Below are 109,321 nucleotides of genomic sequence, written 5' to 3' on the forward strand. Positions count from 1 at the left end.
ATAAGCAGGAAAAAAGCCAGAACTTGCGATTCTCCTACCTCCAGTCTTCAAAGTGCTGGGATTACAGGCATACTCCACCGTATCAGACACATCAATTGTTTATTAAGATCAATTGGGGTTAGTGCCTAACAAGTGGTAGAGCGCTAGCCTTGAGCTGAAGAGCTGAGGGACAGCACCCAGGCCCAGAGTTCAGGCCCCATGACAGACAAAAAAAAAAAAAAAAAGAATATGAGGTCCTGACTTCAAGCCTCAATCCTGGCACACAAACACAAAAAAATAACAGCCATGCACTGGTGGCTCACGCCTGTAATCCTAGCTACTCAGGAGGCTGAGATCTGAGGATCTCAGTTCAAAGCCAGCCCAGGCAAGAAAGTCCGTTGAGACTCCTATCTCCAATAAACCACTGGAAAACCGGAAGTGGTGCTGTGGCTCAAGTGGTAGAGCGCTGGCCTTGAGCTGAAGAGCTGAGGGACAGTGCCCAAGAAGAGAAAAAGAAACAGAAAAAAAAATTACTGATTTGAGCTCTTTTTTTTTGTTTTGATCAGTCCTAGGGCTTGAACTTCGGGCCTGCCCTTGGAACTACTTGAGCCACAGCACCACTTCTGGCTTTCTCTGTATATATGGTACTAAGGCACTGAACCCAGGGCTTCATGCATGCTAGGCAAGCACTGTATCACTAAGTTACATTTCCAGCCCTGTTGGAGCACTCTTCTAGGCAATCTGTCTGTGGGAAGGAGCTTAAACATGGTTACATTACCCCTGTGCAGGTGAAGTTAAAATGAACTACTTGGGCAAACCACAGGTTGTCATAGTTACTACATTCTAAATGACACTGCCTGTATTCAACAACAGATACTCAACTATAAAAAGCTTCAGGACAGCTCCCACCAAATGAGAAGGAAATGACCAAACAATGAAATGGTTATGTGACGTAAAAATAATTTATTATGATTCATAACTGGAAGGACATGGATGTAGAATCTTCATTTTTATTAAATATGAATTGTAGCAGTAAGAGAACAAACTTTTAAAATACCCTCAACAATGCAGAGAGACATGCCACAGGAAATGAAACAGACTAGATGTGCCAAACTGGGCAAAAAGTTATTGACACCTCAACAAACAAGTGGAGCTTGACAGGACATTTCTTCAGTCCTACTTATGTGAGGAATTGGGGATAGGTAGGGTTCATATGCAAGCTACACAGGAGTCTGAGTTCTGAGGATCATGGTCTGAAGCCAGCCAACACAAAAAACCGGAGACCTTATTCAAAGACAAACTAAAGCATAAAAGGACTGAGGGCATGGCTCAGTTGGTACAGAGCAAGCCTAACATCCTTGATTCCTTAGGTTCAATTCCTACTATTGCAAAGAAAAAACATCCTTAAACTGTTAAGTACACAGAACACTCAGTGCAACACATGCTGAGTATAGCATCTGAAGACAAATACAGCTGTCATATGAGACCCTTCTCTCCTCCACTCTGAGATCATTGTCTGCAGCATTTTGTGTTCCTGTGGGAAAAAGCTGGCCTGTGCCTGCATAACTTGGTCATTTGGCAATCCTCACTTTTTCATTTACAACACCATTACCACATCATGAACATCAGAGAAAATGCCTGGAGATATTTCCAGCTCGTGTTATTATGACCCTTCTTTGCTTTGGTGGCCATTTGTGGGGCTTGAACTCAGGGCCTGGGCTCTGTCCCTAAGCTTTTTATGTTCAAGACCAGCACTGTGCCACTTGAGCCACAGCTCCACTTCTGTTTCTTTTGTGGTTAATTGGACATAAGGGTCTCATAGACTTTTCTATATGGTCTAGCTTTGAACTGTGATCCTCAGATACCAGCCTCCTGAATATATGAGTCACTCACACATAGCTCTGAAGTAGACATAGATCGAGAAAGAGATGAAAAGAGAGGAGAAGGTGCTGGGCACCAATGGCTCATGCCTGTAACCCTAGCTACTCAGAATTGCAGTTCAAAACCAGCTCAGGCAGGTAAATCCCAAAGACACCTCTAATTCACCAGCAGAAAGCTGGAATTGGGGCTATGTCTTAAGTGGTAGAGCGCAGCCTTGTGAGAACAAATTGAGAGAGCTCAAGACTCTGAGTTCCAACACCTAAAAACACCCCAAAAATTTTGCTTTGATTTTTTTTATATTACTGGGATTTGAACTCAGTGCCACATTGCATTGCATTAGCTGGTGTTCTATCACTTGAACCACTTCTACAGCCCTATTTTTCCTGGTTAATCAGAAAGTCTCTCAGATGTTTCTGCCTAGGCTGGCCTTGAACCATGCTCCTCCAAATTTCAGCCTCCTGAATAGGTAGGATCACAGGTATGAGTCACAAGTGCCTAGCTGAGATTCTTTGAAGAGAATAAAAATACAAGCTGAAGCCCTGGAGAAGCTATGTTGAGAGTTTCTTATGAATTGAAATGTAACTTTCACATGACTCAGCATGGCATCCCTGAACATTTATTTCAGAAAAAGGAAAATTTGCATTCACACAGAAACTTGTACATGAATCATCTTACTAGAGTTCTTCATAATAGCCCCAAGCTAAGACTAGCCCCACTATCCTTCTGTGAATAGATGGTTAAACAATCCAGACTACCTTGCTGCCCTGGAATACATTCAGTAATAGAAAAGAAGGAGCCATTGATAAATTCCACAGCTTAGTTGGATGCTGAAGGAATTATGCTGGGGGGAAAAAGCAGCCAGTCTCAATGGTTTCATACTCTGTGATTCCATTTGTGAGACATTCTGGAACTAATACAATTACAGAGATGGGGAAAGGATTGGTGGTTGCCAAGGAGATGAGGGTGGGGAAGGGGGACATTAAAGGTGAGCACTCAGATCCTTGTGTTGAGAAGAGAGCTGTTATGAGTCTTCATTGTAGTGGTTGTTACATGAATCCACATGTGATAAATTGCATAGCAACACACAAACATATGCACACAAATGAATGCTTAGAAAACTTGCCAATTTTAAATAAAATTTGTGGATTATAACAATGTTTCTTTCTATGAACATGGTAGAATTATGCAGACAGGACGTCAATGTTATAATGTTATATTGTTTTTTGCAACTATTGTGCCACTTTTTTGTCAGTCCTGGGCCTTGAAGTCAGGACCTGGGCACACTGTCCCTGAACTTCTTTTGCTCAAGGCTATACTCCACCATGTGAGCCACAGCACCACTCTAGCTTTTTCTGTGTATGTGGTACTGAGGAAACAAACCCAGGGCTTCATGCATGCTAGGCAAGCACTCTACCACTAAGTCACATTCCCAGCCCTTGTGCCACTTTTTTGTGCCAGAATTAGTTTGAATTCAGGGCCAAGGTATTGTCCCTTAGCTTTTCCAATCAATGCTGCCGATCTACCAATTGATCCACAGCTCTAATTCTGGGATTTTGTTGGTTAATTAGAGATAAGAGTCTTTTGGATGTGTTTGCTTGGGCTGGTTTTGAAGCTTGATCTTCAGATCTCAGCCTCCTGTGTAACTAGGATTATAGACATGAGCCACAGGCACCCAGCTTATTGTACTCTTTTGTTTTGCTTTGATAAATGTGAATGTTATCATTGTTTCAAAATTAAAAGTAGAGAAAGCCGCTCGGCACCAGCAGCGCGACAAAGGGACCTGTCGGCAGACCACCTGCCCGATCGCGATCGCAACGACCCGGCGGGGCCGCGCGAGCCCCAGAGGCACCTCGAAGAAGCTGCCTGAGCGTGGACACTTTTGACCCGACAGCTTCGACAAAGGCAGAGACAGAAAAGAATCACACAGAGCCACCACCGCCCAACCCAGCCCGCAACCATCCCAACTGAACTCGGATTGCAACAACAACTGACGACCTACACCACACAGAAACAACCAGCTCCAGGAATCAGCAACCAAGCAAAGACAGACACACCAAAACAAAATTGAAGAGCAGTCTCCTGAACCTCCATGCAAAAACCACAGAGAAAAATCACAAGGTTTACCACCACCCAGGACAGCAAGCTCACCTCAAAAGCCAGCAGCCACGCAGGGGAGAACCCCAGTGGGAGCAAAGCAGGAATGGAAGATAAAAGCTACATCCAAGGGCTGCTGGAGGCAATGACTCAAGAAATAAAGCGAGAAATTGATCAGAAATTGAAAGAGCACAAGGATGAACTATCAAAAGAGATACAGGATATCAAACAAGAGTTGGATGCAAAAATAGAAGCTGCACAAACCTCAGTAAGAAGTGAGATAAACGCCAAATTAGAGGTAATGCATACCTCATTGAGAGGTGAGATCAGTACTCTGAGAACCAACATTGAATCCATAAAGGGATCCATTTCCTCCATGCAAACCACAATAGAAGCCTCTGTCAACAGAGTGAATGAAATGGAAGGTAGAGTGTCAGATACAGAAGACAGAATACACCAACTGGACCAAAAAGTGACAGATATGGAAAAATCACTCAAATTAAACCAAAGGGATATTCAAGAGCAAGCAGATAATGCTAAAAAATTTAACCTTCGCATAATCGGAGTGGACGAAGGTGAGGAATTCCAGAGCAAGGGAATGCAACACCTATTTAACAATATAATCAATGAAAATTTTCCCCACATCAAAAACGACCATCTTAACTACATCACAAAAGCTTATCGAACACCCAACAAGCAAGACCCCAGGAGAAACACTTCTAGACACATTATAGTAAAAATGATAGATCTGAATAATAAGGAAACAATCCTGCATGCAGCAAAAATGAAGAAGGAACTATACTACAATGGGAAAAAAATTAGAATCATTGCAGATCTCGCCACACAAACAATGAATGCAAGAAAAGCCTGGGAAAGCACCATATGAGCCCTGAGAGCCAATAACTGCCAACCCAGACAAATATACCCGGCAAAGCTAGCATTCACATTCGATGGAGAACTGAAAACTTTTAATAGCAAAGAAAAACTAAATGAATACATAAACATTAAGCCAGCATTACAAAGAATTCTAAGAGGGGGAACACAACCTGAAGAAAGCAACCAGGAACTGGAGCCTGCCCCAAACAGGCGTTACTCAAAGTCTAACTGAGCAAGCACAGGAGGAAAGGAAAGAAGAAAAACAGGAAAACGGAATGGCAGGGACAACAATGCATCTCTCTATACTTTCTCTTAATATAAATGGGCTGAATTCGCCAATTAAAAGAAAACGAACTGAGGACTGGATCAGAAAACAAGACCCATCCATCTGTTGCCTTCAGGAGACCCATCTCTCAGCCAAACATACAAACAAACTCAGAGTGAAGGGGTGGAAAAGGATCTACCAATCAAACGCCCCCAGTAAGAAAGCAGGTGTAGCTATCCTGATATCTGACAAAATAAACTTTTCATTAAAATCAGTACAGAAAGACAAGGACGGACACTACATATTAATAAAGGGAACAATCCAAGAGGAGGATATAACCATCATCAACTTATATGCCCCAAATATTGGTGCACCCAGATATGTCAAACAAATGCTCTCAAACTTACAGAATAAAATAGATCCCAATACAATAATACTAGGAGACTTTAACACACCACTCTCACCAAAGGACAAGTCTACCAACCAGAGGATTGGCAAAGAAGCTACCGAATTAAGAGAAGCCATACTGCAAGCGGAATTAACTGACATCTACCGAGTATTTCACCCTAAAACAACACAGTACACATTCTTCTCAGCAGCTCACGGAACTTTCTCCAAAATAGACTATATCATAGTTCATGCAAGGAACTTAAGCAAATACAAAGTGATCGACATAATCCCCTGTATCCTATCTGACCACAGTGGAATCAAGCTAGCGCTCAATAACAAAGCATACCGCAGAAATTTCTCTAATACATGGAAATTGAACAGCACATTCCTTAACAATGCCTGGATAACAGAAGAGATCAGAGAAGAAATAAAGCATTTCCTACAACTCAATGAAAATAAAAACACCTCACAAAGAAACTTGTGGGACACAGCAAAAGCAGTCCTGAGGGGCAAATTTATTGCCCTCAGTGCCCACATCAAAAGAATGGAGACAGACCAAGTAAATAATCTCATGCTGCAATTAAAACAGCTAGAAAAACAAGAAAAAATGGGACCTAAAGCTACTAGACGAAGCCAGATAACCAAATTAAAAGCAGAGATTAACCAATTAGAAAATCAGAAAACCATAACCAAAATAAACCAAACAAAAAGCTGGTTCTTTGAAAAAATAAACAAAATTGATGGCCCATTGGCTAGATTAATTTAAAAAAGAAGAGAGGAAACCCATATTAATAGGAATAGGGATGCCACGGGAAACATCACAACACGTACCCAAGATATCCAAACAATTCTAACAGACTACTTTCAAAAGCTATACTCTCTAAAGGAAGAAAATCGAGCAGAAATGGATGCATTTTTAGAGAAATACAAGTTGCCCAAACTGAGCAAAGAAGAAGTTAACCAATTAAATAAGCCAATATCCTATAATGAGATACAGGAAGCTATCAAAAGTCTTCCAATAAAAAAAAAGCCCAGGACCAGATGGATTCACAGCAGAATTCTATAAGACCTTTAAACAAGAACTAATACCCATACTCCTCAAGCTCTTCAGAGAAACAGAGAAGGAGGGAGCTATCCCAAACTCATTCTACGAAGCCAATATCACACTCATCCCCAAACCAGGCAAAGACCCAACCAAAAAGGAGAATTACAGGCCAATCTCCTTGATGAACACAGATGCAAAGATCCTTAACAAGATTCTAGCTAACAGAATCCAGAAACACATAAAAAAATAATTCACTATGACCAGGTAGGCTTCATCCCAGAGACACAGGGATGGTTTAACATATGTAAGTCAATAAATGTAATCCAACATATCAACAGAGCCAAGGTCAAGAATCACATGATTATCGCCACAGATGCAGAAAAGGCCTTTGACAAAATTCAACATTCATTCATGCTAAAAGCTCTGGAGAAAATAGGAATAGAAGGAACATTTCTAAAAACAATAAAAGCCATTTATGACAGACCAATAGCCAATATTATACTTAATGGGGAAAAGCTACAACCAATTCTCCTAAAATCAGGAACAAGGCAAGGATGCCCACTGTCTCCACTCCTCTTCAATATAGTCCTAGAACCCTTAGCCAGGGCAATAAGGCAAGAAAAAGACATTAAAGGGATCCGCATAGGGAAAGAAGAAGTTAAACTATCCCTTTCTGCAGATGACATGATACTATACCTCCACGATCCCAAAACTCCATCCCCAAACTCTTAGAAATCATAAATCACTTCGGCAAAATAGCAGGATACAAAATAAACCCACGAAAATCAGTTGCCTTCCTATACACTGATAATGTACAGGAAGAGAGGGAAATAAAGGGAGCAACCCCATTCACAATAACCTCCCGAAAAATAAAATATTTAGGAATTAACCTAACCAAAGATGTAAAAGAACTATTTAATGAGAACTATAAAAAGTTAAAGAAAGAAATTGCAGAAGACACTAGGAAATGGAAAGACCTCCCATGCTCCTGGATAGGCCGACTTAATATAGTAAAGATGGTAATACTTCCAAAACTAATATACAAATTCAACGCAATTCCTATTAAAATCCCAATGACGTACATCACTGAAATACAGAAAACAATCCAAAAATTCATATGGAACAACAAAAGACCTAGAATAGCCAAAACAATTCTAGGGGATAAAGACAATATGGGAGGGCTATCCATGCCGAACTTCAAACTCTACTACAGAGCTATAATAACAAAGACAGCATGGTACTGGCACAAAAACAGACCCGAAGACCAATGGAACAGAATAGAAGATCCAGAAATAAATCCACAGACCTACAGCCAGCTGATATTCGACAAAGGAGCCAAAGACATACAATGGAAGAAACACAGCCTCTTCAACCGCTGGTGCTGGGAAAACTGGGCAGCCACATGCAGAAAACTAAAAGTGGACCCCAGCTTATCTCCATGCACCAACATCAACTCAAAATGGATTAAAGACCTTAACATTAAACCTGAATCTCTGAAACTACTGCAGGACAGAGTAGGAGAGACACTTGAACTAATAGGCACAGGAAGGAACTTCCTGAACAGAGTCCCAGGGTCACAACAAGTTGGAGAGAGACTCGACAAATGGGACTACCTTAAAATAAAAAGCTTCTGCACAGATAAAGCTATCACAACCAAGCTAGAAAGACAACCAACTAATTGGGAAAAAATATTTACCAGCAATATAATCAGACAAGGAGTTAACATCCTGTATATACAGGGAACTCAAGAAACTAATCCCTCCCAAACCTAACAAACCAATTACTAAATGGGCAAGGGAACTAAAGAGGGACTTCTCAAATGAAGAAATAAAAATGGCAAAGAAACACATGAGGAAATGTTCATCACCCCTGGTGGTGAAGGAAATGCAAATAAAGACAACCCTGAGATACCACCTTACCCCAGTCAGAATGTCCCACATCCACAAATCAGCCAACGACAAATGCTGGAGGGGATGTGGAGAACGAGGAACACTATTACACTGCTGGTGGGAATGTACACTCATACAACCACTTTGGAAAGCAGTCTGGAGGGTCCTTAGAAAGCTAAAGATTGACCTCCCTTACGACCCAGTCATACCACTTCTAGGCATCTACCCTGAACAACAGGAACCAATATACAAGGACACGTGCACCTCCATGTTTATTGCAGCACTGTTCGCAATAGCTAGGATATGGAAACAACCTAGATGCCCCACCACAGATGAATGGATCCAAAAATTGTGGTATCTATACACAATGGAATATTATGCAGCCATTAGAAATGACAAAATAATGGCATTTGCAGGGAAATGGATGGAGCTAGAAGGAATCATGTTGAGCGAGGTAAGCCAAGAACGAAGAGACAAACAGTACATGGTCTCCCTGATAAGTGGATGCTAAATCCAAAATGTTAGGTGATATGACAAAACTAACAGGACTTAAGAAACAAAGAACTCCCACTCATCTGGTTGAACCACTACCAAATATCCCCATGCTGCTGATCACATATATGGTATATAACATGTGAGCACCGTTATATATTACAGACTGTGATAGACAATTTGCTCCAGGAAAGTTAGAATGAACTTGTGACTTTAAATGAGCATCATTATTCCACAATACTGTGAATTTCCTGAAATTGAGTAATCACTTAATCACAATAAAAAAAAAAAAAAAAGAACCTTGGGGAAGGGAGGGAGGGAGGGGATGGTAGGGGGAAAACAATGGAGGGGGTAACAATGTTCAAGAGGAAGTGTACTCATTACCTCACTCATGTAACTGTAACCCTCTGTATAGTATCTTTACAATAAAAAAATTTAAAAAAAAATTAAAAGTAGAAACTCTCTACCTTTGCATGAAAGAGGGAATTCTTTGCTCAGTGGACACAGCTCTAGGCTTGCCTTGGACTCATGAACAGTAAATACCCGGAAGTGTGGCAATTTCGTGATCAAATCTCAGCCTCTGTGAGGACAAATATTACATCAGTGGATTGTACCAGACTTACATCTCTGTATGTCAGTATGTGGATGCTTCTGGCACAGAAATCTTTCAAGATGAACATCAATAATAGTCAGACACTGGTAGCTCATGGTCATCTCAGAAAGCTGAGATTTGAAGACCATAGTTCAAAGCTAGTCTGGGCAGTATAATCTCTGAGACTCTTATCTCCAAATAACCAGCAAAAAGCCAGAAGTGGAGCTGTGGCCAAGTGGTAGAGTGCTAGCCTTGAGCAAAAATAGCCAAGTGAGATCAAGGCCCTGAATTTAAGCCCCAGTACCTGCACACAAAATAAAAACAAACAAAAACTGTTTGCCAAGCCAGGTGCCGGTGGCTCATGCTAGTAATCTTAGCTACTCAGGAGGCTGAGATCTTAGGCAGGAAAGTCCATGAGACTCATCTCCAACCAACTACCAAAAAAAGCCAGAAATGGAGCTATGGCTCAAGCAGAAGTGTGATAGCTGGGGGGGGGGGGGGGGGGACGGGGAGGGAGGAAGCTCAGGGAAAGCACCCAGGCCCTGAGTTCAAAACCTCTGACTGGCACACAAAAATACCCTGTTTGTCTATACTTTATAGTTGGCCCTTCAATAACAGAACAAACCACTGCCTTTGCTGCCTGTCGCCTGGCCTTCCTGGTTCAAGTGTCATCCTTTGGGACAGAGGAAGTGGGAGTTGACACCATGCTGGTCTTAATCTCACTGTCTCTTTAAGCAATAAGGTGTCTGAATGTATCACTGTCTCTTCTTGCTGAATCCAAAGACATGTGACAAGCCATCCTAGCAACCACCTCCACACTGTTGCTTAGGAACAGCTTGACCACTTGACACCAATGTGCGTAAATGCGAGGGAGGATATGCTTTTGCACGTTTTGGCATTTTGATGAAGCATCACTTCAATGTCACCTCATCTTTCAATCTTCCACATGAGCCTCCAATGCTGTGGTGCCTTGAGGGGCGCAGCACTACGCTATGTTAGTGCTTGGGGACCAACTGGGAGCTGGAATGTGGAAGGTAATTTTAAAAGTTCTAAAAGGAAGAGAGGAAGCCATAACTGAATTTCCTAGAAAAAGAATCCAATAAAAAGAAATTAGGAGCTGGCTGTGGTGGCACAGGCCTACCTTCACTTGAGATGGAGAGGCAGGAGGATTGAGAATTAAACTACATAGTGAGATAGTGTCTCAAAAAAAAAATAGCCAGGCACTAGTGGCTCATGCCTGTAATCCTACCTGCTTAAGAGGCTAAGATCTGGGGCTGGGAAGGTGGCTCAGTGGCAGAGCGTTTGCCTTGCATGCATGAGGCTGAGGCCCTGGGTTCAATTCCTCAGCACCACATAAGCAAAAAGAAAAAAGCCAGAAGTGGTGCTGTGGCTCAAGTGGTAGAGCGCTAGGCTTGAGCTGAAGAACTGAGGGACAGCGCCCAGGCCCAGAGTTCAGGCCCCACGACCGGACCCAAAAAAATAAAAATAAAAATAAATAAATAAGAGGCTAAGATTGGAGGATAGCGGTTCACAGCCAACCTGGGCAGGAAAGTCTGTATGACTCTTATCTCCAATTAACCACCAGAAAACCAGAAGTGGCGCTGTGGCTCAAGTGGTAGAGCACTCACCTTAAGCTAGAGAGCTCAGAGACAGCGCCCAGGCCCAGAGTTCAAGCCTCACGACCAAAATGTGTGTGTGTGTGTGTGTGTGTGTGTGTGTGTGTGTGTGTGTGTGTGTGTGTGTTTGTGTGTGTGTGTAAAACTTGCTGTTGGCTCAAGCCTGTAATCTTAGCTACCTAGGAGGCTAAGATCTGGAGGATCAAGGTGCAAGGCCATCCTAGGCATAAAAGTTCACTAGATTTTATTTCCAAATTAACCAGCAAGATGATTCCAGCTCAAGTGTTACAGTACCAGCCTAGCACAAGGGCCTGAGTTCAAACCACATACTAAGAAAGCCAAATCAAATACTCCAAATACAAGATATCAATACATGTACATCATCTAAGAATGTGAATTGTAGACACTCTGTGTGTGTGTATACGTGAGTGTGTGAACACTCAATGCCAGAAATGGAACCCAGATTGTCATATATGATGAGCATGTGCTCTTGACACTGAGCTATCAGTCCCCAGCCCCAGATCACAGGCATTTTATATTAAAAAGAATACCTGGCAAAGCCAGGAACTGGTGGCTCACACCTGTAATCTTAGGTATTCAGGAGATTGAGATCTGAGGATTGCAATTCAAAACCAGTCTTGACAGGAAAGTCCATGAAACTCTTAACCTCCAGAATACAAGAAGTGGAACTGTGGCTCAAAGTCCTAGAGAAGGACTAGGAATGTTCCTCAGTACCACATACACAGAAAAAGCCAGAAGTGGCGCTGTGGCTCAAGTGGTAGAGTGTTAGCCTTGAGCAAAAGAAGCTCAGGGACAGTACCCAGGCCTTGACTTCAAGCCCCAGGCCTTGAATTCAAGCCACAGGACTGCCACACAAAAAAAAAAGTGCTAGAAGCCGGGCGCTGGTGGCTCACGCCTGTAATCCTAGATACCTAGGAGGCTGAGATCTGAGGATCACGGTTCAAAGCCAGCCAGGAAGGAAAGTCTGTGGGACTCTTATCTCCAATAAACCACCAGAAACCAGAAGTGGCACTGTGGCAGAGTGCTAGCCTTGAGTTGAAGAGCTGAGGGACAGCACCCAGGCCCAGAGTTCAAGCCCCTCGACTGACAAAAAAAAAAAGTGCTAGAACACTAGACTTGAGCAAAGGAGCTCAGGGACATCTCATAGGCCCTGAGTTCAAGCCCCACAACCACCACCACCACCACCAAAAGAATACCTGGTGATTAATTAGGTCAACAAGCACCTAACTCATATGGGTACAAAGTCTCCAGCACAAGTCAAGAAAGCTAGACACAACCAAATTATATAGTCCTTCAAAATCTCAGTAGTAAAGTTGGGACTGACAATTTTCCTTTCTTGTATGAACAGTTGAACTCCTTGTACAAGCTGTTCAAGAAGCTGTGGGAAAACACTTTACACCCATGACAAAGAATATGTGCTCTTTCTAGTTTGCAATTCTTTGCCCCCTTTTAAACTGAAAACATATTATTGCATTAAACAGAATTGGACCCAGGCACTGGAGGTTCATGTCTGTAATCTTAGCTACTCAGGAGGCTGACATCTGATGATTGCAATTGGAAGACAGTTCAGGCAGAAAAGTTCCAGAGATTCATATCTCCAATTAACTAGCAAAATGCTGGAAGTAGAGGTGTGGTTCAAGTGGGAGAATGCAGGCCTTAAACAAAAATAGCTCAGGGCTGGGCACCAGTGGCTCATACCTATAATCCTAGCTACTCAGGAGGCTGAGATCTGAGTGTGGTGGTTTGAAGCCAGCCCAGGCAGGAAAGTCCATGGGACTCTTATCTCCAATTAACCACCAGAAAACCAGAAGTGGGGCTGTGGCTTAAGTGGTAGAGTGCTCACCTTGACCTGAAGAGCTCAGGGACAGCACACAGACCCAGAGTTCAAGCCCCCACAACTGAAAAAAAAAAAAAAGCTCAGGGACAGTGGTCAGATCCTGAGTTCATTCCCTAGGACAGGCACAAAAAATAAAAATAAAAGAGTGTGAGCATTCATTACAGGTTATGTGCTGAGCTATATTTAGTGCATATGAATGTAAACCAAAGTGTTACTCCTGTGAATAGAGAACTTTAGTGACAAAGACATGGAAAAAGTGTGTCAGAACAAGGTTAGGTGTTCTGAAAAGCAGTACTTCCTATTGATGCAAGAATTGTCATTGGACAGGCAGGGAAGGTGGCTCAGTGGTAGAGCACTTGCCTTGCATGCTCGAGGCCCTGGGTTCGATTCCTCAGCACCACATAAGAAAAAAGCCGGAAGTGGCTCAAGTGGTAGAGTGCTAACCTTGAGCTGAAGAGCTGAGGGACAGTGCCCAGGCCCAGAGTTCAGGCCCCACGACCGGACTCAAAAAAAAAAAAAAAGAATTGTTATTGGAATTGGGGCTTATCATTAGCCACAGCACATGTGGTTAACATTCAAGGCCCTGAGTTCCATCCCCAGCATCATAAAAAAAAAAGAGGAAAATTCCTCTGAACAATACCTTGAGTTTCATTGAGAGTGTTATGAAACACAGAAATGGGGAGGGGGGATGAAAAGAAGCAAGATCTAATAGTCAGATGTTTGCCGGAACCCTCTGAAAATTAGGGAAAATCTTGAGCAGTTATTATGTGTTTTTTGGGGGGAGGGGGAAGGCTACTGGAGCTTGAATTCAGGGCCTCACATTCTTGCTTAGCTTTTAAGCTCAAGGCTGGTACTCTATCACTTGAGCTATACTTGTGGCATATACTTGTGGCATTTTACTGGCCAATTGGAAATAAGAGTTTCATGGGTTTGTCTACCCAGGGGAGCTTTGAATTTTGATACTCAGATCTCAGCTTTCTGAGTAGTTGATGGCATGAGCCATCAGCACCCAGCTGAGCCCAGGCTTTCTTGGTGATAGGGCAGTTAAACTCAAAGCATTAGCCACATCAGGTGGCATAAGCCTGGAGCCATCCTGGAGTCCCTGTGTTTCCAGGAGGATGAGGCCAGGAGGCTGGAGGAGCCAAAGAGTTTGAGGACAGTCTGGGCCACAGCAGGATTCTGGCTCAAACAAAACATAATAAAAGCATCATTTTTCTTCCCAGAATAATTTTGGAGAGTGGCTAATTAACATTACTGCATGGTTGCTCAGATATGATAAGCAAAAAAACAAAAAATCCTCCCCAAAAGACAGCACTTTGCTGGATGTGGTGATGTATATTTGTTCCACCTACTCAGGAAGCAGAGGTAGGAGGCCTTTACCTGGCCTTCTACTATTGGGTACTGGTGTCTCATGCCTATAATCCTAGCTACTCAGAAGGCTGAGATCTGAGGGTCATGGTTCAAAGCTAGCCCAGGCAGAAAAGCTTGTGAGGCTGTTATCTCCAACAACCTACTCAGAAAATGCTGGAACTGGTGCTATGACCAAGTGGTGGAGTCCTTGCCTTGAGCAAAAGCAGCTCAGGGAAAGTGCTGAGGCCCTGAGTTCAAGCCCCAGGATCAGAAAAAAAAAAATTAAAAGCCACGCAATCTTATTGAAAAAGATAGACGGATGGACCGACGGACGGATGGACAGACGGACGGACAGACAGACAGACAGACAGACAGACAGACAGACAGACAGACAGACAGGTAGATAGATAGATAGATAGATAGATAGATAGATAGATAGATAGATAGATAGATAGATAGATAGATAGATAGATAGATAGATAGAGCAAATGAAAGGTCCTGGGGGCATGGCTCAAGTGGTGGAGTACTTGCTTGGCAAGTTTGAGCTCCTGAGATTAAACCCCAGTGCAGTTAAAGAACCACTAATTCGGGGGGGGGGGGACCAAGATGGCGATGGGGCAGTAGGGAAACGCCACAGCTCTCTCCAACCAAAAAGAGAGTTCGAGTTCCAACGCTTAATCTCCCCAAGAGACCGACAACAACAAAAAGACGAACACTCAGAGAAAAACCAGAGGCGGAGAAACAAAACTAACAGGACTTAAGAAACAAAGAACTCCCACTCATCTGGTTGAACCACTACCAAATATCCCCATGCTGCTGATCACATATATGGTATATAACATGTGAGCACCGTTATATATTACAGACTGTGATAGACAATTTGCTCCAGGAAAGTTAGAATGAACTTGTGACTTTAAATGAGCATCATTATTCCACAATACTGTGAATTTCCGGAAATTAAGTAATCACTTAATCACAATCAAAAAAAAAAAAAAAAAGAACCTTGGGGAAGGGAGGGAGGGAGGGGATGGTAGGGGGAAAACAATGGAGGGGGTAACAATGTTCAAGAGGAAGTGTACTCATTACCTCACTCATGTAACTGTAACCCTCTGTATAGTATCTTTACAATAAAAAAAAAAATTAAAAAAAAAAAAACGAAGCACTAATTCAGCACTGTCTGTGACAATAGCTTCAAGTGATTTATCCAGCCCAGGATCCTTAGTGATGCACAAAATAAAATCATGCTTCCTTTGGCCAAGATAAAATCCTTACCCCAGCCCATGGATCACAAAGGGCCTCTTGCCTTTTGGGGATCTTTCTTTCCCTCTTTCCTTCCTTCCTTCCTTCCTTCCTTCCTTCCTTCCTTCCTTCCTTCCTTCCTTCCTTCCTTCCTTCTTTATTTACTTTCCTTCCTTCCCTCATTCATTCCTTTCTCTCTTTTTTTTGCCGGTCATGGGGCCTGAACTCTGGGCCTGGGCCCTGTCCCTCAGCTCTTCAGCTCAAGGCTAGCGCTCTACCACTTGAGGCACAGCGCCACTTCCGGCTTTTTCTGCTTATGTGGTGCTGAGGAATTGAACCCAGGGCCTCATGCATGCAAGGCAAACACTCTACCACTGAGCCACCTTCCCAGCCCTCGTTCCTTTCTTTCTTTCTTTCTTTCTTTCTTTCTTTCTTCTTCTTCTTCTTCTTCTTCTTCTTCTTCTTCTTCTTCTTCTTCTTCTTCTTCTTCTTCTTCTTCTTCTTCTTCTTCTTCTTCTTCTTCTTCTTCTTCCTCTTCTTCCTCTTCTTCTTCTTTCTTCTTCTTTCTTCTTCTTTCTTCTTCTTCTTTTGGGTGTCAGCATTGGGGCCCAAACTCAGGGCCTCCCCTCTGGCTTAGCTTTGGGCCTAGCTTTTTTTCACCCAAGTTGTCAATCTATCACTTAAACAACAAGTTCATTTCCAGCTTTCTGCTGGTTAATTGGAGATAAGACTCTTAGATTTAGGGCTAGGAATGTGGCTTAGTGGTAAGAGTGCTTGTCTAGATTCATGAAGCCCTGGGTTTGATTCCTTAGTATCACATAAACAGAAAAAGTAGAATCTCTTAGATTTGTCTGCCAAAATTGGTTTTGAACTATGATTCTCAGATCTCAGTTTCCTAAGAAGGGAGGATTACAAGCTTGAATTAACAGTGCCCAACAGACTTTTCTTTTTCTTTTCTTTTCTTTTCTTTTCCGTTTTTTTTTTTTTTTTTTTTTTTTTTTTTTTTTTTTTTTTTTTGTCGGTCGTGGTGCTTGAACTCTGGGCCTGGGTGCTGTCCCTCAGCTCTTTAGCTCAAGGCTAGAGCTCTACCACTTGAGCTCTGGTGGTTTATTGGAGATAAGAGTCTCACTGACTTTCCTGCCTGGGCTGGCTTTGAACCGTGATCCTCATATCTCAGCCTCTTTAGTAGCTAGGATACAGGCATGAGCCACTGGTGCCCCGTTAGACTTTTCTTTTTTTCTTTTTCTTTTAAGTAAGGTCGAACGAGCAATGGATGACCTTTTTCTTTTTTTTAAATTTTTTTATTTATTCTTATTTTGGGTCCAGTCATGGGGCCTGAACTCGGCCTGGGCGCTGTCCCTCAGCTCAAGGCTAACGCTCTACCACTTGAGCCACAGCGCCACTTCTGGCTTTTTTCTTTTTGTTTATGTGGTGCTGAGGAATCAAACCCAGGGCCTCAGGCATGCAAGGCAAGCACTCTACCACTGAGCCACCTTCTCAGCCCAAGACTCTTTTTTTTATGATTTTTTTTATTGTGAAAATACTGTACAGAGGGGTTACAATTACATGGGCAAGATAATAAGTACATTTCTTATCAAGCATTGTTGCCTCCTCCTTTGTTTCCCCTTCCTATCCCTTCCCATCTCCCCACACACACACTCCCCATGAGACTCTTATCTCCAATAAAAACCACTAGAAAACCGAAGTGGCTGTGTGGCTCAAGCAATAGAGCGCTGGCCTTGAGCTGAAGAGCTCAGGGACAGCACCCAAGCCCAGCACCAAGCCTTATGACCAACCAAAAAAAAAAAAAAAAAAAGATGTCTCACAGACTTTCCTACCTAGTCTAACTTTGAACTACAATCCTCAAATCTCAGCTTCCAGAGTGGCTAGAATTTCACCCCAACAAGCAGTAGACAACCAAGCCTCTCTGCCTAAACTCACTTAAATGCAGGGTGATCTCAAGTCTACCTTACACTAGAAAAGCAGTCCCTGCCTGAGAGTGGTGGCTGAAGGACAAGGTCAATGAAAATGGCCCTTCTGGGAGTGGGAGGAAGTAGTTATTAAAGTCATTTTTCCTGTGAAGCAATCAACTTGTTTGTACCAGCAAGGGTTAAAATGAGTCATACATCTCCTCCACCCACCTACTCCATAGCTTTTATAAGATCCCAGAGCAAAACAGCAGAGACTACCAAGATAAATAACTGATGATAACAAATGCATGCTCAGGAACATGATATCATTTATATTTTAAACTATGACTTACCACAATGAGTAAAAGTGCATGCACAGTCAACACAAATTGCCATAGAGATTACCAACCATATTGTGCCCAGTTCTACTGTTTATCATCTCTTTGGAATACATTCACTGTCATATTCCTACTAGAATACTAAAATGCTCATCTACATACACAGTGGGACAGGAGCTAAACAAAGTCAGATAATGCATTCCTATAAAATTTAGATTAGCCTGGCACTGATGGTTCATGCCTATAAGCCTAGCTACTCAGGGGACTGAGATCTGAGGATCGCAGTTCAAAGCCAGCCCAGGCAGGAAAGGCCGTGAAACTCATCTCCAATAAAACCACCAGAAAACCAAAAGTGGAGCTGAGGCTCAAGTGGTAGAGCTCTAACATTGAGCTGAAGAGCTGAGGGACAGTGCTCAGGCCCAGAGTTCAAGCCTCATGACTGACAAAAAAAATAGATTATACTTTCTTCTTTGATTTCTTCCTTCCTTTTTTATTCTTTTTTTTTCTTTTCCTTTTTTTTAATTATTGTGAAAACACTGTACAAAGGAGTTACAATTACATGGGCAACACATCCTCAAGTCAGCCAACGACAAATCCTGGAGGGGATGCAGAGAAAGAGGACTCTTACACTGCTGGTGGGAATGTATACTTATACAACCATTTTGGAAAGCAGTCAGAATGCTAAATATTGGCCTCCCTTATGATCCAGTCATACCACTTCTAGGCATCTATCCTGAACAACAGGAACCAGTACACAAGGACACATGCACCTCCATGTTTATTGCAGCATGTTCACAATAGCCAGGATATGGAAACAACCCAGATGTCCCACCACAGATGAATGGATCTAAAAATTGTTGTATCTATACACAATGGAATATTATGCAGCCATTAGAAATGACAAAATAATGGCATTTGCAGGGAAATGGATGGAGCTAGAAGAAATCATGTTGAGGGCTGGGAAGGTGGCTCAGAAAAAACCGGGAGAGGCACTGTGGCTCAAGTGGTAGAGCACTAGCCTTGAGCTGAAGAGCTGAGGGACAGTGCCCAGGCCCAGAATTCAGGCCCACGACTGACAAAAAAAAAAGAAAGAAAGAAAAAGAAAAAGAAAAAGAAAAGAAAAGAAATCATGTTGAGCGAGGTAAGCCAAGTGCAAAGAGACAAACGGCACATGGTCTCCCTGATAAGTGGATGCTAAATCCAAAATGTTAGGTGATACAACAAAATTAACAGGACTTAAGAAACAAAGGATTTCCACTCATCTGGTCGAATCACTACTGAATAACTCCCATGCTGCTGATCACATATATGGTATATATGTGCACACTGGAGGGAAACCAGGAGGACGACACAGAACTAGAGGGAATCAGGGAAAAACATACAACAGCAGGACCATCAATTGCACTGGACGTTGACCAAAATGAACTAAGCAACTCAATGGCAGCGATGGGAGGGAGGGAACAAGTGGGAAAGAGCGAACAGCTGATGCTATGCAAACCAAAAGAAATGTACATATCACCCAATGTGGAAGAAATAACTGTATTACAAAGCTCATAGAACTCATAAATGTTATAGACCATGATAGACAATTTGTCCTATGAAAGTTAGAATGTGTCTGTGACTTTAACTAAGCTTCACTATCCCACATTACTGTGAAATCTGGGGAATTATGTAACCACTTAATCACAATAAAAAAACTTGAGAAAGGGGCTGGGGGTTTAGCCCAGTGGAAGGGCGCCCGCCCGGCACGCCCAAGGCCCTGGGTTCGGTCCTCAGCCCTGGGGGGAAAAAAGCTACAAAAAACTTGAGAAAAAAACAATTACACGGGCAAGATAATGAGTACATTTCTTATTAAGCATTGTTACCTCCTCCTTTGTTTCCCCTTCCTATTCCTTCCCATCTCCCACCCCCCACCTATCCCCCTTCCCCCTCCCATCCTACCCCCCCAACAAAGCTGTAAAGTTCGTTTTTCGACATAACGACTTGTCCTTTTTAATTCTCTTTCTTTCTTTCTTTCTTTCTTTCTTTCTTTCTTTCTTTCTTTCTTTCTTTCTTTCTTTCTTTCTTTCTTTCTTTCTTTCTTTCTTTCTTCTTTTATTTTTCTGTGCTAAAGAGTTCAGGCCATGACTGACAAGAAAGAAAGAGAGAGAGAGAGAGAGAATAAAAAAGGAAGGATGAAAAGAAAGAAGAAAGTAAGAAAGTATAATCTAATTTTTATTTTTGTTGGCCATAGAGCTTGAACTCTGAGCCTGAGTTTTGTCCCTCAGCTCTTCAGCTCAAGGCTAGCACTCTACCACTTGAGCCACAGCACCACTTCTGGCTTTTTCTGCTTATGTGGTGCTGAGGAATCAAACCCAGGGCCTCATGCATGCAAGGCAAGCACTCTACCACTGAGCCACCTTCCCAGCCCTCTTTCTTTCTTTTTTTTCGTTCCTTTTTCTCCTTTCTTCTTTCTTTCTTTCTTCTTTTGTTTTTCTGTGCTATTACTGGGGCTTGAATTCAGTGCTTGGGCTCTGTTCTTTAGCTTTTTTTTTCTACTTAAGGCTGGCACTCTACCACTTGAGCCACAGCTCCACTTCTGGCTTTTTGCTGCTTAATTGGAGATAAGAGGCTCATGGACATTCCTGTTCAAGGTATCTTTGACCCACAGTCCTCAGGTCTCAACCTCATAAAGAGCTAAGATTACAGGTGAGAGCCACCAGAGCTTGGCCTCTTTCTTTTTATTGTGGCACTGGGGTTTGAATTGAGAACCTCACACTTGCTAAGCAGGCACTCTACCTCCTGAAGCCCATTTTGCTTTTTTTAGTTTTTGAATTGGGCTTTGCTTTTTTTGTCTAGCCATCCTGGACTGGGATTCTCCTGTTTATGCTTCACTTGTAGATGGAATGACACATGCACACCATCACACCCAACTTTTTTGCTGATAGAGGTCTTAGGACTAATTTTTTTCCATCTCTCTGCTTCCCAAATAGATAGGATTTCAGATATCAGAAATTGTACCTAGCCCTGACATTGCTATAAAAACTGACAGCAAGCCAGGTACTGGTGGCTCACGCCTGTAATCCTAGCTACTCAGGAGGATGAGATCTGAGGATCATGGTTCAAAGCCAGCCTGGGCACGAAAGTCCGTGACTGTTATCTCTGATAAACCACCAGAAAAGTGGAAGTGGTGCTGTGGCTCAAGCGGTAGAGCACTCGCCTTGAGGTGAAGAGCACCAGGACAGTGGCCAAGCCCAACATTCAAGCCCCATGACCACCAACAACACCAAAAAAAATGTTGAGACATTCTTATTGCCTTTGTTCAGTTATGGGAGTCTCCAGAAAAAAAGCAGAGGGAGGGATGTAGATATGAATAACTTACACTGTAGCAGTCAAAGCAGTCAAAGAAAAAAGGAAGATGAAGGGCATCTTCTTCAGCTACACCTCCACTTCTTTGATATTCTTAGGACAAAAAGCAACAACACAGGAGGCAGCATAGATCAGGAGAAAATGAGGCATGGAAAACAGCAGCTAGGAATTGAGAAATTAAATACTATATTAATGAGCAGCTCCATTAAAAGCACATAAACTCTATTTTTGCTTTAAGTCTTACACTCCCTCATAAGCTGCAACATTTAGTAAAAAGGAAAACAAAAGCAAAAAAAAAAAAAAAAGCATCTGTCTCCCTGTGATCCTGCTTGCTTGTCCAAATAATTCATGTGCTCTAGGAACTGACCAAGAAGATCCTAAAGAAAGAAATGTGTGCTGTGTGCCAGTGGCTCATACTTGTAATTCTAGCTCCTTAGGAGGCTGAGTTCTGAGGATAGTGGTTCACAGCCTATCTAGGAAGGGAAGTACGCAAGACCCTCATGTCCAATTAACGACCAAAAAGCTGGAAATGGAGCTGTGGCTCAAAATGTTAGAGTGCTACCCTTGAATGGAAAAAAAAGCTTAGTTACAATGTCCAGTACCTGAGTTAAATTCCAAGGAATGGTAGAAGAAGGGAAGGGAAGGGAGAGAGACAAAGAGAGTGGGAGAGAAAGGAAAGAAGAAAGAAAGAAAGAAAAGAAAGAAAGAAAGAAAGAAAGAAAGAAAGAAAGAAAGAAAGAAAGAAAGAAAGAAAAGAAAGAAAGAAAAGAAAAGAAAGAAAGAAAGAAAAAGAAAGGAGGTAGGGAGGGAAGGAGGGAAGGAAGGAAGGAAGAAAGGAAATGATTCCTCTTGGCAGAAACATTTTTTTTTGTTTTTTTGGGTCCGGTTGTGGGGCCTGAACTCGGCCTGGGCACTGTCCCTCAGCTCTTCAGCTCAAGGCTAGCGCTCTATCACTTGAGCCACAGTGCAACTTCCAGCTTTTTTTCTTTTTGCTTATGTGGTGTTGAGGAATCGAACCCAGGGCCTCAGGCATGCAAGGCAAGCGCTCTACCACTGAGCCACCTCCCCAGCCCCAGAAAACATGTTTAAAGGAGAAAACATCCTGAAGATGGGCACTTGTCTTGGTGTGAGCATGTGACAAAAATCCAACCTGTGCTTAAAGGGATGTCAGACATGGATGTCTCAGCTGTAATGCACATGCTAACCTTGAAATCTCTAGGCCCAATTAATAAAACAGTGTGACAGCAAGAATGACAAAATATACAAGGTGGGAGAACATTCATCCATCCTAAGGTGAATTTGAGACAAACCTCAACAGACTGTTTCCCCATAAATGCTGGTGATGTTAGAACATCCACTGTACCTGTTATAAGACATGCCTCTTTCCTTCACTAGGAAACTTTTTAGTCTCATCCTCAATATTTGTCCTCAAATTCCTTTTTGCAACATCAAGACCTTGGGCTGGCATTAAAGAAATGCAAATCAAACAATATTGGGATGCCATCTCACCCCAGTTAGTTGCATCAAAAAACTGAACAACAGCTGTATGCCAGTGGCTCACGCCTGTAATCCTAGCTACTCAGAATGCTGGGATCTGAGGATTGTGGTTCAAAGCCAGCCTCAGCAGGAAAGTCTGTAAGACTGTTATCTCCAGTCAACCATTCAGAAAAAGCCAGAAGTGGTGCTGTGGCTCAAAGTGGTAGAGTACTAGCCTTGAGCACAAAAAGCTCAGGGATATTGCCCAGACCCTGAGTTCAATCCCTACAATCGACAAAAAGAGAGACAGAGAAAACAAGAAAGAAAGAGACCCAAAAATTGTGATATATATATATATATATATATACACATATATACGTATGTATATATATACATATATATGCAATAGAATTTTATTCATCCATTAGAAAGAATGATTATGTTCTTTGCAGGGAATTAGATGGACCTAGGTCAAATCATGTTAAGTGAGGTAAGCCATGTGTGGAAGTTAGATCTAAAATACAACTACATATGATAACTTATACAGGGCTCTATGCATTCATGCACAAACTAAAGGGGAGGAACCCAAAGCCATAACTCCTCTGGATATCTAAAATACTATTTATCAAAACAAATTCCAGGAAATTAAAACATGAGGGGTTTTTTGTTGTTTGCTGTTTTTTTTTCTTTTTTGCTGTCTTCTTAGGGGGCAAAAGGGGGTACAGAAATGGAGGGAAGATGAATAAACGCAGACATGCTATTCAATATACACTATGTAAAACAAAAGAACTACGCAACTTGGGCAGGGACAGGAGGGGAAAACTGGAGGAAAGTAAAGGAAAGGGTGATCTTGTCCCAAAGGAAATTACTCATTACTTTTTTTGTCAGTTGTAGGTCTTGAACTCAGGGCCTGGATGCTATCCCTGAGCTTCTTTGTACTCAAGGCTAGCGCCCTTCCACTTGAGCCACACTGTCACTTCCTGTTTTTGAATGGTTAATTGAAGAGTTTCACAGGGACTTTTCTGCCCAGGCTGGCTTCAAACCGTGATCCTTAAATTTCAGCCTTTTGAGCAGCTAGGATTACAAGCATGAGCCACTGGTGCCTGAATTGTGCTCATTACTTGACTTATGGAATTGTAACCCCTCTGTATAATTCCATCATCATCATCATCATCATCATCATCATCATCATCATCATCATCATCATCATCATCATCATCATCATCATCATCTAAAGAACTTGGGCTGTGCACTGCTAGCTCACACCTGGAATCTTAGCTACTAAGGAGGCTGAGATCTGAGGATAGAGTTGTTTAAAGCCAGCCTGAGCAGGAGAGTACCTGTAAAAACTCTTATTTCTAATTAACCAGCAAAAAGCCAGAAGTGGAGCTGAGACTCAAGCGGTAGAGTGCTGTCCTTGACTGAAAAAGCTAAGGGACAATGCTCAGACGCTGAGTTGAAGCCCCAGTATCAACACAAGAAGGAAGGGAGGAAGGGAGGAAGGGAGGAAGGGAGGAAGGAAGGAAAGAAGGAAGGAAGGAAGGAAGGAAGGAAGGAAGGAAGGAAGGAAGGAAGGAAGGAAGGAAGGAGAGATAAAGAAAGAGAGAGGGAGTGGGAGAGAGGAAGAGGAGAGAGGAAGAGAGAGAGAAAGAAAGGAAGGAAAGAAAGAAGAAAGGAAGAAAGGAAGGATAGGAAGGAAGGAAATAACCAACTCATTTCCAGAGAGTTAACCCTTCCAACATGGCTCAGACATTTTTGTTGTTGTTGTTGTTGGTCATGGGGCTTGAACTCTGGGCCTGGGCACTGTCCCTCAGTCTTCAGCTGAAGGCTAGCGCTCTACCATTTGAGCCACAGTGCCACTTCTGGTTTTCTGGTAGTTTATTGGATACAAGAGTGTTAGGGACTTTCCTGCCCGGTCTAGCTTTGAACTTCGATCCTCAGATCTCAGCCTCTTGTAGCTAGGATTAGAGATGTTAGCCACTGGTGCCTGGTGCTCAGTCTTGTAAATGACAGGAATAGACACCTAGTATTTTGTGTGTGTGCCAGTCCTGGGGTTTGAACTCAGGACCTGGGTGCTGTCTCTGAACTTTTGTGTTCCAGGACAGTGCTCTACCACTTGAGTCACTACTCCACCTCTGGCTTTTTGATGGACATAAGAGTTTCATGAACTTGGTGCTGAGAATATGGCTTAGTGTTAGAGTGCTTGCTTAGCATGCATGAAGCCCTTGGATCAATTTCTCAGTACCACATAAACAGAACATAAACATAAACAGAGGTGATTCTGTGGCTCAAGTGGTAGAGTGCTAACCTTGAGCAAAAGAAGCTCAGGGATAGTGTCCAGACCCTGAGTTCAAGCCCCAGGACTGGCAAAAAAAGAGTTTCATGGACTTGAGCTAGGATGTAGATCAGTGGCAAAGCCCTTTCCTAGCAAGTGCAATGTCCTGGGTTTAATCTCCAGTACTGAAAAAAGAAAAAACCAAAACAATAACAACAACAACAACAACAAACAACAAAGAAAAGAGTTTCACAGACTTTCCTGCTGGCTTCAAATTGCAATCCTCAGTTTCTTAGTTTTTTTTGTTTTTCTGTCAGCATAGGGCTTGAACTCAGGGTCTGGGCACTGTCCCTGAGCTTTTTTGCTCAAGGCTTTTCCACTTTAAGCCACACCACCACTTGCAGTTTTCCAGTGGTTAATTGGAGATAAGAGTCTCCCAAACATTCCTGCTGGGCTGGCTTCAAGCTGGTATCCTCAAATCTCAGCCTCCTGAGTAGCTAGGATTACAGGTGTGAACAACTAGTGTCCAGCTTTCTTAGTGTGTTTTGATATAAGGTCTTATCTATTGTCCAGGGTGGCCTCAGACCTTAATCTTCCTCCCCTATCTCCAAAGAAGCTGGGACCACAGGAATTCATCCACTGACATCTTCATTTTATCTGTTTCAGGAAAGTCTATCAACTCTTCGTACTTCTTGAGGGTTTTTTTTGTTTTTGTTTTTTTACTTGTCCTGGGGTTTGAACTCAGGGCCTGGGTACTGTCCCTGGGCATCTTTTGCTCAAGGATATCCCTCTACCACTTGAGCCACAGCCCCACTTCCAGCTTTTTTGGTAATTTATTGAGGATAAGTTTCATGGACTTTCCTGCCTAGAATGGCTTCAAACTGTGATCCTCAGCAGCTAAGATGATAGAAGTGAGCCACTGGCACCTGGTTGGTTCTTTCTTCTGAGACAGGGTCTTGCTATTTTGCCCAAGGCATTCTTGAGCTGCTTGTCCCCATGCCTCAGTCCAAATGCTGGGAGTACATGTGTGGGCCATCACATTTGGCTCTATATGTTTTTTTTTTGTTTTTTTGTTTTTTTTTGCTGCTGTTGTTGTTTTTGTTGTTTGCCAGTCTTGGGGCTTGAACTCTGGGCCTGGGCACTCTTTCTGAGCTTTTTTTACTCAAGGCTAGCACTCTCCCTCTTGAGCCACAACTCCATTTCTAATTTTCTGATGGCTAATTGGACATTAGAGTCTCCTGGACTTTCCTGTCCAGACTGGCTTTGAACCACAATCCTCAGATCTCAGCTTCCTGAGTAACTAGGATTACAGGCATAAGCCACGGGCACCCAGCTTAATGCCTGCTTCTTCTTCTTCTTCTTCTTCTTCTTCTTTTTTTTTTTTTTTTTTTGGTCAGTCATGGGGCTTGAACTCTGGGCTTAGGCGCTGTCCTTGCGCTCTTCAGCTCAAGGTGAGCACTCTACCTCTTGAGCCACAGCGTCACTTCCGGTTTTCTAGTGGTTTATTGGAGATAAGAGTCTCATGGACTTTCCTGCCCGGGCTGACTTTGTTTTTTTTGTTGTTGTTTTTGTTTTTTTTTGGTCCGGTAGTGGGGCCTGAACTCTGGGCCTGGGTGCTGTCCCTCAGCTCTTCAGCTCAAGGCTAGCGCTCTACCACTTGAGCCACAGCGCCACTTCCAGCTCTTTTCATTTTGCTTATGTGGTGCTGAGGAATCGAACCCAGGGCCTCAGGCATGCGAGGCAAGCACTCTACCACTGAGCCACCTTCCCAGCCCCCGGGCTGACTTTGAACAGTGATCCTCAGATCTCAGCCTCCTGAGTAGCTAGGATTACAGGCATGAGCCACCGGTGTTCAGCTATGCCTGCTTCTTAATCTGCACAGTAGGGTGGCGACTTCTACTTTTTTTCCAAAATACTTTCAAAGTTTTCTTTTTTTTTCTGTTTCTTCCTCCCTCCCTCCATCCCTTCCCTCCCTCCCTCCCTCCTTCCCATCCTCCCTTCCTTCCTTCCTTCCTTCCTTCCTTCCTTCCTTCCTTCCCTTCCTTCCTTCCTTTCCCTTCCTTCCTTCCTTCCTTCCTTCCTTCCTTCCTTCCTTCCTTCCTTGCTTCCTTCCTTCCTTCCTACCTTCTTTCCTTCCTTTTTTTTGTGCTGGAGATCAAACCCAGAGCCTTGCATATGCTAGGCAAGTGCTCTACCACTGAGGTGTATCAATGTCCTATTTTCAAAGTCTGGAATTCTTTGTTCATTTTTTTTTCTGGCCCTGGGGCTTGAACTCAGGGCCTGGGCTCTGTCCCTGAGCTTCTCTAGGCTCAAAGCTAGCGCTCTATCACTTGAGCCACAGCACCACTCCTGGCTCTTTCTGTTTATGTGGTACTGAGGAATCAAACCCAGGGCTTCATGCATGCTAGGCAAGCACTCTACCACTAAGACACATTTCCAGTCTCCTTTGTTCATTTTTGTGTGTGTGTGTGTGCCGGTCCAGTGAACACTGACCCTGAGCTTTTTTGCTCAAGGCTAGTGCTCTAGCAACTTGAGCTCCACTTGCAGCTTTTTGCTGGTTAATTGGAGATAAGAGTCTCATCTACATTCCTGCCCAGGCTAGCTTCAAACTGTGATCCTTCGATCGCAACTTCATGAATAGCTAGGATTACAGACATGAACCATCAGTACCCACTCCTTGTTCATTTCTAATAATATTTTTGTTGGTCATGAGGCTTGAACTCTGGGCCTGGGCACTGTCCCCCAGCTCTTCAGCTCAAGGCTAGCACTCTACCACTTGAGCCACAGTGCTACATCTAGTTTTTTGAGTGGTTTATTGGAGATAAGAGTCTCACAGACTTTCCTGCCCAGGCTGGCTCTGAACCACTATCCTCAGATCTCAGCCTCCTGAGTAGCTAGGATTACAGGCGTGAGCCACTAGCACCTGGCTCATTTGTAATAATTTTATCTCCATAACCATACTAATATCAGATCATTCTATAATGAGGCTTGTCCACATATGCCCATTGTCTTATTTCTTTTAAATCTTCCACATATTGTCACATTTCAAGAAGTCTTTGGGCTAGATGAGATGGTTATAAGAGTAATTTCAACACTTAGGAGACTGAGGAAGGATTACAGATTCAAGGCCAGCCAGAGCTACATAGCAAGTTCCAAACCAGCTTGAACTGTGTAGCAAGACCCAATCTGGATTCACTTTGAGATAAGATTCATCAGGGACTAATTATTTGTAAGGGGTATGTCTCAGGTTCAGCTTTTTGTGTGACAGCTTTTTTGGTTTGCTTTCTGGTGCTGAGGATGGAGCCTGGGTTCTTATATATGTTAGGTAAGCACTCTACCAGAGATACATCCCAGCCTCTGTGCCAGCTCTTTATGTCTGTTCTCTCTCTCTCTCTCTCTCTCTCTCTCTCTCTCTCTCTCTCTCTCTCTCTCTCTCTCTCTCTCTCTCTCTCTCTCTCTCTCTCTCTCTCTCTCTCTCTCTCTCTCTCTCTCTCTCTCTCTCTCTCTCTCTGTGTGTGTGTTAGTCCTGGGACTTAAACTCAGGGCCTATGTGCTGTCTCTGAGGTTTTGTTTGCTCAAAGCTAGCACTTTACCATGTAAGCCACAGCTCCACTTCCAGTGTTTTGATGGTTAATTGGAATTGAGTTTCACAGATTTTCCTACCTGGGCTGGCTTTGAACCACAATCCTCAGATTTCAGCCTCCTAAGTAGCTAAAATTACAGGCATTAGCCATTGGTACCCAGCTTTATGCCTGCTTCTTAATCTGCACAGTAGGGTGATGACAGTGATTTAATCATGGTCTTCAAAGGGATTCAGTGATAGCATTTGAGTTTCTGGATTGACATAACTGAAACTAGTATTCTGCTATTTGCATTTAAGTCAGTTTGAGCTTAGTTCCTTACATCAACTGCCTTGGTTCCTGACTGTCAATGACAAGTGATCAGAAGGTTTGTGGGTGGCAGTGCTGAGACCAAGTAACCTTCTCAGGGGGTCCTGCCAAGCCCAGTGTGGAGGCAGTATGGGGGGAGCAAATTGGAGGAATGCTGTGGGAATGGCATCTCTACTACCCTGGATCAGGGCTCTCTCTCTTTCCTCTCCCTAACCCCTTCCTCTCTCCCTCCTCTGGAAAGGCTGGGTGGCTCATTTATATGTCCAACTGCCACACATTTGTTCTCCCTGCAGCTGTCCTCACTTGAGCCAAGTTTCTCAGTGGTGAGAGGTGACTCCTCTGAGTAGAGCCCAGCAGGGGACAGTGAGTACACAGCAGCCTTGATGACAGCAGGGTACTTGCCTGGGAGGGGGGGGTGTCCTAGTGGGTAAATATCCAAGGGCTAGGACACCAGAGACTCATGTCCTGTCAGCTTGTCAGCCATTCTAACATCTTTAGAGAATTTTTCAAGGGGACAGAGGACACTATTAGTGGTCTGAGATGTGAGCTGGTGTGTATTTTTTTTTTTTTTTGTCGGTCATGGGGCTTGAACTCTGGGCCTAGGAGCTGTCCCTGAGCTCTTCAGCTCAAGGCTAATGCTCTTCCACTTGAGCCACTTCTTGTTTTCTGGTGGTTCATTGGAGATAAGAGTCTCACAGACTTTCCTGCCCAGGCTGGCTTTGATCCTCAGATCTCAGCCTCCTGAGTAGCTAGGATTGCAGGCGTGAGCCACCAGCACCTGGCTTGGTGTGTGTTCTTTTTCTTTTCTTTTCTTTTTTTTTTTTTGCCAGTCATTAGGCTTGAACTCAGGGCCTGGGCATTGTCCCTGAACTTTTTTTGCTCAAGGCTAGCACTCTACCACTTGAGCCACAGCACCACCTCTGTTTTTTCTGTTTATGTGGTACTGAGAAATCGAACCCTCTACCACTGAGCCATAATCCTAGCCCATGGTATGTATTCATGTGTCCCAAAATGACACTTGCCTACAGGGACGACTGCCTTCCAGGTACTCCCTGTGTACTCAGGTCTTCAGAAGGCTTGGCGGAGTGGGATCCAGACAAGCCAATGCCCCACCTCCAGGAACTGACTCCAGTGTGACTGATGAGACATATGGATCTCCTGACCATATGTGAGCCATTCCTTCCCTTCCATGCCCCACTTTCCCTATCTGAAACCACAGGTGACAACCCTGACATGAAATGATACAATGTGAGGATTGAGATGGTACTTGGAAAACGCTCTGGAAAAACTGGGCATACATCTGGTGCTTGGGTTAGTATCTGGCACACAGATGGTGTTCAATAAACACATAAAATGATAACCAGCTCAGCATTGGTGTCTCATGCTTATAATCTTAGCTACTCAGGAGGCTGAGATCTGAGGATTGCAGTTTGAAGCCAGCCTAGGCAGGAAAGTCCATGAGATATTTATCTCCAATTAACCATCGAATAGTTGGAAGTAGAGCTGTGGCTCAGGGACAGCACCCAGGCCCTGAGTTCAAGTCCCAGGACCAACTCTCTCTCTCTCTCTCTCTCTCTCTCTCTCACTCACATACACACACACACACACACACACACACACACACACACACACACACACACACACGCACACACACCTCACGTATCATATCTTTAAGCACACAAAATCCAGGTCTAAAACTGTTACCTAGTAAGTCTGTTGGGGGGAAAAAGTCCACTGCTGTGCAAGAACAAACTGGAACTTTATATATATATATATATATATATATATATATATATATATATATATATATATATATATATATCACATACACAGCATAAGATACAGGGTCTCAATAAGAAAATACACTCTGTGTTCAGGTTTAACCCCCATCACCAATCACTAGAAACACTCCAGGGGGAGGAAAGAGGGATGGGGACACATAAATAAGACTAGGAGGGAAGGTTACTATTCTAGGGGCACATGGGTGGGTGGCACAGGGCCTCTTCCTCCTGGAACAGAGCAATGCAGCAGCACAGGAGAACAGTAGCCATGGACGAAGCCTGCAATGCCTGGTGGAGGCACTGAACACTTATAAGAGAGGGTTGGGCATGAGAAGCAGGGTGTCAGAGAGGTCTTTCTTTCCTATATCAGATACTAGGGCACCTCAACATCCATGAACTCAGGGCCTGGTGAGGACTTGAAGGCAGGGGAGGCTGAGGGAACAGATGAGTCAGGCTGGGGCTGGCGACGTGCCACATCCTGGCGTTGGTAGAACAGGACATAGGCTGCCTTGGACTGCAAGGAGAGGACACAGTCAGTGTGGCTTTGGGGAAGGGGGATATAGATAGGAGAAGAAGAGAAGGGAGGACAGAAGCTGCACCTCAATCTGATTCTCATTCACAGGTGAGACGCTGTTGTCATCAAAGTAGTGCCACTGGCCGCTGTCCTTGTTGCAGGCAAATGTTGTATCTGGAAGGGACCAGAACCCATCCTCACCCATCCTCCTGGCTCTCTGAGATGGCTAGACTCTCTCCCCCAGCCCTGGATAACCTCTCTTCTAGCCCACATGCTTAATCACCCACTGGGGGCATCCTCACCCTCTTAATCCAGACCCCCAGGAACTTCCCTGCCCTGCCCACCACACAGAACATACAGTGGCCATCACGCATGCCCCCGTAGTGGTTGGAAACTGCAATGAGATCATATTTGTACAGGTCTGGAGCCAACTCGTTTTGTGGTTTGATGACGAATTCAGAGAAGTCCAGGTCCCTATGGGTAAGGAGGACATATTTAATACTGTACCCTCTTCCCTGTTGTCCTTCCTTTCCCACTTCCCCCCTACACCTTCTGTTCTCCTTGGGGTCCCTGACCGGATAGGAAACTGCACCAGGGTGTCCAGCTTCTCGTGGGAAAACTTGGAAAAGGAAAACCGCTTCAGGTGGATGATGAGGATCTCCGGTAGTGCCCACAGATCCAGCTTCTTGGTAGCCAGCTGGTGTTGCTTGCAGGAAGAGCAGTACCTACAGACAAAGTCCCTGTTACCTAGGTACTGCCCAGCTTCTATATGCCCTGTCTCATCTGCTGAGATATCCTTATTTAGATTTGGTTTTATGGAGGCAAGATCTTACTATGTAGCCTAGGAGGCCTTAAACTAGCCATGTTCCTGTCTCTTCCTCACAATGACTATGATAAGGGCTAACAAACACTTGCTTTCATTCCCCTCCCTCCCCCCCTCCCCCCCGCGCTGGTACTGGGGTTTGAACTCAGGGTCTTTCGTTTCTTTGGTTTTCTTGCATGTAGCTGATGCTCTACCACTTGCGTTACACCTCCTGCCCTGCTTTTTGTTGGTTATTTTGGAGTTAGAATCTCATGGACTTTTCTGCCTAGGCTGGCTCCAAATCACGATCCTCTGGATCTCGGCCTCCTGAGTAACTAGAACACCAGGTGTGAGTCACTGGTGCCCAGTTCAGATTTTAAAGGGGACTCTGACTTTCAGTTTGCCTGGTACACTCATTTGTTTGAACTCATACTTCTGCTTGGCAATCTGGTGTGTGTGTGTGTGTGTGTGTGTGTGTGTGTGTGTGTGTGTGTGTGTGTGTGTGTGTGTGTGTGTGTGTGTGTGTGTGTGTGTGTGTGTGTGTGTGTGTGTGTGTGTGTGTGTGTGTGTGTGTGTGTGTGTGTGTGTGTGTGTGTGTGTGTATGTATCCTGTGGCCAGTGTGGCAGGAAGGAGTTGATGGAGTAGATGGAGAATATCTTGTCAAGGAACTGGAATCCCGGGCAAGGAATGCCACCCACAAAGTCCCTCCCAGCCACGCTGGATCCTCACCAGGGGTTTTCTTTCTCCAAGGTCTCCATGGTGGTGAAGAGCTCGATGCACTCCTGCAGCTGCACTGGGGCCTTCTTCAGTACGTAGCCCACACAATCATGCTTCACATAGCCCTGGGTGGGGGGCAAGTACACAGCGATGTATGGTGTAAGGAGGGCAGAGAAACAGGGCTAGGGGGGAGGGGGACAGGCCAAATGAAGCTAGGAATGCCAGGCTCCCATCAAATGTCCAAGTGTCAAAATCTGGTGCAAGGTGCTGGTGGATCACATCTGTAATCCTAGCCACTCAGGAAATCTGAGGATCCTGGTTCAAAGCTTGCCCAGAAAGGAAAGTCCATAAGGTTCTTATCTCAATTAGCTACCAAAAAGCCAGGAATAGAGCTGGCACTCAAATTAGTAGAGCACTAGCTTTGAGTAAAAGGAGCTCAGGGACAGTGCCCAGTACCTGAGTTCAAGCTCCAGGATGGGCACACACACGCGCGCACGCGCACACACACACACACACACACACACACACACACACACACACACACACACACACACACACACGGCACAGGCTAGTGTTGGGGAGAAGATGTATGAAGGTTTGAGAAGCATGAGCTGTAAGTACCCCCATCCCTGGGGTCCCATTTACCTCAGCTTCCACCTCATCGTAGTAGCGTCTCTTCATCTCAGGCTCCCAGTCCATAGCGATGTACGGCTGGGCTGAGGGTGCAGAGGTGGCAGTCATGGCTTCTGTTGCTAGGAAATCCCGCCCCTCACGCCATTGCCCCAGTTCAACTCCCAAATGACATACTTTGCACTTCTTCCGGGGAGATGGTGCGGTCGCTGGTCCCATTGGAGTTGACTGTTTGCAGGGTGAACAGTTGCTTGCGGCGGCGCCTTGGGGGCCACTGAGATGTGTGAAGGCGGTTGTCCAAGAGAAATGGGCATCTTCTGTTAACACCAGAACTGGGTCCAGGCTGCTCAGGTTCAGAGTCTTGGAGGTCGCCCCTGGTGGAAGGTCCGGGGATCTCCTCTTTCCCTTCTTCATCACTGCTGGCTTCATTTTCCTCCTCTTCCTCCTCCTCATTGTCATCTCCTGGAATAAGGAAGTCCATGGGACTGAGCTGCATGCAATGCACACCCCAACAAACCCAGTGTGGGGTTCACCTGCCCCCAACTGCCACCCACAGACCCTCATTCCCACATAGGCCATGGAACACACGTTCAAATCACTATTATTATTATTATTATTATTATTATTACTCGTGTGCCAGTCAAGGGGGTTTGAACTCAGGTACTGGGCACTGTCCTTGAGTTTTTGTGTTCAAGGCTAGTGCTCTACCACTGGAGCCACAGCTCCACTTTCAGCTTTTTTCAGTAGTTAATTGGAGACAAGTGTCTTATAGACTTTTCTGCCAGGGATGGCTTTGAACCATGATCCTCAGCCTTCTGAATAGATTTACAAGAATGAGTCACCAGTATCTGGCCAAGATCCTGATTCTTTTTGACCCTGTCTCCCTCCTTTCCCTCACCTTTCTCATCTCCATCATCCTCCTCATCTGAGGTGGGCTTGGTCACGTACCGCCTGCAACAGAAAAAACAGGAGACTCACAAGGCTAGGTAGGGCACAAGGACAATGGCAGCAGAACCCAGGATTTTGCTTTGGTGTTGATGGAGAGCAAGTCCACAGTGAACCTGCACATAAAGAGTTCCTAATTCGGCGGGTAGAAAGGTATGAGGTAGGGATGTAAATACACAGAGAGGCTATAGATGCCATGCCAGCAGTAGCCCAAGAACACAGGCGCTCCTGTGCCAGTCAGGAGTGTGGATTTAATCTAACAAACCACTGCAGACACACACCCAGCTGTGAATACCTCTTAAGGATGCCTCTGAGTGGTGGACTTTGGAGTCAAATGTATAATACACAGAAAGGACTCTGGATATTAGTTACAGTGCAACTAAATAATTTTTATATAATTTTGTAAATTTTAGTTACAATCTGCTAGCAAAAGCACACCCAGACCCTTTGAGAAGGAGACAAACACAAGGTGAGGTTGTCCCTACTTTCTGCCTTATTCACCTCTGTATCCCTAATTCCTAAGAACAGAAGTCTTTTGATAGCTGATGGGGAAGTTCCAAATAGCAGCTGAATCCCCAGGTCTTCATTCAGACCCCCACCTCTCTTGACCCTGGGAAGGAGACACTTACGAAAGCCGGTACATCAGGATGTTATACAGGCCCTCCCAAGAGAACCGGTCCCGGGGCACTGAAACCAGCAGAGGATGCCCAAAAAGTATCAGACCATAGTAGGAATTGTTGTAGTCCCGGGCTTGTGTGCGCTCCCGCAGGTAGACAGGAACTACAATATCATCTCTTGAACCCTCAATGGGCTCAATCCGGCCTGTCACCTCATATCTGTGGGGATGGATATCAGGTTACACATAATTATGCTATCCCAAGAAAGCCTCCCTGACTCTACCCCCAAGCATTCCATTTACTGTTATAGTTTTTGTTTTTCTTTTTGCTGGTCCTAGGGCTTGAACTTGTTCTGGGAGCTGTCCCTGAGCTTCTTTTTGCTCAAGGCTAGCACTCTACTACTTGAGCCACAGCTCTACTTCTGGCTTTTTCTGTGATGAACTGAAGAGGAGAGTCTCAAGGACTTTCCTGCTCAGGCTGGCTTTGAACTGTGATCCTCTGATCTCAGCCTCCTTAGTAGCTAGGATTACAGGTGTGAGACACTGGCATCTGGCTGTAAACCTCTTTTTAAAGGAGTCTGAGAAACTGATAAATGTATTGTACTTTACAAACTATTATGTAACTGACAGTACTTTGTTTATGTGCTGTTTTAGAAGTATTTTAATCATACTAGAGGGCTGAAAGTGTTAATTTTTTTAGTGACAGAGTAGCTTAAAAACCCTTTTGTAAAACTTTGCTTGGTTTACAAAGAAAATTTCTATACAAAGCCCTTAGTTATTTTTTTTTGTTGGTTGGTTATGGGGCTTGAACTCTGGGCCTGGGCATTGTCCCTGAGCTTTTAAGGGAAGGCTAGTGCTTTATCACTTGAGCCACATTGCCACTTCCAGTTTTCTGGTGGTTATTTGGATATAAGAGTCTCATGGACTTTCCTGCTGGGGCTGGCTTTGCATCACGATCCTGAGATCTCAGCCTTCTGAGTAGCTAGGATTACAGGTGTGAGCCACCAGTGTCCAGCAATCTGTTTAAGGTTTTTTTTTTTTTTTTTTTTTTTTTAGGGAGGGGTCCGGTCGTGGGGCCTGAACTCTGGGCCTGGGTGCTGTCCCTCAGCTCTTCAGCTCAAGGCTAGCGCTCAGCCACAGCGCCACTTCCAGCTTTTTTCTTTTTTATGTGGTGCTAAGGAATCAAACCCAGGGCCTCAGGCATGCAAGGCAAGCGCTCTACCAGTGAGCCACCTCACTGGTTTTTGTTTAAGGTTTTTGTTTTTGTTTTTGTTTTTTGTCGGTTGTGGGTCTTGAACTCGGGGCCTGGATGCTGTCCCTGAGCTCTTCAGTTTCAGGTGAGTGCTCTACCACTTGAGCCACTTCCTCTATTTAGTTTTAAGTTGCCTAAAGATTAAAAAAAATTCTGTGACTGGGGCTATAGCTCATTTACCTAGCACACATGATACACTGGCTTCAATCCACAGCTTAGCTAAAAAAAAAAAAAAAAAAAAAAAGTAAAAAATGGAAGTGAAACTGGGAGCCAGTGGCTCATATCTGTAATCCTAGCTACTCAGGAGACTCAGATCTGAGTATTGTTCTTCAAAGCCAGTCCAGGCAGGAAAGTCCTTGAGACTCTTATTTCCAATTAACCACCAAAAAGCCAGGAGTAGAACTGTGGCTCAACTGGTCGAATGCTAGCTTTGAGCAAAAAAGCTCTGGTACAGTGCCCAGACTCTGAGATCAAGCCCCAAGACTAACATCAATAAAAATTAGAAATTGAAAAAAAAAAAAAAAAAAAAGAATGGCTAGGCACTGGTGGCTCAAGACTATAATCCTAATGACTCAGAAGGCTGCTGAAGATGGTAGTATGAAGCCTGGTCAGAATAATCTGTGAGACTCCATCTCCAATAAATCAGCAAAAGACAGGGTTAGAGGGCTGGCTCAAGTGGTAAGGCACCAGCCAGGGACAAAAAAAAGCCTAGGGAGAGCTCAAGGCCCTGAGTTCAACCTCAACACTGGCATAAAAATAAACAAATATACTGCAGTGTGGCTCAGTGGTAAATCGCTTGCCTACCATGTTTCTGAGACTCTGTGGTCCATCCATAAGAATGCCCCCCCAAAAAACAGAGCAGGTTATAATGCAACCATTCTTCCCACTTGATCTCTTCACTCACACAAAGATATCATCACGGTCCAGGATGCTGCTCAGAGGATCTTCCAGCTGGTAGAGCTTATAGAAACGGTGACTGAAGACATCGGTCACTATCATCTGGGAATGGGATTGGGGGGGTCAGTCTTAAAGATCTCCCTAGGGCATTGTGCCCCCTTGATTCTGAATCCCACCCCTCAGCCTGCATCTGCAGTGTCTCACCTTATCTGGAGCAATACCAGTGTGTTTAGACAAAGCCACACAGAGATCGGAGATATTGCCTTTCTTGGGGACCACAACCCGGTGCTAAGGGAGAAATAGTGTCCACAACAGATCAGAAGGACTTGTGGTGTTAATACATGAAACTCTTGACATGTGTAAAATAATCAAAGCTGACTTCATGTCCCCTATTGTGTTCCCAGCCCTCCCACCTGCTCTGGCTTGCGGCGAGGATCCATGGGGATGAAGAAGACCTCCAAGACCCTCTTATGGCACACAGGCAATGGTACGCTGAGGTAGCAGAAGGGGTCGAAGGTCACAGACACATTGCCACAATCAGGACACACCAGCGTGGACTTGAAGAGGCCATGGAAAGTGTCCACAATCACAGAATCGTTCCGCCGTTTGTGGTTCTGCCAGGCCTCCTGAGCTACCTCCTGTTGATAGCATGGACAAGTAAGTGGAGGGCTTACCCATGGCATGGGGAAACCATGATTTGGGGATATTCATATGGGATAAGCACAGTGTTCAAAGCCAGCTACGGAATGGCAGCTCAAGCTATCTGTAACCCATACTCACTGTCAGAACTGGGGTTTACGTGGGACAGGTGTGTAGTTAGAGTTAACTTTTGAGTTGGATATGAGGACAGACTGGTGCTAGAGCTATGGCTAGAACTGAGGTTGGAAGCTGGATGCCGGTGCCTCACGCCTGTAATCCTAGCTACTCAGGAAGCTGAGACCTGAGGATCATTGTTTGAAGCCAAACCAGGCAGGAAAGTCCTTGAGACTATTATCTCCAATTTACCAGCAAAAAGCCAGAAGTGGAACTGTGGTTCAAGTGGTAGAATGCTAGCCTTGAGCAAAAATAGCTCAGGGACAGTGCACAGACCCTGAGTTCAAGCCCCAGGACTGGCACACACACAAAAAAGAAAACACAAACAAAATTTAAAAATTTATTATAACTTATCCTTTTAAAATCAGTATCCAAAAAAAGTACAAAAGGGAGCCGGGTACTGGGGGCTCACGCCTGTAATCCTAGCTACTCAAGGGGCTGAGATCTAAGGATCGTGGCATAAAGCCAGCCTGGGCAGGAAAGGCATGAAACTCTTATCTCCAAGAAAACACCAGAAAACTGGAAGTGGCACTGTGGCTCAAGTGGTAGAGTGCTAGCCTTGAGCTGAACTGCTGAGGGACAGTGCTCAGGCCCAGAGTTCAGGCCCCACAACTGACAAAAAAAGTACAAAAGTACTGGCTGGTGTGTGTGTGTTTGCGCGTGTGTGCGCGCACGTGTGTGTGTGTGTGTGTGTGTGTGTGTGTGTGTGTATGTATGTATATACTTGTACTGAAACTTGAACTCAGCTCCTGCTTGACTTTTTTGCTCAACACTGGCACTCTACCACTTGAACCGCAGCTCTACTTCTGGCTTTGTTTTGGCTATCTTGGGGCTTGAACTCTGGGCCTGAACTCAGGTAATGTTCCTGAGCTCCCAAAGCTAGCACTCTACCACTTGAGCCACAGCACCATTTAGGCTTTTTCTGTGCCTAATTTGAGATAAGAGTTTCATAGACTTTCCTGCCTAGGCTGGCTTTGAACCACAATCCTCAGATCTCAGCCTCCTGAGCAGTTAAGATTACAGGCATGAGCCACCAGTTAGTTGTAAGAGTTTCTTAAATTTGTCTGCTCAGGCTCACTTTGAGCCTTGATTCTGAATAGCTAGGAATTATACATGTAAGCCATCAGTGCTTGGCCTGGTTGGTGTTTTTTGTTTGTTTATGTTTTTTGTTGGGGTCCGGTCGTGGGGCCTGAACTATGGGCCTAAGCGCTGTCCCTCAGCTCTTCATCTCAAGGCTAGCGCTCTACCACTTGAGCTACAGCGCCACTTCCGGCTTTTTGCTTATGTGGTGCTGAGGAATCGAACCTAGGGCCTTATGCATGCAAGGCAAATGCTCTACCACTGAGCTACCTTCCCAGCCCCTGGTTGGTGTTTAAAACAACTATATTTAAGCAAAACAGATATAGCCATGGGGAGGAAGGATGCCAAATATGAGAAGAGAGCATTTCCTTTGGCCTTGCTGGTTGTAGCTACTACTTTTCATAGGACTATTCCTCTCTCTGTATTGTAAAATAAATAATGGCATGCAGCTGCATATAGTGGTATAAGCAGGTAATCCCAGGGTTTAGGAAACTAAGACCAGTCTGGACTACATAGTGAGATCGTATCTCCAAAAACAAACCAAAGCGTAAGAAAAAAGCAATAAGGTCTCCAGGAGTTAAAAAAAAAAAATAAACTGAGGTTGGAACTGAGGTCATATAGCAGGGGAGCTTTGCAAATGGCAGTATATCTAGCAGCCCAGGTAGGCTAGGGACTCCCTGGGGGTAGCAGGCTTAGTGTCTTTCATGGGTCTCTCAAGGTGGAGGACTTGATTCAGGAGCAGCCTACCTGATCTGGCCGCCCATTGGCCTCACACAGTTCCACATATTCCTTCTTCTTGACCCGATTGAGGTCCTCATGAAGCCCATCCAAGAGGAATGACAGCAGCTCCTGTGAGTCATGCTGCTGGTAGCCCAGAAACTGAGTTGCAAAATGGCCAACCTTATTCTGAGAAGATGAGCAAGGCTGTCAGAGGGAGTGAGAGTTCAGAGAGATAAGTGAAGTGGGGGATGGGGTGTATGGGGCTGAGTCACACCTTGAACACATTAGGCACAATAGAGCGGTGGTACCCAGACCATGCCTGCTTCACCAGGTCTGCATAGGCCTCAGCAAGTTCACCTTTCATGCCCAGCGGGTTGCGGAAGTTGAGCTCATCCAGGTAGCGGTTGTTGAGGAAGTACTCAGTGAGCTGGGGCACATTGCTGAGGCACTGTAGGGGCGGGCATGGTGAGAAAAAGGCAGAAGAAAGGAGAGAAGTGGTCCAAGTAAGGATGTAGAAAAGGAAGTCAAGCGAGGAGGAAAAGACAGGGTGGTGGAGTGAGGGGTGGGGAGTGAAGGGTTGGGGATAAGACAGGAGCTGAATAGTTAAGGAAAGATGTTAATACCTCTAAGAAGGAAGAGCATGGTGACAAGGCGAGAAGGGAAAGCAGGGAGCAGGTGGAGGAAGAAGGTGTTGATAACTCCAGAAGCAAATGTGAACATGTCAATTCAGACTCATGGGGCCTTGAATTCCAACCTGACCTCTTGTTTTGCAGTTATCTCCCCCACCCCCCATCCCCTAGCTCTATTTCTAACCCCCAGCTCTTGAAGCCCACCCCATGGCTGTGCCAGACATAGCTCTAGTGGCCCAACCTGCAGGGCCGAGTTCATGAAGCACGTGTTGCCCAGATTGGTAAGGCCACAGATGCCCGGCTGGCCCTGGAAGTCTTCATCTTCTTCCGCCATGTTCTTCCTGAGGTTGGATGAGAAACCCTATCAGCTGAAGGCCTACTACACACAGGTGCACAGTACTTGTAGGTTCAGTCTGCCTGCTGTGGGATGCCCCCACTCTGCACCAGACACCCCAATGGCTCACATGCCATGCAGCTGTGTGCTGGGCCAAGTGCCATCTTTGTTTCGGGTCTCCATGATGACCAACTGGGTTGCAGGAAGAGAAAGCAGAAGGCAAAGCATTAATGGAATGCTTACTGGGTTTCCAGACCTCCCTCAATCTAAGTGCTACCAGGTGAGTCCATCTAGCAGGCTACTTGCACCAAAAAGTCTTTCACACTCTTACCTGCCCAGTCTCGATGGCAGCATCAAGCAGTGTGATCTGTGTGTTGCACAAACGATCCAAAGAGCCCTCTGAGTTCTTGATCCAAAGGCGTGTGTCTTCCTGAGGCTCCACCAGAAAATGCTCCCGGGCAGTACTCAAGACTACATCTGTGACAGGTGAACTAAAATCAGTATCTCCCAAGATGCAGAATGACAGAGCCATCCTCACAGACCTCTCATACTCTTGTCAAAATGCCTAACCCAGCTGGGTGCCAGCCTCAGCAAAAAAAAAAAAAAAAAAGTCTGTGAGACTTTTTTTTGTCAGTTGTGGGTCTTGAACTCTGGGCCTGCGTCCTGTCCCTGAGCTCTTCAGCTCTACCACTTGAGCCACAGTGCCACCACTTCTGGTTTTCTGGTGGTTAATTGGAGATAAGAGTCTCATGGATGTTCCTGACGGGGCTGGGTTTGAACCATGATCCTCGGATCTCAGCCTCCTGAGTAGCCAGGATTACAGGTATGAGTCACCTGTACCCAGCTGTCTGTGACTCTTATCTCCAATTAACTACCAAACCCTGAAAGTGAAGCTGTGTCTCAAAGTGGTAGAGTACTAGTCTTGAGCAAAAGAGCTCAAGAGCTCAGGGACTGCACCCAGGCCTTGAGTTTAAGCCTCATGACTGACCAAAGGAGAGAGAGAGAGAGAGAGAGAGAGAGAGAGAGAGAGAGAGAGAGAGAGAGAGAGAGAGAGAGAGAGAGAGAAGAGAGAGAGAGAGAGAGAGAGAGAGAGAGAGAGAGAGAGAGAGAGAGAGAGAGAGAGAGAAAGACTAACCCACAATCAGGACTTGAGGACTGACCCTTCTTTTATGCAAGCTAGTGGAATGCAGCTCATATACCCTCAAAACCTTTGGCCAATACCTTCTTGGTTCTTAAGTCTGACTGGTAGTCTTTTTAGGCCCCAGCCTAATCCCAAACATCTTCAAATCATTGGGCTATGACTTGGGAACACAAGTTCATCTCATGGCCCTCACACTCACCGAGAGTATCAGTATGGCTGAATTGAGCAGTAAGAATTGTGTCCATATCAGTGTGCTGGACCAGCAGCAGTTCTACTAGATACACTTCCACCTTCTGGATGTTGGGCAGCTTTATGACCTGTGAGGGCAGAGGGGTATATACACAGAGGCATGTCCACCCTACTCACTTGGACACATATTCTGAGCCTACAAGACCTTCTTCCTCCCTGACCTCCCAGGGACTCTACCCAACCCCAGCACCTTCCTCACCCATGTACCTTGCGCTCAATGGGAGGCTGGCCATCCTCTAGGCCATACCAGCTGACCAGGTAATGCCAAGCAGCTGCTGGGAGCAGCACATAATCCTTGCCTTCCACCAGGCCCTCCTTGAGGCGCCAGTTTATCTGATCTGCAGTGTGGGGGCAGGGGAGGCAGAGAAGAAATCAATGACCTGTGCTTTTGATCATTTGTAGACTAAGGAGATGGGGACTCCAGGGTAAGGCTGATAGAGGGAGGGGGAAGCAGAGGCCTGGTACCTTCAAAGAGCTCAGCATTGTTGATGCAGCCAGGAAAGGTGCTGGCGTCCTGGTCCCCTCCTTGCACGTACACCTCCCACTGTTTATACCAGTGCTGCTTCACAAGGAACCTGGGGCCCAGACATGCAACAAGAGTATCATATGGTTATCTGGGGGATAGGAAGAGGGGTTGTTGTACAGCTTCTCTCTGCTAGCAGACTTCAATGATCAACTCATTGTAATCCAACATGAGGGGTTTCAGCAACATACAAAACAATCAAAACTATTTATTCAGTGAAACTGAGATTTGGATGTTAGATTACCTATCTTCTTAAGATACTGACAAATATGGGATTAGGGATGGAAAATGTAAGCCAGGCTTGAGTTGCAAATATCATTCCAGCATTTGTTTTTTGTTTTTGTTTTTTGCCAATCCTAAGGCTTGAAATCAGGGCCGGGGCACTGTCCCCGAGCCACAGTGCCACTTCTGGCTTTTTCTTTTTATGTGGTACTGAGGAATCGAATCCAGGGCTTCATGCATCCTAGGCAAGCACTCTAACCACTAAGCCCCATTCCCAGTCCCTCATTCCAGCATTTGTGAGATTGAGGCAGGGAGATGACTTGAATTTGAGCTACATAGCAAGATCTCTCATGTGGGTTTGGGGGACTGAAAATGTGCTTGATAATGGCAAACAAAAAGTCCACAGTGGTAGGAAATTAGATTTTATTATAGAAGTAAAGATAATTGATTTATATTAGTCTGTAGGATAATAAATTAGGTGCAAAATTTTTAGCCAATGTTACTTACAGCTAATGTTGTTACCTATTTGTTTTGGCATTACTGGGGATAGAACCAAGGGCTTTGTACATGGTAAACAAGCACATTATAATTGAGCTACATCCTCAGACCTAGCCATTTGTTGTATATACACCAATTTTTAAAAGGCCAGATCAACAGAAACAAAGTTCTTCAGTTAAGAAATGTATTTGAGGGGCTGGGAAGGTGGCTCAGTGGTAGAGTGCTTGCCTTACATACATGAGCCCCTGGGTTCAATTCTGGCAAAAAAAAAAAAAAAAAAAAAAGCCAGAAGTGGTGCTGTAGCTCAAGTGGTAGAGCACCAGCCTTGAGCTGAAGAGCTGAGGGACAGTGGCCCATCCCAGAGTTCAGGCCCCATGACCGAAAAAAAAAATGGATTTGATAAACTGGGCATGGTGGTATTCGTCTGTAATCCCAACACTTGGGAGGCTGAGATAGGAGCACCTTGAGCTCCAGGCCAGCCTGAACTACAGAGCAAAACTCTATCTTAAAAATAAAATGAACTAGATAAGTTTAGAAAGTCTAGATTTTCAGAAACTGAGAAGAATTAAAAATGCTAAAAACAGTTCTAAGGTTTTCCTCCTAAAACTGAATATTGCCATTTTCATCAGTTTTGTGTTTAAGATTTTGGCTGTTGTTTTTAAACTAGAGACAAATAATAAATTTTATTATCTTATTTATATCCAGAAAATCATAGCAATTGTTCTTTGGGGGTTTTCTAACCTTAAAATTGGGATATTTTATATAATTATGAAGTACATTATAATTCAAAACATTTATAATGATTCAATGTGTAATGATTACTTTGGCTTTACATAGATTTTTGTTTGCTTATTTGGTGCCAGTAATGGGGCTTATGCTCAGGTTTTAGGCACTGTTCTTGGCTTTTTTGCTTAAGGCTAGTGCTCTACCACTTGAGTCATAGTTCCACTTCTGGCTTTTTCTTGGTAATAAGAGATCAATTGTCCCACAGACTTTTCTGCCCAGGCTGGCTTTAAACCACAATTCTCAGATCTCAGCGTCCTGAGCAGCTAAAATTAGACATAAGCCATCAGGCTTATGACTTTTTGACACTAGCCAGGCTTGTTGGTACAAAGCTATAATCCCAACTGTCAAGAGAATGAGATAGGAAGACTGAGAATTTGAGACCAGTTTGTGCTACATATTAAGACCCTGTCTCGAGCTGGGAAGGTGGCTCAGTGGTAGAGCGCTTGCCTTGCATGCCTGAGGCCCTGGGTTCGATTCCTCAGCACCACATAAGCAAAAAGAAAAAAGCCGGAAGTGGCGCTGTGGTTCAAGTGGTAGAGCGCTAGCCTTGAGCTGAAGAGCTGAGGGACAGTGCCCAGGCCCAGAGTTCAGGCCCCATGACCGGACCCAAAAAAAAAAAAAAAGACCCTGTCTCAAAAACAAAAAGAAACAACAAACACACACAAACATATTACCAGCCTCAAATAAACACATTTAATATTATTGGATGATTTTCCAGCAATTTAGCCTCACAGATGTGATTGAGGGGCAGGGGATTGCCAGGCATGAACTCAGGACCTCGTATATGGTAAGCATGTGCTCTACTACTGAGCTACACCCCCAGATCCAAAATGTGATTCGTTGACATGCCAACTTTCCCTTGTTCACAAAATGACCAGAAAGACTGGGAGATGGAGGGCTAAAAGCATCCTTAGAATAGTGAGTCACACGAGTGGGCACATGTTCTGTGGAACTGGCCAGTTTGTGTTTCTGGAGCACAAACCCTGCCAGATAACTTATACCAGGGATAGTCTCCTGCCTGGTAGTTCATGCTACAAACCTCCCTCATCCCTCACATACCCTGTCATACAGCTTCATCCCCCATGCCTGGCTTTACTTGCCTCTATATAGTCAGTCTATGAAGCTAGTTTATGGCTAATGGTACCTTCAATGCAAAGAGAGGCGCTGCTCAATCTAAGAGCAGATCTTTACTGAAAACTAACATTAAGATCACCTCGTAGCAAGACTTCCAGGCCTGGATCCAACCTGAAAAAAAAAATCCTTTTGCAGGCACAGAACAATTAAATTAGGTTCAAAATACTTGTCATTTGCAGCTAATGAGGCTTAACTTCCTTTCCCTGGTGCTGGGCATGGAATCCAGAACCTTGTACATGCTAGGCCAGCATTCTGCTTATGAGCTATACCTTTAGCCTCCAACCTGTGTGTGTGCGTGCTGGTACTAGAACTTGAATTCTGGACCTCAAGTTCTCCCTTGGCATTTTTCATTTAAGGCTGGTATTCAAGTACTTGAGTCACATCTCCACTTCTGGCTCTTTGATGGCTAATTGGAGATAAGAGTATCAAAGACTTTTCTGCCTGGGCTGGCTCCAAACTGTGATCCTTAGATCTCAGCCTCTTGAGTAGTTAGCATGATAGGAATGACTCACCAGCACCTGGCTTACCAACCTGAATTTTTATAGGCTTGATAAAGGTCTCAAGGTTCGTACAAAATTTTCACAAAACATTATTATTGTTGTTATTCAATTCAAATACTGGGGCTAGGAATGTGGCTCAGTGGTAGAGCGCTTGCCTTGCATGCCTGAGGCCCTGGGTTTGATTCCTCAGCACCACATAAGCAAAAAGAAAAAAGCCGGAAGTGGCGCTGTGGCTCAAGTGGTAGAGCACTAGCCTTGAGCTGAAGAGCTGAGGGACAGCACCCAGGCCCAGAGTTCAGGCCCCACAACCGGACCCCCCAAAAAATTAAAAAACAAAAATCAATTCAAATACTTTTTTAAAAAACCCAAACCATTGTAACTCAGAAATCAGTACATGTCACAATCTATCAAGGCAGGTGGAAGGCATGGCAAAGGTGTTACCATCTGTTTCAAGAGCACTCTATTCAATTTTGGAAGCATGCTATCTTAAACTTTATCTTTCGATTTTTAACTTTCTCATTCCTTGTTACTCATACATAGTATGTAGCTAGTCACTTGTTTATTAAAATGATATGAAATGCATGCTTATGAAAAGCACTATTATATGAATATCTTCTATCCTCTAGTCTTCTCATGTCTGGAGAAAAGAAAATTGGTTATTTTGGTTAATAATTTACACCAATAGTTATGACTACAGAAAAGTAGAACAAATATGGCTCTAAAGTAAGACATATGATTTTCTATTTGTTAATTAAAATGTTGTTAGTTTATTCAGAAAGTAAATGTAATATAACATAACATTGTCCCACCAAGTTTATTACTGTAAAATATAATTCATATATGCCCCAGTTAAGAACTTCATTTTTGTCTCGGGATTTTTTTCTAGTATTGGGGTTTGAACTCAGGGCTTCCTACTTGCTTGGCAGTGCCCTACTGCTTGACCCATTATCTTCAGCCCTTTTTTGCTCTGGTTATTTTTTAAATAATCTCACTTTTTGCCCAGACCAGCATGGACCATGTTCCTATTTATACCTTCCCACTATAGCTGGGATGACAGACATGTACCATCACGGCTAGTAAGTTTGTTGTTGAGATGGGGGCCTCATTAACTTTTTTGCCTGGGCTGACCTGAAACCTCAATCCTCTCAATCCCAGTCTCCCAAGAATTACAGGTATGAGTTTCCAAGTATCTCTTGCTTTAAAAAATAGTAATAATTTAAATGTATTGCTAAAATAAGCTCCTAGCTAGGTACCCCTGTCTCATGCCTGTGATCCTAGCTACTCAAAAGGCTGAAATCTGGAAAAAGGATTAAGATTAAGCACCAACTATAAACAAGCAGACTAAACAAGTGAGAGGCAAAGTTCAAGCCCTGTGCTAGAAACAAAAATCCTAAGTCATATTTAACACTGTGTATTTTCATAAAATGGACTGTAAATGTTTCCTTTTTTTACAACTTTTATCTTTTTCAGTTTTATTAGCAGACACTAGCCGTACAAGTTGTACATAAGTTGCACAATTTATTATATATTATATATATGTATACAATGTATCCCAACCTCATCCTATTTATCATTCCCTTATCCACTCCACCTTCTTCAAGCAGTTTGAACAAGTTTCATTGTTGCTTTTCAACAAGAAACATCTCTCTTTCCTACTCCCCCCCCCCAGGTCCTGGGGCTTGAATTCAGGGCACAGGCACTCTCCCTGAGCTTCTTTTGCTCAAGGCTAATACTCTAGCATTTAAGCCACAGTGCCACTTCCCGCTTTTTGTTTATGCATGAACCCAAGGCTTCATGCATGCTAGGCAAGGATTCTACCACTAAGCCAGCAAACAAACTCTCAACCATGATTCACTCTTGTTAGCTCAACTCCCTCTGACTGATCCCCACCTCATCTGAGGGTCTAAGTATTCTTGACTTGTCTTTCCTAAATTCAGAACAGTGACAATTAAAAGTTATTTTATGTTTAAGCTAATTTGGGCACAGACCATAAAAATTTGCTCCACCTATAAGTAAAAGACAGTATGAATAGTTCTATTTATCTTTTCTTTACTTTTTTTTAGGTATGAGACCAGGACTAAAACTTGGTACTGGATGCTTTCACTCATTGGCTGGCATTCTATCAATTGGGCCATGACTCCAACCTCTCTATTTATCTTTTATTTTTGTCAGTCATGTGGCTTGAACTCTGGGCCTGGGCACTGTCCCTCAGCTCTTCAGCTCAAGGTGAGTGCTCTACCACTTGAGCCACAGTGCCACTTCCGGTTTTATTGAAGATAAGAGTCTCGAGGACTTTCCTGCCAGGGCTGGCTTCGAACCCTGATTCTCAGATCTCAGCCTCCTTGGTCTCTAGGATTGCAGGCATGAGCTACCTAGCCCCTCTATTTATCTTAAATTCTCCCAATTTCATAAAAGCTTTAATTTCCTAACTTTTCTTTCTTCTTCTTCTTTTTTTTTTTTTTTTGCTGGTCCTGAGGCTTGGAACTCAGAGCCTGGATGCTGTCTCTGAGGTTCTTTTGTTCAAGGTTAGTGCTTCTACCACTTGAGCCACAGCTCCACTTCCAGCTTTTTTTTTCATGGTTGGAGATAAGAGTCTCATAGACTTTCCTGCCAGGGATGGCATCAAACCAAGATCCTTAGCTCTCAGCCTCTCGAACAGCTAGGATTATAAGCAGGAGCCACAGGGCCAGGTCCAACTCACTTTTTTTAAAATACTGTTTTAAAATAATATATCAGAAAAGGATTATGTTCTCAGGTTAATTAGTCAACCACAGAGAATTAAGATTTGCTACTCTCAACATTTCCTGGCTGAACCTCCAATGAAATTGTGGGCTTCCCTTTACACATCATCATCAGGTTGTTGCTTTATTCTGAACTCAGCCACCCTCCTTCCTTTACCTGAACAATGAGAGTCATGCGATTTTTACCTGTTAGGAAGGTGTCCACATCCTGCACAGACCTGCCCTGATTTCATTGTTTGCACACAGTTCATTGTTAAAAAGAAAGGTCTACATTTACCCTTAAGATATAAACTTCTCTCAGAAATCAAATAAATTGATGACCAAATTAATTAGTTGCACATGTTTAGATCTGCCAGCTGGTAAGACAAGAAATGCAAATATTAATACTGAAACAAGAGTTAGTTCATGACATCAAAATACTTTATGAAAATGTCATTCCTGACCAATGCAGCAAACCCACCTAAAATGGAGTAAAAACCTCCAGTTGCTTTGCTCTTACCTAGATAAGCATAAAAAGATGGCGATCAGCAAAAATGCTTTATGGAAATACCCATAGCAGAGACAAACCGGTTTCAATACTGAATCAACAGTGGTGTGGTAATTTTTTTAATGAAGTGAAATTCATATAACATAAAATTAACCCATTTTAAAGTGAACAATTCAGTGGTATTCATTACATTCACAAAGCTGTTGCAACCACCACCTCTACCTGGTTCCAAAACATTTTCATCACGCCAAAAGGAAACCCAGTACTGGTAGGTTTTCAGAGAGGTATTGACAAAGATGGCAGAATTTCATGTGCTATCTACCAATGATAACAATCATGAAGGAGTATAAAGATAGGAAGGGGTAAGGATGAAAACCTGGAAGCCCTTTTGAACATGTCCAAATGGGCTATAAAATTCTGGTTACTGCTTATTTTTACTATAGATTTAGGTTTTTTTCTTCCTGGCTGGACAGCTATGAAGTAATGATAGAAAAACACATTGGTTTTCTATTCCATATTTGGAGAATCTCAACTTGTCTCCCCAGTAACAAGGATACACATTTTACTGGTATTGTTATTAAAGAACTCTGAAATGTGGGCAAAGCTCTCTGGAAATGGCCAGAAGAGCCAATATGGTTGGTCTAAATGGAGAGAGGGAAGAGGTGTGTAATGAGGAAGATTCCAGAAGAAATCAGAGTGGAAGCAGAGAACCAGCTTCATAAAGCTCTGCAGGTCATTGGAAAGATTGCAGCATTTACACTGTGCACCATGGGAAGCTGGTGTGATATTTTTGGGAGAACAGATGGACAATGTATATGTTTTAAAAAGAAATACTGCTTAAATAAAGAGAAAATGGGACTTTGACAACTGAGAGAAACCTGCCAGATACAATGGTAAATGAGTGATCAAAGTTCACATCACAAACAAGATCATTTGGATACCATGTACCACCTGATACTATAAGAAGGGCTCACAGTATGCATCCAGTATTTCATCTATGAAGTATGGTTTCATATATATACTTCATATATGTAAAGGGAAAGCGTAGACATTAAATACTATTTAGGGATGCATACCGTGGTGGTAAAACATTGAATGTTAATTCAAAATTTAGGATGCATTTCTCTAGGAGCAGGGATGGGAATGTCTATCTGGGAGGGACACTGAAGGATTTCTTTTTTTTTTTTTTTTTGGGTCCGGTCGTGGGGCCTGAACTCTGGGCCTGGTCATTGTCCCTCAGCTCTTCAGCTCAAGGCTAGCACTCTACCACTTGAGCCACAGTGCCACTTCCGGCTTTTTTCTTTTTGCTTATGTAGTGCTGAGGAATCGAACCCAGGGCCTCAGGCATGCAAGGCAAGCGCTCTACCACTGAGCCACCTTCCCAGCCCCACTGAAGGATTTCTTAAGGTAAAGTTCTGAATTTTAACCTGGGTGAAGTCACACATTTTTATTTTGTCACTTGATTTTTTTTTTTGCTTGAAATAAACTCATAAAAATGGCAAAAATAATACAACAATTTCCCCATATGCCCTTCATTCAGATTCCCCAAATCTAACATTTTATCCATTTGCTCGACCGTTATTTCTTCATATGCATCTTTTTGGTATTTTTATTTATTTTTAAATTCACAAAATTTTGTGCATTTGTGGTATACAGCATGTTTTACATGTATACATTATTAAATGACTAAGCTAATTAACATCCATTGCATCACATCTCTAATTTGTAAAGTACATGTAAAATCTACTTTTAGCAATTTCCAAGTATACAATAGATTGTCATTAACTATAATCATCATCTTGTACAATGGGTCTCCTAAATTTGATCTTGTCTAACCCAAAGTTTACATCTTTTGATCAATATCTCCCCAATTCATGCATTTTAACAGATGCTAATTTTTTAACCATTTAAGAATAGGTTGCTTACATGATGATTCCTTATCCCTAAAATTTCAGTATTTCCCCAAGCCAAGAATATTCTTTTACCACCACAACACAATGATCATAATCAAGGAATTATCAGTAATAATATTTTATCTATTGGCTTTAGTGAAATTTCACCGATTTTTTTCCCATGGAATTTTACAATGAAAAAAATGAGAAAACCCCTGATTTTTAAAATAATTTATTCTTTTCCTGTTCCAGGATCCAATCGAGGATCACATGTTGCATTTAGTTATCAAACTTGTTAAACTGCTTTAATTCATTACAGGAATTATTTGGAATAGTTCTTCGGCCTTTGTCTTTCACGACCTTGACAGTTTTGAAGAGCACACAGATCACTTACTTAAATATGATGTCCGTCAATTTGGGCTGTGTAAAATTGACACAAATCTTAAATGTTTCACAATTCAAAAATCAAGACGCAAATTGACGAGAAATAAAATGAACCCGGAAGCAGTAAATTTCAAGAAGCAATGGTTAGCAAAGAAATCAGTAAAATAAGACGATTTATCAAGAAGCGGGTTGTATTTTTAAAGTAACGATTTTCTCCTGAAAATAAAAGTGCCAAAACGTAAGAAAAAAAATTAAATCAGAGGTCCCTCCTGTGCTATTCTCCTGCACTTTTTCCCAATCTACAAAGAGGGCCTCCAACAGAATTTTTTTAATGAAAAAACCAAAGAAAGAAAGGAAGGAAGTAGGGAGGGAGGGAAAGGAAGGGAAGAAAGAAAGAAAGAGAGAGAGAGAGAGAGAGAGAGAGAGAAAGAAAGAAAGAAAGAAAGAAAGAAAGAAAGAAAGAAAGAAAGAAAGAAAGAAAGAAAGAAAGAAAGAAAGAAAAGAAAAGAAACAACCGCATCACACATTTCCTTCACTTGAGGCGCCATTTTCTGCCTTAGGCACCACCTCCCCAGCACTTTCTTCCCTCCGCTGCATACCACGCCCCTCCACTGTGCCAGTCTGAGCCTCGTTCCCAGGCCCCAGCCGCCAGTAAGTCCCAGCTCCCTCTCCTCACCCACAACTATGGGCAAAGAGGCTTCTCTTCGGAGGATATCAGAAGGCTAGCAATGCTTGCAGGCCACTCCTAGTAATCGACGCTAATTTCCTAATTACAGACCAGGCCACACTCTCCCCCTCCCCCCAAACCCGCCCCGAGCCTTACAGGGCAGAGCCTGCCTTCCTTCCCAGGCTTCACGTTCCAAGACGCGGCCCCGCCTCCCTCACAACGAACCCCATTTTGTTCTAGGGCGTAAGACTGCACCAACACAGGCCCCGCCTCTTTCCCAGACGTTGCGATTCATTCACAAGCACTTGCCCGCTCTTCTCGCCCAGGAACCCACCTGCCCCTCCCTCGCCCCTCCCCCGCCCCCGCAGCGCTTCTTCCACAGACGTGGGCTTCTAAGTCCCCGGCGTTTGCTAATGCCCCCACCGTCCCCTCAGCCAAGGTTTCGCTGAAGCCCAGCCTCACCAGCTTTCGCCGGCTTGTAGTGGACGCTCTCGTCCACTCTCGGCATTCTCGATTTGGTGCCACTGGTCGTCCAGGCCAAGCTTTGCCTCGCGTTGTAGCTCTCTGTCCTCAGCGGCCGCCGCGACGGCAGCTGCAGCAGGCTCCGCTGCGACCGCCGCCATCGCCGTCCGTCGTCCTCTAACTGCCAACGCAACTGAAGATGGGAAGAGGACCCTCAACTGCTACTTCCGGATTCTGTCCCGGAAACGGAAACAGAGCCCCCCAAATGGCTAGGGGGCTACTGCCATCTTGGAAAAGGGCCCCATCTGACGTGTCAAGGAACTAGGAGGGTGTCACTAGGTGGGCTGTGATCTCTGCGAGCAACAGACAGGGTAAAAACCTCCACTGGGAAACTAAGAAACACAATAGTGCCTGTGGGATACTAACGCCATGTTCAGTTAGGGCAGAAGTTTGTGTGGAAGGCATAGGCTGAGGTTTTTCTAAGTGATTGAGGACATGTTGGATAGTGCTGTCTTCCTGCTTGGTGTTTTGCTGAAGACTGTGGATCCTTACCCCAGGAGTTTTTATTAGTCTGACTAGAGTGTCCTCCTTTCATTGCACAACCCTTCTCATCCAACCCTAGTATAAAAGGGGTTTCCACTTCCAGATCCTCCTAGGCTTGCAGGCCATTGTTTACCTTCATGGTCTAGATTCATTTCTTAGACAAAATGTGATCAAGGAAAATCACCCCCAAAGCCTGTTTGGTGGAGTCACAGCAGTTAACTTGTAGTCTGAACTTAAATAATAGCTTCAGGCACTATCCTTACCACTCTGAGCAAATTGTGGGGGAAGCAGAGGGCTAGAAATGCTAACCCAGTTGTCCCCAAGCTGGTACATGCTGGAGCTCTGTGCTTCCAACTCAGCAAATCTTGTTCCAAAGTTGTGACCTCACATGCCACACAGGAGATTCTCAAACTAGTTCCAGGGTGTCCATCCTGGGATTCATAGTTGTTTTTCACTTTCATTCTTTTATGTGTGTGTGGTGGAATTATCCAGAGGCTACTTTCACAAGAAAATGCTTGGGGGGGTGTGCTCAGCTCCATAAAAATGTAAAGAGATTCTGAAACCAAAGTTTGAGAATCAGTGCACCAGGACAGGCTTTCAAAACTTCAACACTTATCATTTCACTGTGAGGAACACTGCAGGCCATTCTACAGCATCTTTGCTTCTATTATTAGACACGTGTGGCCCACCCCACAGAACAACCAAATATTACCAAATATCCCCTGGGGTATGTTGTCTCCAGTTGAGAACCACCCTACTAGACTGTTACCCTTTACTCTGCTATGGCTCCCAGCCCTACCAGTTGGTATTGACTAAATTTCTCTGGCTCCCTCTATTTAGCTGCCTATTCCACAAACTTCCTAGGACAGATTCATCATGATTTGGGGGCTATTTCAGTGACTTCCTTTACTATTATTATCACACAGTTCCTAGAGGCAACAAACCTTGCCTTTCCACACCCCCAGGCCTACGTGAATATAGATCTGTCCATAGTGTAATTTCAACCCTCCTCTTCACATGACCTCTTCACTTACCTATTTTCAGTTAATATCTGGGTGGCAAGGTCACCAGTATGCCTTTTTGTGTGAATGTGACAGTCCTGGGGCTTGAACTCAGGACCTGGTCACTGTTGCTCAGGTTGTTTTGTTGGTTGTGGGGCCTGAACTCTGGGCCTGGGCGCTGTCCCTCAGCTCTTCAGCTCAAGGCTAGCACTCTACCATTTGAGCCACAGTGCCACTTCTGGCTTTTTTCCCCCTGCTTATGTGGTGCTGAGGAATCCAACCCAGGGCCTCATGCATGCAAGGCAAGCACTCTACCACTGAGCCACCTTCCCAGACCCACTCAGGATTTTTTTTTGCTCAAGGCTAGTGCTCTACCATTTTAGCCACAGCTCCCCTCCTGCCTTTTTGATAGTTAATTGAAGATAGCCTCATGGACTTTCTTGCCAGGCTGGCTTCAAACCTTAATCCTCAGATCTCAACCTCCTCCTGCCTCCTGAGTATATTTTTACTGATCTCATCCCTCAACCCAGACCTGGTACAAATGACTGCAATTTGGTTGTGTAAACTGAGGGAGAAAATGGAGTACCCTTCTGCTTGCAGGTTCCCCCCTTCCCACCGACCCCTCATCCAAATGTGACATTTGAATTGAATCTGGCACATGGCAGATACTGGTGAATCAACCTCCCTTCTTTCTTGCTTCTGCACTGTCGCTCCCTATTTTGCTTCCCCTCCTCAGCCCTTGTCTTGGTTTCTTCACTACTGAGAGACCAACCTCTGCCCATATCAACTCCTATAGTACCTGAGTGAATTCCAGTCCTTCTAAGTAGACTTAGAGGATGGGCTATTTTGTGCCTTTGCAGCATCAATTTCCTAGCCTCTTTTACTGCTAGGGGTGATCATGTCATCTGAGTAACCCAGGGATGACATAGGAAGTCTACTGAGGTTTGTTATAGTTCTAGGCCTGTAAAAGAGAACAGAAAGGGAGTGCCCTGCTTTCCCAGCTTGCTTTCCTATATCTGGGACATGATGGCCATCTTGGCACCATGAGACTACAAGCTGATATTGATCAAAGTGCTTACAAGGACACAGCAGATTAGAGGCTCACAGCCCATCACTGCTAGGCCTTAGTAAATAGATATTTAATTAAGACATTCTATTACTTGCATTTTCCTGGCCCTGCCCTTTCCACCTCTCCTGCCTATTCCTGGCTTTGCCCAAGATGATATGGGGCTAGAATTTGTGAGTGAAGGCATAAAAGCCTTTACTTTGCTCATACCTGAGTACTAGTTGATTTTTGGGCTCTCACAAACCATTGGATCCTTCCCAGGTATATCTCATCCATACCCATAATTTCCATTACTTCTTGGACACCAATAATCCAAACTTTCAGTTCTATCTATGGCCCCACTCCTGGACTTGATGTATTAAGTGCAGGGCAATGGTAGCTCATACTTGTAATCCTAATCAGCAGGCTAGATGAGATCACAGTTCAAAGCCAATGTGGGCAGAAAATCCTGAGACTAAATCAACTAACCCAGCAAAATGCTGGGCATGGCTCAAGTGACAGAGCATCAGCTAAGAATGAAAAAGCTAAGCACAAGCATGAGGTCTCCAGTTCAAGCCTTGGTACCAGTCCAGGAGGAAGATTATTCCTTCACCTACTTAGTAACCCAAAATTGAGTCTCCTCATTCCCTCCCCAGCTGGTCCTCTTCATAATGCCTAGGTAAGGTGTGTAGTGGTCATATTAGGCCTCTCTGCCTCACTCCTCACCTTGCTTCTATCAGGCCTTTCAATGTCACTCTCCACCTTGTCAGGCTTCCTCATATTGCTGGATAAACCTAGTTCCTCTCTCTGCTTGAGTTTCAACCTGTCAGCACTATTCAGCCTGCTCTACTGCCTTGAACTTGATGCTCTACCATCCCCTGTGCAAACCTGTCAGGGATCCTTTTCAGAGATCTGCCATCTCTCCAGTCTACTCTCAAATGCCCTTCTAGACAATGTGGATCAGGTATGAATTTACAAAGGTAAGTAATCATCCCAGCTCGAGCTCCCTTGCTTTCATAGGGATTTGCAATCAGACTTTTCTCTTTAGACTTTTTAATATTTCATACAGCGATTATGGTGCATTCAGGAACCCAACCCTCCAAACCCCACCAGGAGGGCTCCCTCCCCTGCCCTCCCACCCCATTTAAGGGCCCCAGGGCTTAGGGTGAATGAAGGGGAGGTAACCACCCATCCAGGGACTGACCCTGGAGACTGACCCTGCCCTGCCTCACCCTCCTAGGGGTTAGGGGGCAACACCTGGGCACAACCCCCATGTGCCCCTGTCCCTGCTTGTGCACATGTACACACTATGGCTGCTCGCTGAGTTGGTCAGTTCCTTGGCAGGGCCCTTACTCAACAGCACCGAGTGGGATAGGGCAGAAGGGCTGGGCTGGGGAGACCCTGAGAAGGAGGCCCCGGCTACAGAACTACAGGAGGGAGAGCAGGGCTCCCCCGACCTTGTCCGGCTCCCAGTTTCCAGTAGTTCCCAGATGACCCTGCAGCTGGGGATGGCAGGCAGGGGGAAGAAGGCGAGTAGCCGAGGCATGCTTTCCAACAGCCGATCCCAGGGTTTGGTGATGGTCAGGGTTCTGAAGAGGGGCTGTGTCCCTGCCTCTGAAAGGCTGGGAGTGGGGCTTCATTGCACAAAATACTGTGGGAGGGCCACACGCAGGGGGTGGGGCCCAGCCACTCTGTATACAGAGATATTGCGTTTAAAAAAATGAGAACCTCATTTAAAATGATTTAAAAAAACAATAAATGAAACAAACAAAAAAGGCCCACAACAACATGAGGCAGTGGGGCAGGCAGGAAAGCAGGCAGAAGATGCCTCAGACCCAAGGCATCATCACCTTTCTCATCTGCGTTGACAGCCCCAGCCTGGGCCAGCTCCAGACCCTTGGCTGGCCATGGGGTAGTGGTCCTGGGAAGGGGAGTGGATATGACGAGGAGGGTTAGGCCTGGCCTCAGTGTGGGAGGCTGGCACGGCCATGCTGTCCGCCGGCAACTACCAAGACAAAAAGACAGACCAAGCAAAGGATTGATGATGAGAGCTTTGTTAGCACCCAGCAGATAGGCCAATGGGTGGGTTGACAGGCCAAATGATTGGGTGTTTGGGCAGTTGGCTGGGGACAAGTGGGCAGGAGAGCATGGCTCAGGCAGGTAGGCAGGCAGAAAGCAGGGAGGATGCAGTTGGGGGCTGCCCTGTGAGGGGTGTGGCATCCCTCCAGCCGCTGCCTGCTAGGACCTCGGTCTGTGGCTTAGAACTTGGCTTAGAACTCGGTGTCCACCACACGGAAAGCTGGCCTGCCTGCAGGGGAAAGCAGAGCGGATGGCTGTTGGTGGGCAAGCAGATAGGTAGGTAAAGCAGGTAGGTGGGTGGAGGGAGGGAGAAGAGACCACACTTACCCGAGTCAGGCATAGATGAGGACCGAAGGTTGGCCTCCTTTTGTAGCTGGATCTCCTTTAGTGCAAATATGGAAGTAGCTGTGGGTAGAGACATACAAGTGGGGGATCCACAGGCCCATCCAGGACCAGCTTCTATATGGTTCTACTGGGGGAATTAATTAGAAGTTGCCCCTTCTTTGAGAGGCTTGCTTTTCATCCACACAGAAATGCTACAAGGAGGGAAGATGGAATATACACTATTGCATAACACAAAGAAGTTACAAACTTTATTAAGTGTGATAAAGGCATTGCAATTAGCACTTTTTAAATCCAGGTGATGGGCGGTGTTTGGGGATTTGATTTTAATATCAATCCAAGCTATTCAAGAGGCTGAGATCTGAGGATTGTGGTTCAAAGCCAGCATGGACAGGCAAGTCTGTGAAACTTTTATCTCAACCACAAAAAGTTGGAAGTAGAGCTGTGACTCAAATGGCAGAGTGCTAGCCTTGAGCAAAAAGAGCTCAGGCACAGTGCCCAGGCCCTGAGTTCAAGCCCCAGGACTGGCAAAAAAAAAATAAGAAAACTAGATTGACCAAGAATTAATTTGTTAAGAGTACATGTGGACTCATTATTTTGTCTAATAGTAAATGTACATTAATTTGGAAATGTCTTTGTTAAAACGTTTTGTAAAGCCAAAGATAAAAAAAAAAGAGCCGGGCGCTGGTGGCTCACGCTTGTAATCCTAGCTACTCAGGAGGCTGAGATCTGAGGATCACGGTTCAAAGCCAGCCCGGGCAGGAGAGACCGTGAGACTCCTATCTCCAATAAAACCACCAGAAAACCGGAAGTGGCGCTGTAGCTCAAGTGGTAGAGCGCTCGCCTTGAGCTGAAGAGCTAAGGGACAACGCCCAGGCCCAGAGTTCAAGCCCCACGACCGACAAAAAAAAAAAAAAAAAAAAGAGAGAGAACAAGTTCAAAGCCAGCCTGGGCAGGAAAGTCCGTGAGACTCTTATCTCCAATTAACCACCAGAAAACTGGAAGTGGCGCTTTGGCTCAAGTAGTAGAGAGCTCACCTTGATCTGAAGAGCTCAGAGACAGTGCCTAGGCCCAAAGTTCAAGCCCCATGACTGACCAAAAAATAAAAATAAAAAAGAGACAACAAACATCCATATGATTCCAGAGAAAAAGTGATTTCTGATGTTACAAATCCAAACAATAGGGCTGGGGATATAGCTTAGTGGTAAAACACCTGCCTAGCATGCATAAGGCCCTGAGTTCCATGCCCACTCCCCTGCGGCTGAAAGAAAAAGAACAGCAAATTGAAATGTTTCCACTGTTCAGGACAGGCCCTGGAATGTCCAAAGAAGGTGCTATGGAGCCCCCAGTCCTGGGGCTTAAACTCAGGGTCTGAGTACTGTCCCTGAGCCTCTTTATACTCAAGGCTAATGCTCTACCACTTGAGCCACAGTGCCACTTCCGATTTTTGAGTGGTTAATTGGAGATAAGAGTCTCATGGGGACTTTTCTGCCCAGGACTGGCTTCAAACTGAGATCCTCAGATATCAGCCCCTTGAGCAGCTAGAACTACAGGCATGAACCATGGGCACCCAGCTCTGTGAGACTCTTATCTCCAATTAATCACAGAAAAAGCCAAAGTGGTGCTGTGGCTCAAGTGGTAGAGCTCTAGCCTTGAGCAAAAGCTCAGGAACAGTGCCCACGCTCTAGGGTTCAAGCCCTAGGACTGGCAAAATTAACAATAATTAGTTGTGTTATATACACTTGATTTTGTCCATTTTAGCATTCATATTGCAAGGAAATGTTTACTTTAAAAGTAACATCTATTTTAATGTACTGTATGAGAATGTTCATGAAAGGTAAAAGGAACTAAAAATTTAAAAATATTATTATTGTTTTCCTGGTCCTAGCACTTAAACTCAGGGCCTAGGCACTGTCCCTGAGCTTTATTTTGCCAAGCATGGGGCTTGAACTCAGGGCCTGGGCACTGTCCCTGAGCTTCTTCTGTTTAAGGCTAGCACTCTAGCACACTACCACTTGAGCCACAGGGCCACTTGTGGCTTTTTGATGGTTAATTGAAGATAAGAATCGCATAGATGGGCTGGGAAGTTGGCTCAGTGGTAGAGTGCTTGCCTTGCATGCATGAGGCCCTGGGTTCGATTCCCCAATACCACATAAGCAAAAAGAAAAAAAGCCAGAAGTGGCGCTGTGGCTCAAGTGGTAGAGCGCTAGCCTTGAGCTGAAGAGTTGAGGGACAGCGCCCAGGCCCAGAGTTCAGGCCCCACGACCGGACCCAAAAAAAAAAAAAAAGAATCGCATAGACTTTCCTATCAGGTTTGACTGCAAACCATAATCCTCAGATCTCAGCCTCCTGAGTAGCTAAGATTACAAGCATGAGTCACTGGCACCCAGCCTATTTTTTTCATAATACTATCACATATAGGATGCCTCCCCCATTCCCTGAACAATTGACTCAACTATCCTAACAGTCTTGTTCCTCACAGTCCCCATTCCTAGCAGTCCAATTCCCCACAGCCTCTATCCTGGCCCATACATTCCCCAACTGCACTCACTGTCAGGAAGTTTGTGGATCCGCTCCCCCAGGCTGAAGAAGAATGGATGTTTCATGGCATCTTCTGCAGAGATTCGATTGCGACCCTCGAACTGAGTTGGAGGGGAGAAAAGTGTATTGATATTTTTCAATAAGTAGGTTTCTCTTCCTGCCCACCTCAGATCTTACCCTGGAGGTTGGGGAAGGGGGAAGTCCCATTTTCCCACACCTGGAATTCCCACCTCCACAAGGCTGTCCCGGGAAGATGGTCTCACCTGCAGCAGCTTAGTGAGGAGGTCAGCCCCATCGCTATCAAGTCTACCATAAGGACAAGGTGATTTATTTTACATTGGGTTTGGGTATTCTGGCTTCCAATGCCCTCCCAATCTCCCACCCACCAGCCTCACCGGGGTGCATGGCTCAGCAGGGCCTCGGCTCGGTACTTGGGATAGTTGTATGTCTTGAACTCCTCATTGGACATGATGCCAGGCCATGTCTCCTCAGTTGGAGTTCCTGGCAGGGAAGAGGAATTTATCCCAAATATCTCAGGCTCTCCCTGAATGTCCCCATAGTTCCTAAGGCATATGCCTCCTCCTCACCCAAGATGCGGAAGATGAAGTGCAGCTGTTCCTCCACTGTGGAGCCTGGGAAGAGGGGTCGGCCTGTGGCCATCTCATAGAAGATGCAGCCCACACCCCTGAACAGGGAAAGCAGATTGAATAGGGAGGTAGGTTGCTGGGTGGCTACAACAGCTATGCCAAACCCTTCCATACTTCCACCTTTCCTTACCACATGTCAATCTGGGTGGAATAATCTGTAGATCCAAGCAGGATGTCAGGGGGCCTGTACCACAGTGTCACCACCTCGTTGGAATATGTCTTCGTTGGGATTGATTTGGCCCGGGCCAGGCCTGAGAGGTGAAGAGAAGAGGCAGCTAGAAAAGTTATGGGCAAAGCCTGGGGAACATGTAGAGTTGGGATTGAGGGTGCTCTAGGTAACATCCAAATGCTAAAAGATAGGTCATGGGGAAACAGGGAGATCAATGGGAAGAAAGGCGATCGGTGGTACCAAAGTCAGCCAGCTTGAGTTCTCCTCTCTCATTGATGAGCAGGTTCTGGGGCTTGAGGTCTCGGTGTAGCACCTTCTGCCTGTGGCAGTAGGCCAGGCCTCGGAGCAGCTGGAACAGGAACAGCTGGGGATCCAGAAATGGCAGGCAGAGTTCAAAAAATATCCATCAGCCCAACCCATAACAGGCAGGTAGCTATGACTCCCTCCCAAACACAAGACACTGAACTCAGCTCCCAAATGCCCTCCAAGGATTCCCAACAAAACAGTCAAATTAGGAAAAGGCCACTTTGGGGAAATTTGCAGGGTGGAGTGCATAAGTAGGGATCCCATCCTGCTCCTGCCCCACACCCACTTTCACGTTGTGCATGTTGATGATATTCCCACAGTCATCGAGGTACTGCTTCAGGTCCTTGTCCTGAGGAGAGAAGAAGTAGGAAGGAAATAAGGGTAGCATCCTGTTGTTCCTGTTTTGCCACCACCCCCTGGGACCCACTGCCATCCAACCTTACCAAGTACTCAAACACAAGGGTAAGGGACTTCTCCGTGTGGATAATGTCATGTAGTGTGACGATGTTGGCATGTTTGAGGTCCTTGAGCAGGGACACTGCAGGAAACATGAAATGGGATGGGGCAACAGCCAGAGTCCCACCTTCAGGACAAAGGTGAGGACAAGGGACTAGAGACAGATGATGAACCCAGGGTTTTATTTCTTCCCTGTCTAGTTTAGAGTAAAGCCTCACAATCTTACTGCTCTAACTCACTATGTTCAAGATACAGAAAACAGGCATGGAGAAGAACACCCAGCAAACACCTAGGATTGCAACCCCAAGTTCATGTGACACTAGATTTTTCACAACCTGTTTTTCATTTTTAGGAAGGGGCTTTGCTTCAACCAGAGAATACAGGTTTGCAAGTACCGTGGTTTGCAATTCACTCATCTTTTTCTGGTTCACTCAGATTTTTGGTTACCCTATTAACCCGGATACGTGATAGGCCTTCTCAGAAGGCAAGAGCATTGGGTAGATGTCCCAGAATTCCCTGTGTTTGGCCTCTCTATAAGGTGGGCATACATGCAATGCAGAGTCAGGAAAGTCTGGGGGAGATGAAATGGGATGTGTACCTTCCCGGATGGCGGTGCAGGGTGCTCCCTCTTCATGTTCCAGTCTGATCTCCTTGAGTGCCACAAGGTTGTCTGTAAGCTTGCTTTTACCTTTGTAGACGGTGGCATAGGTACCCTGGGGTGTGAGGAAGTGTGACAGGGGAGGTACTATGAGGCTTCAGGGAGCTCCCACTAACCCCTATCCCCACCATTGGCCTCCTGACTCTCACCTCACCCAGCTTGTCCAATTTGATGTAGGTCTCTAGTTTCCCAAAGCCAATCTCGGACTGTGAGAAGAAGGAAAGTTAAAGCAAGGCAGGGGGAAAAAGTACTAGAAGGGAGGAAGACAGAAACAGATGCTCACCAGGCTGACACGGCGGAGGCGGCGGCTGAGGGGCTTGTCAAAAATGGGGCTGTTAAGAGTAAGCTTTTCAAGGTAGCCCTCAGGTAGCCGGATGTCAGCTGGAAGCGACAGGCGCTTGTTGATATCCTAGAAGGCAAGATTAGAGGCAACATGAGGGACAAAGAAGCAGAACCATAAGTTCCACCTCCCCAGCCCCAGCTCCCTTTCCCAGCCTTGTCCACCAACAGAATGGGGCGGGGGGTAAGTACCTCGGTAGAGATCTTGCGTGGGGGGTGGTTGCGCATGCGCACTCTAACTGGTGACTGCACTTCATCCGAGGATGTGGCTGAAGCCTGGTCACTCTCCCCATCAGACCCCATCTTCATGTCCTCGTGCACAATCTCTGCTGGTGGGAAGCGGGGGGAAGCCAGGCGGGGTCAAGTTGGGTCAGAAACACCCCTCCTTCTTACATTATCCCTCATCATACCCCTGTGTATACATGGATCCTAAAGCAGCCTAAAATCCCTTGGGAAGAGGGTGATGGAACTCAGAAAAGCCTAGGTGGGCCAAAGACAAGTTAAATGGAATGTGAGGGTCAATAGTTACCTAGCAGAGTAACCCATTCCAGGGGTGAGCTGAGCCCCACAGTGTGCCCAGAAGCAGCAGACAATGGGAGGCCTCGATAAGGCACCAGAGTGCAAAAAGGTAAAGGAAACCTTGGGGCAGCTACAATAGGTAAGGTGCCCACCCTTTCTCTCCCTGGGGCCTAGACACAAGGCCAAAGAAAGGTGATAAATGGACAGACAAGAGGTTAAGAGATTACTGGGAAAAAGAAAAATGAAGAAAGGAAAATCAAAACAACACAAATCTAAGAACTTGGGTGGGAGGTGGCACCTGGAAAATGGGAGAGAGAGAGAAAGAGTAGCCAATACACTCACCAGGTGCAGAGCTGAGTGGGCCCCGTCCAGAGCGAGGTTCCCCAGGGCCAGCACGAGGAGGGGCCTCTCCGAGGTCACTGCCACCACCACCACCACTCTCATCCAGGCCTATCTGCTCAGGGGCACCATTGGTCTTATCTATGGCACGGCCCCCTCGGAGTGTCATTGACAGCTGCCGTTTGATCTTCTTCATCCGGTCCATGGCAACCTGAGCAGAGACATGGACAGAAATAAGGTCCACATTAACATTTGCTTAACCATCAGGGCTCCTTAAGCTCATGACAGCCTAGTCAGGGGAATGTGTCAGTGCCTACCCAACCACTATGGAATCAGTTAGGATTCCTGGAAACCTGGAATGAACAAGGCCCCTCTCCCTTGTCATTGTCGGCCTACCCCTAAGTAACCCACCTGGGTACTTAGGCTTGGGTGGCTGGCGGAGGGCAATGGCCCACTCAGTAGATGGTTGGTCTCTAGGGTGGCAGCCTCACAGTGAGAGCATAGGGCTCCACAGCAGGCATCTTCAGGTGCAGCAGCAGCGATGGAAACAGCCACAGATGGTACAAGAGGCTCACTCAGAACCGTAGAACAAGTGATACAGCTCCGGGCACGCCCATAGAATGGCATATTCCGCTGGCACCAGCCCCACATTGCCCCCGACTGCTAAGGTGGAAAGCTCTTTGTCGCCACAAGGACCGTCTCACCTCCCCCAGCAACTATCACCATGGTGAGACCAATGGACTTTCCCACTTCTTTATTCAGAAGGGGGGAGGGGGGGTGAGAAGGTCCTGACCAGACCCAACCACTGGTTAAGTTCAGTGGGGGGGGGGGTTGTTTCTCAGAGTACATCATCTATTCTCAGGGCTTCTGGAAAGGTTACATTATTATATTGGGTTGGAATCCACAGGGTCCAACCTTGTCTTCCCTATGGGAGAATGTATCACATCTCCCTTACCACCACAAATAAGTTCTGGTCTTCATGTGGCCTCCAAATCTTATCCTATTTGCCCCTTGATCATTCCTAAACAGTCTTCTGCAAACACACCCAGCAAAGTTCCATCACAGGGACTTTGCACTGGTTGTTTCTGGTATCTGGAACACTCTTCCCAGATGCTGTAAAACAGTTCACTCCCAAACATTTTTAGGCCTTTACTCAAATGTTACCTTTTTGTGAGACCTCCATGTATAACCCTATTTAAAATGTCAAACACCCTGAGCTCCCTCACGCTGCCAATGGTCCTCCACCTCCGGCACTCATCCTCTCTTTAGTAATGACATCATCTACTCATTAGTTTCTTTGCTTTTTACTATCTTCTCACCACAAGTATAAGATCAACTCTGCCAGGGTAGATTCCTGTCTGTTTAGGTCACAGTTATATCCTGAGGATCTGGAATAGTGGTGGACAGCATAGATGCCCAAAAAGTACATACAGCTGGGTGGCGGTGGTTCACGCCTATAATCCTAGCTACTCAGGAGGCTGAGATCTGAGGATTGAGGTTCAAAGCCAGCTCAGGCAGGAAAGTCTGTCAGACTATTATCTCTAATTAACCACCAGAAAACTGGAAGTGGCACTGTGGCCCAAGGGGTAAAGCACTCACCTTGAGCTGAAGAGCTCAGGGACAATGCCCAGGCCCAGAGTTCAAGCCCCATGACCAAAAAAGAAAAATGAAAAAGAAAAAAGTGCATATAACAGAAATGAATGAATTAGGGGGACTGAAAGCCTGGGTCCAAACTCTGCTGAAGCTGAGTCCCCAACACGCATTAACAGCCCCCAAATAAGATGGGTCAGGGATGCTGGAAAACTGATAGGAAGATGACCTAGATGGGTTTGAGGGAATGGGGCCACCAAAAGGTTTAGGCTGGCCACCTTCTGCTTCCTCCTAGGCACTGGGCCAGCAAGGAGGAGGAAAGACCTGGTCCAGGAGCCATCTGGACTCACAGCAAGGACTAAGATGGCCCAGGGCCCAAGGGAAGTAGAGCTAGATAGGAGGTTGATGAAGTGACTGGGGCTGGATGAGAGAAATGGGTCATCTGTTACCTTGAAACCAAGTACTTACCCCAACAGTTCCCACACCTAACTTGCCTGGCTGAACTCACAACCCACAGAATGAAATTAGGGGACCAGGCAGAAAGACCTCAGAGGATGAAGTCCATCCACAAATAACTCAGGATAAGGTAAGTGCTGGTGGCTCATGCCTAATCCTAACAACTCAGAAGGCTGAGATCTGAGGATCATAGTTTGAAGCCATCTGGGGCAGGAAAGTCCCTGAGACGATTATCTAAGTGAGGCTGTAGCTCAAATGGTAGAGTGCTAGCCTTGCCCAAAAAGCTCAAGGACAACACCCAGGCCCTGAGTTTGAACTCTAGGACAGGTGTGTATGCATGCATGTGTGTATGCATACATACATACATATACATACACACACACACACACAGGATAACATAAAAGTCTAAACTAGGAAGCTGAACACTGGACTGAAAGCCGTGGGAGAGGAAGCATGGCCAGCTCCCAAAGGCTATCTTGTGCTCATATGGATAGATACTTGGTTGCTTTGCATGTGGTGACAATGACTGGAGGGAGGGGCTACCAGAAATTTTTAAGTTTCTGGAGCTGAATGGAAGATGGGGGAGGGAGCGCGGAGACAGGAAGAGCCATGGATCTTTGACCTCTAACTGGAATTTCCAAGGGCTAAACATGTTCCAGAGTTGAATTTTTGATGATTTTAGGAATATGGGATACAAAAATCGGTGTATCATGCAACACCTTCAGCAGTGAGGCTGGAAGGAGTGACATGGGCAGACCCTTGTGAATAGACAACACACTTGACCATTTATAAGCATCAAAACTTTAAATATATTGTATTTTTTGTTTTTTTAAACTTACAGATTTTAGAACTAGTGAAGGAAGGAGCAAGAAATGGAACATATGATCCCACTGCTGGAAGGGCATATGTCCTTCCTGACCCCCAAAGACACATAACCAAGCTTAAACTACTCTCATACTCTAGGCTATTCACAATCTCATAGCACAGGGACCCCTGAAGATACAGTCATCACACTCTACATACCATAGACATTCATACACCTACACATTCTGTGCTGACCCCCCCACTGCCTGGCACACACTAGCCCCTCAAGAAGGCCTCACTACATTTTAAATCCTATTAGCATCCATGCTTTCCCCTTTAACCCTTCAGCACTCAAGCCCTAACTTATTACATTGAATTCTATTGGCATAAACTTGGCTTCCTCTAAGTAACTCCTGCCATCATTCTTGGGCCCCTTCCTGGCCCAGCAGCTGACTGTTAGCTTCTTCATAGCATTGAGCCCTCCCCCATAAACATACTGTTCACTCTATGATGGTGACCCCTATTAACATTCACCTGGAATCCTCTACAGCTGCCCTGAATTAGCACTCACTGGACCTGCCCACTGCTCTGAATCCCCTTAGCACAACAATAAATCTTGCAGATACCTAATTTGTTTTGTCTATACTCATTTATCAACATTGTCCAATGCACATTCTGTTCCGTCTTTTGACTACCTTGTCCCCTCTATCAACACAAGCTGGACATTTCCTCCACACTGACCCCCATTAGCACAGAGTCTTGCCTCCCCATTAGCACACCCCAAACCCTTAGCCCAATTTCCCAGGGATATACAAGCACACTGCTAACATTAGTGCACATAGTTCTCCATTCAGTCCTGACCCTTATTCACACACACACACACACACACACACACTCAGCTCTCCATGGCTTGAACCCTCTTTAGCACTTATTCTTGCCCTGCATTTCTTTGCTTCAAACTGTCCACAGCTATAACTTCTGTAGTGTGGATCCCTTCATAGCCCCGATTCTTGTGACACACTACATCCCTTCTCTACAGCACTCCCTATTAGCACTCTCTGAACCTGGAACACATCAGTGCCCCCATGGACAAGAATACATTGTTTCACAATGTTCTGATGCTCATTAGCATATTCTAAACCTCATACTGCCCAGATTCTCCCACACAGCGGCACACATTTAAGTGCCTCTTTGTCTCTAAACCCACATTAGCAGCCACTAGAACTGCACTTTCTGGGATATCAAACTCCCTGTCTTCACGGACACTAGGTGCTGAGCTTAAGACACTTCCCTCACACCCTCCCGTGTACATGTACACACACGTATACAATGTTGACACTCATGAGCACAGGTTCAGATCTTGCACTATTCTGTCCCCATATGAAGGTCCTTCTACATCCACTAACACTGTACCTCACACTACCCAAAGCTTTATTACAACAAGCACACAAGCCCTTGCTGCCATGACCCTCAACACCTGAGTCCTTCAATTACTTGTCCTTCCAAGAGTACACCTGGACCCCGGCAAGCTGCAGCACCCCACAAACACACATCATTATTAACAGCATCGCTGACCCTCATCACCACACATGGGGGGGGGGGCCTTAAGAGTGCTAGCTAGATGCTATTAGAACACCTCTGGTACCTGTATCCTTCTGTCCCCATTAAACAGATTGAGCCTCTCTACAGCGAGTCTAAGAACTGTGCCTGACACGGTACCCCTATTACACACCCTCATGTTCCCCTCGGCCCTGCAACACCCTTCCATTAGCACACACTGGACCTCAAACCTTATCGTGCTTATCAATTACTCCAAGTTCCGACCCCCAGCTCAGTCTCCCTTTGCAAGTCTTGATGTCCTTTACCACTCTGCCACCCATTCTCCCAGCCTCTGGTCCTTTGATCACCCTGCTCCCCTTTAGCATCTATAGCACTTTCCAGCCTCAGTTCTCCAGGACGGGCTCAGGGCGGGGCCAAGGTCAGGGAGGCCCCAAATGACCCTCGCCCCGGTGCATTCTGGGTCTGGGAAATTCGATGGGGGAGGGGGCAATTGCTAGGCAAGCAGCCCAGATCCCCGGGCACCGCCCGGGTTCTGGGATGGCTCCGTTACAGCAGCAGCCCCCCACCCCAGGTCTGGAGGACGTGCTCACCGGCGGGGGCGCACGAGCAACCTCAGAGCCGCGGGGCCGGCGCGGCGGCGCCTGGGGCGGCGGCCCGGGATGAGGCCGCGCGACCTCCTTCTCCTCCAGTTCGCCGCAGGCGCCCGTCCCAGTAGTCTTCAGCCATGGCTGCTGGGCCCGGGCCGCCGCCGGCTGAGGAGGAGGAGGCGGCGGCGGCGGCGGCGGTGGCTGAGGCGGAGGCGGCGTCCCGCTCAGCCGGCCATGAGCTTGGCCTCTGCGGGCGATGCCCCTGGGCTCGCAGGCGCCCGCTTGAACCCAAGTGCTCACAGCGGCTCTGGGCTCCGAGCCGACTGCTCACGGAGACGCGGCGGATCCCAGGACAGAACAGGGAATAGCCCAACCACTGCGCGCGCCGCGTTCCGCGCATGCGCGCGCACGCGCTGTAAAGGGTGAAGTGTTGGAAGGCGGGGACTCACCTCGGGCTGCGTGTACCAAAAGATCCGTCGGTTACGGGCGGGGGCGCGGCCATTGCGCACCCACAAGGGAATGTGTCGTCTTCCCTGGAACGGCGCCAGGAGGAAATGTGGAGGTTGCTTAGTACCCAGATTTGATCTTGCCAGAAGATTGTTGGCGTTGAGATGAGCAGCAGCCAGTAACCAGGCGTGCCACTCACCACTCGCTCCCCATAAGCGGTCTCACTTGGTACATTCCCATGGTGGCAAACGGGACTTTTGCTTGGAGGAAAGGAGCAGATGAGGCAACCAGTTCTAACTCAGTGAGGTGACTCCGGAGGTAGGAGTTTTAAAGGCCGGAGAGATGACTTTTCTAGGAGTGGTGGCCTGGGTAGTCATAGGCTTTTACCACCTTAGTTAGGACGATCTAGCTCCGCCCCCCTAGCCCCCTCCACCGCTAGCTCATTCCTACTGTGAACGTATGCAGCCCCGCCCTTTGAGGTTGTGGTCCAGCCAATCGGATTTGCTGCCAGTGGTGAGGCAGGAACAAGAATGAAGGGCGTGGCTGTGTTGAAGAGGTGGGATTACACTTTCCCCCTACTGCTTCCCTTGTCCGGGTTTCAATGGTTTTCTCCATCGCATAGGGCGGTCTCTTTTTTGTTCTGAACTCCTCTCACAGTAGGCTGAACAGTTCTCCAGGTTATTGATCCCGAAACATTTCACCGGCCTCGAGGTCCCTCCCTTACCCTTCCTACATTCTCCTGCGGGCCTCTTGGGGTGGAGCGTAGGTTAAAAGGAAAAGCGGACCTGTGTAAAGACTGGGCTCCGCCAACACGCATGTGTAGAACTTTGGGCGAGGCGGAGCCTTTTCCTGCCTCCAAGTTTTTCTGTTTGTTCACTAAATGAGGTTTGCCTGCCACCTCTCAACTACCTCTTGCTGCCCGCCACAGTCACGCCCAAGGCTACCCTCATTCTGCCTAATCCCTCAATCCCCCATCCCCAAATGTAATAATAGCCTTCGGAAAATCTTACTGGACTTCTTTACATTGCATTCCAGGAGCCTCCTCACCTCTTCTGGTTTTCCCTTTAAGGCAGTCACACCAGTTAAGTTTTTGTAAGGTTCACATTAGCAAGGACTTCATCCATCGGCCATGATGGGAATGAAATTAGACAAAAGTTCTCATGGCCCAATAGACATCGAGTCCATCACATAACTGATTTATCTCCCACCCGGCTCTCCTTTATTCCAGCTATTCTGCTCCTGAAAAACAGCAGCACAGTTCAGCCTCTGGGACTTCATACTTGGTGTTCCTCTAGCTTGGAATACTTTTGTCCTCCAACACGGTTCATTCTTCCAGTTTTAAGTCCTTGCTCCAGGCACTCTCTTCCCCTGTTGACTTCCTTGACTACCCCCTCTTAAAGTTCCACATTTCATCCGGGTGCCACTGGCTCACATCTGTAATCCTAGCTACTCAGGAGGCTGAGATCTAAGGCTCTGAGATCTAAGGCTCTCGGTTCAAAGCCAGCAAGGAAGTCCGAAAGACTCTTATCTCCAATTAACCTCCAGAAAAATGGGAAGTGGAGCTGTGGCTCAAAATGGTAGAGATCTAGTCTTAAGCTGAAAAAGCTCAAGGCCAGTGGCCAGGCAGAGTTCAAGCTCCACAACTGACAAAACAAAAATACCAAAAAAAAAAAAAAAAAAAAAGTTCCACATTTCCATACCTAGTAGGATTTGGGGCTTGAACTCAGTTCCTTGTGCTCTTCCTTGGCTTTTTCCCTCAAGGCAGTGCTCTACCCCTTGGCACACATCCACTTCTGGCTTCTTGATGGTTAATTGGACCTTTTTGCCCAGGCTGGCTTTAAACTGAGGTCCTCAGATCTCAGCCTCCTAAACAGCTAGGATTACAGGAGGGAGCCACCAGTGCCTGGCCCTTAAATTTTTTTTTTTTGCAATGTTTGGTATTTCCAGGGCCTAGTGCATAATCTATGGTTAACTCCAAGTTTTAACTTCTGATATAATTGTACTTATTATCTATCCTACCAGATCTCATTCTAGAATAGCTTCAGGATGTGGGCTGGGAAGTTGGCTCAGTGGTAGAGCGCTTGCCTTGCATGCCTGAGGCCCTGGGTTCAATTCCTCAGCACCACATAAGAAAAAAAAAAAGCCGGAAGTGGTGCTGTGGCTCAAGTGGTAGAGCACTAGCCTTGAGCTGAAGAGCCGAGGGACAGTGCCCAAGCCCAGAGTTCAGGCCCCACGACCGGACCCAAAAAAAAAAAAAAAAAAAAAAGAATAGCTTCAGGATGATAAGGATGTTTTATCCCTAGATATGTCCTAAATGTCTTCAACAGTGCATATAACACTAAACAGACATTTGTTGAATAACTGACCATTTCTGTTCCATTCATGTGTGTGTGTGTGTGTGTATGTGAATGCTGGTACTGAGGTTTGAACTCAGGACCTAAGCACTATCTCTTAGCTTTTTTGCTCAAGGCTGGTGCTCTGCTACTTGAGCCACAGCTCCACTTTCAGCTTGTTGCTGGTTAACTGGAGATGAGTATCATAGACTTTCTTGCACAGGCTGGATTTGAACCAAGATCCTCAGGCTGGATTTGAACCAAGATCCTCAGATCTTAGCCTCCTGAAAAGCTAGACTGATACCAGACACGATTCTATCCTTTAGGTCTTCTATGTACAGAGGACTTGGTACAGTGACTCAATCCTGGTTGGGCTCTATTTTCTTATCTAGCTGGTGTCATCATGTAGACAAACATGGTAGTAAAATAGCATGTAGAGAAAAATGGGGTGTGGAAGGACTAAGATGCAGCCAGAACAGGTGAAAAGCTGGTTTTGATGAAGAGGGCGAGGTACACAGTAGATGTGAAAGTGAATCCAGCAGCTGTGGTGAAGATTGGTGTCTGGGGAATCAGGAGTGGTAGTGAAGGAGGTACTGTGAGCAGTATGCAGGGTGCCATGAAGGCACTGAGAGATAGTGAAGGGAAGCAAAGGAATTAAGCACATGCAAACCTTAGCTGCTGTAATGGGAGTACACTGGAGCAGAAACCATGGAGAAGTGCCTACAGTAAGTAGGAAGACCTCTTGATATCTTAGCACTACCAATAGATACCATGAGCAAAGCACCTGTCAGCCTGTGTCCTGGCAGGATCTAAAAATTAACTAGGGAAGGAGATGAGGTCATCCAAGCAGAGCAAGCCTGAGGCAAGAGGTAGACAAGAGTATGCACTGCCTGTGGCACCAGGAGACAGATGTAAGGACAGATTGTGATGGGAAATCAAGCCAGGTTTGAAGACAGGGTAAGTTACTCTTGACACTCAGGCTTGAGTAGAGGAGAGAGGGGTCTTGTTTCTAAGTAGAACAGAATGATTGGCTAGGTAAAGGACTGAAGCATGGATTTTTATCTATGGTACCATTAGCAATCTGGAAGGCTCAGACAAGATTAAGGACTATGGGACTGGTGATGAGTAGTAACCAGCGGTGACCCCTCTGCTCCCACAGCCAGCTGTCCTCTAGACGTGAGGCCTAGGTACCTTAAAGGTGCATACAGGGTAGGATGAAGAAGGAAAGGGACTTTTCCTCTCTAGATGTCCTCAACCAAATGTTTCCATAAAAACTGCAATGTGTTATGGGGCGTTGGTGGCTCACGCCTATAATCCTAGCTACTCTAGAAGCTGAGATCTGAGGATCGTGGTTTGAAGCTAACCTGGGTAGGAAAATCCAGGAGACACTTATTGCCAATTAATCATAGAAAAAGCTGGAAGTGGTGTTGTGGTTTGAGTGGTAGAGTGCTAGCCTTGAGCAAAAGCAGCTCAGGGACAGTGCCCAGACCCAGAGTACAAGCCACAGGACAGGCAAAAACAAAAACAAACAAAGCCCTGAGGTTGTGCCTGGCCACCTTTCAGGCCAGGCCCCCAGTGGCAGAGTTGAACTAAGGGCACTGAGGGCATTCTCAGTGCCACAAGAAATGACTATAAAAGCCTATGAGTGCTTTCAGTCAGGGGGCAGGCATCTGCCCTAAAGACAAAGGCATGTAGTGCTGGCAGCTGCTCAAGGCTATTTTGTTCTTCATAGGAGACAGGAAAGGAACAAGGTGTGATTTGCACCCAGCCCAAACCAGTCAAGTCACATTGACCCAGGCATCTGCTCTATATGGCTTTACCAATGCTTCCAAGTCTGAGAAAGCAAAGAAAAAGAGTGAACAACTCCCCCACTTTCTTTAACTAGGAAACTGCTTTTATTCTGATACTAAGGCTTGAACTCAGTCAGGGCCTGGTCACTGTTCCTTATTATTATTTTGGTGCTGGTCCAGGGGCTTGAACTTAAGAGCCTGGGCACTGTCCCTGAATTTTTGTGTGCAAGGCTACGGCTCTACCACTTTGAGTCACAGAGTCATTTCCAGCTTTTTGGTAGTTAATTGGAAATAAGTCTTACTGACTTTCCCGCTGGGGCTGGCTTTGAACTGTGATCCTCACATTTCAGCCTCCTGAGTAGCTAGGATTTCAGGTGTGAGCCACCAATGCTCAGCTCCCTTATTTTTTTGCTCAAAGCTAGCATTCTATCACTTGAGCTACAACTTTACTTCTAGCTTTTTGCTGGTTAATTGGAAATAAGAGTCTCACAGAATTTCCTGCCTTGCTTCAAAACACAATCCTCAGATCTCATCCTCCTGAGTAGGATTACAGGCACCAGCTACTGGGACCTAGCTTCTGCCTAGTAAACTTTAAGCAACTATCTGAACCAGACCTAGGAAACTTCTTCCTTCCCAGGAACCAGCAAGGCAGGCCACTTCTGGGTTGGTATCTTTTTTTTTTATTAGGATTTAGGTTTCAAATAGGTAGAAAGCAGTGGCAATAGGGGTTCAGGTAGAGGGTGATGAGGGAACACCAGGCTTGGCTAGCTGGACCACTGCCAGAGGTCAAATGGGAACCAGGGCTGGAAGAAGGCTGGGAAAGGAGAGACTGGGGCCAGCCTACAGGAAATCCACAGGGGTCAGCGGATGGTGTATCGTACATAGGGAACTTCAACATCCTCGCCGCTTTCGTCGTTGCAGCATAGCTCAAGCACCAGCGCCCGCACATGGCGGCCCAGCTTTCGCTTCGACACACGGCTTACGATCTCTGTCATCCTGGGGATGGGGATATGGTGAGGGCAGAGGGTCAGAGCAGGCAAAGGCTGGCCAACAGAAGGGAGCTGCAAACTGAAATTTCACAACCCAAACAAGGGACACAGATTGCCTGGCAGGAGCCAACTTACGGCTGATCCAATCGTTCCTTGAGCTTGGCAGCTGGCATGAAGAAAGAATATAGCATGGACACACCCTGGGACAGCATAGTGATCTCTAATTTGTGCTCTGTCTAGAGGGGAGAAAGAGGAAACAGCAGTGTCATAGAGGTGAGAAAGGATAGCAAGTCTGTTGCATACATCTATCCCCTGGTGAAGGTGAGTTAGGGCCTTACCTTAAAGTAGTCAAGGAACTGTTTGAGGGTCATCTCCTCACCACTAGGTAGTAGCCCCTGTACCTCAAAGCGATCCCACAATGTCCACTCTCGGTTATAGTACTACAGTATAAAGAAGGGAAGAATAGAATGAGGGCTATCTCAGAGGGCCCAGTTTTGGTCTGTCTCCACCCCACCATACTCATGCAGACATTAGATCACAATCCCACTTTGTTTAAAACCTTTTGGTGCCTGGGCATGGTGGCGCATGCCTGTAATCACAGCACTCGGGAGGCTGAAGAAGGGGGATCTGGAGTTTCAGGCCAGCCTGGGCTACATAGCAAGACCCTGTCTCAAAGAAACAAAACAAAAACAAAAAAAAACTCTCTTGTGGCTGGCCCTCTAAGGAAGCATAAAACTCCCTATGGTAAATGACAAGGCACAATGCTACTGAGATCCTATTCTCTACTCATCTACTGATTTCATCCTCTCAATCATACTGCTCTACTGGTTTTTGTTCCTTAAACATACCAGGCACACTTTACCTCAGTCAGTACTTCTGGAAGGAGCCATCTCCGAGTCTCCATCAAAGCCTACATTGGGCTTGTCCTCTTACTCCTCCAAGTGTAAGCTCACAAGTCATCTTTCCAACAAGGCATCTCCTGACCATCCCATATTTAACATCTCAAACCCTGAGCTCAGTTCAATGACAAAGTTGTACTCAGCATGTACAAGGCCTTCAGGCTCTAAAGGAACTCTTACTCAGTGACAGGGTATGATACAAATCAGACCCAGCTCAACACCAAGATATAACCTATCCACAAGTCCACCTCCTACTGCAGGGGCCTACCTGGTGACGAGGTGCAGCAAGGGGTTCAGAAAAACCAAAGAAGGGCAGGGCCAAGTTGAGAAAACCATTCTTATAGGAGTCAAGCTGTCGGTGCCCCTGTACTACCTTGTACAATTCCAGACACACAAGGCCAACCACAGCTGCTGTGGTTGTAGCGATGGCTGGTATGATTTTCCCTGCAATCAGCTTGCTCTGTGAGACAAGAAATGAGGGAGGTAAGCTCAGGACTTACAAAAGGAGACAAGGTAAGGAATTCAAGTCTGGGAGGAGAGTGGAAGGAACACCAGGCTAAGATTCCTCTCACCTTGTGCCGATCTGCAGGGGGAATGTCATAGTTTTCTGCCCGGAGGTTGGATGCAGCCACAATGAAATCCATATGGAAGTTGCTGTCATCATCCTATTATAAGTAGGAAGAGTGGATGAGGTAAAGAGGAAGATTCTTGGCTTCCAGGAAGTATTTTCCAATGAAAATTTCCTGCTGATCTGCCCTACATCAGTCACTAGGTAGACCCACGGATCTGATGATTCCCCACAACAGCTTGAGGCTGGCTCCAGATCTACACACACCCATTCTACTAAGCCCACCTATGCTCAGCCCATACCTCTGGCCCTCCCCAGAATCCCTTTCCCAGTACCTTCTCAAAATCAATAGGGTACATCTTGAATCCAAGAAGCTTGTCTGGGCTAGGCAGTGTAGCCTTGAGCTCCTCTAAGCGGCTGTCATCTGCACAAAGAGAAGGGCCACAGCCTTTTAGATCCAGGGATGATCTGAGGTGGAAATGAAAATGCAGGGTAGGACAAAAGGAATTCAGGTAAATGCAAAATTTGGAAGGAGAGACATTCTTGGAAAGTAGAAGGGTAAGAGGGAAGAAGGGCAAAACAACATAGTGGAAATCTGAGAAAGAGACTATCAACAGAGATTATCTCTAGAGACACGAACAAAGTCAAAAAGCAGGAGAAAGTGAAAATGGAGAGACAGATTGGGAGAGGTGTAGATCCAGAAAAGGAGACAGCCATGGATAGATGAAATATCTGAGGGAGAGACAGAAGATATGAGAAAGGAGGAAAGGGTGATATATGGAAGTATTTGGGAGGAAAAATAAGGAGAAAGTCAATGGGAACTTATGAAGGAGTTGGGAGGAAAGAGAAATAAGCAGAGAGAACACGAAAGAGTCATTATTTCAGAAAGAAGACTGGTGGGGAGACGGTTAGGCTGGGGAAAGTGGTGATAGTGATTCCTGGCCAACTGGCCAAACACCCTCACCGACAGAGGCATTGGCACTCTGTAGCTCCTGGTCAGAAACATGGATCTTGACTCCAGACTTGGGGGTGAACTCAGGGATCTGCACCGACTGCAGGAGTGTGGCTACAGCCGCTCGGTCCTGAGACCCCAATAACCCATAGGTCTGGGCAAAAAGGTTGGCAGCAGCCATCACATAGTCCAGATGCAAGGGCTGGGGGAAGGTAGAGCAGGATGAACACGTTAGCTTTCAAAAACTATGGGGAGCCACCACTTTCCCAGATCCCAGGAGACCCCCAAGGAAACTTACATTGTTGACATCAAAAGTAAGTGGGTGTGGACAGCGTTTGGGCCCAGACCAGAATGGAGCTCCTGAGCTTGTAAGCTAAAGGACAAAAAGAGATTTGAGGAACAGGACACCTGGCAATCTTGACTCATTGCCGTGGGCTCTGCACGTGCCTCAACTCTATTCTTGGCTGGGCACTCAAGTCAATCACGAAAGGCAGAGTGAAAGTGGACACTTGCTTATGGAATACCACCAATGCTGAGGAGATCACCTTGTGCAAGACACTGAGTCATTAACCAAGCTTATATGGATTCCCGGGCACTGCATGAAGTCAATGAAATACTAATGAATCCACTTAAATGCCCAGAGAGGCAGATCACCATAGTCGCCATTTCAAAGCTGAAGAAACAGGTACAGAGAAGTGCCTTGCTCAAGTTGAAAGAGAACTACTAGGAATTGCACTCGCACACAACTTAGCCACTACCATAGGCAAAGGAAACAGAAACCAAGTCCTTCGTTTCAAGGAGTTGGGACAGGAGCAAATAGGCCAGGCTTAATCATTCTTCTAATATCTCTTGCTTCAGGACACAGTTGGATGGATTAGTAAGTCCAAAAAGCCACCTGAAGAGCTCACAGCAGGCTCCGGTTTTGCAGGGAAATGCCTGTGGCCAACTGAGCACGCAAGTGGGCATTACCTGGTCGGGAGGGAAGTTGTGCAACAGCTGCCGGATGTTGTTAGAGTATTGGGTGTGCCAGTGGTGGCAGGCCCAGGTCACACAGTCGGCCCAGGTCTGTGGTCGCTGTAGCACCAGGCTGCGCTGCACGGCCTCCAGCACCTCCAAAGGCTGGGTACCCGCCAGCCGCAATGTCCGCTCCACAAACTTGGGGTCTCTATCAGGGAGCGGAGAGGGCCGAGGGGCAGGATTACACAGCAGCCCCAGGAGGCTTTAGGGCAATCCCACCTTCTCCACGAAAAGCTAATCCTGGTCCCATCAGCGAAAAGTTCGAGCATTCCCTAAACTCCTCTGAAAAGCGAGCCTGGCGCTGAGAGAGACAGTGTTAGAAAGCACACAGAAGGCCGTGGCTGGCTGGCAGGCAGCAGGATAAGGGAAGGGGGAGTTACTCACGTGAGGTATTGGTTGACATTTTCTGCTGGCTGTTTGAAGAGGCCTTCAAACTCATCCCGAGCCCACTGCAGACAAAGCAAACAGGTTACCTGAGACAATGGTGGACAACAAGGGCTTCTGCAGCAGTGAGAAAGCCTACCTGGTACAATGCTGCACTGGAAAGTAGAAGACCCCAATCTCCCTCCCTCTTTACCCCTCACCTCATATTTAAACATCAAGGAGCAAGGCACCAGTGGTTCATGCTTGTAATCCTAGCTACTCAGGAGGCTGAGATCTGAGAACCAAGGTTCAAAGGCAAGCTGGACAGGCAATTCTGCAAAACTCTTATCTCCAGTGAACCAGGAAAAAGCTGAAAGTGAAGGTATGGCTCAAGTGGTAGAGTGCTAGCTCTGAGTGGAAAACGCTCAACACAAGAGAACCTGTATTTAGCCAGGTGCCAGTGGCTCACTAATCCCAGCTACTTAGGAAGCTGAGATCTGAGGATCAGGGTTCAAAGTCAGACAGGACAGGAAAGCCATGAGACTCAGGCTAGCCTAGGTTATGCATAAGACCCTGTGCACCCCCACCCAAAAAGATAGAACCAATGAATTTGACCTGAACAGTGATTGTACCAATGTACATATGAAAAAAACTTAAGTTCTGTGTTATCATAGTCTACATATGCTATGCCTTGATTTAAAAAAAGAAAAGTATCAGGCTGGGCCCTGATGGCTCACATCTGTAATTCTACTCAGGAGGCTGAGATCTGAGGATCACAATTTGAAGCCAGCCTGGCAGGAAAGTTTCTTATCTCCAATTAATCACCAAAAAGCCAGAAATGGAGCTGTGGCATAAGTGGTAGAGTGGTAGCCTTGAGCAAAAAAAGCCCATGGATAGTGCCCAAGCCTTGAGTTCAAGCCCCAGGACCAGCACAAAAAGAAAGAATGAAAGAGAGAGAGAAGCAAAGAAAGAAAGAAAGAAGAAAGGAAGGAAAGAAAGAAAGAAAGAAAGGAAGGAAGGAAGGAAGGAAGGAAAGGAAGAAAGAAAGAAAGAAAGAAAGGAAGGAAGGAAGGAAGAAAGGAAGGAAGGAAGAAAGAAAGAAAGAAAGAAAGAAAGAAAGAAAGAAAGAAAGAAAGAAAGAAAAGAAAGAAAGAAAGAAAGGAAAGAAGGAAGAAAGACAGTGAGCAAGCCAGGCACTGGTGGCTCATGCCTATAATCCTAGCTACTCAGGAGGCCTAGATCTGAGGATTACAGTTCAAAGCCAGCTAGGGCAGGAAAGTCTGTGAGACTCTTTTCTCCAATTAACCACCAGAAAACTGGAAGTGGTGCTGTGGCTCAAGAGGTAGAGCTCTTACCTTGAGCTGAAGAGCTCAGGGACAGTGCCCAGGCCCAGAGTTCAAGACCCATGACCAACAAAAAAAAATGTTCTTGGGGCTGGGAAGGTGGCTCAGTGGTAGAGCACTTGCCTTGCATGCCTGAGGCCCTGGGTTCGATTCCTCAGCACCACATAAGCAAAAAGAAAAAAGCTGGAAGTGGCGCTGTGGCTCAAGTGAAAGAGCACTAGCCTTGAGCTGAAGAGCTGAGGAACAGTGCCCAGGCCCAGAGTTCAGGCCCCACGACCAGACCAACAAAAAAAAAAAATGTTTATTTTTTGTTGGTCATGGGTCTTGAAGTAGAAAAGCAAAAAAGAAAAATATCAGTTAAGTATATATTTTAGAAACTTAAAAAAGAAAAATGGCCAGGCACCAGTAGCTCATGCCTATTCAGAGCCAGCCCGGGCAAGGACTCTGATCTCCAATTAACCTCCAGAAAACAGGAAGTGGTGCTGTGGCTTAAGTAGTAGAGCACTTGCCTTGAGCTGAATAGCTCAGGAACAGCTCCCAAGTCTAGAGTTCAAGCCCCATAACTGACAAAAAAAGACAAAAAAAAAACAACCTGATTCTTATTCAGGCTTGAGGGAACTGGCAGAAAATACAGAAGCTCTGTCCTTTGAGAATTCCCAAGACCGTACACACAGTTATCAGTGACATAGTGTGGAAAATACAGATGTTAAGAGGTCCAGGCTCAAATTCCATGTCTGCTACATATTAAGTTTTGTGACTTCAGGCACACATGACAATACCTTTATATACTATGTCCTTTACTCTAGATACTGTTAATTGCAATGCCTACTTCAGGGGTAGCTAGAAAGTAACAAATGTGGCCAGGCACCAGTGGCTTACATCTGTAGTTCTAGCTATATCTGGAGGATTGAAGGTTGAATCTAGCCAAGGCAGAAAAGTCTGTGAGACTCTATTCCCAGCCAAACAAACAAGCTGAGCAACCACCTTGCCTAAAGTTCAATCCCCAGTACTAGCAAAAGAAGAAAAGAAATAAATGTGTATACACTTTTTCTCTTTGCATTGCTAGAGATGGAACTCAGAGCCTTATGCATGCTAAGCACATGCTCTATTTGTTTCTGGCCTGAATGCTGGTTACTTAGGTATATTTTGTTTTGTTAGACCACATGATATACATTGTTCTACATGTAAGTCATCATATGCATATAGATATTCCTGACAAACTAGTTATTAAGTTCATTTTGAGCAACAGCTAGAGAAACCTGTAGAGACAAATAAGTGACTACTAATTTTGCTCAGCATGAAAATGTTTTGAGTTGGGCACTGCAGCTCATGCATATAATCCCAGCTACTCAAGAGGTTCAGATTTGAGGATTATGTTTCAAAGCCAGTCTGGCAGAAAAGTTCATGAGGCTCTCATCTCCAATTAAACAGCAAAAAGTGGGAAACAGAAGCATGGCTCAAGTGGTAGAGCACACCAGCCTTGAACAAAATGACTATGAGAATATGAGGCCTTGAGTTCAAGTGCCAGTATTGGCATACACACACAGGAAAGAAAGAAAAGAGAAAAAGAGAAAGAGAGAGAGAGATAGAAAGAAAGGAAGGAAGGAAGGAAGGAAGGAAGGAAGGAAGGAAGGAAGGAAGGAAAAGTTGAGTTCGTTTTCAACTAGGAGTGACTTTGCATATGCTATGCTCCCAGCCCCTAGGCTTGCTTTTAGCTGTTATAGTGGTGAGGGAATGCCATGGTATCTAGTATCTAGTGGGTAGAAGCCAGAGATACTGTACACAGTACAGTACACAGTACACAGAAAGGCACCCCTAGGACAGATAAATACTAAGTCAGCTGGGAGCTGGGAGCTCATGCCTGTAATCCTAGCTATTCAGGAAGCTGAGATCTGAGGATTGTGGTTTGAAACCAACTCAAGCAGGAAAGCCCACGAAACTCTCATCTCCAATTAACTACCAAAAATCCAGAAGTGGGGCAGTAGTTCAAATAGTAGAACACCAGCCTAGAGTATAAAAGCTAAGAGACAGCACCTAGACTCCAAGTTCAAGCCCCAGTATCAACATACACACAAAAAGAGAGAAATACAAGTCCAAATGCCAGCAGTATGGACTGCTGGCACTGAAAGACCCTACTACATGGAAATACATGCTTACTTTGCAGAGACAGATTGAATTAGTATGAAGGGTAGTATGCTATCCCTAGTGAACTCTATCATAACTGAAGACAGGTCAGATTAACCTAAGAAATTGGTAAAATATTCACAAATGTCAAACCTAGATGAACAGTGGTATTTGAGTATTCACCATAGTATTCTTTATACTTGTCTATGGTTGGATAAATTTAAAAATAGAAGTGGAAAGAAAAAAAAGAATGAATCATTCTAGAAGCCTTAATTGCCAGGTGAAAAGAAGTACACTTCATGCTTAGGCTTCAAACACCTGAAGACCCAGCGCCTGGTTGCCTTCTGTCCCTCCCTGCAGAGCCACTCACCTGCAGAGTGTGCTCAATGGCATTAGGGAAATTTTTCAGGGTACAGATGGGGATGGACTTCTCTGGTGGATCCTGGCTGGAACTGTACGACTCTGTCAGAAAGGGGATCACCACCTGCACATTGCCCTTGGTGCCCAGTGTGCCTGACTCCAGCAGTGGCTTCCGGTAGTACACACAGCGGCGGTCCATGTACATGCCTGTTGAGGTGAGAGGATGAAGGTAAAGTCAGGAAAGGACAGGAAGACCTGCATCTCTCATGCATATGCAAATACCCAACTTTTCCCTCATATATATACAAACCCCAACTCTGCCCTACACCTCCTTATTAGCCTCTGAACTTACGGGCATCCACATTGTCCAATGCATTAGCTACTCCATCCAAGTTTTGGAAGAAATCATCATCATAAATGCGCTCTGTGTCAGGTCCCACGCGGTTCTGGTGGCTTATCACTCGGATGTGTGGATTCATCTGGCGTACAGCTGCACTGGCTGTGTCGGACTTCAATTTCTAGCGTGTGAGGAGGTAGAAATAGGGGAACAGAACTGTTATTTGTGCATCTGCTCTAGAAACACCTAGAGGAGAGCCATCCTCCTGAAATTTTATTTAATGCTGGAAAAGACCCTGAGATCCAGATACTCTTGGTTCAGTGGAAGACAATCTGTGACAATGCCCCATTGCCAGAACTATGAGAAATGTGGCAGGAGCTAAGTGCAAAGAAAGGCAGAGGCCAGACACATATTGGGAACAAAGAGCTGGATGTCTTTTGGAGGTTTGCCTGCTCAACATCTATTGTTCTTTCAGGTGGCAGCACCCAGGTTTAGAAATTTCCCCCAAATACAACCAAGATGCTATTACACAAAAAAGCAGGAGCCTTTCAAAGTTCAAGTCAGAACCCACCCCTCCTCTACTTAGAACTCCTATCCCTACTTAACAGTAAACTGAGTTAGTTCCCTGAGGTAATGACCTCTCCTGCAAGGGTTTTATCTGGGCCATAAACATTACCCCCCTTCCCCCCCCCCCCCGCCCGCCACAGGGGGCACCCACTGTAATTTTACGGAATTAAAGTCTTCCTAAACCAGCAAAAGCTACAAACACCTCCTCTAGACATTCAACTTCCCTTCCTCATTTTGTGAGGGTTTTTTGGTTGTTGTTTTTACCAGTACTAGGGCTTGAACTCAGGGCCTGGGTTCTGTCCCTTATGTCTTTTGATCAAGGCCAGCACTCTACTACTTCTGGCTTTTTGACAGTTAATTAGAAAAGACTTTCATGCTCAGGCTGTGGTACTGAGCATGATTTTAACTGTGATCCTCAAATCTCAGCCTGAGTAGCTAGGCTTAGAAGCCACTAGCAGCTGGTATCATAGTAGTTTTTTGTTTTTGTTTCCTCACAAAGCAGATTATGACCAATAAGAATGATATACTTCACTATTGTTATCATTAATGTATCTATTGTTTGCTACTTGCCTTCAAGCCAACCACAATCTTACATGGCTCAAGTGAAGTAACTGCTCAACAAGTGTGAAGCCCAGAGTTCAAATCCCAATATCACCCTTTGCCACCATAAAAGAAAAAAAAAACTACTTGATGACTGAGTGAACCTTAGTGATACTGGGCATGTAATAGTGACACTGATGTACTGGAGGTGTGGCTCAAGTGGTAGAGCACTTGCTTAGCCTGCTGTAGGAGGCCCTAGGTTCAATCCTAGTACCACCAAAAAAAATAAGATAGTGGTGCCCTAGAGAAAAGTTTAACTCAGTTCCAACTTTGCTAAGAATTAACTGATTCAGCAAAATCCTCAGAAGGCCTGCTTCTCAAGTTGGCCCTGGGCTAGAGTCTAGGAAGGGGTTCCCAATTATTGTCTAATAGGTAACAGTGGCTCACTGTGCCTAAACTTTTTCTCAGGAAACAGTCAATGTCAAACACCTTCTTTCCTGCTGGTAGTCTGGATTTTAATTTTTGTCAGTCATGGGACTTGAACTCAGGACCTAGGCACTGTCTCTGAGCTTTCTCACTCAATGCCAGCACTCTATCACCTTCAGCTCTACTTCTGGTTTTCTGGTGATTAACTGGAGATAAGAGTCTAACAAACTTTTCTGCCTAGGAAAACTTCGAATTGTGACTCAGATCTCAGCCTCCTAAATTGCTAGGATTATAAGCACCCGCCCCTCTAGTCTGGAATTTTGATGCTTGGCTAGCTATCTGCAAAAGTCCTATTAGCTAGAGAGTTTCCCTCCTTAGCAACATTTCATATACATTGTTACCACTGGTAGTTAGGTAAATAGTTTAACTCCCCTGAGAACTCCTAGAAACTTGCCCCAAGAGCCTCTTCCCTGTGATGATTATGTTATGATCTTTCTATACACTAAGTCACAGCCATTAATGTGACTACATGCTCAATCCTGGAAGTCTTCCTAGTGAATCAACTAAGCTTATCTGATAAAAAAAGGATAGAGAAAAAAGAAGCTGGACACCGTAGATGGGTAGCTTATGCCTGTAATCCTACCCTACTCAAGAAGCTTTGGATCTGAGGATCATGGTTCAAAGCCATGTAGCCCCAAAAGCTGGGTGCCAGTGGTTTGCGCCCATAATCCTAGTACTCAGGAGGCTGAGATCTGAGAATCACAGTTTGAAGCCAGCCAGACAGGAAAGTCCCTGAGGCTCTTATCTCCAATAAACTACTCAGAAAAAGCCAGAAGTGGTGCTGTGGCTAAAATGGTAGAGTACCAGCCTTGAGCAAAAAGCTCAGGGACAATGCCAGGGCCCCAGTTTAAGTCCCAGGACTGGCACAAAAGAAAAAAAGAGGAGAAATGATAGCTTTAATGGAAGAATACTTAATGTTCGTTGAATGAATGACAGAAACCGAGGGAAAGAAAGGAGGAAAGACCTTTGTCAGAAAGGATGGGAACAAGTAAAAGCAGGAGAGTGAAAGGAAAAAGCACATCTCTTACACCTGTCCAACTCACCGTAACATCCCAAGGCCGAAACAGAAATTGTCGGTTCAGATTTGACTTCTCAATGGTGTCCATGTCTGTGACAACAATTTCTCCTTCTTCCCCACAGCCCAGCCCAATCATGGCAAAGTTTTTCAGCAGTTCACAGCCAATAGCCCCAGCACCAACCTAAGAAACAGCCAAGAGAGACAGACACCTGTCAGGATGATGCAGGTTGATACAAACCCACCCATCACTCTTCAGTCCTTCTGAAGCCAATAGAAGGGAAGAGGGCTAGTGCCATAAATCTTCAGGTCCAAATCACACACAAGATGGGTGCCAATGGCTCACACCTGGAATCCTAGCTACTCAGGAGGCTGAGAATTCCATTTTGAAACAGCTTGAGAAGGACGGTCTATGAGATTTATTTCCTATTAACTAGCAAAAAGGCCAAAAGTAGAGCTGTGGCTCAAGTAGTAGATCAAAAAAGCTCATGCATAGTGCCCAGCCCCCCCCCTTATACCCCCAATCACCAGAAGGAACCACCCAAGAGGGAGAAATGAGGCTGTACCCCAGGCAAAAGGGATGTAATATAGGTATAAGGACAAGATCCTCCCTCAGGAAGGTCAGAGGATGGGGTGGTGTACACTGGGTATTCAATGGAATCACCTACCAGGAAGTACTTCTGCTTGCCTAGCTTTTCTTGTAGGTCAGAGCCAAATACAGCCACCTGCCCATCATAACGGTTCTGCCGCTGAGGAACATGAAAGGAGGAGGGTCACTGAGGAATTTCCCTGGAAATGACCCCAGTGGTGGCTTCCCCATAGGCTGTATTCACATACCGGGAGACATTTTTCTTCTGTGAGGACATTTTTGTTCTCAGGAAGACACTCAAGAGCATCGAAGTACAACCACTGCATAATAGGCATAAACTTCCCGGAGCAGGCCTGGTAAATGGGCCAGGGAGAGAGGTTGTCAGTGGTTAATCAGGGCCTGACACAGATGGACAAGCAATGGGAGCAGAGAAATACCTGGGCCCACCTACACCCATGAGTACTTACTTTCATGACTTCCTGGGCTGCTAGGCCTCCAATGAAAGCATTTATGGGCGCCAGATCCCCAGCAGCTACATAGGCCAGCTTTCGGAGAAGGTCCTCATCCAAGGTTTCCTGCTGTACTGCAGGCAGGGCACGAACATTCACAGCTTGTGCTAGGGCCACAAGTTCTGTTGCATCCTCCTAGTGAGCCAAAAGGAACCAAGTTAAGACCAGACAGACCACTATGGGAGAGGTGGGGGAGGGAGGGAAAGGGGACAAAGAGGGGCATGTCAGGGCTTCAGTGCCAAGTACTTGTGTCCAGGCTTAAAGGTCTACCCACCCACCTCATTGCGGGGCCGAGGGGGCCGGTTATGCTGAGCACAGAATTGGTGCAAGGCTTGAAAGCCAATATGCAGCTGAGCAGGGCGAGAATATTTGGCAAAGTCCGTCATTACAAAATCAGGCTCCTCCAGTGAAGCCGGCAATGATTTCTGTAGGGGGGAGGGGGAGGGCATCAGAACCAGAAGAAAAGGAATGAAGAACTTGCTTGCTATGGGCTTGCTATCCTCCCCCCTCCTCACACACACTTACAAAGCTAATCTTCTTAGGTACTTTGACCTGACTGACGATGCCTCCACGAATGTAGTCAGAAAAGTTAGAGGTGTCACAGATACTAAAAGTGTAAGGACCTAGGGTGGATGGGAGAGATTATCAGTCTACCCACCCTCCAAAGCCCACAATGCCCACAGAACAATAACACAACCACCCCTCACCCAGCTCAAGACAAAAAAGAATCATCTCTCCACTCATTTCAGACTCCCTTTGGGACACCAAAGAAACCATCTTCACTGCCCCAGAGCCAGCTCAGACCCCAGGAGACCCGTGTCCCTGGCCTCAAGGGTATTCTGGAAGGCCTCTGTTCCTTCCCAAATCACCTCAGACTTGAGTCTGAGATCCTCTGATCTGCACTATTCAAGTAACAGAGCCTTTTCCCCAATACCTGAGTTCCCAGCACTTCTCTCATCCCCCAAATCCCCAAGGGATTCTGCCTCTGGTTTATGTCAGACACTCAGGACGTGTCTCCCCTTACACTGAACCCAGGGGCATGTCTTCTTCCCCTTCAATACCTTAGCCCATTGCCCTCTGATGTCCCCATGCCCTAGCTCACCCAGGACTTTGATCTCTATGGGCTGACTATTGTTGAGTTGAATCATGCCCTGTACTTCTGAAAAGGAGACAAAGTCGCCACTCTCAAACCCATGTCGGGCCTCATCCAGGCAGGTAACCACACCGGGGTTGTCCTGGTTGAAAAGAGTATGCTTCAGAAGTAGGCTCAGGAAACCAGAAGCAGGCAAGTGCCACTGCCCACCCACCTGCCAAGACCCTTGAGGCTGCTCTCCTCACCTTGGTGACCATAGAAACCATAGCACTGAGTGGCTGCTCCCCATTAGGATCTGTGAGGACCATTTCCTCTCCAAAGTCACAGAAAAGCTGCCTATAAGAGGGAAGCAATAGAGCTGATACCTGAGTACTCCACACACAGTCCCCATGTAGCCTTCAAGGTGCAGTACTGACTATCTGCCGAGCAAACAGTCCAACACTGAGGAGAACACTGCAGGGCTCAGATGGCACCAATGCCAAACAGGGGTGGGGGAGGGGTGACTATATAGAATACAAAACTGGGGTGGCGGATATGAAGATGGTGACTGGCTATGAGTCTTGATCTGTGAGGGGTTGGGGAAAAAGGGGCAGGGGACAGACAGCACTCACCCAAATAGGCCTCGAGTATCTGCTACCACCAGCTTGATACCATGATTGTGACAAAACTGACCCACTCGCAGCTGGTCCTCAAGTGGGGAATTGGTAAGGACTACCACCTGTGGAGAAGTAGAGGCTCAGGCCAAGGGTCTAGCCCCAGGAAAAAGGGAAGAGAAAGATGGCAGAAAGCCTGTGGGGGAGTGTCCTTAGGGCTGAGAGCAGTGGGCCTCTGGTTCAGCCCTCTTTCACAAACATCTTTTCTTTCCTATTTTTTCTTTTTTCTGTTTCTTTTTGACCAGTACTGGGACTTGAACCTAGGGCCTGGAATCTGTCCCTGAGCTTTTTCTTTTTTTTTTTATTTATTTTTATTTTTTATTTTTTTCCGGTCGTGGGGCCTGAACTCTGGGCCTGGGCGCTGTCCCTCAGCTCTTCAGCTCAAGGCTAGCGCTCTACCACTTGAGGCACAGCGCCACTTCCGGCTTTTTTCTTTTTGCTTATGTGGTGCTGAGGAATCGAACCCAGGGCCTCGAGCATGCAAGGCAAGCACTCTACCACTGAGCCACCTTCCCAGCCCCCTGAGCTTTTTCTTGCTCAAGGCTGGCACTCTACCACTTTGGGCCACAGCTCCAAATCTGCCTTTGCTGGTTAGTTGGAGACAAAGAGTCTCCTGGATTTTATTGCCTGGGCTAGCTTTGAATGGAGATCCTCAGATCTCCTCCTCCCGAGTAGCTAGGATTATAGGCATAAGCCACGAACAGCCCAACTACAAAGACCTTTTTGTGGGTTAGACTCAGTGAGAGTGAAAGTAGTGAGGAGAAGAATGAACCCCTAGACCATGTCAGGAAAGGTGGAGAGGCAGCTGGGCACATGAGACTCTGGAGAACAGCTGACTCACTTGTTTGACAAACACCCACTGTTGCCTGCCTACAATCTTGCCATGCCCTGGGAGACACAGGCGGGGTAAAACTCTGTTTCCAGCCAAAGTCTGAGCTCACTCCTGCCACACCCACCTGCTCCTGGTTCTCAAGACATTGCCTGCTCAGCTGTAGCTTCTAGGGCTCTGTTCTCTGCCTGAATATCAATCTCTGTTCACTAGAGTGAACGCCTAAGATGCAGCTGTGGTGCCTGAGCCTCTCAGGGAGCCCAAGGTAGAAACAGCTTCCAGAGCCCCCTTTTCCTGGCCAGGCTCTTAAACTAGCAAATAGCCATATAACCCTCCCCACAGGCCCGTTGCTAAGTGAGTGTTTGACTTTCATAGAAGCCCTAGTACAGCAGCCATTTTTGGTCTACAAGTAGGAAAACAAAGGCACAGGGTCTAAGTGAGCTCCTTGAAGTCACAGAAAAACCAGAGGCCCACGGCAGGGCAGTGCAGTCTGCCATATCAACTACACTGAACTGTTGCGGTGTCCACGTTTCCCAAAGGCTGTCCAAGGCTCTCATCCTTCCAAAAGCCTCTAGGTTCCCCAGTGTGGGGAACCTGTCTATTGAACATAAAACAACTCTGAGAAGAGCAGAGTATTGAGGCAGAGAGCTGGAGGGGGTACCCCAAATACCTGGAAGCCACTAAGGAAGTCTTCAACAAGGGGCCCAGTATAGGCAGTGACAGGTACATAGCTGTTGAGTTCAGCGAGGCGGGGTTGGGACACCTCAGCTCGATTTTTTCCTATGTCTTCTTCCCGTAAGTAAAACTGTAAGGGTGGGAGAGTAGGAAAGAAGTAAACAGGCTTTGTCACACAGAGGGGCTGGCATTTTGGCAGGAAGAAGTGAGCTGGAAAGAAGTACCTGAGAGGACAGGTCAGCCCACTGGGCAGTGCCCTGGTCATGTAGGGTGACAGCCTTGACTCCACCAAGGATGATGTTCTTAGCAATCTCCACACCTAAGCCCCGCAGGCCTGAGATTAGGACACTCGATGTCTGGAGCCGTTTCATTGCCTCATGGCCCAACACATACCTGCCAAATTAGGAAGCACTGCAGGTCAGAGGCCTGGCCCCACCCAAAGTCATCTTTTAATGCACCCCTCTCAACCTCAGCCAGGCTTCAGCCATACTTACAACTGCCGGGAGTAAAGGCCCTCATCTATGTCTGCTTCACTGCCGTTCTTTGCCATTCCCTGCAGATGGGAGGTTAGAACAGGTTTAGGGACAGGTAGGAGTGGGGTGTGGACAGATGCATAGTGATAGGACTCTCCCACCCATTGGCTGGTCTGCAGGAAGAAGATACTCACGTTGGTTGGCACTGAGGGTACTTGAGACAACACGGACGGGGCAGGGGAACAGTTAGAACCCGGCTTTGGATCAGGCCCGGACACGCGACGTTTCTTGGACAGCGGCGAGCTGGACATCTAGAAGGAAAAAGGAGGGAGAGGTGGTTATATGCTTGTTAAAGGTGACTAATACAGGAGCCAACTCCATTTTACAGAAAAAAGTGGTCCAGTGAGATGAAGTGATTTGTCCCCAGGGTCATATCACGGTCACACCAAAGATCTGAACCCAGGTGGTCTGGCTTGTGAATCTATATTGCTGAGTGTGAAACACTTTGCCTCTCCCCAGCTCAGAACAACAGACAGACTTCCAATCCTGTGGGCTGAAAAGAGCTATGAGATGGTACTTGTGGGGAGGTCAGAGGACAGATGTGAACTCAGGATAGACTGGGTTTCGTACCTTGACCTGGCCACTCCTTCAGTCAGCCTTTAACCCTATGAGGCTATTTCTTCACCTGTAAAATAGGGGCAACATAGCTTCCCTGGGAAGTTTAAAAAAAAAAAAAACACAGAACCCAGACTGGGCACAAAGGAAGTGGGTAACACCAAGCAGCCAATCCCAGGGACACAGAGGTAGGTACAAGAGGAAAATGAAACTGGGACTGATAAGCTGGAACAGGCAGGCCACACCTTGCTGGAAACCCAGGCCCGAGGTTGCTGGGGGAGGAGCTTTTCAAAGTGTAATCTCCTACCAAGCTTTGGGAGGGGAAATTGAAGCCAGGCCAATAAAACAGACTGTAGAATGAGAAAACACATTTTCCAGGTCTCATCTGCACAGGGAGTCCCTTAAACAGGTGAATATTAATGATAAATGAAGATTTACTAGGAGTCTTCTCAGTGCCAGATGTCATACTAAATACTTTAATGAGCCTCGTCTCAACCTGTCCTCAGGGCACCTCTGTGAGGCTTGGACTTCTACAGAACCCACCGCTCAACTCATAAGGGAGAGGAAAAAGGGGGGAAAAACCCACTAGGGTATTTATTTGGTGACTTAACCAATGTTCCCGCTGAGTGGCTGAATCGGGACTAGACCAGGATCTGCTGACTCTGAAGTCCAAGTTATTTCCTAGTGTTATCAAGTTTCATCTCCTCAGTGGTCCTGACCCCAACAAGGCAGGGTTTAATGTCCTTGCTGAACAAAGGAAAACCATGACTTGCCAAGAATCACACACTAGTTCTCAGAGGCAGAGTGTGAGTGTCAATGTATGTGCGTATAAAACACACCTGTAGTAGGAAAAAAATTCTGATGGTGGGGTCAGGGACACAGGACATGGAATAGATCCACACGTTGGAGATAATAAAACACAGAATCATTCCCTCCTCCCAGGTCCAATGGTCCTCAAAGTCTTCTGTTCACATGACCGCTTTTACTCTGAGCTTTTTCTGACACCCAATCACACAAACATATGTAAGATTCCATCTTGGTGCCGTCACACTGTAACACTAGCCACAATGACAAGAGCTCCCTACTATCTATCCACAGCTTATTGCTTGTCAATCACAGGGTAAAGGGCTTTGTCTAATCCTAACAATGCCCATGAACCACTCACATCCCGAATGAGAAAACAAAGGCTTAGAGAACATGATTCACTTGCACAGTCATGCAGCTGGTGGGCAACGATTGGCAAAATTTTCCTGGATGAACTGGAGTTAAAACACAGCTCTGGGTTTAGGGCTAAGGGAAGGGGGACAAAAAGAGGTAGGGAGAGATCTGAGTCTGCCAGTCAAACTGCCCAGAATGCTAAGATCCAACCTGAGTAGGAAGAAGCCCTGATGAGTTAAGGAGACAAAGGCATTTCTTATTCTCCACTTATTGGCTTTCTGACCTACAAGCATAGGGATTTTATTTCCTCCAAATGCTGAGACAAAAGGAACTGTCCTCAAAGAAGTGAAGGTCTGTGGACAGAACTCAGGGGGAGCTAAGCACTTAAGCTCCTCCCTGAACACCTGAGGGTGCCTCCATTATTTATCTCTTTGCCTTGTCATTGGTCAGTTGGGTTGGCTTTTCCTCCCTCCCCAAATTAGCCATGATTCAGAGCCAGAGAACTCTTATTTTCTAGACCTTTCACCTCTCCATCCTAGTACTGGCAGCCAGTCTAAGAAGGTTTGGCACAATTGTTCCGAAGTGCTTTAATCTCAGTACTTAAGAGGCTAATGCAAGAATATTACAAGTTTGAAGATCCCTGGGTTACACTGTTTCAAAAACAAAGCAGATTCACAGTTATCAAGGTTTGGAGTATCTCTTTGTCACAAGGCAAGCAGAAGTCTGCAACAGAAACTCCTAGAAAGCAGCTAAAGGTCCCTACATCCATCCATAAAACCCCAAATCCTCTTTCTCCCTTAATATGGGCTCAGGCCCCTATTAGAACACATCCTTGAACTATTTCACAAAAAAAGTTGAGCTGGGGTACAGAACATTTCAAAACTTAGCCTGGGGCCTCCAAACTGATGCCTGTGAACCCCCAAACCAAAGGAGGGGTGAAGGAGGAATCCTGAAGTAGGCTTGGAAGGGGTCAGGCTTGGGGAGATGTGAGCAGGTGGCGAAGTCAGTACAGAGAAGAAATGCTTGGTTCTGCAAAGCTTCCAGGAAAGGGCTGACTGAAAACCCTTGGAAATGTGAGACAGGGGAATCAGAAAGTGATTGAGCCCAAGGAGCTCTGAGGGAGATGGCAAAGGGGATGTTAAAAATCCTGGAAGGCAGGGGGCAAAGGTGTTAGGAAAGACTCAAATCAGTCTCCAACTAGGTAGGAGGCCACTGGGGAAGCTGCAAGAGGAATAGGTGGACATTTTAGAACCTGAGGATGCAGCAGAAAGATGCTGAGGCCCCGGGGGTCTGAGGAGGGATGCAGTTGATGGACAGAGACCCTTCATCAAAAAGAATAGGGGGATTTCTAATGTTGGCACAAAGGGCCTCGTGTGGATCTGACAGGACATACTAAGTACTACAGCTGCTCTGACAAGGTCGAGAGAGGAAGAAGGGTCCAGACAATTCAACTCTTAGTAAGCAAACACTGGCTAGGTCCCCAAGTAGAAATGGGTTTTTCTGAGCAACTGTTTAAGCCTATGGAAGAGGAGGTGAGTAGATGAGAGAGTGGGCGTTGAGGTGGGTGTTTTTCCATTCTGGTGGAGGGTAACTGGATCTTTTGGGGGAAAAGCTATCTGAAAATACTGGGTTCTCTTATGAGACAGAAAGCAGAACCTGAGGGCTTCTGGAGATACTGAGGACCTTAAGAGAATTTGTGAAAAGAGAAACTAGAAGTCTGGTCTGCTTTTGAAGGTAGACATTGGGTCTAGGGATGGGTTGGTAAAAAGGCTAGAAGCCAATAGAGTCTGCAAGAGGAGATGCTGGCAGGGAATCTCTTAATGGAGGATTATGTGTCCTAGCAGTTCCTCCCTGGTGTCTGGTCCCCCTGAGCTCTGGGGAAAGTCACTGGGGATTAAGGTTGTCCCCTAGGGAAGATGCTGAGGCCTGGGGGAGAGGCAGTCTCAGAAAAGAACACTGGGAGCACTAAAAAAAAGGGGGACTTCCTTAAAAGTAGGGGAAGTCTGTAAGGGCAGATTCTAGGAACTGAAGGAGTGTCTGAAAGCTGACGCTGAGAGATCCAGCCAGAAATGCTGGCTCCAGAGGGGTCCCTCATAGCGAAGATGCTAGTGCTAGAGTCAGCCTGAAGCTTCCAGACGGCAGTTGTAGAATCTCCCACAGGAAGGGCAGTCCCAAATGGCTTTTCACCACCTCCGATCTTTATGGCACCTCTAAAGGAGGGGGTCGCGAGAGGAAATGCTAGAGATGGCTCTCAGAAACGAAGGCCATCCGGAATATCCCACGAGAGTAGCCTGGCCCCAGCTGGATACCATGAAGGCACAATACCTAAGGGCTAGATCCTGGGGCAAATCCTTAATGGCATTCAATTGCGACCGGCTTTCACTAGCAAGGCAGATCGAGCTGTCAGGGGATCTGGAAGACTGGAGGGAGTCTTCTTATGAAGTGCAAAGATCCAGATAGGGTTAAGCACCTGGCTAAAGGCATTAAGCATGAGTCACCATAAGCAGTTTTCGGGGGTCTGACCCCAAGGTCAGATCTCAGCCAGAAAGGAGACTGGTGGTCCCAGACGGGAAACTGCTCAGTCCCAGGATCTGTTCCCCTTGCTCCCCTCCTGCACGGATCCTTGGCGTCCAAGACACCGCAGCCATCCAGACATCAACCCAGCCCATCAATTTCTCCTGAAATCCAGCCCCAGGCCAGGTGCTTGAAAAAGACCATTACCAATGCCGGTTCCCCGGGTCGCGCCGCCGCCAACTCCTCAAGGAGCCGAAGCCAAGCTCGGCCGCCACCTTTCTCTTTTTCCTCCTCCCCGCCGCCTGGGCTGCCTGGAATCGCCTCCGCCGCCGCCTTCTCCTCCCCCCGTGGTGGATGTAGTTGTCCCTGCCACCTCCACTCCGCCAACACAAGATGGCGGCTGCTGAGCCCAACGCCGGAACAAAACCTTGGGCACCACCCCCAGAAACCCGGATGCGGGAGAGCCGCACCCACTCATGAATCAAGTCCTAGGTTCCCGACCCGGTTTGTGACTCAATGCATTAGAAAGGGAATAGCTCCACCTGGTGGGTATTGCAGCAGGAACTAGCAAAACAGGTGAAACAAGAGGACACTCCCCAAGGAATATGCATTTAAAAAAATCAATTGCTGCAGCCTAGCTGTCATGGGAACCAAGGAAGGACCTCAGGGCCACGTTTCCAGGCTGTAAATTATGCATAAAGTCGGGTGGTTGGTTGATTAACACCAAGCAACCAGAAAGCAGAGGTTAAAACACTGCAGCCACACCCCACTGCTCATGAATAATGAATGATCTTGCAGCAGCCCGGAAGCTAAGAAGACCAATGCTACATCTTATTCATGAATAATGCATGAAGTCCAGTGGGTTGGAACAAAAGAGAGGACTGCAGCGAATACCTTGTCAGCAAAGAAATGGGGCTTCTGCAGGGAAAACTGCACTCCCTTGGCTTCTGAATAATAAATGCTGCTCTTAAAGCCCTTCAAACTGGAAACTCCGAGAGGTCAAGAAAGGTCTCATTCAACTTATGAATCATTCATGAGGAGGAATGGTCAGGCTCGGCCCAGCAGATAGGGATTATGATGCTACAGCTAGCAATTTAGCCACACCTGCCTGCTATTGAGTCATAAGCATCCTTCAGAGCCACGGAGAAAACCCAGGGGGAACATGAGTCCCTTGCCGCCGTTAACTGCTCAGAATCTACAGCTGCTTTGGTCTAACCAAACCCACAGTCCCTTTATCGCAGCAGGTGTCTGATTCCATAGTTGCAAAAATGTCAATAGTAATAGAACCCACCCACCCATGTCATGGATGTAGGATGTGTTATTATGAAAATCAAGCAATCATGCAATGGGCCTGAGAACAGTGCTGGCATTCATTTTTAATACAGTAACTCTGTAACTCTGTCTTATTCGAAGATTTGTTACACGTGGTTTTGACTAAGCCCGGCCCCACCAAAAAAAAAAAAAAATCCCCGAATTATAGTTCAGTGGATGCAGAGCTCTCAGTCCCACATTATCATCTGCTGTGTTTAAACTGTATGCATTCAGGATTCCATGTTTTTCCTATTCAACATCTCTTGGGAACCATGTACATGCTGATACTACTGTATTTATAAAGATAATGTGTAAACACATGTTCTCCATAATGTAAAATTAATTAGGTGTGAGAATACACCCAGCAACTTGGGCCACAGTATCCCCACCTAGAAACAACCTACCTTCGGACAGAATTTAAATGAGTAACTTTGTAGAACATTGGCATACAGCAAGTGCTATTTAACTCATAGTTATATGTACTATCATAGTATTTTTTAAGGAACTGGGTGTTACTATGTAGACTTTGTTGGCCCCCAACTCCTGCGTTCCAAAGCCTCTCCAGTCTCGACTATTAAGTAGCTGGGACTACAGGTGCACTGCAGAGTTCAACCGTAATGGATACTATTAAACTGTGAGAAAGACATTGACAAGTCTCAAACTCTTTGGAAAGGAGACTGACCGAGTTTGAATCCAACTTCAGGCAAACTACTGTGTCCTGGTTTTCTCATCTATAAAGTGATATAATAATAACCTACCACCTAGGACTGTTGTGAAGATAAAATGGGCCAGCCGTTTCATTATTTTGAATAACAAACACAAAAAGCAAAATGAGTGTAAACGAATCTTCCTATCCAATGCCCATATTTCAGGCTCACTAAAGATTTGCCAGAGATCCCTCAACAGTTAAGGATCCTTGGGATCTGAATCAAGGGCTTTGCTTGATAATCTAGGATTACCGAGCTCTGAGGAATGAACAATGCCGGAGGCCTCTTCCCTTTACTAGGCTTAAATCCTAGAACTGTAAGGGGAAAAAGCTCGCTCCGGATCATGCAGATGAAGCTGTAAAAGTCACACCCCCTCATAAATTATGCACAACGCCCCTAGAAAAAAGCCTCAGAAAACTCATGGCGCTACTCACCTTAACTGATTATTGTATGACTTAATCAGTACACGAATTTGTCCAGTAGACTTCGGAACACCTTTGCAATATGCCTCTTCGGCACACCGATTTCGTCCCCTCCTGAGTAATTTATAAACTGATACCTCGAGTGGACCCGGTGCGAAAAAGGCAAAAATCTGCTTCCCACCACGGCCCCACCTCCTCATGAATAATGAATAAAGCCTTGATCAAGACCGCCCGGTTGCTCTACGTCCGCTCAGGAAGAGCCTAGCAGACATCTCTTTCAGAGCCCTAGTTGGAAGGCTCCCGCTCTCGGGGTCTGGGCCCTGATGTGCCCCAGACTCAAAGCACTCGGTATCCTCAGCGCCTTCATCTCATCATAGGACCAGAGGTCACAAAGGCTGTACCTTCACAATGCCACGTCGGTCCCGACCATGCCCCACTGTCACCAGGTGCCCTCCTAGAATCAGCCCTCCCCAGCTCCCGCCTGGACTTAACTAACCACAAACTTCACTCCCACTGGTACTAGGCTCATGGACAGAATAACCACACACAGACTCCGAGCGTTCCCCAAGCGCCCCCCACCCAAGCCCAGCGTCCCAGAGGAACAAACCTGCTTGCAAGCGTTAACCCCCGCCAGACTCCGAAACCCTATGGGCCCCAGATGCCGCCACTTATAGGTCTCCTCAAAAGCAGACCCCCCCTCCCCCCCGGCAAATGGTACTCCAGGCCCAAGTATCCAAATATGTTCATTAAGGGATCCCAAAAGTTGGGACCAGGGTGGGGAGCACCTTCCTCCAAATGCTGTCCGGAGACTTGGGGCAAAGTGTTCCAGCTCACCCCCAGTGCCGGGCGGAAGCCTCGCCTTCTTTCTGGAGACAAGCAGAAGCCACGGGGCAACGGAAGAACAAGCCTCGGTCTTGCTAGAACCAGAGTTTGCGCGGAGCTCGGAAGCGCGGGGCCTTAGAGGGCCGGGTTTGGGATGTACCACCCTAGCCTTGCTAGAGGGACGTTTGTTCTTGCTTTCACGGCTCTGGCGCCAATTTCAGGCTCATTTACCCCTACAGGTTGTGGAACATACTCACTGCGCGAGGAATGCTGGGTGTGGTAGTTCTGCTTGGCCAGTGGTTGTTGCACGTGGTGGGCACCAGCGCCTAGAATATGAGAAAATGTAAGCCTGGACCGAGGATTTCCCAGAGCTGGGCTCTGGGGGGAAGGTAAAGGAACCAGAACTTGATGGTCTCTGCAGATGAAAAGGCACACCCATCCCACAGACGGGGAGACTGAGGCTCAAGTGGTCAAAAGGATTTGTTCATTTGTCGTTTTTGGAGCTTAAGCAACGAGCCAGGGATTCTGCCTCGCCCCTCTTGGTATTAACTTGCTAGCAGGAAACTAAAGTCCAATGAACGACGAATAAGTTAAAACTATATTTTCTCATATAAATAGTTGCCACTATGTAACATAAGTTACTTGGTTTTGTATTTTATTAAGAAGAGTCTCACTACATTGCCCAAGCTGGTCTTGAAATCCTGGATTCAGGCTACAGTAGCCGGAGTTATGGGAAAGCACTATCCTAAGGTGTGTGTGTGTGTGTGTGTGTGTGTGTGAGAGAGAGAGAGAGAGAGAGAGAGAGAGAGAGAGAGGTGGTGAATGAACCTAGGGGCTTAGATATATTAAGCAAGCACTCTGCCACTGAGCTATATTCCCATCTGTAATATAAATTATGTATAATAAAAATACCCATAAGTTGGGCACCAGTGCTCACACCCTGTAATCCAAGCTACTTAGGAGGCTGAGATCTGAGGATCTTGATTCAAAGCCAGCTCTGGCAGGAAAGTTCATGAGACTCATCTCCAATTAATCAGAAAAAGCCCCATGTGGTGCTGTGGCTCAAGTGGTAGACTGATAGCCTTGAGCAAAAGGAACTCAGGGACAGTGCCCAAGCCCCAGGACTGGCAAAAAAAAAAAAACTCTACAAAACACAAAATAATATGTTTTATATAACATGCTAGCTAGTGTCAAGATGTAAATAAATTACAGCCCTTTGTAACATGTCAGTTACAGTTAATATGTATATACATGTGAATATACATGGTATAAAATATGTATGTAACAATATAATATACATATAATTGCAATGTACTAGATACTGTGGCCATGTGTAACAAGGCATTTGTATATCTTCTTTTTCTTTTCTTTTAAAATTTTATTGTCAAGGTGATATACAGAAGGGTTACAGTTACATATGTAAGGTAGTGAATACATTTCTTGTCAAGCATTGTTACACACTCCCTTGGTTTTTTTTTCTCTCATTTTCACTTCCCCCATCTCCCCCCAGTTGTAAAGTTTATTTCCAATATGTTGTGAATATTGCTGTTGCACTGGTTCACTCTTTGTCCTTTGTCTCACTTATTTGGTTGTTCCCTTCTTTTCCCTAATTCAGATAAATGTATAAGCAATACACAGGGTACCAAAATCAAATATGGTGACAACAGGGGATAAACCATAGTCAAAAAATGAAAGCGATAAGTATTCAAATTTTTTTGTTTTTTTTTTCATGCAATTGTTTCTATCATATTTATAAGATGATTTCTATGTTGCTTTATATGTCCCTCCCTCACAATATAACCCATGCTTTCACTGTATTTGATGTTGGTATAATTTGTGGAGGGGAAGGGAAACAAAACAAATCGTTTAACTAGGGATACAGGTGGACCCATTGCAACAATGAGATGTACAAGTCCTTATGTCGAAAAACGAACTTAACAACTTTGGTGGGGGGTTGGGGGGGAGGATCGGGTGGGGGGAGGGGAGGAGTATGGGAAGGGATGGGAAGGGGAAACAGCGAGGAGGCAACAATACTTGATAAGAAATGTACTCATTACCTTGCCCATGTATGGTATTCTCACAATAAAAAAAAAAAATGAAAGAGGGCTGGGAAGGTGGCTCAGTGGTAGAATGCTTGTCTCGCATGCATGAGGCCCTGAGTTTGATTTCTCAGCATCATGTAAGCAGAAAAAGCTGGAAGTGGTACTGTGGCTCAAGTGGTAGAGCACTAGCCACGAGTAAAAGAAGCTCAGAGACAGTGCCCAGGCCTTGAGTTCAAGCCCCAGGACTAGCAAAAAAAAAAAAAAAAAAAGAAATACCTTCACATGGTACATTAAAAACAAGATTTTTTTTTTCTTTTTGTACTATGGCTTACACTCGATCCATGCCACCAAGCCCTTTTTGCTTATTTTTCAGGTAGGATCCTGTGTGTTTTACATGGGCGCATCTGGACAGTGATTCTCCTACTTATTTTTCCCTTGTAGCTGGGATGACAAGTGTACATTACCATGCCCAAGTTGATTGGTTGAGAAAGAGTCTCAATAAACTTTTTGCCTGGGCTGGGTTCCAACTTGGATCCTTGAGATTTCTACCTCCTAAGTAGTTGCTAACACTGGCATGTGTCTCTTAATTTATCTGAATATAGTAAAGATCCAATGAAAATGCTAGGCAATAGAGGGTAGCTCACTGGTAAAATGCTTTGGTTAACATATATAAGGATCTGGGTTTTTTCTTCAGCAAGGCTAAATTGATTAATTAAAAAAAAATCACACTGGGAATGTGGCTTAGTGGTAGAGTGCTTGCCTTGCATGCATGAGGCCCTGGGTTTGATTCCTCAGCACCACATAAGCAGAAAAAGCCAGAAGTGGTGCTGTGGCTCAAGTGGTAGAGCGTTAGCCTTGAGCTGAGGAACTCAGGGAGGGCACTCAGGCCCAGAGTACAGGCCCCACAACCAAAAAAAAAAGATAGATAGATAGATAGATAGATAGATAGATAGATAGATAGATAGATAGAGATAGAGATATATTAAAGGCTTTAGTCGGATGGTGGTTGCTTATGCTTGTAATCCTGGCTACATGAAAGGCTGAGATCGGAGATCATAGTACCAAGTCAGCCCAGGCAGGAAAGTCCCTGAATTTTTTTTTTGTCAGTCATGGGGCTTGAACTCTGGGCCTGGGCACTGTCCCTGAGTTCTTCAACTCAAGGAGAGTGCTCTACCACTTGAGCCACAGCACTACTTCTGGTTTTCTGGTGGTTAATTGGAGATAAGTCTCACGGACGTTCCTGCCTGGCTGGCTTTGAACCTCAATCCTCAGATCTCAGCCTCCTGAGTAGCTAGGACTTAAACTTCGAGCCTGAGTTCTTTTGCTCAAGGCTAGCATGCTACCACTTTGAGCCACATTGCTAATTCTGATTTCTGGTAGTTAATTATAGATGAGTCTCACGGAATTTCCTGCCCAAGATGGCTTTGAATGGTGATCCTCAGAGCTCCACCTCTTGAGTACCTAGGTTTACAGGTATGAGCCACCATCACCTGGCTATACCTGCCTTTTATTCTGAAATCTATCAGGACCCATAATAGGTTTTTTGTTTTTGTTTTTTGCCAGTTCTGGTGCATGAACTCAGGGCATGGGCACTGTCACTGAGCCTCTTTGTGCTCAAGTCTAGTATAGTGCTCTATCACTTGAGTTATAGCACTACTTCTGGCCTTTTCTGAGTCCTTTTATTGAAGATGAAGAGTTGCGTGGACTTTCCTGCCCTGGCTGGCTTTGTACTGAGATCCTCAGATATCAGTCTCCTAAGTAGCTAGGATTATAGGTGTGAGCCACCAGCGCCTGGCTAGAATAGGATTTTATTTTATTTTATTTTATTTTTTTTTGCCGGGGGGGAGGGTCCAGTCGTGGGGTCTGAACTCTGGGCCTGGGCGCTGTCCCTCAGCTCTTCAGCTCAAGGGTAGTGCTCTACCACTTGAGCCACAGTGCCACTTCTGGTTTTTTTTCTGCTTATGTGGTGCTGAGGAATCGAACCCAGGGCCTCAGGCATGCAAGGCCAACTGAGCCAACTTCCCAGCCCCTAGAATAGGATTTTAAGCAGGAGAGTCACATAATATATAAAGTCTGTGTGTGTGTATGTTGGTACCAGGGCGCTTGTACTTAGGGGCTGGGCACTGGCACCCTTCCACTTGAGTCACACCTTCATTTCCAGCCTTTTGGTGGTTATAGATAAGAATTTAGCAGATTTTCCTGCCCAGGCTGACTTGGAACTGTCATCTTCAGATATCAACACCCTGATTAGCTAGGATTATAGGCGTGAACAACCTGTGCTAACCCCCTGTCAGTGTTGGGTATGGCACCAATGGCCTTGTGCATGCTGCTGGGCTGCTCTGCCACTGATCTCCACCCCCTTCCCCAACACACCAACACAATTATTATTTATGTTTTATTTTTTATATTAATACTTTTTTACTGTGAAAATACTGTACAGAGGGGTTACAGTTACATAGCAAGATAATGAGTACATTTTTTTTTATCAAGCATTGCTGCCTCCTCCTTTGTTTCCCCTTACCATCCCTGCCCTCTCATCCTCCCCCCCCAAAGTTGTCCAGTTCGTTTTTCGACATAGCATCTTGTACATCTCATTGTTGCAATGGGTCCACCTGTATCCCTAAACAATTCGTTTTTTTTCCCCCTTCTCCTCCACAAATTATACCAACATCAAATACAGTGAAAACAGGAGTTATACCGTGGGGTCGGTGAACACAATTATTTTAATAGTAGTAGTCTGGCTGCTGTGCTTGACCAGAGATTTGGAAGCAGAGGAATGAATGGGAAGACAATTCCCAAGACTCTAGGAAGTAGTGATAGGATCAGCCTAACATGGTACAAGTGGAGAGGAGAATCCTGGATTGATGTTGAAGCCTGGTAAAAACGCTGAGAAATCAGATTTGTGAAATAAAAAGCAAAGTGGAGCCATGGCTGACCACAGGGAAGTTGTCATCCACTAACATGGTAAATATTTCATCTGGAGCAGATCTGGGGGGAGGAGCAGTCTGAGGTATGGTCAGGAGTTTGTGTGTGTGTGTGTGTGTGTGTGTGTGTGTGTGTGTGTGTGTGTGCGTGTGCGTGTGCGTGCGTGCGCGCGCGCTGGTACTATGGCTTGAATTTGGGGCCTTATGCCTTCACTTGGCTTTTCCCCCTCAAGGATGACTTGCGCCAGGCTTCCACTTCTAGGATTTGAACTTTCACAAGCCAGAGGAAAGGGCTCACGAGGGAAGAAACCAGCAGGGCAGCAAAACCTCTGTGGAGAAGGGAAAGTAGACAAAGGGAAGACAACTGGGAAAGTAGGAATGGTTTAGCTTTACTTTGCCTCCAGCAATGAGGGAGAGTGCTTGCTCCTCAGAAGCCTAAAAGGATAGTTTCATGTTTTTCTGAACCCTTTATATATTAGCCCTAGCCTTCTCTTTCCTTCCTTCCTTCCTTTTCCTTTTCTGCCAATCCTGGGGCTTGAATTCAGGCCCTGGGAATTGACCCCTATCACTTTTGCTTAAAGCTGGTGCTCTACTTCTTGAACCACAGCTCCACTAGCAGCTTTTTTGTTTTACTTAGTACCTTAAAGTATGGTCGGGAGGCCTGGAAGCCTGGGATTTTTTTTTTTTTTTTGGTCCGGTTGTGGGGCCTGAACTCGGCCTGAGCACTGTCCCTCAGCTCTTCAGCTCAAGGCTAGTGCCCTACCACTTGAGCCACAGCGCCACTTCCGGTTTTTTTCTTTTTGCTTATGTGATGCTGAGGAATCGAACCCAGGGCCTCAGGCATGCAAGGCAAGCGCTCTACCACTGAGCCAACTTCCCAGCCCCGCCTGGGATTTTTTTTTGCCAGTACTGGAGCTTGAACTCAGGGTGTGGGGGTTGTCTCTTAGGGTGTTTTGTTTGCCCAAGGCATGTGTTCTACCACTTGAGCCACAGCTCTACTTCTGGTTTTCTGGGGACTAACTGATGATGAGTCACACGGATTTTTCTGCCTGGGCTGGCTTTAAACCATGATCCTCAGATCTCTGCCTTCTCTGTAACTAGGATTGCCAGGGCAGGTCACCCTAAGGTGATGCGATATCTGAACCCTTGGATGGCCTTGTCTCTTTCAGTATGGACGAGTCCCTCAGCTGTCTGAGGGGCTGTTGGTAGCTCCCCCATCAGATGGTTTTTTGTTTTTTTTTTTAATTTTTTTATTGTAGAGATACTATACAGAGGGTTACAGTTACATGAGTGAGGTAATGAGTACACTTCCACTTCCTCTTGAACATTGTTACCCCCTCCATTGTTTTCCCCCTACCATCCCCTCCCTCCCTCCCTTCCCCAAGGTTCTTTTTTTTTTTTTTTTTTTTTTTTTTGATCGTGATTAAGTGATTACTTAATTTCCGGAAATTCACAGTATTGTGGAATAATGATGCTCATTTAAAGTCACAAGTTCATTCTAACTTTCCTGGAGCAAATTGTCTATCACAGTCTGTAATATATAACGGTGATCATATGTTATATACCAATACACGTGATCAGCAGCATGGGGATATTTAGTAGTGGTTCAGCCAGATGAGTAGGAGTTCTTTGTTTCTTAAGTCCTGTTAGTTTTGTCATATCACCTAACATTTTGGATTCATCATCCACTTATCAGGGAGACCATGTACTGTTTGTCTCTTCGTTCTTGGCTTACCTCGCTCAACATGATTCCTTCAAGCTCCATCCATTTCCCTGCAAATGCCATTATTTTGTCATTTCTAATGGCTGCATAATATTCCATTGTGTATAGATACCACAATTTTTGGATCCATTCATCTGTGGTGGGGCATCTAGGTTGTTTCCATATCCTAGCTATTGCGAACAGTGCTGCAATAAACATGGAGGTGCATGTGTCTTTGTATATTGGTTCCTGTTGTTCAGGGTAGATGCCTAGAAGTGGTATGACTGGGTCATAAGGGAGGTCAATCTTTAGCTTTCTAAGGACCCTCCAGACTGCTTTCCAAAGTGGTTGTATGAGTGTACATTCCCACCAGCAGTGTAATAGCGTTCCTCGTTCTCCACATCCCCTCCAGCATTTGTCGTTGGCTGATTTGTGGATGTGGGACATTCTGACTGGGGTAAGGTGGTATCTCAGGGTTGTCTTTATTTGCATTTCCTTCACCACCAGGGATGATGAACATTTCCTCATGTGTTTCTTTGCCATTTTTATTTCTTCATTTGAGAAGTCCCTCTTTAGTTCCCTTGCCCATTTAGTAATTGGTTTGTTGGGTTTGGGAGGGATTAGTTTCTTGAGTTCCCTGTATATACAGGATGTTAACCCCTTGTCTGATATATTGCTGGTAAATATTTTTTCCCAATTAGTTGGTTGTCTTTCTAGCTTGGTTGCGATAGCTTTATCTGTGCAGAAGCTTTTTATTTTAAGGTAGTCCCATTTGTCGAGTCTCTCTCCAATTTGTTGTGACCCTGGGACTCTGTTCAGGAAGTTCCTTCCTGTGCCTATTAGTTCAAGTGTCTCTCCTACTCTGTCCTGCAGTAGTTTCAGAGATTCAGGTTTAATGTTAAGGTCTTTAATCCATTTTGAGTTGATGTTGGTGCATGGTGATAGGCTGGGGTCCACTTTTAGTTTTCTGCATGTGGCTGCCCAGTTTTCCCAGCACCAGCGGTTGAAGAGGCTGTGTTTCTTCCATTGTATGTCTTTGGCTCCTTTGTCGAATATCAGCTGGCTGTAGGCCTGTGGATTTATTTCTGGATCTTCTATTCTGTTCCATTGGTCTTCGGGTCTGTTTTTGTGCCAGTACCATGCTGTCTTTGTTATTATAGCTCTGTAGTAGAGTTTGAAGTTCGGCATGGATAGCCCTCCCATATTGTCTTTATCCCCTAGAATTGTTTTGGCTATTCTAGGTCTTTTGTTGTTCCATATGAATTTTTGGACTGTTTTCTGTATTTCAGAGATGTACGTCATTGGGATTTTAATAGGAATTGCGTTGAATTTGTATATTAGTTTTGGAAGTATTACCATCTTTACTATATTAAGTCGGCCTATCCAGGAGCATGGGAGGTCTTTCCATTTCCTAGTGTCTTCTGCAATTTCTTTCTTTAACTTTTTATAGTTCTCATTAAATAGTTCTTTTACATCTTTGGTTAGGTTAATTCCTAAATATTTTATTTTTCGGGAGGTTATTGTGAATGGGGTTGCTCCCTTTATTTCCCTCTCTTCCTGTACATTATCAGTGTATAGGAAGGCAACTGATTTTTGTGGGTTTATTTTGTATCCTGCTATTTTGCCAAAGTGATTTATGATTTCTAAGAGTTTGGGGATGGAGTTTTTGGGATCTTGGAGGTATAGTATCATGTCGTCTGCAAAAAGGGATAGTTTAACTTCTTCTTTTCCTATGCGGATCCCTTTAATGTCTTTTTCTTGCCTTATTGCTCTGGCTAAGGGTTCTAGGACTATATTGAAGAGGAGTGGAGACAGTGGGCATCCTTGCCTTGTTCCTGATTTTAGGAGAATTGGTTGTAGCTTTTCCCCATTAAGTATAATATTGGCTATTGGTCTGTCATAAATGGCTTTTATTGTTTTTAGAAATGTTCCTTCTATTCCTATTTTCTCCAGAGGTTTTAGCATGAATGAATGTTGAATTTTGTCAAAGGCCTTTTCTGCATCTGTAGCGATAATCATGTGATTCTTGACCTTGGCTCTGTTGATATGTTGGATTACATTTATTGACTTACGTATGTTAAACCATCCCTGTGTCTCTGGGATGAAGCCTACCTGGTCATAGTGAATTATTTTTTTTATGTGTTTCTGGATTCTGTTAGCTAGAATCTTGTTAAGGATCTTTGCATCTGTGTTCATCAAGGAGATTGGCCTGTAATTCTCCTTTTTGGTTGGGTCTTTGCCTGGTTTGGGGATGAGTGTGATATTGGCTTCGTAGAATGAGTTTGGGATAGCTCCTTCCTTCTCTGTTTCTCTGAAGAGCTTGAGGAGTATGGGTATTAGTTCTTGTTTGAAGGTCTTATAGAATTCTGCTGTGAATCCATCTGGTCCTGGGCTTTTTTTTGTTGGAAGACTTTTGATAGCTTCCTGTATCTCATTATAGGATATTGGCTTATTTAATTGGTTAACTTCTTCTTTGCTCAGTTTGGGCAACTTGTATTTCTCTAAAAATGCATCCATTTCTGCCCGATTTTCTTCCTTTAGAGAGTATAGCTTTTGAAAGTAGTCTGTTAGAATTGTTTGGATATCTTGGGTACGTGTGGTGATGTTTCCCGTGGCATCCCTAATCCTATTAATATGGGTTTCCTCTCTTCTTTTTTTAATTAATCTAGCCAATGGGCCATCAATTTTGTTTATTTTTTCAAAGAACCAGCTTTTTGTTTGGTTTATTTTGGTTATGGTTTTCTGATTTTCTAATTGGTTAATCTCTGCTTTTAATTTGGTTATCTGGCTTCTTCTAGTAGCTTTAGGTCCCATTTTTTCCTGTTTTTCTAGCTGTTTTAATTGCAACATGAGATTATTTACTTGGTCTGTCTCCATTCTCTTGATGTGGGCACTGAGGGCAATAAATTTGCCCCTCAGGACTGCTTTTGCTGTGTCCCACAAGTTTCTTTGTGAGGTGTTTTCATTTTCATTGAGTTGTAGGAAATGCTTTATTTCTTCTCTGATCTCTTCTGTTATCCAGGCATTGTTAAGGAGTGTGCTGTTCAATTTCCATGTATTGGAGAAATTTCTGCGGTATGCTTTGTTATTGAGAGCTAGCTTGATTCCACTGTGGTCAGATAGGATACAGGGGATTATGTCGATCCCTTTGTATTTGCTTAAGTTCCTTGCATGAACTATGATATGGTCTATTTTGGAGAAAGTTCCGTGAGCTGCTGAGAAGAATGTGTACTGTGTTGTTTTAGGGTGAAATACTCGGTAGATGTCAGTTAATTCCGCTTGCAGTATGGCCTCTCTTAATTCGGTAGCTTCTTTGCCAATCCTCTGGTTGGTAGACCTGTCCTTTGGTGAGAGTGGTGTGTTAAAGTCTCCTAGTATTATCGTATTGGGATCTATTTTATTCTGTAAGTTTGAGAGCATTTGTTTGACATATCTGGGTGCACCAATATTTGGGGCATATAAGTTGATGATGGTTATATCCTCCTCTTGGATTGTTCCCTTTATTAATATGTAGTGTCCGTCCTTGTCTTTCTGTACTGATTTTAATGAAAAGTTTATTTTGTCAGATATCAGGATAGCTACACCTGCTTTCTTACTGGGGGCGTTTGATTGGTAGATCCTTTTCCACCCCTTCACTCTGAGTTTGTTTGTATGTTTGGCTGAGAGATGGGTCTCCTGAAGGCAACAGATGGATGGGTCTTGTTTTCTTATCCAGTCCTCAGTTCGTTTTCTTTTAATTGGCGAATTCAGCCCATTTATATTAAGAGAAAGTATAGAGAGATGCATTGTTGTCCCTGCCATTCCGTTTTCCTAAGTTTTTCTTTTTTCCTTTCCTCCTGTGCTTGCTCAGTTAGACTTTGAGTAACGCCTGTTTGGGGCAGGCCCCAGTTCCTGGCTGCTTTCTTCAGGTTGTGTCCCCCCTCTTAGAATTCTTTGTAATGCTGGCTTAATGTTTATGTATTCATTTAGTTTTTCTTTGCTATTAAAAGTTTTCAGTTCTCCATCAAATGTGAATGCTAGCTTTGCCGGGTAGATCAGTCTGGGTTGGCAGTTATTGGCTCTCAGGGCTCGTATGGTGCTTTCCCAGGCTTTTCTTGCATTCATTGTTTGTGTGGAGAGATCTGCAGTAATTCTTATTTTTTTCCCATTGTAGTATAGCTCCTTCTTCATTTTTGCTGCATGCAGGATTGTTTCCTTATTATTCAGATCTATCATTTTTACTATAATGTGTCTAGAAGTGTTTCTCCTGGGGTCTTGCTTGTTGGGTGTTCGATAAGCTTTTGTGATGTAGTTAAGATGGTCGTTTTTGAGGTGGGGAAAATTTTCATTGATTATCTTGTTAAATAGGTGGTGCATTCCCTTGCTCTGGAATTCCTCACCTTCGTCCACTCCAATTATGCGAAGGTTAAATTTTTTAGCATTATCTGCTTGCTCTTGAATATCCCTTTGGTTTAATTTGAGTAATTTTTCCATATCTGTCACTTTTTGGTCCAGTTGGTGTATTCTGTCTTCTGTATCTGACACTCGACCTTCCATTTCATTCACTCTGTTGACAGTGGCTTCTATTGTGGTTTGCATGGAGGAAATGGATCCCTTTATGGATTCAATGTTGGTTCTCAGAGTACTGATCTCACCTCTCAATGAGGTATGCATTACCTCTAATTTGGCGTTTATCTCACTTCTTACTGAGGTTTGTGCAGCTTCTATTTTTGCATGCATCTCTTGTTTGATACCCTGTATCTCTTTGGATAGTTCATCCTTGTGCTCTTTCAATTTCTGATCAATTTCTCGCTTTATTTCTTGAGTCATTGCCTCCAGCAACCCTTGGAAGTAGCCTTTGTCTTCCATTCCTGCTTTGTTCCCACTGGGGCTCTCCCCTGTGTGGCTGCTGGCTTTTGAGGTGAGCTTGCTGTCCTGGGTGGTAGTAAACCTTGTGATTTTTCTCTGTGATTTTCGCATGGAGGTTCAGGAGACTGCTCTTCAATTTTGTTTTGGTGTGTCTGTCTTTGCTTGGTTGCTGATTCTGTATTGGTAGAGAGAGTCTGTGCCTGATCTGGGTTCTGTTGGGAGCCTATTTCCAGCTGCTATTCTGACTTACTTAGGATTCTCAGCTCTCTGCTGTAGATTGCTGGCAGTTCCCGCCTTTGGAAGGGTTGAGCAGCCTAGACTGCTTGTGTTTGCTCCTACGGGTGCTCTTGTGAAGAACAGATGCTCTGGATGCACTCTCCCGAATGCTGGAGTCTGCTATGGGCTCCTGATGTGTTTTTGTTTGTTTTGGGCTGGTTGTGGGCTTGAACTCTAGGTTTGGGTGCTGTCCCTCAGCTTTTCAGCTCAAGGCTGGCACCCTACCGTTTGAGCCACAGCACCACTTCTGACCCTTTTTGCTTTTGTGATGCTGAGGAATCAGATGCAGGGCCTCATACATCCAAGACTATCACTCTATTGCTGAGCCGCCTTAACAGTCTGAGCTCCTGCTTACTATCAGGTGCTGGCAGCCTGTGTTGCCGAATTCCCAGTCTAGGGTATATGGGTGGAGTTTTGGTGGGGTTTGGGCTTCTCTTGTCCTGGGCCTCCAGGTCTTTTGTTGTCACAGGCGTGCTTCCCGGGGGAGTGTTGTTTCCTGGTTTTCTCCCCTCTGTTGAGGCGTATGCTCAGCTTTTTACTTCAATTGGGAGGAGTTGGTTGTGTTGTTCAGGCGCCGGATCCCCGGGCCTGGTTCCGGCCCCAGCCTGGAGCGCGCTTGTTAGGCCTGTGCTGATGTGTATACCACCTAGGTTATGCAGCCTGGAGCGCACTCGTTAGGCCTGTGCTGATGTGTATACCACCTAGGTTATACAGCCTGGGGGACACAGTTCAAATTTCTTCTACTGTTGGTAGTCTTGACCCAGGGGCGCTGTTCCTGGCTTGGGCATTTAAGCTCCCTTCCAGGGGTGCTCTTGCTCTAGCCTGGCC

The 109,321-nt window shown here is 45.5% G+C and overlaps 3 protein-coding genes across 12 annotated transcripts; all 3 read right to left on the reverse strand.

The window, feature by feature from the left end:
- Nucleotides 1–30,636: 30,636 nt before the first annotated feature.
- Nucleotides 30,637–53,097, reverse strand: Usp11 (ubiquitin specific peptidase 11). 2 transcript variants are annotated; one of them, XM_070040547.1, is made up of 22 exons: nt 53,027–53,097; nt 52,221–52,413; nt 42,390–42,499; nt 42,132–42,262; nt 41,875–41,992; nt 40,866–41,011; nt 40,665–40,726; nt 40,442–40,541; nt 39,846–40,019; nt 39,599–39,757; nt 37,372–37,596; nt 37,163–37,246; nt 36,966–37,060; nt 34,823–35,029; nt 34,147–34,199; nt 33,426–33,710; nt 33,264–33,334; nt 32,631–32,743; nt 31,674–31,823; nt 31,457–31,572; nt 31,184–31,272; nt 30,637–31,098 (listed from the first exon to the last, which is right to left on the reverse strand). In XM_070040547.1, the coding sequence occupies exons 1-22, from the start codon at nt 53,094–53,096 to the stop codon at nt 30,958–30,960; spliced, it is 2,892 nt and encodes a 963-aa protein (XP_069896648.1). In that variant the 5' UTR covers nt 53,097; the 3' UTR covers nt 30,637–30,957. The 2 variants fall into 2 exon arrangements, with proteins under 2 accessions (XP_069896648.1, XP_069896649.1); XM_070040548.1 differs by lacking the exon at nt 39,846–40,019.
- A 2,754-nt stretch (nt 53,098–55,851) lies between these two features.
- On the reverse strand, nt 55,852–69,036 carry Cdk16 (cyclin dependent kinase 16). Of its 7 annotated transcripts, none has more exons than XM_070040555.1 (16): nt 68,651–69,036; nt 63,208–63,415; nt 62,539–62,675; nt 62,291–62,416; nt 62,157–62,213; nt 61,948–62,062; nt 61,337–61,431; nt 61,180–61,242; nt 60,828–60,951; nt 60,549–60,669; nt 60,359–60,456; nt 60,167–60,272; nt 60,035–60,077; nt 59,782–59,872; nt 57,216–57,293; nt 55,852–56,814 (listed from the first exon to the last, which is right to left on the reverse strand). In XM_070040555.1, the coding sequence occupies exons 2-16, from the start codon at nt 63,407–63,409 to the stop codon at nt 56,774–56,776; spliced, it is 1,497 nt and encodes a 498-aa protein (XP_069896656.1). In that variant the 5' UTR covers nt 63,410–63,415; nt 68,651–69,036; the 3' UTR covers nt 55,852–56,773. The 7 variants fall into 7 exon arrangements, with proteins under 7 accessions (XP_069896656.1, XP_069896655.1, XP_069896653.1 ...); XM_070040554.1 differs by lacking the exon at nt 68,651–69,036 and adding an exon at nt 68,205–68,568; XM_070040552.1 differs by lacking the exon at nt 68,651–69,036 and adding an exon at nt 63,616–63,868 and having other exon boundaries at nt 62,539–62,672.
- A 4,392-nt stretch (nt 69,037–73,428) lies between these two features.
- Uba1 (ubiquitin like modifier activating enzyme 1) lies at nt 73,429–96,791 on the reverse strand. 3 transcript variants are annotated; one of them, XM_070040558.1, is made up of 26 exons: nt 96,714–96,791; nt 89,347–89,463; nt 89,174–89,232; nt 88,904–89,072; nt 88,675–88,809; nt 87,134–87,240; nt 86,768–86,858; nt 86,532–86,664; nt 85,955–86,052; nt 85,708–85,854; nt 85,388–85,564; nt 85,169–85,273; nt 85,000–85,080; nt 84,360–84,515; nt 81,739–81,904; nt 81,397–81,593; nt 77,581–77,645; nt 77,149–77,344; nt 76,478–76,552; nt 76,192–76,381; nt 75,563–75,651; nt 75,232–75,324; nt 74,928–75,119; nt 74,099–74,200; nt 73,896–73,996; nt 73,429–73,767 (listed from the first exon to the last, which is right to left on the reverse strand). In XM_070040558.1, the coding sequence occupies exons 2-26, from the start codon at nt 89,461–89,463 to the stop codon at nt 73,632–73,634; spliced, it is 3,177 nt and encodes a 1,058-aa protein (XP_069896659.1). In that variant the 5' UTR covers nt 96,714–96,791; the 3' UTR covers nt 73,429–73,631. The 3 variants fall into 3 exon arrangements, with proteins under 3 accessions (XP_069896659.1, XP_069896661.1, XP_069896658.1); XM_070040560.1 differs by lacking the exon at nt 96,714–96,791 and adding an exon at nt 95,892–96,028; XM_070040557.1 differs by lacking the exon at nt 96,714–96,791 and adding an exon at nt 93,647–93,847.
- Nucleotides 96,792–109,321: the final 12,530 nt, after the last annotated feature.

Source organism: Dipodomys merriami, unplaced genomic scaffold (genome assembly GCF_024711535.1).
Source record: "Dipodomys merriami isolate MVZ:Mamm:240054 unplaced genomic scaffold, mDipMer1.0.p SCAF_3, whole genome shotgun sequence".
NCBI classification, from domain to species: Eukaryota; Metazoa; Chordata; class Mammalia; order Rodentia; family Heteromyidae; genus Dipodomys; species Dipodomys merriami.

Excerpts from the sequence above, each read along its gene's own strand:
- Usp11 (XM_070040547.1), bottom strand. The coding sequence starts at position 53,096 with ATGTACCAGCTTGGGGACAACTGGGTTAGCATTTCTAGCCCTCTGCTT. Across the intron at positions 33,711-34,146 it reads GGATGATGGAGATGAGAAAG|GAGATGACAATGAGGAGGAG; the intron begins GTGAGGGAAAGG and ends TCCTTATTCCAG. Across the intron at positions 33,335-33,425 it reads CTCCCCGGAAGAAGTGCAAA|CCCAGCCGTACATCGCTATG; the intron begins GTATGTCATTTG and ends CTGCACCCTCAG.
- Cdk16 (XM_070040550.1), bottom strand. The coding sequence starts at position 63,855 with ATGTGGGGCTGGTGCCAGCGGAATATGCCATTCTATGGGCGTGCCCGG. Across the intron at positions 60,457-60,548 it reads TCCACCCAGATTGACATGTG|GGGTGTGGGCTGCATCTTCT; the intron begins GTAAGGAAAGGT and ends TTCCCTGTTCAG. Across the intron at positions 57,294-59,781 it reads GATCCACAAACTTCCTGACA|CTACTTCCATATTTGCACTA; the intron begins GTGAGTGCAGTT and ends CTCTACCCACAG.
- Uba1 (XM_070040558.1), bottom strand. The coding sequence starts at position 89,463 with ATGTCCAGCTCGCCGCTGTCCAAGAAACGTCGCGTGTCCGGGCCTGAT. Across the intron at positions 88,810-88,903 it reads GGGCTGACCTGTCCTCTCAG|TTTTACTTACGGGAAGAAGA; the intron begins GTACTTCTTTCC and ends CCACCCTTACAG. Across the intron at positions 87,241-88,674 it reads ACTTCCTTAGTGGCTTCCAG|GTGGTAGTCCTTACCAATTC; the intron begins GTATTTGGGGTA and ends ACTTCTCCACAG.